This window comes from Haliotis rufescens, unplaced genomic scaffold (assembly GCF_023055435.1).
Source record: "Haliotis rufescens isolate VD_foot unplaced genomic scaffold, xgHalRufe1.0.p SCAF_17, whole genome shotgun sequence".
Lineage (NCBI taxonomy): Eukaryota > Metazoa > Mollusca > Gastropoda > Lepetellida > Haliotidae > Haliotis > Haliotis rufescens.
In genome coordinates, this window is record NW_025963857.1 from 7,113,991 (window position 1) to 7,221,608 (window position 107,618).

General features: G+C 39.6%; 6 protein-coding genes across 12 annotated transcripts; 3 read left to right on the forward strand and 3 right to left on the reverse strand.

Moving 5' to 3' along the window:
- The first annotated feature begins 5,213 nt into the window (after window positions 1-5,213).
- On the forward strand, window positions 5,214-9,743 carry LOC124138384 (39S ribosomal protein L52, mitochondrial-like). The gene is made up of 5 exons (XM_046505041.2): window positions 5,214-5,302; window positions 5,622-5,700; window positions 6,939-7,006; window positions 8,009-8,073; window positions 8,815-9,743. Exons 1-5 carry the CDS (start codon window positions 5,251-5,253, stop codon window positions 8,941-8,943), a joined length of 393 nt encoding a protein of 130 aa, XP_046360997.1. The 5' UTR covers window positions 5,214-5,250; the 3' UTR covers window positions 8,944-9,743.
- A 4,201-nt stretch (window positions 9,744-13,944) lies between these two features.
- Window positions 13,945-39,482, reverse strand: LOC124138246 (alanine--tRNA ligase, cytoplasmic-like). 2 transcript variants are annotated; one of them, XM_046504839.2, is made up of 23 exons: window positions 39,407-39,476; window positions 38,968-39,020; window positions 37,969-38,134; window positions 37,244-37,432; window positions 35,836-36,173; window positions 35,383-35,527; window positions 34,477-34,622; window positions 33,528-33,636; window positions 32,593-32,631; window positions 31,909-32,020; window positions 30,474-30,598; window positions 29,707-29,851; window positions 27,645-27,814; window positions 25,576-25,689; window positions 24,350-24,487; window positions 22,565-22,705; window positions 21,587-21,699; window positions 19,506-19,614; window positions 18,036-18,161; window positions 17,390-17,509; window positions 16,500-16,586; window positions 15,643-15,756; window positions 13,945-15,006 (listed from the first exon to the last, which is right to left on the reverse strand). In XM_046504839.2, the coding sequence occupies exons 3-23, from the start codon at window positions 38,110-38,112 to the stop codon at window positions 14,833-14,835; spliced, it is 2,898 nt and encodes a 965-aa protein (XP_046360795.2). In that variant the 5' UTR covers window positions 38,113-38,134; window positions 38,968-39,020; window positions 39,407-39,476; the 3' UTR covers window positions 13,945-14,832. The 2 variants fall into 2 exon arrangements, with proteins under 2 accessions (XP_046360795.2, XP_046360874.2); XM_046504918.2 differs by lacking the exon at window positions 38,968-39,020 and having other exon boundaries at window positions 39,407-39,482.
- A 9,836-nt stretch (window positions 39,483-49,318) lies between these two features.
- On the reverse strand, window positions 49,319-63,379 carry LOC124138157 (regulation of nuclear pre-mRNA domain-containing protein 1B-like). 3 transcript variants are annotated; one of them, XM_046504723.2, is made up of 7 exons: window positions 63,194-63,379; window positions 58,435-58,564; window positions 57,748-57,863; window positions 56,696-56,820; window positions 55,720-55,846; window positions 54,071-54,246; window positions 49,319-53,167 (listed from the first exon to the last, which is right to left on the reverse strand). In XM_046504723.2, exons 1-7 carry the CDS (start codon window positions 63,342-63,344, stop codon window positions 53,021-53,023), a joined length of 972 nt encoding a protein of 323 aa, XP_046360679.2. In that variant the 5' UTR covers window positions 63,345-63,379; the 3' UTR covers window positions 49,319-53,020. The 3 variants fall into 3 exon arrangements, with proteins under 3 accessions (XP_046360679.2, XP_048253429.1, XP_048253430.1); XM_048397472.1 differs by having other exon boundaries at window positions 55,711-55,846; XM_048397473.1 differs by having other exon boundaries at window positions 55,711-55,846; window positions 57,754-57,863; window positions 63,194-63,378.
- Window positions 63,380-63,639: 260 nt separating this feature from the next.
- LOC124137737 (DNA-directed RNA polymerase II subunit RPB3-like) lies at window positions 63,640-79,393 on the forward strand. Its single transcript, XM_046504207.2, has 8 exons — window positions 63,640-63,818; window positions 64,561-64,610; window positions 65,284-65,405; window positions 66,370-66,498; window positions 74,738-74,786; window positions 76,029-76,197; window positions 77,491-77,528; window positions 78,224-79,393. Exons 1-8 carry the CDS (start codon window positions 63,733-63,735, stop codon window positions 78,403-78,405), a joined length of 825 nt encoding a protein of 274 aa, XP_046360163.1. The 5' UTR covers window positions 63,640-63,732; the 3' UTR covers window positions 78,406-79,393.
- On the reverse strand, window positions 68,509-106,884 carry LOC124137547 (serine/threonine-protein kinase Nek6-like). 2 transcript variants are annotated; one of them, XM_046503935.2, is made up of 5 exons: window positions 106,739-106,878; window positions 74,411-74,508; window positions 71,302-71,434; window positions 70,008-70,179; window positions 68,509-69,598 (listed from the first exon to the last, which is right to left on the reverse strand). In XM_046503935.2, the coding sequence occupies exons 2-5, from the start codon at window positions 74,485-74,487 to the stop codon at window positions 68,979-68,981; spliced, it is 1,002 nt and encodes a 333-aa protein (XP_046359891.2). In that variant the 5' UTR covers window positions 74,488-74,508; window positions 106,739-106,878; the 3' UTR covers window positions 68,509-68,978. The 2 variants fall into 2 exon arrangements, with proteins under 2 accessions (XP_046359891.2, XP_046359973.2); XM_046504017.2 differs by lacking the exon at window positions 74,411-74,508 and having other exon boundaries at window positions 106,739-106,884.
- On the forward strand, window positions 81,856-95,887 carry LOC124137412 (serine/threonine-protein phosphatase 6 regulatory ankyrin repeat subunit B-like). Of its 3 annotated transcripts, XM_048397469.1 has the most exons (5): window positions 81,856-81,949; window positions 82,972-83,009; window positions 85,542-85,700; window positions 86,204-86,377; window positions 89,393-95,887. In XM_048397469.1, exons 4-5 carry the CDS (start codon window positions 86,269-86,271, stop codon window positions 93,655-93,657), a joined length of 4,374 nt encoding a protein of 1,457 aa, XP_048253426.1. In that variant the 5' UTR covers window positions 81,856-81,949; window positions 82,972-83,009; window positions 85,542-85,700; window positions 86,204-86,268; the 3' UTR covers window positions 93,658-95,887. The 3 variants fall into 3 exon arrangements, with proteins under 3 accessions (XP_048253426.1, XP_048253427.1, XP_046359772.2); XM_048397470.1 differs by lacking the exon at window positions 85,542-85,700; XM_046503816.2 differs by lacking the exons at window positions 81,856-81,949; window positions 82,972-83,009; window positions 85,542-85,700 and having other exon boundaries at window positions 85,930-86,377.
- Window positions 106,885-107,618: the final 734 nt, after the last annotated feature.

A 107,618-nucleotide genomic window follows, 5' to 3' on the forward strand; every position in this document is an offset into this window, starting at 1 on the left:
CAAGACAAGCAAATCTATTTGAGGCGAAACTTGGGCTTTGAATATGATCCTTATTAATCTCGTAATAATACCAGTACTTTACGATGTGATATAGAAATTGATACCAAATACCAAAGAGATTTTATTGTTGTAGTTATACCGAGAATTACGTAGCTACAAGTGAACTTGTACTGTTGACACGATTCATTAGAAATATAAATCGTTCGTAAATGTGAAAATAAATTCAAATTTATGCTTTAAAATCTCTGTTTACAACGTTAAGCACTCTGGATTGTTATTTTCAACAAGACCAATCGTGTAAAACACATCGTAGTTTCTATTTACCGTTCGTTTCAGGAAGTGTTAGGGCCGATACATTGTATGTGTAAGTTTCATCGCAGGAGTTGCTGATTTGCCTGATGTTGCATTAGCGGGTTAGGACGAGAGCCGGTTCAGGCAAGATTGCACGGGGAATTCCGAGAAGCATTTCTGGTTTATCCGCTCGGGGTCAGTTCGGCACATTCCGCCAAAACGAGTGGATCAACTGGGTTGTATTCAACTAGACTGATCCCAGTTCTTGTGTTTCTGCCCTAGACAAGTTCAGTTGGTACAAGTCGGATGAGTAATGTGCGCACCGTTCCCCAGCCCTTGTCTTCGATCTTCTATTGCGTTGACACAAACATGCAGCTCGGAAAGTAACCATTGATTTACGGCGGGCCTGGCAAGGCGGAAATGGCAATCCTACCACATGGCTGATAAATAAATCATTGATAGTGAAGATAAACAAGTATTTTCTTGGCATGTTCAAAATACAAGTTCAGGTTTTGTTTGTTTGCACTCAGCAATACTCAAGCTTTATGACGGCGGTCTGTAAATAATCGAGTCTGGATCAGACAATCTAGTGATTGATATCATGAGCATCGATCCACGCAATTGAGATACGATAACATGCATCCACCAAGTCACCGAGTCTGACATTACCGATCCCGTTAGTCGCCCCTTACGACAAGCATGGGTTGCTGAAGACCTATTCTTCCCCGGATCTTCACGGGTCACGGCGTTCAAGTAATAGAACAGTACAGCTGTAGCAGAGACCTGTAGCTGCCAGTGTGAAAAAAATATGGCCAGACCATCAAATATTATTGTATGGCCTCACATATGCATTTCTATTACGCCGAATCATAATGGACTAGAAACGTGATATACCGGATAATCGAAGCTGCATACCAGCTGATAAGGGACTGGTAGTTTATTTGGGGGGAAGGGGGTTACATTTTGAGATTTTGGGGGGTCGTGAGAAAAAATGACACTGAAAGAGAGAGGAGGGGCGGGATTCATCAAAATTTATTTATATATATATATTTTAGGGGAGGGGGACATGAAAATATGACACGGTTCTATATTTTCGAATGGATAATTTATAGATTTGAACATTATTTAGGGACTGGTAATATATTATCGGATGGGGTGTGGGGTCAAAATTATCGTCTGTCTCTCGCTTCTCTCGGATAAACATTTGAACGGAGGAGGCGTTGCACAGTACGTGGGAATCTCTACCATACAATCGCAACCATATATAAGACATTCTGGAGTGTCCGTTTGATCAGTTTTCAAAATTTTAATCGAGAGAACTGTGTCAACATATTTTTCAAGCGTAGTCTTAAATTGAAGTCGCCAGGTTGAAACGAGTGTCGTAAAGCTCGAGAAAGCTGCTTTCTCAGGTTTCACACACACACACACACACACACACACACACACACACACACACACACACACACACACACACACACACATACACAGACACACACACAAACATACACAAACACACACACAGACACATACACACACACACACATACTGACACACATACACACACACAGACAGACACACACACACACATCACCGGGGTCGTAGCGGAACGGTGAGGGTTATCATCAGAAGTGCATTACGTCATTATCGCACATCACGGAGAGCATGTATTTTCAGAGAACAAGGTCTGGTGTCTGGGAGTAGACGCTACTTATGTTTGCTAGCAAGGGTGTGGCACACATCAATTCTACGCCACAATTTTATCGAGTATGAAAGGTTTCTGGTTTCAATGAGCTGCTATTCATTGTTCTGAAAGCAGTATCAGCGTTATTTGTATCAACACGAGACTAAAATGCGTGTATGTTATTGTGCAAAGAAATAAATTTACCTTTGTACTAAATCGTTAATATGTATTGAAATGTGTACCAAGCAATGGATATAGAAAACCGTATGAATTCATAAGATTATAGACGCATGGACGCACAGTAGGAAAACAACGTGGGAATAAAAAATATGTATATAGTACACTGACTTCGAGTCAGTCGGTACACTTTTTTTTCTCTCTCTCTACAATTTAATTTTTCAAACAGCCATGGTACACTTGTTTGTGTCCCACGGGACAGAGTAAATTATTTGTATCAATTCCTAACTTGTATTCATATTGGAAGCTATGTTGTGCGTTTTGATAAAACTCTGCTTGACATGGTTGTGTTTAAGACATCTCGACATGAGCCAGCAAATAAATTAATGTTGTAGAAACAGTCATGACATTTAATTATGTTTCCGCGATTCCTCGGAAACATTGATAGACCACACACTGTTGGACTGAGCTATTGGACGTCGTGGACAAGTTAATCTTCAGTTATATCGTGCTAGATAAAGCATTCGCTATTGGGACTTCGTTGTAAAAAGGGACCGGTCATTTATTACAGGGGCGGGTGGGTCAGAGGTGTTTAATGCAGTACTGTTCAGAAAGTAATGACTCTCCCCTTACGCTTAGATGGCCCTCCCTATGTCCGTGTACATTTTGTTCATGACCCGCACTGAAAAACAAGACAAGATGCAAAAACACTATATTTTATCAGAAACTGGCCATTTTTTCACAACCCTCCCTGATTATGTGTATTTTTTGCTATGACACTCCCCTAGAGACTGTCCTATTTTTTGGTGACCCTCCCCTGATTCCCTCTGGACCCCCCTCCTCCATCAAAAAAAAAATGGGGGCACGGGCGGCCCAGTCGTCTAAGGCGCCGCAATTCGCTGTGCAGAGTTGCGTCCCTTTGGGCACGCCAGAAACCTATGATTGTGGGTTCAAATCCCGGTTCGCCCCGATTATGTTTCTAGGTTCGTCAGCACCATACCCGTGCTCGTGGGTTTCACAGAAGTGGTAACCGTCGAAGACCTGCATCACTTCGGGCTTTCCTCGAATGACCGGTCCATAAATGTTTTGTTGACCAGACTTGTAGCCGTGTTAATAGATCACGTGACTGTTGGACGTGTTCGGCTAGCTTGTCCTTTGGCGTCGTATCTATTGACCATTGACAGGGACTTATATCGACTCCTTGTTGTTGAAAAGAATGTGAGATAGTCGTGTTTGTCAACAATGACAGATGACTCATATGATGAACGTGTTTCAGTTTCTAGACACCTGATGAACATGCTTGAGTTCCTTACCTGCAAATCCCCTTTGTGAGAAAACGACCAAACTAATGGCCACAATTATATCTACATACACGTTTCCAATTTGACAAATTTCAACAAAATCGAACAAAATCAAGTATTCGAATTCGAGAGCTTTATGTGATAAATACTTCGGCCTGGTATTGCGACCGCCGTTATCACGGGGAAATAGACATAGGGTCCGTACGAACAATAATTACCGTATTTCATGTAAGGGACGACTCTCATGAACTGTTCTGCCCCGGCCAGTAATAAATGCCGACTCTAATTCCTTTCGAGGAAGGAATGAGAAGGGGCGGTTTTGTAGACTTTAGGTACTCACGTGGAATGAGGGATGATCATTGGCTGTAACCGGTCCTTGTTAGGGGCCCGGGGGACACGTGTGGCCCAGTTGTTTGGGGCACCGAAATTCGTTGTGCATACTTACGTCCCTTGGGCATGCTAGAAACTTATGATTGCGGGTTCGAATCCCGTCTTCGCCCTGACTATATTTCTACGTTTGGCAGCACTCTAAGACCGCCGTCACTTTGTGCTTTGCTGCCATCTCAAGTTGAAAGGTCGTGATATAACAGCAGTACTGTTGGAAGCGGCGTTAAATACTACTCGCCCTCTCGCTGTTAGTAATCCGATTCTTATTTTGAAACCTTCCCAATCAATCAATTGTTTATTAACGTCTCGCTTGTGTACATAAAACATTATAGTAGACATGTAAAAATAAGATGGGATCAAATGTACACAACCATCATCAGCGATTTATGAGAAACGGAAAGAAGTATAGCTCTGTACACATATATACAAAAATATCATAAAATTAAACAATATGCTAAAATGTTCTATTTTAAAAATAACAAAAAACAAAAACATTTAAAAAAAATAGTTTACTATATTAAATTTCTCTCCGTTAAAATAAAATGTAATAACAGGTCCTGGCAGTATAAAATATAAGACTTTGGGTTTTAAAAATCCATTTAAACTGCACATTATCTGGTAAAAGAAAAAAAATAGACTAAATAGTTTTAGAAGCAGCTTAACTATCCTTCCTCTCTGATTCGACCGCCTCCGTGGTCCACTGGTAGAGCGTCCGCCCGGAGAGGGGAAGGTCCGGGGTTCGATACCCGGTCGCGTCATACCAAAAGACGTTGAAAGATGGTATTTGTTGTTACCCTTCTGGCGCTCGACATTAAAGGGCTGAAACAAGGACTGGTCGGCTCGGAGTCAGTATACTATACATGTTAAACTGCGGAATGGTATCTCAGTGGGCTAGCACTATAAATCGGCATCAGTCCGGACTAGTACAAGCAGCCACACACACGTGCATGCACGTCGCTATATAAGTGCAATAATCTTGGACGTGACGTTAACCCAAGTTCACCTCACCCACCTCTTCTCTGATTCCTACATTGGGCAGATTAAAAGGGCGTGCAGCTCATCTTCGACTTGGTCCTTTCAATTGAAATAAGTCCTGTTTTCAAGTGATAAAGTTTCCTACCCTTTGTACCTTTCTCACATCGGTGAGCATTTAAAAAAGACATGTTTAGTATCATTTTGTGTGTGTGGGGGGTGTGGGGTGTGGGGTGGGGTGGGGTGGGGTGTGTGTGTGTGTGGGGGGGGGGGGGGGGGTGGGGGGTGGGGGGTGGGGGGGGGGGTGGGGGGGTGGGGTGTGTGTGTGTGTGTGTGTGTGTGTGGGGTAATACTGTACGGGCACGCTACCGCAAGAGATGCAACATCATGGTCAAGGGGAAGTAACTCTAAATCATATTGTGGCAGGCATGTTCAAGAAAGATGGCGTGCCTGAAATGTGCGAGTTTATTGCAAGTCTGCAAGGGTGTTCAAGGTAGAGTAACGTGATTTGCATGAACGCTTATGTCACGCGTTCTATTTTCCTTATGTGACACAGGTAATGACTTGGAAAGATTTCATCACGAACCCCTGCTTCATAACCTTCAATATTTTTAACTTTTGGCTAGTTGTTGCACATCATGTTTAGTTTGACATTTTTCAATACTTCCAGCCAGGGGTTAGGATTTTAAAAACCCAAATCGAAGCATAGTACGGGGGGAGTTTTACCAAGGACTTGGTGTGATATGTTGATATAGGTTTGAAAAATGCGTGTGGCAGGTGACACTTTGTGATAAGACTACTTGTGATTTTAGGCTCTTTCTGGAATGCTACCGGACTTCGTTGGTTTCAGACGTCGGTTCCAGTCACAGCCGGACAACAGTGGAGATTAGAGTAAGTGAACTTCACCTTTGGCATCATATAAAGGCTACTGGATGTTGAATCTTGGAGAACTTTACATGTGAATGGAATGTATATTCCAGCTATGACACGGTGGCCAGTCTGAACCAATCCAATCAGTGTCTGAAAACATGATTGAAAACCATCCACGCCATCAGTGAATGAGTACACTTATACATGTGACAGAGTGAGTGAGTTGGGTTTAACGACGCTTTTAACAGTATTCCAGTTATATCGCAGCTTAATGTGAGAGGAAAGCCCGAGTTGATGCAGGTCTCAGATGTTTACCACTAAAACCACGAGCACGGGTTTGGTGCTGACAAACCTAGAAACATAATCAAGGTGAACTGGGATTCGAACCCACAATCATAGGTTTTTGGCGTGCCCAAGGGACGCAACTCTGCACAACGAATCACGGCGCCTTAGACGACTGGGCAACCCGTACCCCCCACATGTCACAGAGCCTGACCATCCCATAACCATTGTTGTTAACATTGTAAACAAGAATGATGTCTGAAAACATATGATATGTCTATATATATATCGATATATATATATATATGTTACATATATATATATCGATATATATATATATATCGATATATATATATATATATATATAGACGTATCATGTTTTCAGACATTATTCTTGTTATGTTATTCTTATTATATGTTACATATATATATATATATAGACGTATCATATGTTTTCAGACATTATTCTTGTTTACAATCGTGGTCTAGTGGTAGAGCGTCCGCCCGGAGAGCTGAAGGTCCGGGGTTCGATCCCAGACTGCACCATACCAAAAGACGTTAAAATATGGTACTTGTTGTTACCCTGTCTGGCGCTCGACATTAAGGGGCTAAAACAAGGACTGGTCGGGTCGAAGTCAGTATACTGTGTCTGAGTGGGGTATGCATGTTAAACGGCAGCATGGTATCTCAGTGAGCTAGCACTATAAATCGGCATCAGTCCGGACTAGTACAAGCAGCCACACAAACACACACACGTGCATGCACGTCGCTATATAAGTGCAATAATCTTGGACGCGACGTTAAACCCCATTTCACCTCACCTCACCTCCCCTGGAGTTGGTTGACCGGCTTCGGGCATTGTGGTTTCTGTGATCCGCTCTTGATCTTCACAGTCCACCTTTGTCATGTTGGCAAAACAGGTTAGATACTACATGTACATGTAGTACATACGTCACTGACTCACTCTGTGTTTTCAGGGAGGGTCAAGCAGCTAACAACACCCGTTATGGGCCCCTGACTGACAGGCCAGACTACTCATTTCTTGGTAAGGAGTTTCAAATATGCACCAGGGTTCTATATATCTGTTGATTCACTAGAAAAACTTGCTTCATTTTAGAAATCAGGGGGTCCAACTAGCTTGTGAATAATATGAAAAGTTTATTTTGCCTCCCATTAACACGCTTTGGGTCACTGTGGGCGCAGGAAGTTAAAAAAAACGTACTCTAGAGTGGCCATATACTTACAGCACTGTCCATTTTCTCAATGCACAAAACTGTTTCAGGTGAATGATAAAGAAGTAAGTATATTCTCCGAAACGGTGTGCTCCTCTCTTCCTTAAATTATTAGTGTCGTTGGTTTTGCCAAGGTACATTTGTGTATACAGAATGGTACCTTGGTACACTTCTATGCTACCTGAGCCCAACAACAACCCCAACAGCATCTTTAACAGACGAAAGGACAAAGTTTGATCATAAATTTGTTGTGGCTTACCGTATTCGACGTTAAGCTCTAATAAGTGCCCACAGCGATATTTGCTAATCTATTGGCTAGTGAACAATACCAATTAGCACCCCTTCCGATTGATCAATGTACACAACACTTATTTATTCGTGTACAATACGCACTTGTGTGTTATATGCACCCTTAATTATGGGCAATTAAATTCTGGAAAAATGTATCTCTCATATATAAACATTTCAGGCTGTCAGCATGAACCACAAAATTTATCTTTTTTTCTCTCACCAAAATAATATTCTAATAAGAGCCCCCTATTTCTAATTTTGAGAGTGCCCTGGTCGCTTATCACGTCTAATACGGTAATGTTAAGCTGTGATAACTTATTGATGATCACGTCTTTATATGTCAGACATCTGACAAGAAGCGTCCTTATGAATTGTCAGATGGTAGAAGTTTCCAGTCTTCACATTTTGAAAAATAAGAATAATTTTAATTCCTTTGATTGCGAGGAAATGTTACCAGGAAATCGTCGGCGTAGATCGACAGTGGAGAGGATGACGTGACATTGATGTTATGTTTGTGTCCCCAGATGGCCGGCCAACTCCACTCAGTAAAGGTCAGATTAAGAGGAGGCGGAGGAGGATTGGAATAGCGGTAAGTGATCCCCTGCCTGATTGTCTCGAGACAATTGTCATTAGGACATTTCATGAATTAGTAGTGTTGATAGGACAATCTTTAAACCGTTACCAAATTTGATAAAAATAATTAGGACATTTTCAATGACAGTGTGTATAGTAAGACCTCATTAATCTGGAAAAAACTCTTTCTGGATGATGTTATGGGGATGATGGTACAGGTATGTAGGCATAGGAAATAAATACTCTGTACATACAATTTCACATTGAACAGGACAGTGTGGATTAACATGGTTTCACTGTATATGGGTCTTACAGATGTTGGTCATTAGATGTCTGTGGAGATTCTATGTGTGACTAATAATAGACAGGGAGACCAGTAGAAATTGACAAATAAAAGCTCCCTACAAACTACAAAGGACAACATGTGATCATTGTTTGGGCCTACAAGACTTAAAAATGATTAAAATTTATTGATTACATGTCTCAAACTTCCTGTCCTTTATTGTCAAGTGACTGAGTCACAGATGGCCAAGTGGCCCAAGATGTGACAATTTACTTTACCGAGTTGCATCCCCTTGTTGTGACAGAATCTGATGATCATGGTTTCGGATCCCCTTTTTTGAGTCACTATAGGCTTACCTCCAAGTGTTAACTGTTACGCCATATTATAATGGAAACATTGTTCAAAGAAGCGTTAAGCTAAACTCATTAATGGTGGAATTCGAAAACTTCTGATCTTAATGTCTTCAAATTTCAGAATAGGATTAAGTTCCTGGTGGGGGAGATGAACGAAGCTCGAGACAAATATGCGATGAAACAGGAGGAAGAGGTGAAACAAAAGGACGAAGCTGTGAAGAGAAGACTCAAGCCGAAGACAGATCAGTGATATCATCCATTGACTTGCGTGTCATCAGTGATATCATCTATTGATTTGCTTGTCATCAGTGATACCATCAGTAGATGTGTGTGTTTGTTGAAGAGGTGTTCCAGTTGTGGAAGGCACTGCAATTTGATGTGCAGAGTTGTGTCCCTTTCACATGTCAAGACCTATGGTGATGGGTTTGAATCCCGTTTCCTTTTGATCTTGTTTCTAGGTTTGTCAGCACCATACCTGTGCTTGTGGGTTTCAACCTGCGAAGATTGATGTTAGACTTAGTCTTCAGCAACCCATGCTTGCCATAAGAGGCGACTAACAGGATTGGGTGGTCAGACTCACCGACTTGGTTGATGCATGTCATCATATCCCAATTGCGTAGATGGATGCTCATCAAAGTGGTAAACGTCTGAGACCTGCATCACTTTGGGCTACCTCCCATATCAAGCGTACGCCGTGATATAATTGAAATATTGTTGAAAGCGGCGCTAAACCCAACTCACTCACTTATTTGTGAATGTGAACTGAGTGGCTCAGTTGGCCTACGCCAAGTTTCTGCCAGACATTCTCTGTATGAAGCGGAAGTAAAATCATTATTCAACTTCAAATGTTTGAGATGTTATCTGCGTGCAGTGGAGCACAAGAACACCTTGATGAGAGCCATCGACATGGCCCAAAAACACAACGGCTTCTGGACTCGCTTCTTGTGGCATGTGAGGATTGTCATGTCTGCACAAAGTTATAAATCAAGTGCAGCCATTTTAAATTCTCCCACTCATATGTAAATGCTGGAATTAAAGGTGTTTAGAATACATTTGATATCTTTCAATTCAGACTCCATGCACCCAACACATTTCACGTTAATCCCAAAGATAGAAACACACTTTGAATAAATTGACTGCATTTATAACCTGTTCACTTGCCTGTGACCTGTGAAGATCCGGGGTAGAATAGGTCTCAAACCATGCTTGCTGTAAAAGGTGACTATGCTTGTCGTAAGAGGCGACTAACGGAATCGGGTGGTCAGGCTCACTGACTTGGTTGATGCATGTCATTGTATCCCAATTGCATAGATCGATGCTCATGATGTCAATCACTGGATTGTCTGGTCCAGACTCGATTATTTACAGACCGCTGTCATATGGCTGGAATATTGCTGAGTGTGGCGTTAAACAACAAACAAACAAACAAAACCTGACTGAAATTACAAATGGCACAATGCTTTGTGCTGTGCAGTAACAGAGCCACCTGTCTGGTTGAGACTGAGACAACATGCATCAATGTTGAGGTTTGCCGTATTCCCAAACTAGGACTGAATTGGTCTACCGATTTGAAAGTATTGCCCACGGGGATTCCAGGTTACAATTATCTCCAGCAGCCTATGCTGGTGAGTGAGTGAGTGAGTTGGGTTTAACGCCGCTTTTAACAGTATTCCAGTTATATCACGGCGTGTCAGCTTAATATGGGAGGAAAGCCCGAAGTGATGCAGGTCTCAGACGTTTACCACTTCGGTGAAACCCACGGGCACGGGTATGGTGCTGACAAACCTAGAAACATAATCGGGGCAAACCGGGATTCGAACACACAATCATAGGTTTCTGGCGTGCCCAAGGGACGCAACTCTGCACAGCGAATCGCGGCGCCTTAGACGACTGGGCCACCCGTGCCCCCCTTTTTTACTGGTGATAGTGGTGACTCAATAGATGGGGTCAGACTTGGTTGATTATCATTGTACCCTGACAGTGGGACCTTCCATTGTCACTGGATTGTCTGGTCCAGACTTGATAACTTACAGTCTGTTGTCATGTAGCTGGAATACTGGACCAATGTCATCTTGGATTCCCCATGTGGTGTTGAACAGATTACTTTGAACTTTTGAATATGGTATGGATGAAAACAAGACCACAAGTTTATGACATGGTTTAATGTCAATATTGAAAATGACATGACAGACTGATTAAATCAGTCCAAGATGGAGCAATAGAGAGACAACTTGCTGGATCATACACTCTAGTCCTATATTCTCATTCAACACATCTTCACTCCTCAAAACTTGTCAATTTCCATAGACCAAAAGCTTCATAAGTGGCCGACAGAACACTTACTGGCATATAGTAAACCTGAACACAATGATATCATCACTGCCGATGTGGCATTGACCAATACTGAGACTACTTCAGGATAGGGCTGGTTAAAAAGATCGATAATCGTCAATGGAAAGAAATGTTAAGGATATGAAACTGCTGCCTTCGATAATAACTCCCACAAATTACTGTGATGAAATAAAGTTTACATTTACCGAAACAGACTTGTTATGGTCAATAATGTCAATTGTCCAAGATGGAAAGAAACTGTTTTTCAAATGTCAACAAAGTAATCCATGCAAAAATGTGTTGCTGCTCACCAGCGGTGTGAAATATGTTGATTTCTTTCGGGACCTCTTTTGCATATTTGGTTTTCCTTCTCCGATAATTGATCAAGATTTAGTCCGCGATTATCGATCTCTATGAATTAACTCGCCAGCCAGCTGTACTTCAGGATAGTGCAGCTGTGAAGCTCACAACCACTCTATCATTTCACTCATAAGGGTCGGAATAAACCAACATTTTGCAGCTTATCTCCATATTTCAAGAATTTCTGATGTACGAATCGAAAACAGATATATATATTCAGATTTGAAGAATCTACAAATGACAAGGCAATTTGGTCAAAGCTTTTGAAAGAATTGTTAACTTTGAGGAGTTTTTAACATGCTTAATCAGCTTTATGATGCAACTACAAATGATACAAAGCTCGTGTTTGATAAATTTCAGAAGTTAGCGAAAGATTTTTTGTTAAATCGTGTTATTCTGAACGTTTTAAGCAGGAAATCACGATATATATTAAAAATATGGAACTTCGCGAATGTATCGTGCTAGGTTACGAGCTGTGACAAAGATTTTTCATGCATATATTTTTGCATTAAACGTTGTGTCCGAGCCGAGAATTCAAGGCGACGAAAGCCGAGATGTCATTTGACTTACATTACACGCGATCGCACAAAACGATGGAAATAATAACTTAGATGTAAGTTTGATTACTTTTAGATATATTTTTGTTGATTTTATTTATCACTTTGTATAATATATTTAAAGATTTGCTTAAAATAGTCTATATTTTGCTCTTTGACATGTTCGATGCGGACCCGTTGTCGAAATGTGTGTCCGAGAATTTTATTTTCAATAACATCGCGGGAAATAGTGAATAATTTTTTAATTTATTGATAAAAAATGATAAATTAGAATGGAATACGTATTTCAGACATTGTGAAATATGACAGATTTAATAAATGAATGATATTACAGGTAGATCTAGGTCCATAAAAATATATACTATTTTGACGTGACGTGAGATAAACACATAGGCCTATTGATGATTTGAGATTTGCCGAGCGCGCTCCCCCGCCTCGGCTTCGGTTAAACGGCTCATCGTCTATAACGCCCACCAATTATTTGGACCCCATTGGTAGCGCAATAGCGAGCGATCACTGTACTGTAACCGAGGTAAAATCTACTCGGTGACATTCTTTTGACAGAAAACCAGATTTTGATATTTGTGTTGAAAATCAGACCAGTTCAGAACATTCTTGCAGTCAGACATGACTTTACTAATCTCTCACATTTTGCTCAACGAAATACAAACACAAGTTTGGAGTTACATTTCATAACAAAACATTCATATTTCAGCATATATTCTGTACAACAGCAGGTAGAGTTGTCAGACATCCTACTGGTCCAGAAAAACTGTCAAGAAAATACCTCAATCATGCAAGCTTCGAGGACTGACTTCCAACATTGCAAATGTGTATGTGACAGGTCGTGGGGAAAGCAATCATGGTGTGAACGGAATGATTCAAACAAAAGCTGGAAGGGGAGACAACTGAAAGGGGAGACAACTGGAAGATTGCCAGTAGTCACTGACACTGACCGATGGGTCTCTATTGGTCAGCAATATTGATCCTCTGACCCAGGTAACCTACACTTGACCCACGAGCATTGACATCAATCTGAAGCTTGGCATCAGAAAACAGTACAATTACTTGCTTTCTGAAGTCAAGAATTGGCATTACTTGAGTGAAAAAAACATTTTTTTGAGATTCCACGCGATTGCATTTACCATGTTCAGAAAGTATAAATATACCGAGGAGTCAAGTTGTGTCCCAATGACACAACACTTCATGTTGTGCATATTGTACTTCTTTTCAAGTATTGACCAATGGACGTCCACACAGTTTCACCACTATTATCAGTTGTCGCCAAGTAGTATACACACATTCTGTGTACAGTGAAATATTAACAGATGCCCTGTGCCACATGAAAGATCTAAGGTTTACATAATCATGGTGAGAATATGCAAGCATCAAATAAAATTGAAGTTGCCATTGTTACTGAATTGGATTTACATGCACATTAACAACCCAGGTGTGAGAGAGTAAAGTTTTTCTGCTATCAGCTTGAAGTGGTCAACAACAAGAGGGAAGCAGGTAGTAGACATGTACCACTTTGGTGCAACCCACAAGCATGGTATGGTGCTGACAAACCAATGATAAGAAAAAGGCCAATTCAAAGGATTTGAACCCATCATCAGCAGATCCCTGCACAGTGAAGGGACACAACTGTGCACAGCTAATTGCACAGCTAATTGCATCACCTTGTATCACCAATGCCCACTTAACCCTGGACCTGTGAGCACTAGCAACTGACCCCTGTGTGACCGAGGCTAATACTGTGGTAAGGCTAGAAAAAGGGAAGCTACTCTGGTTTCATAAACACTATAAAATGGAATTTGTAAGTTATCAAACTTTAAAACAAAAGGCGTCGAAATTTGATACTTTAGCCTGAACCGACAGTTAAACAAAAAAAATGTTATAACTACCCGGTATTAAAGGCAATAATAATATTGGCCAACTGACTCATGAGCAGAACACAGGTTTCAGAATGTCATATTTTCATAAAACAAAAAACTATTTTTTAAACTGTTTCTAACCAAGGTTTCTAAAACATCGTGTTTTGTCTTTGTGGCACTAAACCTGGTGTCCTGTATGACATCAATTATGTGACCCATCCACCAAAGTTCACAACACCTTGTATTTTCATAAATAATTTGTTAACTTTCATGTTTTCACTGTACATCTCTTAACACCAATGCCAATACACAAAAGCAAATTCCTACAAGCTAATTTACAGCAGGTACCACTAAATATATACTACTAGTACTGCCATGGTGCATCTAGAAAAAAAAATCAAAAGAAAGGATTATAGAACATTGTTGAAGCAGTGTTGAATATTACTACCACTGCTTAAGTTCTACAAAGACATATTTAGATGTATATACACCATTGAATACTACTACCTAACACAATGGCTACTGGTAAGAGACAAATAAAACACCAGCATTCTAACTGCCTGTAAGATGCAAGGAAATATTCATATGTACCTAAAAACTGAGATCACTACAGATTTAATACAAGATAACCTAACCAGCGGCATTTTCAACCACCAGATGTCACTGCAGTGCAACCAGGGTCAGAGGTCAGAGGTCGACGTCAATGTTGGTCAAGAATCACTTTGTACACTTTCAAAACATCACTTTTGTATGTTACAAGACAAGAGTAGACATGAACTCATAACCATTCTTCACAGTGCACCGAAAGTTCAGTTTCGGTTTAAACCTACACTTGTCATATTATAAAGGTCACTAAATAAGAAACTTTAGTAACAATAAAAAGAAATCTTCAATGTTTTTCCACTGTAGTTGGGGGGTGACTGTTCTGTAAGCACAAAAAACGAGGTGTTCAGTTCAACATTTGCGTGGTGTGTAGATAAAGAGCACTTGAGCAGAATGCATTATGGTCCTTCCTGTTCAAGACAGTTTCAGCTGCGCGAACTCTGTTGCCAGTTTCAAGGCTTCCTGCAGGGCCCCGACGTTGGATCCCGTGGCCTGTGCGGACACGTCTTTGCCACCACCTTTGCCCTTGATTGTGGGCACGACGTGGTCAACCCACGCCTTTGCGGTCAGGCCATTTGATGCAACATTCTGGGAAAAAATAATTGGTATATTTGTAGACAAGTTCTAAAATGATTATCATTTTATATTTCTGAATACATAATTTGTGAAATCTAAAGATATTGACTTTAACTGAAGATCTAACAATACTTATAACTGGTGATTACCTTATCACAGCTTGACCAGATCAGATCACTTGCTTTCTGTCTTGAGATTTTGCTGTTACTTAAAGTGGCGACTACTGAATTTGGGGATATGTAACTGTACCCTAACTACTGTTTGTCACAAGATGCTACTTAACTGTATCAGTCAGGCTTTAGGACATGGCTGCCTGCACATTATTGGGGCCTGACAGCGTGTTCAAATACCAACATGACTGACAGGTCTTTATAGGTTAATACTGCTAACAGCACTCGCTCCCTCCCTCCCTCACTCACTCTCACTAACCCCAACACCCATCAGCTCACTCACTCACTACCTGACCAATCACTGTGGTTGATGTACATTTAAACATTCAAAAATCTTAAAGCTGACTGGGTACCCAAAAAGTCAAAATAAATCAATGTTCTGATCAACTCATGAAGTGATATAGTTTCAACACAATAACACGTTTACTGAATGCGAACTGCCAAATCACACATTCCTTCCTATTCACCAGGCACATACCTTGGGAACACAGGACATACACAGGATCTTGCCAGACTCCTCGTCCGTGGAGAAGAACATGGCGGCAGTCTCCGGACTTGAAGCCTTGTATTGTTTCATTGCAGCGTCAAGGGCCTGGAACAACATGGCGGAAACATTACTGCATCCATCAACTGGACAGTCAGCTCAGATTACTTCCTGGTATGTCAATATTCAATCCATGCATTTTACAGATGCAATAACCCTTCTTAAATTGAAGTAAGCTTTGAGAAGACTGTGTAGTTCGAAACAAAGTATGCAAGTCAAGGAGTTTTGTTATAAGTTTAGTGTTACAAATGAGAGATTTAGAGGTCCTAGATTCAAATCCTCATGCAGCAACCTTCATGGAAGTCAGGGCCATCCTTGATCTTAAACACCGTCTTGAACACCATCTTGCTATGATTCAAGTCAGGGATGAATACTGACAGAATGGGATGTACATACAATTTTGGTCTCCTTGCTCGTTACCAAAGATCTGAGGACATCCCATTACAGGTCATGTCAGAACAACCAACCAATGAAATGACTGACAGGTCGACACTAGCAAGTTCTTGATTGGCTGAGATTGTATGGCAGTACTTCCCATGGGTTACGGAAAGTCTCTTCCGTTACAAATGTTTATCCCTTTGTAGCGAGATAGACACTGATTTTGATGGAATCAGTCATTCAGCCACTAACTGAATTTTTCGAGGTTGCATTATTAGAAGACATTTTGTACTTTCACTCTCACGATTGGTCGAATGAAAAGTCGTTCTGACGTTACCTTAAATGGAATGTCCTCGGATCTATGTATAGCAGTGGAGAGCACTAAGATCTGATTTTAACGAGATTGAACTGACCTTGGCATTAGATCCTGCCTTGAATTCATGGACGATGTATTTGATGTTTGGCTCGGTTTCAATCATCTGCTTAGCTTGTTCCACAACCTACGGGATAAGAAAACAGTGTGTGTGTCAGCAGGTCCGTGATTTCAACAGGTGTTACAATGAATCACAAGTCTTGAGATAACCTCCCAAATGCACCCACCACCAAACCAAGGCCACCATTCCTTGTGGCAGTCAAGGTGGTATTTTATGTGTGTGTTGTTATGTACAAGTAATGTATGTGGCAGTAGAAAAGGTTGTAAATATAGCTTTAGTAATTATCAGTTGCAACAAACGATAGAATGGACACAGGCATGTTTTAAGACAGTTGACAGGGATAATATGCGTGAGTGTACTAACATTAATTTCAGGGCCTGTAAAGGTGGACCCAGCATTTTTAAAAGTGTGGGGTCCAAAATATCAAAATCCTCTCTCTAGATCATTTTACTGCCTAAAACATACTACATTTTATTTTCAAAAGGGGTAGGGGAGTGTCCAGAGCCCCTGGACTACGCCTCTGGATCCCCTCTGGATCTGCCTATGGCCTGTTCCTTATTGCTACTGTCACTTATTTGATCTACTGTCTTGCCCTTTGGATTGTAAACCTAAAACTGTGTGAGTGTGTAAATATGATTTTGGAATCATTCATTGATCTAGTGTGATGTTTCACAGATTTCACGAATTGATTCTGTGCATTTTGATTTCTTGGCCAATCTCTGCTGTCAATTTGGACATCACCTTGTAACAGTCTGAGTGAACTGTGTGTGGAACAACTTGCTTTCATAACCTCCAACAGCATGAGAGTTCCTTTGTAACAGACACTTAGAACTCTTCTTTAAATATATTCTACTCTGACATTCTCTAACCTCGGTCATCACAGCAGCTTTTCTGGCCTTGTCGAGGTCGTCCATCTTCTTCTTGAGCCCCTTCAACTCTGACCTCAGTTTGTCCCGCTTCCAGTACGAGATGCTAGACTGGGACACGTCCTGTCAAGGGTTCCAAAGTTTGGGATTAATGCCACTTTCATCACTTCAGTATTTCAGAATGTGGCTTAATTAAGGAGCCAGACAAGGTCATGACAAGCAGATCCTGGCATGACAGCAAAGGGATGTAACTCTACACTGTGAATGATAGCCTCCTGTTTGATTGTGTGTGCTATGGCTTCAAATCACTGGTCATTCCAGTTTAGCTATTTCTAAATGAGAAGTTAAAATTGTTTCACGCCAAAGTCAGAACTATTCCAGCTGTGTCAAGATGACCTGCTGAATAATCAAGTCTGGGTGAGGTAAACTAGTGGTTGATAGCAAGAGCAACGTTCATGCCATTCTGGGAAGATTACAATCAGCCAGGTGATACACAGTAATCACCTGACCCTCGTCAATCTTACAACAAGCATGGGGGCCTGGAAGTATATCAGGGCTGTATTCAGAAAGAAAGCTGGGACAAACAGCTCTGTACGATGTGCGTTATGTAGGAGTACATCATCATTATTATGTACATCATGGTACGTACATTGTCCAGCTGTACGATGAGGGAGCTGAGTTCCCTCTCGGTTGCCTCCATTGTCTTTGGGTTTCGTTCCACCTTGGCCTTCAGTTCCCCGAGAGACTTCTCCAGCATCTCACTCCGGTGCGTCGCCTGAAACCATCGTAGACAGAGTTACTTACAACCACAAATACACTTATCTTTAAACATTTATGTGTTTTTTGCTTAACGCCACAATCAGCAATATTCCAGCTATATGATGACGGTCTGTATATAATCGAGTCTGGACCAGACCATCCAGTGATTGACATCATGAGCATCAATCCACGCAATTGGGATACGATGACATGCATCAACCAAGTCAGCGAGCCTGACCACCCGTTCCTTTAAGTTGCCTCTTACAAGAAGCATAGTCATCCCTTATGGCAAACTGGGTTGCTAAAAGACCTATTCTTACCCGGATGTTCACTGGCATACCTTAAACATTTCTATTAATACATATAATAAGGACAAAACTGCACACAAGATTATATCCCAAGCTCCACTGTGCAGAATTTGATTTGTACATACAGCATAACACTAAAGCCATTTTTGCACAGACTGGTTTCAGGATGTAATTGTGCTGCATCACTTTTATGATGTGTTGTAGCATATACCTCTTGCAATCTATTCCACTGAATGATGTTTTCTTGATTGCCATTTTTTGCTTCCCATATTGCCAGCACTCAATGTTTCTATGTGACATGGTAATAAATGCCTTATTTTTTAGATTTAATATTAAATATTAAATGGATATTTGTGATGCGCTCTAGGCTATCCGCTGACAGATGTCAACATCTAACACCATCATTACCCTGGTGAATGGATCAGTGTGCACTCGATTTTCTTTCTCAGCTCCCTAGGGAATATACAACCCAGGCTGCCAATGAGGAGCTAGAGGTTTAAGCCACTTAACCATGTGATTTGTTTCCCTATACCGACAAGAAATCAATTTAAAAATAAAAAAATAAAATTCAGTTTGTTTTGTCTGTATCTGTGTCTGTGTCTGTGTCTGTGTCTGTGTGTGTTTTACACCACTTTTAGCGATATTCCAGCAATATCATGGCAGGGGACACCAGAAATGGGCTTCACACATTATATGAATGTGTCAGGAATCGAACCTGGGTCCTTGGTGTGACGAGCGAACGCTTTAACCACTAGGCTACGCGGCAGCCCGTCAAACTGATTAGAAGTCAGTGCCAACTCATTCTGGATACATCAATTGTTCACATCTGCCACAGTCTGATACCACAAACTTTCCTTTTCATGAAAATATCAATATATCACTATCGTGTATACTTCTGTCATGAAAGCAGGGATCCAGAAACCCGAAACCGGTCTGTACGCCGGTCTTGTCAAATGGTGACTGCATAATGTCTGATTTGAAATAGTGATAAAAGCAAAAAAGTGTTACACTTATTGGGACACTGAAACCAAGATGGCCACTATGACCCTCACCTTGGCAGCCTCTGTCCCTGTGAGAGCAATGATCCTCCTGATTCCCTTGGCGATGGCCTCCTCTGTCTGTATGACGAACTGACCGACGTGTCCCGATCTCCGCAGATGCCTGGACATCGTATAGTTGGGGGTAAGAAATCAGAAACTACTCTCAAAGACATTCAACAACTGTTTGTGTTCATGTGACAAAGAATGAGGTCCCAAGAACTCAGTGACAGGAAAGGGCACCTCCCCTTTTGAAAACCAAATGAAGTATATGTATAGGCAATCCCCACCCCCACCCCCCAATGAGAGAGGATTTTCATACTTTGGACCTAAACATGGATTGGGTTCACGCTATAGCCATATCCCAGCAGGCTTTGCGTTACCAAGGTTACACCTGAGCCAGGAAAACCACAGGTCAGTAGTCTGAGCAACACTCTTCACCTTCTGAGGACGGTGATAGACATCCATCAGTGTGAAATGACAGACAATCAGCCTGATGACAGTCAAGAACTCCTGGGCTCAGTTCAACAAACCAATATTAGCGCTAAGGTTATAAGGGCTGGGACGATACACCAACTAAGCGATCCGATACTTATCAGGACAATTTGCTCATGGTCCAATACGGATAACGATACTTGCATGTGCTCTTACCTGTGGTGCATAAGCAATCTTTTTCATACACAGGATGGCCAATTACCTTGCACACTAACAATTTACAGTTGGCAGTGTCAAGTATGGCTCAATGGATGAAAATATTTACGTCTTTTTACTTGTGATTAGTGTTTGGTGCAACATTAATAAAAGAATATAATGAAGGTAAGAATAGATACTTTTTACTCAGTGTGAGATTGTGATTGATACTTGTATTGAGAAGTAAAAAATCGCGATCCACCGATACATCGGTGTATCCTCTGACTACGAATGGTTATTGAATGTCTACGTAAAAGTATGGCAGTTTTGGTCATCTTAGTAATAAGGTTTCGGTGTTGAATAGAGCCAAGGGTTCAAAAACCCAAAGTCTACCCAAATACATCTGCAGTTGTAACCAGCAGGGGGCAGTGCAGACATTTTCTGCCAAAACATTAGCCAGAAAGTCCCAAAACAGAGGACTTGTCATGATATTTAGAGTTCTATTGCATGTGTTGCTAAAATCACTCTCACTGCAGAAATACTTTTTCTGATTTCCATGCAAAGTTAATGGTAAGGGTAAAGAATTGTTTGTTTTTTGTTTAAGCCACAGACAGCATAGGGGTAAAACGATACAGCAAGGTCATGACACGATACGTATTATGATCACAATATGATATGTAGTGCAATGCATATATTTACGTCAAATCGTGTGGTAACTTCTTACTATAAATACTCAGACCAGGTTCAAAAGGAAAAGCTACCTGGAGCCTAGTGTTCGTAGCGGCTATTCTTAGCAGTGAACTTGAAACACTAGTTACAACACATTTTGCCACAAAACTCTGAGGTCATTAAACGAGTAAGTACAATGTACCTTATTTTAGCAAGTGTACTGTCTTGTATTGATACAGAAAAAAACCTCATTGTGTGTCATATCGTTGCATGAAAACACACAATGCACCAGTGCAATGATGTATTGTTTCACCCTTAAGTCAGCAGTATTCCAGCTACATTGATGGGCCTGTTTGTTCAAGAAATAATGAAGTTTGGGTCAGATGAAAACGTGGTTGATGTTATGAGCAATGCCAGAGTACAACAACATGAAATCAACCAAGCTCATGACATATTGAATTGTGTGATAGGCATTTCTTACAAGTTGACGGATGACAAACATGACAAAGTAGACCGTTGTAAAGCAAGACTGAATAATGAAAATGGTACAGAATGAAAAAACACACAAGACACCCCCCAACAGACACCCCCCCCATATATTCAGCACCATGTTCATTATTCAGCCTTGCTTGACAACGGTATAAGGATCTACACCAAAAACATCGCTATTACAGTAAAATAATGGAGTTGTTATCCATAAAGTGTCTACTTTGTGATCACATGTTGCTGCCTCACAATGTTAGAGTGCTATATGGGTGCCCACTGTTCGAAGGCAAGGAAGATCTGTAAATTCTTACGTTCCACCACAGAACTCGACTGATGTGATGGAGGCACCAGGTCCCATGGGGTCAGCCACAAGGTCCTCCACCGAGATCCCCACTGACAGGATCCTGACGGGGTCCGGGTACACCTTGAAACAAACAGAACCCATAGCTCAAACCATTTCTAGGGCAATATACATCCTGCCTAGGCCTGGCCTTGTAACATAGTACCAGGTGGGTAGCTGAAACCATTTCTAGGGCAATATACATCCTGCCTAGGCCTGACCTTGTAACACAGTACCAGGTGGGTAGCTGAAACCATTTCTAGGGCAATATACATCCTGCCTAGGCCTGACCTTGTAACACAGTACCAGGTGGGTAGCTGAAACCATTTCTAGGGCAATATACATCCTGCCTAGGCCTGGCCTTGTAACACAGTACCAGGTGGGTAGCTGAAACCATTTCTAGGGCAATATACATCCTGCCTAGGCCTGACCTTGTAACATAGTACCAGGTGGGGAGAGGAAACATATTTCTGTGAATCATAATCATCGACTGGTGGATTGATACACAAGATAAGATTTGAGTTAACAAAAAATATATAGGCAATCAGAGTATTTACCTTATTTACATTCTTATTCTGACACAACAGTATGCAACTACTGGCGTGGAGAGATAAGTTAAAAATCAATAGTGTTTGTACAGCACTAATCAGAGTTGCTTTGACTGCCATTTCGTCCAAACCTAGTCGCCTTTAATACAAAGTTGTACAATATTTCAGTTATATATCACAGTGTGTCAGATTACTGTGGGGGACAAATGCTGACATTTACATCCCAGCATGCAACATTGCATGGGGTTTCTTTGGCTCTCAGACAAACCGTCACATTCCCGGCAAACCTGGCATTTGAACCCACAGTTTCGGGTAATAATAAGGGATGAAACACAAATGGCGGCACCTTAGACCACTGGGCCACCTGTGAATCCCTAAAGTAAATACTAGCAGTTCCTCACCTCATCAAACACAGCGCGGAGACCCTGGATAGACTTGGCGTCGGCCAGACTGGCTTCTTTTGCATAGACCACTTCATTCTTGGCAGCCATCTTGTTTACTTCTTCCTCGACACTCTTCACTTCTGCTACTGTCATGGCGCCCTAGAGACATTACAGGAAGCGAGTTAAGTTGTGGTGTAATGTTGATAACTCTTTTAGTTAGAGGTAGAATTTGGACAAGAGTTACGTCCTTTGGGGAAAATGCCATGCGGTCAGATTTTGAACTGCCAATAACAGAGATGGGTGCAATTGCGGGAGATTGATGTGTTTGAAATGTTTCCTTGTGTAATGCTGCACCCTTGGCCGATCCATGATGTTTTACGTACATATTTGCGTACATGTGACATATATATATTTATCATATAATGGGTAGGATTCTCGGCAGGATAAAGCCAACAGATAAAAACGATATCCGTTGGGGTCATATGCGGATAGAGATGTAAATACCAAAGGTCAAGTAGGACTCCTTTCACTGTTTATAAACAAACATGGCGTCGCCCTCGTCATTCGGCGATCGAGTCAGAATTAACCATCGTGAATCTGGATAAACTACTGGGATAATTGCTATCATTATCAAACGAACAGTCTAATATACTGAAATATACAGTGTCTAACTGTGACGTAGCTAAGGCATTTTATAAGTTTGGGCAACTTTCGAGATATAAATTTCGAAACAATTTTGCGAGGGCACGAGGTCTAGCCAAGTGGGATCAGTAGCCATATCTGTGCTTGTAGACCTCTGTGGCTTGAAACCTTCTCCACAAATCAAAATGGTTGGATTCGGCCGAAATATGTTTGAACTGTTACCTTGTTTCCATTTGTCGCTGTGTGTACATCTGACTACACTTCTTAACGTTATGAAAGGACAGACCGACTGTCAACAACGTCTGACCGTGGCCGTGACTCATAGACTAGGGTTAGAGTAGCTTCCCTTTGACAAAGGGCAGTTACTCTAGCGGACAGACCGATGGATTGCCACGAAAGGCAATTAAAAACAACTCTTGTTTTGCTTCGCCACTGTATATGAAACAGATTTCAGTTGGAACTATATTGGCTACTGTCACAGTCCTACTGACACATCACTTACCCTGTCACGTAATAAATATTAATGCGGGCATTCCAGGAAAACTCGCAATGTTTCGGTAATGTTTGTGAGAGAGGGAAAGCGATTTTAAAGCACAGAATTAAAGAAGGACATTATATGATAAAGAGGTTATCACACTTGTGTGTTTGGGGATGGTAAATATCCTGTATTAGGAATAAACACTATGTATTTAGCTCGCCAAGGCTCGCTAAATACAATTTTTATTCCTAATGCAGGATATTTACCATCCCCAAACACACTCGCGGGACAACCTCTATGACTTGACAGTTACAATTTGACCCTGTGCGAGCCTGAAACTGCGATGATGTCTGACAGAATAAACATTGTTTTATATTTGCTCCTTCGGGTTTTCGTTTGTTGTGTGACATCAACTTGGAAACAACTACAAGTGGAGAAGGTAAACCTGCGTTAATCAGTCAGGGAAACGACCATCCAGTTTAGGCTCACTGAGTTAATGCAGGTCTCACACGTTTACCACTTTGACGAACCCCACATAAATCAGGGCGAACCACGATTCGAACCAGCAATCATAGTTTTCTGGTAAGTTAATATGAATATGTAACAGACTGTAAATATACAAAACCCAAACAACTTCCAAACATTAAAAAAATAATTTGTAAGTTGAATGATACAGAACTAACCTTGGCAGTGAAATCAAAGCGAAGCCTGTCTGAAGCCACGAGGGACCCTCGCTGGTCTGCTTCCTTCAGTACTGCCCGCAGGCCGAAGTTCAGCATGTGGGTGCCCGTGTGGTTCTTCATCACAGCACACCGACGATCCTGAACAGTAAACTCACTGATTAATATATGTTTCATATTGGGAAATAAGAATTGGAATAATTTGAAAATCATTTCAGACTGCATATTATCCAAGGAAGATCTTGGCTGGATTTGTTTACCTGGTATGTAAATATATCTTAGCTGAGGTCTTTGAAAGGCATTTAGAAGTGATACACATAAGGAAGAGATTTTCTGACCTGATGAAGGAGTAAGTATGTACTCCTCAACGTTGTGTTCCGCGAAATAAAGAAGTTGACATCCTTAAATTCTCTTTAAATTCAATCACATATACATTGGTCCCTCGCTACAACGCTACCATTGGGGTCCAAATTATTGGTGGGCGTTATAGACGATGGGCCGTTTAACCGAGGCAGAGGCGGGGGAGCGCGCTCGGCCAATCTCACGATCTTCGCCTTGTCTCGCACATTGCAATAATACAAGTTGTTTACCGTTCATAGTGTAAAAATATATATCCATTATGTTTTCGCCGTTTGTTATTATTTACAAGCCTTAACTGTCACAGTCAATGTGAATTTAGTCTACTTTCATGAAAATATCGATCGATAATGGTAGTAACAGACGCTATGAGTGAAGAGCCAATCACAATTCATTACACAAGTACAGAGTGATTCAGTGGCATTGATTGGTCATGTTGCTTAAAATAAGGAAAACGAGAGTTTTGACCAGAACTATGCGCATTCATACACATTCATGCAAATATAGATACACAAGCCAGATTAATTGGTTTGATACCGTTACTTGATCCAAATCAAAAGGAATGACCGCCCTGTTGTGGCAGCAACTACATGTGAGTTGACAGTGTCGCCTCAAATTGGATTGCCAACTAATTAAGAAAATAAACTTCGCTTGTGGTTCTCTTTTATTGCATGCATGCGCTTCTAAGATCAAAGGATGTATAGTGTGAAAGGTTAACTAGTAGAACAATCGTATTTCCGGGACTTGCTGCGGATGTTTTCAAACAGATTATTAGAACTCCATTCAGCGATAAACGGTTGATTATGCAATGAGAAGCGTTATGTGCAAATGAACAACGAACAACAATACAATCACGATCCCATCATACATACTTCATCTATGGCAAGTTTGACAGCATCGCCGACTCGGAGCGTGCCTTCGATGGTTCCTATGTGCAACACGTAGCCGCCCCGGACCTGCACATTCTTCACGCGGAACTCCACATCCTGGCCAACACACATGGTAGCTTTTGTTATTTAGATTATAGCTACAATCAGCCAAATTACAGCTATATGATCATGATGATAGCAATCTTTATATAATAATCAAGTCTGGACTAGACAATCCAGTGATTGATATTATGAGCTAGATCTACTCCATCAGGATACCAGGACACACAACCAAGGAAGTTACCAAGTCTGACTACTCGATCTGTTTCGACAACTTATGACCAGACTACGCTGCTGGGGACATATTCCAACCAAATAAAAGACATGACACTGAAATCAGAGCTCCAGATAAGCTGCGTATCTGCGTAAAATACGCATCAGAAATGCAGAAATACGCAGTAAAATAAAATCCAAGCGTATCAAATACGCAACGAACATTACAGATACGCTTCAAAAATAAAACTTGTGCGTATCATCAAAATATTGTGAAGTAACCCTCCATATTTGATTAGCAAATCTGCAACGTATTTTGAAATTATAAACGGGCATTCCGTCAACCTTGCCAAGCTCCACGATGACAGTTACATCATGATCATTTGCCATCACACTTTCTTGTGGAAGTATCGTGGTATTTTTTAGTCCTATGAAGCTCTCGAACCCACACAACACCAGTTTGCAGGGACTAGATGAATAGTGTTTTTAAATATTTAACTTAAATACCCACATGTGTAAAAACTAGTGGGTAACAGAAATTTGAATACCCAGATAGAATTACTGATACCTAATGATTTTAAAATGCATGGGTAAAATACCCACAACACCAAAAGCTTATCCGGAGCTCTGCACTGAAATCATTGGCAGCTGTAAGGCCATAACTGTGACAATGTTTTGGGGTTACAATAGAGGAGCTGGAGGCAGTTGCTTCCTTTAAGTCATTTTTCTTAAAGGTGTTAAATGGCAACTTTCTCTCCAAAACTAATGTCCAAGGTATTCTCTAGTGGTGCTAGCATATTTGTACTTACTGTCCACGGCTCAATTTAGCAATAAGGGGTGGAATTTGGGGCTAGCCTGCTAACCGGAGAATGTCAGTCTAATGTTGATTGTATCTAGAGGACTAGTAGAAATCTCAGGCCTTTAGGGGTATGTTATCATTATTCGGGTTCGCAAAGGTTTAAAGCTGTGTTGCATCTATGACAATGGCAGCAAATCCTATCAGGGTTCACAGAGTTTTATCATTTCGAGCTATGGTTAGGAGGATATTCATTTGGAGTAAAGATATATTAAATGTTAACGCAATTGTGTATATATATTCCAAGATCTCATGAGAGTGAGACCTCATTCAAGATGGGGGTGTCCAACAAGTGATTGTGTTCGATGTTGCCAGAATAACTTGTACTGGAATGTAAAGTTTTGTGTGATTGTATATGTCACATAACTGAGGTAGTAAGCTCGGGGAAGGGCTGCTAGACGTTAGTCTTGATGAGAGTGCTGCTGTGTGCGAAGGTACATGTCTGTAAGTTTAATGGAACCAAGTAAACGACATTGATGCAAGCCATCATTGCGTCATCACTGTATTATTCCGATCTAACAAATATGGTCAAAAAAAGCTTCATCACAAAATGGCACATCAACAATTGAGTGAGTGAGTTGGGTTTAACGCCGCTTTTAACAGTAATTCAGTCATATCGCGGCGTGTCAGCTTAATGTGGGAGGAAAGCCCGAAGTGATGCAGGTCTCAGACGTTTACCACTTGGTGAAACCCTTGATCACGGGCATGGTGCTGACAAACCTAGAAACATAATCGGGGCGAACCGGGATTTGAACCCACAATCATAGGTTTCTGGCGCGACCAAGGGACGCAACTCTGCACAGCAAGTCGCGGCGCCTTAGACGACTGGGCCACCCTTGCCCCCGCACATCAACAAAGAAAGCATAAAATTTGTACGATTTATACGAACCAAAAATACATTGGGTATGGCCTAAAATCATGACATGTTTTTACTTGTACATACCTCATCATCCTCCTTGACGATGAATCCCTCGTCGTAAATCTGACCGCCCTGCTCGGCGTAGAAGCTGGTTCTGTCCAGGAGGACACCACAGTCCTGGCCTGTCGTCACCTCCTGCACGAACGCCTTGTTGTACCGGAGCCCGATCACCTTAGCCGCAGCAGACTCGAACTCTGAATTACACAAACACCATCACGGTGAAGGGTCCCTTGTTGCACACAGATAATGGATAACTACATGTAGACTTGAGTGAGTGATTTGTGGTTAACACCAGCTTGAACAGTATTTTAGTTATATGACGGCTGGACGTGGGAAGAAAACCAAAATAGAGGCAGGTTTGGGATTTTTACCGCTTTGGTGAAACCCACCAGCACAAGAACGGTACTGGTGCTGACATTGTGCTGTGATCGAACACATGATCATAAGATTCTGGCCTGCCAAAGGGACACAACTCTGCACATCGAATTGCATTGCCTTACACGACTGTGTCACCTGTGCCCTCAATGTACAAAACAATGCCATGCTGATCTTCATACTTGGTTATTTAAGGGTCAAATGACCAATTATTTGTGAAAATGGCTGGACAGGTATAAGAGTGAGTGAGTTGGGTTTAACGCCGCTTTTAACAGTATTATCGCGGCGTGTCAGCTTAATGTGGGAGGAAAGCCCCAAGTGATGCAGGTCTTAGACGACAGGTATAAGATCTGAAATGGAGGTTCACTTGAATTGTACTTCATCTTCCCAAGGCAAGGGCGTTAACTGATGATAGAAGTCCAGTTTCCACCCTTGCTGAACTAGGCTGGAATTCTGGAGTTACATTTTGGTTGGACTAATGAGTCTATGCATAGTCCAATCAAAATAGTGTTATGAACAAGACATCCGGTTTGTAAACATAATGGATTTCAAATGCAGATTTTGATTGACTGCAGGATTTGAAAACATGTGTACAGCCAACTTGGCGTCACAAGATATTTTGCAAATCTTTTCATGGTTTTAATCAAGGTGTTCAAGTGATTTCATGCACTTCACAGGGTAAGACCTGTTTTATTACAACATAGATATTGATTAGTGATCAGATCGTCTCGACTGGGCGCTGCCATTTTGTTTGAAGCAAATGCAAGTGATATGAGAGATGAAATCTGATTGGTCAATATGAGGGACATAGAAGGGACATAACTCATAATAGCCACTGGTGGCGCTACGGTTGAGTCTGGAAATTCCAGCCTAGTTCAGCAAGGGTGGAAACAGCACTTTTAGAGTCTGTTAACTCCCTTGCCTTGGAAGATGAGTGAGTGAGTGAGTGAGTGAGTGAGTGAGTGAGTGAGTGAGTGAGTGAGTAAGTATGGTTTCACGATTCTTTTAGCAATATCACGGTGGGGGACACAAGAAATGGGCTTCACATCGGGAAGATGATTGTACTTGTGGTCAGCAATATCACAGCAGTCTGTAAATAGTCAAGTCTGAGCCAGAAAAAACGGTGGGGATGGTATGAGCAATGATCCATGTGTTCTACGTGCAGTGGCACACAATCTCACATGATGAACATCAGATTAGTGTAACGACAAGGATGGGGCATTGGACGTTTTGCCTCGGAATCCGAACATGATTGTAGCACTAGAAGCTTCAACAAAACCTGCTGCAGTAATCTAGGCTCTCTGACAAGGAGTTAGCAGTGAGACCATCAGTTCCTCATTAGTTGGGGCTTACAACAAGAGTGAGTGAGTGAGTTGGGTTTAACGCCGCTTTTAACAGTATTCCAGTTTTATCACGGCGTGTCAGCTTATTGTGGGAGGAAAGCCCGAAGTGATGCAGGTCTCAGACGTTTACCACTTCGGCGAAACCCACGAGCACGGGTATGGTGCTGACAAACCTAGAAACATAATCGGGGCAAACCGGGATTCAAACCCACAATCATAGGTTTCTGGCGTGCCCAAGGGACGCAACTCTGCACAGCGAATCGCGGCGCCTTAGACGACTGGGCCACCCGTGCCCCCATTACAACAAGAATGGACACCAGGTGTCTATATTGCCCCCACGGGGTTGTAACAACTTCATCAACACCTACTGTAGTTGCCCTCCACGTCGGCAGTGTAGCCATACTTGGGTGAGTCATCAGTTGGGGGCACCCCCTTTTTCTGTAAGTCTGTTAATGCATGGACGTCCAGGTTGATCTGTTCTGCCACTGCACTGCCAGCTCCTTGAGACATGACCTTCAAGTACAAACAATGTAACCTTACATCCAAGCCTCACATAGTTCTATCAGACAAGTCAGCTATTTCCGTGCGTTTGTGTATTTGGGAATTATTCCTCCTATCATCGTCAGCACAGGGTGTGGTTAACTATTCAGCAAGATATATACATCCACGAACAGAGCGGATGCTACAGTAGTTTTTAGGTTGGAGTATTATATCATGTTCCACAAAATATTATTACTTGTTCAAGAAGAGACTAAGAGCACCTGATCTTGTTAGACACCTCTAAGTCATGGACTAAGAGCACCTGATCCAGTTAGACACCTCTTAGTCATGGACTAAGAGCACCTGATCTTGTTAGACACCTCTAAGTCATGGACTAAGAGCACCTGATCCAGTTAGACACCTCTAAGTCATGGACTAAGAGCACCTGATCCAGTTAGACACCTCTAAGTCATGGACTAAGATCACCTGATCCAGATGGACACCTCTAAGTCATGGACTAAGAGCACCTGATCCAGTTAGACACCTCAAAGACAATCAGGGGTTGTGGGGACCTTTTTGAACCCTGAATCCCAATAGTCAAAATAGTAGTCCAAGTTTACCTAACAACCTACAAAGATGAGAACAAACAACACACCAGGGAATGCAGCTTGGCCTCATCAAAAGCCTTCATGTCAATCGACATCCCCTTCTCCTCCGCCATGAGACAGGTGAGATCCACCGGGAAGCCATACGTGTCATACAGTCGCCAGGCAACATCACCTGAAACATGGGGCTCATTGGGTTATCCTTGGTTTCTTATTTGAGAAAAAGGGACATAAGTCATATGAAAACAAATAAAACATGAATTTTTAACACTACATCCAAGAGGATATACCGTATTTTCTTGAGTATAGTGCGCACCCATGTATAATGCACACCCCCCTCTAGTGGGTTCAGTATTTTGGAAAAAATAAATTTCCGGTGTTTTGTTCACGGTAATGTCTTTCCATGGGGAAAAAAACCCATCCAAACTCATAATTTGTGTATAATGTGCACACCCTTCTACACAGCTGTGTGTTTTGGAAAAAAAAGTGCGCACTATACTCAAGAAAATACGGTAGATATAAATGGAGAGTGACTGGTTTCACTGAACAGTCCCTAGTATTCCCAGTTTGTTTGTTTGTTGTTTAACGTCGCACTCAGCAATATTCCAGCTATATGACGGCGGCCTGTTAATAATTGAGTCTGGACCAGACAATCCAGTGATTGACATCATGAGCATCGATCCATACAGTAGGGATATGATGACATGCAACAACCAAGTCACAGAACCTGACCAACCGATTCCGTTAGTCGCCTCTTACGACAAGCATCATTGCCTTTTACGGCAAGCATGGGTTGCTGAAGACTTATTCTGACTAGGATCTTCATGGGCATCAGTCTGCGACCTAATCCATTAGTCAAAAACCTAAATCCTGTGAACTGTTTGGCCTAGGAAGCTCAGTTGACAACAATCCATATTATAACATTAAAATCTACTCACAATGATACTAAAAGCCAAGTTCTGGCCAGTTGACTCATATCTTTCCAACACAGGCTTTAAACTAGCGGTTACTGCATTAGAAGCAATCCAAACTGACAAGTAGAATTAGAACCTAGAATTTTCTTTCTTTGTTGTTTAATGCCCCACTCAGCAATATTCCAGCTATATGTTGGCGGTTTGTAACTAATAAAGTCTGGACCAGTCAATCAATTGAAATCATGAGCATTGATCCTCATGGACATGCGTGGATCGATGCTCATGATTTCACTTGACACTTGATTGACTGATATCATGAGCATTGATCCACATAATTGGGATATGATGATATGCATTCAAACAACACACATAGTCTGATCTCCCAATCCATTTAGTCACCTCTCACGACCATCATACAATACTGGGGGCGTATATTTTTACCAGGTATTTCCCACTGGTTTGAGACTTGGCAACCCCAAAATGGCGACTCAGAGGAAATTAATATCACCTGATATGTAAGACAGGAATACAAGCTATGGGTGATGATGGGAGAGCCAATGACATCACATACCTGGTAAGACATTGGTGTCACCTAGTTTTCCGATTGTCCTCTCCAGGAGCTTGCGTCCACGGGTCAATGTCTTCAGAAACTGAGCCTCTTCCTCGTTAATAATCTCCTTCACCTGGACAATGTGATCAGTGTTGATGCGATCATTTTGATAAAAACACAATTATACAGCTTGAAAACCATCTGAAACTTTGTCGATATAACTCTTATTCACTCCTGTGATAATGCCAATGCAACGTAAAAGTTTAACTCACTCACATATTTCTGAGAAAATATTTGTTTATAACAATCAAAAGTCTTATGCCATTTTTAGAAATATTCTAGCAATATTGGAGTGACACCGGAAATGTCTTTGGTTTGCTTGTTGTTTAATGCAGCAGTCTGCAATATTCAAGCTATATGAGAGTGAGTCTGGACCAGACAATCCTGTGATTGACATCATGAGCATTGATTTACGGAATTGAGATACGTTGACATGCATCAACCAAGTCAGAGAGCCTGACCACCCGATCCTGTTAGTCACCTCTTACAACAAGCATAGTTGCCTTTTACAGCAAGCAAGGGTTGCTGAAGACCTATTCTACCCGGGATCGAATAGCCCTGCTAGATATGCATCGTATCATGCCCAGCGTATCGTGGTTTTCTGTATCGTACAATCGTCAGACAGTTCAATCTCTGCATACTTACAGTCTCAGGGTCCTTGGTGACCTCAGGGAAGGCATCACCCTACAGACAATATGAAGGAAAACTGAGCTGAAACTATTGCTGGGGTAAGATATGGTTTTATTAATGTGCCGAAAACAACACGTTTGTCTGATTGATATACAATAGTCTTCATGGCAGAATATACTTGTTGCTTGCTTGTTTGTTGTTCAACGCCGCACTCAGCAATATTCCAGCTATATGACGGCGGTCTGTAAAATAATCGAATCTGGATCAGACAATCCAATGATCGATATCATGAGCATCGATCTACGCAATTCGGATACCATGACATGCATCAACCAAGTCAACAAGTCTGACCACCCAATCCTGTTAGTCGCCTCTTACAACAAGCATTGTGGCCTTTTACAGCTAGCATGGGTTGCTGAAGACCTATTCTTTACCGGGATCTTCTCGGGTTTGCAGAATAGACAGAATTGGTAGGATTCTATCTGTTACAAGGGAAGACAAGTGGGATCCATGGATAACGATAAAGCCTGGTGATAACTACTGAGGTGAAACGGAGTTTAATGTCACGTTAAAAATGATTGCACATATTGCACTTATATAGCGACGTACATGCACGTGTATATGTGGCTCCTTGTACTAGTCCGGACTAATGACGGTTTTATAGTGCTAGCCCAGTTAGATGCCATGCCTCATTTTAACATGAATACCCCACTCAGACACAGTATACCGGCCAGTCCTTGTTTCAGCCCCTTAATGCCTAGAGCAAGGCACACGATGCAGTGAACAAGTGAGTGAGTTGGTTTGACACCACTTCTTACAGTATGGCAGTTATATCACGGCACGTTAGCCTCGTGTCAGAGGAAATCCTAAAGTGAGGAAGGGGGAAACTCTGCCTGGGATTCGGCAAGATACATTAATATTTTTTTGGTCACCAAATTAAAAAATATTACCAGTAGTTGGACGACGGTGTCAACGAGTGAAGCAAACATCCCCGGTTTCCCGTTCAACTTTTCGGTGCCATAACGTACAGCTCTCCTCAGTACACGTCTCAAAACATACCTATGAGACATATCGTAATCAGCGTTTAGTGTTGGTAATTGGTTCGGATCTCATCACAAAACATTGTCGATAAATAAGTGAGTTAGGTGTAATGCCACTTTTAACAGTATTCCAGTTATATCACAGCGTGTCAGCTTACTGTGGGAGGAATACAGGTCTGATGCAGGTCTCAGACGTTTACCATTGTGATGAAACCCACAAGCACAGGTATGGTGCTGACAAACCAAAAAACATAATCGGGGCAAACTAGAATTCGAAGCCATGGTCATAGGTTTCATGTGTCCAAGAAACACAACTCTGCACAGCGAATTGTGCCGCCCTAGACGACTGTGCCGCCCATGCCCCCTTCTATTTGTTTATTTGTTGTTTAATGCCGCACTCAGCAATATTTCAGCTATATGACGGCGGTCTGTAAATAATCAAGTCTGGACCAGACAATCCAGTGATTAACATCATGAGCATCGATCCACACAATTGGGATACAATGACATGCTTCAACCAAGTCAGCGAGCCTGTCCACCTGATCTCGTTAGTCACCTCTTACAACAAATGTAGTCCCCTCTTACGACAAGCATAGTCATTTTTTACGGCAAACGTCCATCATATTTCCACAGATTTTTCACTGACATATGATAATGACTTGTAGTTCCTGGATTTACATGAAAATGAGGAAAATGTATCATAGAAATCCTTTGTTAATATTGAGGGTGCTTAAATTGAGATTGTTCTATTGAGTTTGCAACAAAGTTGTCCCATGGTATTCATTTTATAACTAGTATTCTCTAATTATCTGTACGCCAGATGTCTTCTTCACTGGTGTGTACTGAACTTCCTGCTCACCCTCTTCCTGTGTTGTCTGGGCGCCCGCCGTCAGACAGGGCGATCGTGAGGGTACGAGCATGGTCTGCCAACACCCGGTACGCCATGTCGACACCATCAGCATCCTCTTTGCCTAACGTTCCTGCGTACGGCCGAGTCCCTGTGGCCTGGAAGCAGTCACACAAATATATCAGCAATGCCTGTGTGGTTACCGTCTTCGATGTAATAAGCACCCAGGGCGCTCTCAAAAATAGAAATAGGGGGCTCTTATTAAAATGTTATTTGGGTGAAAATAACACCAAAATAACATTCTAGTTGAAAGATAAATTTCGTGGTTTATGCCGACAGCCTGAAATGTTTAAATACGACATATATTTTTTCAGAATTTAATTGCCCATAATTAAGGGTGCATATAACACATGAGTGTGTATAATACACGAATAAATAAGTCTTGTGTACATTGATTAATCGGAAGGGGAGATAATTGGGATTGTTCACTAGCCAATATATTAGCAAATGTCGCCATGGGCACTTATTAGAGCGGGGCGCTTATTACGTTGATTACGGTAATATCAGTTGAAAAGTGAAGGAGAGTGTGAATACTGGTTAACAGTAACACCACATCAGTGATTTTGATTTATTTAATAATTTGTAGTGACTCAAAACGAATTTCAAACATGAATTGTGAAATCAAACTGTTTTCCCAATTACTAAAAATAGAAAACAAAGAAAAAGGTTGCATCAATTTCCTTTTGACATCCTTCACATCTCATCAACATATTCAAATTGTAAATCGGACATAGTTATGTCCAAAACTGTGATGGATGAGCAGGCTAAACAATGTTAACTGGCATTTTAAATTACAGCAGTTCTGATGTCAAGTTCTATGGAAGAACCCCCTGGGTATAACAGCACGTAGGCCAATACCTTCTGAATGGCATCAAACAGTGGCACAAAGATGTCAGTGTCATAATTGGAGCGCTTCCCCTGGATCACCGACACCAGCCTCTCCAGACCCATCCCGCAGTCGATGTGCTTGCGGGGCAGGGGCCGTAACTCTGTCTTAGACTCTCTGTAACAAAGGATATTTGTCTGCATAAAACCTAAAAGAGTAAACGTTTCCACCTGGGATCGAAAGAAGAATAAGAAATGCATAGTGTGAGATAGGATAAGTAAAGAATTTACATTGATTCACCAAGGGGGAAAACTTTAATTTCACTTTCACAGTGAGAACAGTCACTTGTGGTCTTGTGAGCAAGTCACATGACATCAGACATTATGATGTCCTGTCGATTGTCAACCAGCAAACTGTCAAACAGTGTCTTGACAAGAACGAGACAGCTAGACTTTTAACAAAGAGTATGAGGTTACCATGGTTACCTGTTGTACTGTATAAACACAAGATTCCAAATCTCCAACACATCAGGATCATCCATATTGACAAGATGTTTAGCATCACGGTTTCCGATTCTGTCGTAATGGATCTCCGAGCACGGTCCACATGGCCCTGTCTCTCCCATCTCCCAGAAATTGTCTCTCATGTCAAAGGGCAGCACACGCTCTGGGGGAACGCCAAGCTTGATCCAGATGTCCCTGGCCTCGTTGTCAGGTTCTAATCCCTTGGCCTCGTCCCCTCCGAAGTAGGAAACATATAGTCTGTCCTTCTCCAGCTTCAGCCTCTCCGTCAGCAGCTCCCACGCCCAGGCACACACCTCTTTCTGCACAGAGGGAGACCAACTTATTAAGAACGGGCTTATCTGCGACCCATGGCTTTTTTTTCAAAGGTAAATAATCCATCGATTTTCTCAAACTGTTTCATAAACATATTTCAGAGATTGATTTGAATTAAGAGTCCCAATGGCATGGTGAAAATCAACATTGCAATAAGTACCTGGGTGCTGTTGTTCAAAACAACCTTAGCGCTACAACTGTCTTAAGTCTATGTTAAGGTATGGGAGTTACGATAACCTTAGCGCTAAGATCACTTTGTACAACATCACCCTGGTGCTTTAAGGGCATGTGTTTATTTGGTGAATTCAGTGATAAAGGTATTTTTGTACAAGGAGACGGGACAAACCTAAAACAGTTTTTATTTTGAATGAAAAGTATATTTTGTCACACTCAAGAGGCACACCTAAATGTTTTAATAAGTGCCCTGGGGCACAAAAGAGAGTGAGTATGGTTTTACGCCACTTTTAGCAATATTCCAGCAATATCACGGCGGGGGACACCAGAAATGGGCTTCACACATTGTACCCATGTCAGGAATCGAACCCGGGTCTTCGGTGTGACGAGCGAACGCTTTAACCACTAGGCTTCCCGACCGACCCTGTGGCACAAAAGGGACCAGGTATATTTCTATCCCTGGACGATGGTATGATCAATATAACACCCACTAAGGTTGTAGGTGACTGCAACTGAAGACCTGTTTTTTTCAGAATCAGTCTTGTGCAGCATGTATCAGTTCTGGCTGCCTTCACAAGTACATGCTGAAAGTTATACTTCTTTGTTAAACGCCGCACTCAGCAATATTCAAGTTATATGATGGTGGTCTGTAAATAATCGAGTATGGACCAGACAATCCAGTGAATGACATCATGAGCATCGTTCTATGAAATTGAGATACAGTGACATGCATCAACCAAGTCAGCAAACCTGAACACCCAATCCTGTTAGTCGCCTCTTACGACAAGCATTGTTGCTGAAGACCTATTTTAACCCGGATCTTCACGGGGGTTATGTTATGTAGTATGAGGCAATGAAGGAAAGGCACATTATATAAGCCTACCTTGTAGTAATCTCCAAAGGACCAGTTGCCCAACATCTCGAAGAAGGTGTGATGGTAGACATCTTTACCCACATCGTCCAGATCGTTGTGTTTTCCGCCGGCACGGATACATTTCTGTGAGTTGGCTGCACGGACCAGCTTGGCCATGTCACTGTTTGGATCAACACTTCCCAGGAAGATGGGCTTGAACTGAAACACCATCATTGTAGCATCTATATTTACATGATCTACCATGTTGACGGTAAGTAGACTGAGTGAATGAGTGAGTATGGTTTTACACCACTTTTAGCAATATTCCAGCAATATCACGACAGGGGACACCAGAAATGGGCTTCACACATTGTACCCATGTCAGGAATCTAACACAGGTCTTCGGTGTGACAAGCATACTCTCCAACCACTAGGCTGCCCCACGGAGTGTTGCTTGTGATCATAAATATTTCTATTAGGATGACAAGGTAATGATAATAATATTTCCATTAGAACATCATTTTAGTTAAATTAACAGTTATCCCAAGCAGGAATTTGACTGTAAACTTTATTTTTTCGTGAGATTAACCACTTAACCATGTTATCACAATTAAACAAGCCACCAAGACAAGCATGGTTTGTGATCTTCCAGAAACAATACCAGCATAATATTATTGAACTTTTTGAAAAATTTACTTTTGTCACAAATGTTAGACGAATACCAAGATATAAATGAAATCATTAGGACAATGTACCTGGTTCATTCCAGCATTTGCGAACAGTAGTGTGGGGTCATCGAGAGGGATGGTAGATGACGAGTGGACATAGGTGTGTTCTTGCTCTTTAAAGAAGTCAATGAATATCTTCCTAATCTGAGCACACGTTAAACTGGTATCCATCTTGGAGTATATCTGTCCTCAACTGATGAAAGAAATGGAAACAATGTATCACTGTAACAAATATTCTTGAGCCAACATGTGACCAAATCCTTTATGTATAAAAATCACATGAGCATTGAACTTTCAAAAAACATAATATAAATAAGAATCATATTAACATGTTAAGTCAATAGCCATATGATTCATGCTCGGTCAAATGTCGAATGTGTTGCAAAAATTTATTATGCTCTCTTTGTTTGTTGTCTAACACCGCACTAAGCAAAATTCCAGTTATATGACGGCAGTCTGTAAATAATCCAGTCTGGACCAAACAATCCAGTGCTTGACATTGTGAGCATCAATCCACGCAAATAGGATACGATGGCATGCATAAACCAAGTCAGCGAGTCTGACCACCCGATCCCGTTAGTCGCCTCTTACGACAAGCATAGTCGCCTTTTACGGCCAGCATGGATTGCTGAAGACCTATTCTAACCCGGATCCTCGCGGATCATGCAAATCATGAAACTGAACAAACAGTGCTCAAAATTAAGGTCTTCTATGGTATGGTAGTAGATATAGGCACCCTCTAAACATGACAAACAATTCTAAATGTTCAACTCTCAACATCAGAAATATGGCAAGGACCTCTTGACGTTAATGCTCAGTCTCAATCAGAAACATGCCATAAGCAAACATGCAACAGTTACATTATTTCTGTGGAGATATTCTTCAACATTTTCAAGTCAACTTCACCATCCAACAAACTATTCAAAGAAAGAGTTCATTTCAGCAGAGGACATAAAATAAATTAACTATTTATGGTCTCTGATTTCCTTGAAAATTGCAAAACAAAAGGAAACGCTGCGAACGTACCGTTGTTTGGTGAACTGTCAAGTGTCACGATTATGACTGCAAAATGACGTCTTCTGATTGAAAATGAAAGAGGTTGGAAATAAAACAGGACTGGGCAGTGAGGTCTATTTATATCAACACGCAAAGAAAATCCCGTTCACAGATGTTGCAATCCTTTAACACTGTTTGAAATAGTCAAATATGTAGGACAAGGTAATAGGGTCAGTTCGTCGCTTCCGTCATATGGTCAATTCAGACTTTATGTGCACTCCTTCCCGGTTTGGTTGAGGTGTCGATGAAAATGATGCAACCGTTTGTGATAGACGGCAAGCGGGCGTTTACAGGTATTTACCGTGGCAGAATTGCTTATCCAAATGAAATATTAGCTTGTAGGAGATAAGGTATGGTTTGTTAACATGACCTGTTTGTAACAATTGACCTAACCACGTATCATACTTACAATCTGCTTGAAAAGTGAAAGATGTTATTATTCAGTCGCCCAACGTGTTCATGTGTGTGTGACAAATTTGTATCCTATGTATAAAATGTCTTATGTTTTCATAATTTCTATCTAAAAATGTAATGTAGGCTCAATGTCATGTTACTTTTAGAAGATTGAAAGTCAATATATTGTGTATTATTACCTACCGTCTAAGACATAGGTGGAATTATCACGCAGATATGCGAATTTTGTGCCACTATTGTGGGTCAAATAATTTGGGGAGGCATTTATAGTTGACACCGCCGCATAAAACATCCAGAGCTGTCTTAGAAGTGAAGAAGTAGTTTCGTATGAAAGTTATCTGAGGTGCCAGGGCCCATGGTCGTTTAAAAATAATGCCCATTGTCATGATCGTGTGTTAAAGGGTAAACTTTGTTTCCCAGTCTCTATGAATTTAAAAAAAAAATATAACGAGCAAAACGAGAAAAGAGAAGAGAGCAGTTTCCCGGGCGCCATCCAGCCTGACTCCGGCCAGTCACGCTTCCCTGACATTCAACTGGCGTGCCTTGAACACACACCCCGTACATCAAAGACAATATTGAAATGTATACACATATGAATGATACACATGCCATTTCAACGCGTAACACACACATATACCTTCGAACATATGAATGTCGGTGCGTTAATTTGCACTCTGTGCAGAGATTCCCAATCGGAACATATGTCCCTTAATTAATACAAGATAAGATACAATTGAAAGATACAAGATTATATTGCGCAAACATTCCAAGTTGAAACAGTGAGAATATTCTATAAACTATATAAACAGATACATAGGAAGTCAGGATAACAACACAAAGTATCAATACAAAATATTACGTTATGGCGTTGGGCAGAGACCACATAATAAACACAATCACAATAAGGTAAATATGATGAAGGTACTATACTTACTTGTATTTTCACAACAATGAAAACATCATACAAAAATAAAAAATCCGTTAGACGAAATATTTGTATTATGAAATTATCATTTGCTTTGTAAATGCCAAGAAGGATTATGTCGGCAGTCGTCGGGAAAGAAGTTCGAGACAACAGGGTCGAAGGTGTCATTCAGTAAAATAAGTAGATGGTCTATTGTCCTTTTCTATGCTAAATACATCTACATATGTCAGAGTAGGAAATGTCAAACTGTGATGTTTTGTTTTGTTTTAATAGTAATAGTTGCACGCCTCGTTCCAGGTTAGGTTCCAAGCTCGGCAATCCGGAGAACCAAAGTTACATTCTCCACAAGTGCACAAAATGTGCATCTATTTCTGGTGCCTTTCTCTCTCTAAATCAATTCAGAATGTCTTTCATGCAGTGTATCATAACTGCCATACCACTGATGCTATAGGGAAGTTGTCTGTTAAAAAGGCAAAGAGCAAATTTAACAAGTACAGATCTGCAGACATGGTAAATTGGTAAAGTTACTAGTATTAAATCTTTTCACATGTAACTACACAATTTATTATGATTATGATGAACAAATTACAATGAAATTTACAATACTTAACGTGTTTATTCCCTGCATTACCTTCATGTACTCAAACTTGCCTGTGCAAAAACAAGGACAAACCATTCCAGTTAGTATCAGTCTTCTCACCCGATGTATTAGTTTGATAGTAATAGTTGCATGCCTTGTTCCAGGTTAGATTTTAAAGTTTGTTTTTGATTGATCAGATATGAATAGAAAACTATACAAATGTAACTACAGGTTACGATATACTAGTATATATCTGGTACCATGCTTGTTGAAGCTATACTGTTATACCTGAATTACCTAATTATGTGTATGCTGAAATATAAAACTAATCGGGTAATATTAAAAAACGATTGTAAAATTACAATCGTCCTCTTTGCGTTGGAATTTAACAGTAGCCTCCCTTTGAAAAAAAAGATATCTCGCTCCGGCAAACCCCATTATCACTGCTAGCCCCAAACAGGCATTAACCAATACCATTTGATTACTTGCGAAACGTATTGCTGGACACATCGAACATTCATTTAGCAACGCTCGTAGTTTAATGTGTATTTTTAATTCATTGGAATTATTATAGGATTATAAAATAGGAGCGAGTTTACATGATTTTTTTCTGGCTAATAGTAAAGCATTCACACCAGCTGGTGACCATGCATTTTTGCAAGTAAATCTAACCTGGATTTATTTATTATATGATATGAAGATATATCTGGAGATATATTTTGTGAACATCGGTAATACGGTGATCTGTTACAAGTGTCCGTCTTGCGTCTGGATGAGTTATATTCACACTTCCTGAGTTCCTGTGCAATTTACTGGATCGTACTTTTCAGTGTCGTTCGTAGTAGATTTGGTATATTTGTTTATTTATAATAGTTATACATAAAATGAAATATATAAACTGATTTTAAAAACAAATAGAATAAGTTCTAAAATACTTTTGATATCGGGTCGGCTTTTTCTACACACGCCCACGAAACCTATACGCTCGTAGACAGCCGTCATATTGTCACTCATATCTTTTTTCTTTGAGTGAAACTTCTTGGGAGGTATTACCGACGGCTTGGTAGCGGTAACATCACTGTCAATCTATTCAGACCAAGCGTCATCCGAAACTAACCCTGGTCGTTGAGTGGGAATTCTTTAAGTGGTATATCTTGGTCCAAGACGAAATCGTCCCAGTGAATGAAGATAGAGCTGAGTGTGCGGGGCTGGCTAGCTGTCACATTGAAAGTTTGGGATGGAACAGGGACGGTCGACGGTTGACAAGTCCGAAAACAGAGCAGTGATTGTGAAGTGCAAGAATCACCAGGCCTGTCAATCACTTTACTGATGTGTTTGTGCTGCTCTTCAGAAATTTGTGAATATTTATTGACACTCTGCACATTTCTATGGCCACTGATTTGCATTATCTGTGTAGGTGGAACATTTTTCTCAGAAAGAGTTTGGACCAGATACTTCGGGCGGAATGATTCGTCAACCGTTTGGTAGATTCAAGTTTTGCATTTGCTGCCATGCGTTTCCTCATGGACCCAAGCTTGTTGATGCCAACAGGTTGTCGCTTAAACCAAGGATGTGTCGGAGCGGGAGCAGTTTGAGAATTTGTTGCCAAGTAGAAAGGCGCGTCATGGCCACTAAGACCATTTGGTCTAAGGTTTAGCATAGCACTTTTACGCAAGGACGGGGCAGCGATTGTCACCTGTTGCCCAAGCTTTCGGCGTGACAGTCCAACATCCCGGATGTTTACACCAGTGCGTGTTTTGGTTTGCCGCTCAGCAAACTGCAGGTACTCCATGCCATTTCCATCTTGATTTAACATCACGTCTCCCTAGTGCATATTTCTATGGGGAGTAACGCTGCGAAGCCCCAAATGTGTCGTGTTGTGCCACCAAAGTGTATTCAAAATGTACTCGGGGGTTTCGAGACCCAATTCCCCGGATTTCCATAATATGTCTATGCCGTTCTGACTTAGGGACTGCGCACGCATCGGTAAGTTTCCGAAACTGTCTTGTTTAGAATTTCTTGTTTGGTTTTCAGTATTAAACGAGTGATCTCTTCACGGATGAGTACTAATATATACTATTATATGGTCTCTGATATCAGATAGTGTTCTTCATCTTCAAGGACTGAGCAGTGATCACAGAGACGTTCTTCCAAAGGTGTAGGTGGTCTTGTTCTTCTTCCCAGTTCAAGTTTTGGTCTGTGGTCACTCAGCCTTTGTATGTACGGTGTTTTTTATATCGTACTGTGTTCTAAATAGGGTTCAAGTTTAGTTTCTGACTTAAATTTTCTTTATGTTCTATGTTTGTTTCTTGTTCAAGCATAGTTGTCGTAAAAGGCGACTAACAGGATCGGGTGGTCAGGCTCGCGTGGATCGATGCTCATAATATTAATCACTGGATTGTCTGGCCCAGATTGGATTATTTACAGACAGCCGTCATATAGCTGGAATATTGCTGAGTGCTACGTTAAACAACAAACCAAACCAAAAACTCTATGCTTGTCGTAAGAGAAGACCAAATGGATCGGGTGGTCAGGATCGGTCACTCAGTTGATTGCGCACCAACCATCTTCCCGAGGCGAGAGAGTTAACCGACTATAAAAGTACAGTTCCCACCCTTGCCGAACTAGGCTGGTATTAAGGAGTTACATTTTGGTTGGACTAACGAGTCTATGCATAGTCCAATCAAAATCGCGCAACGAAATCGAAATCCGGTTCGTAAACTGTCGTGCAGATTTCGGTCGAGTTCAGGTTTTGCAAAGCATGTGCACCGCCAACTCGTTGTCAGCAGATATTTTCCAAATCTTTTCATGTTTTTAATCAAGGTGCTCACGTTATTTGGTGCATTTCGCGATGTAAGACCCGTTTTTTCACAATATAGATCTTGATTATCGATCAGATCGTCCTGACTTGGCGCCACCATTTTGTGTGTAGCAAACACAAGTGATACGAGAGGTGGAATCTGATTGGTCCAAAGGAGAAGCTTAGATGGGACATAACTGGTAATAGCCACTGGTCGCGCTACGATCGAGCCCAGTAATTCCAGCCTTGTTCGGCAAGGTTGATATACTGATGAAACACTTTGAAAACGCACATTCGATTTTTTGTAATATTTGGCGAAATGGCCAGTTGTTCTGTGCATTTAGCCATGGGATAATCAAACATTTCATTCGATGAGTTTCGAGATGGATTTGAGCACAAAAACACATCTTGTCTGATGCTTGAAAATATGGTTATGCGTTTTCTTTGTGCATCAGCGTTTTGAGGGGTTTTTTTTCGCTGGACATCGCGCAAATAATATTGTTGTTATGGCTGGCCATATAGAATTATTCAAAAAGAAAAGTAGTATTCAAAAGGACTCGTTCTTGAAACATCCGGTGAGCAAACATATCTTACCTGCACAATCTATGTACAAAAGTAGCTAGATCTTTTCAGTCATATAACTAACTATGCGCACACTAACAACGTATACCAACCCAAACTGTAAATTATGGTGATGTTGTCCTGTTTTCAGTTAACAAAAACGGAAAGCATTTGACTTATGTTGTGTGTGTACATGGTCCCCCGCGCGTCTAGCGCCGGCATCCAGAGGCCTTCCTCTTTGTGGATACAAGTGACAGTATCGTTGTTTGGACATACACACACGTGTCAGATTACAGGTCGCTTATGTTAAACGTTATCCTCAATGGAGACCATATCATTGTATTAACTTATCGCCTTATAATATCTTGGTAGACCGGGTATAATGTGTTATAAACCTATGCCAAAGCCTCGAATCAGGTTGCTATATATACTCTACAAAAAAAAGAAACGCAAAAGTGATTTTTAGATGTGCATCTTATATATCGTACAGATAGTCAACTGATGGAAATCGATTGTTCAAAATTGGCGCACATCTTTAACATTGACCCAGGTTCCATATTGAGAGCCATGGCAGGACCTGGATGTTGTGATTCCTGAGAAAACTGTTGTCAGTCTTGCCATGTGTGGTCGGGTTTTGTCTTGTAGGAAAATGACGTTCACTTGTTGCATAATGGGAAAAACCTGTGTCCGAAAAATCTGATCCGTGTAACGTTGTGCCGTTAAATTTCCCAGAACTGGCACCAAGTCTGTTCTACCAGTGTAGGAGATGGCTGCCCACAGCATAGCACTACCACCACCAAATCTGTCCACTTCCTGTATGCAGTTTCGTGAATAACGTTCCCGCGAAAACCTGGCTACAGCTGAAGATGATTCTCCTATTTGCAGTCGGCCGATGGCATTGTTGCGTTGGGTTTCCGTCAGCATATTTTGGCTGTTCACTTGCTGTAAGATTGCGATGGCATGCAAATGAAAACCCAACGTTTTCAAACCCCAGCAAGTGATGCTGCGTGCGTGCTGTGTTGGCTGTTTCGGCGCCAGGCTCCCGCGTTGTTGTTTTATTTTAAATTTTCCAACCTTTTCACCAAATTTCCTTGGTGCCGCCTTCTTCACACACAAATCAATCCCAATCCATGCAGATAGGACCAATTCATTTTTGGTATTAATTTTGTATGGATGTCGGCTACACTGTCAGATATTACTACTTTTACGTGTGTTTTTTTGCAGAGAAAATATGGTTTTAAGATCGCGGAGTTCAGGAGATAAGTACATACTATACTCAGAAACAAGTTACAGTTATCTTGATAGTCATGAAGACTCCTTAAGTACAACTTAGTTTCTTGGTCTGACTTTACAAATTTCTTCCTTAGTTTTGTGTGATAATCATATTTCCGTACCTACATGTACATACACAAACACATCCACGTAAAAAAAATGTTTCTTTTTGACTGACCTGACCCCGGACAATCTAAAGTATATAAACCGGATGGAGCCTATCATCTATGCAGGACCCCGTTATCTCATGCTTTAAAGAGCCAGCTAAAGTGGTGATTGGTTGGCCAGACTGTGTGACTTCCCTGGTGGTCTAGCGCGATGCTTATACTTTCAGTCACGGGTTTATCTGACCCAGTCTCGACCATCTACAACATTTGCACTCACTCTCTCACTCATCTGTGCCAAGTGACGATGCTTTACATCAGAGGCAGTATGCGGTGTGCACCGAATGGACTCATCATATACCAACCTTCTCTTTGCATCTGTACTCTGTGGTTAGTACCCTTCTGAAACTTAAGGATACAGCTGAATATATAGTGCATGAGATGTATACTCTTTAGTTAAGTAGGTGTTTGTTTATTTTGTGTTATACACTTCACTCAGCAACACCAGTCTATCCAGTGATCAATATTGTGAGCAACGATCCAGGCGTAGGGGTACGATGACACGCAATAAACCAAATCATAGAGCCAGATCACCAGTTCTAATCCTGAATCCCCAGGTGATCAGCGAGTTGATCTAACATTGCAGGGGTTCAGTCAAAACTGAGAGGGTGTGAGGAAAGCCCTGACACATCCAGGGTCGACATCGTAGCAAATCACGGATTAAACTCTGTACAGTCAGCAAAGGACACAAGATCGAGATGCACCACCAAATGTACCACTTACTCTGTATTTTAAGATATATACCGGTCAAAACATATAATAACACAATTTTCAACCTATTCATAGGCTCTTGGTATTAGTTGAGTTGAGAAAGAACTGCGAGTTGATGCATACATGAGCCCCGTGAAGATTCCTGGTTAGAATAGGTCTTCAGTAACCCATGCTTCTGTAAAAGGCGACTATGCTTGTCGTAAAAGGCGACTAACGGGATCAGGTGGTCAGGCTCGCTGACTGGGTTGATGCATGTCATTGATCCCAATTGCGTGGATCAATGCTCATGATATCAATCACTGGATTGTCTGGTCCAGACTGGTTTATTTACAGACCGCCGTCATATAGCTTGAATATTGCTGAGTGAGGCGATATACAACAAACCAACCAACCTAAACATGAGGACTGTGACTGGGAACATGGTTCCTTTCCACACAGTTCAAGGGTTTGGAAAGGTTTGTTTGTGGTTTAAGGCCGCAGTTGGGCTACCTCGCCACCAATCCATGAAGTCTTCAGCAACCCTTGCTTGCCTAATAGGCTACTAACGGGATCAGACTCGCTCACTTGGTTGATGCATGTCATCGTATCCCAATTGCCTGGATCGATGCTCACGATGTCATTAATCACTGGATTGTCTGGTCGAGACTCAATTATTTACAGACCATCGTCATATAGCTAGAATATTGCTTTACACAACAAACAAACAAACAAACAAACTAACCTCACCGCCCTTGGCCTGAGGTGCAGCTGACAAAACATTGTAAACAATAAACAAGACTGTGTTTACTATGTTGCATAGTTTATTCCAGATATATACAATAGGAGGGTCCTTCATCACCAACACATGAGTTGCCTCTCATACACACTTGTGAAACTGATGAGACTCGGGACTTATCAACCAAGAACATTACCTCTCTAAACATGTACCACCTCCTCACTGGGTGTCAGCCATATTTCAATATCCAGCATGGCCTCGTGTGAACTTAAGGGACTCTTTGAGTGAGTGAGTTTTATGTATGGTTTTAGGCTGCTTTCAGCAAAATTCCAGCAATGTCACAGCGGGGGACACCAATGGGCTTCATACCCATGTTGAGAATCGAACCCAGGTCTTTGGCTTCATGAGGGAACGCATTAACCACTAGGCTAATAACGGGCTACCTCACCGCCCCGACTCTTTGACTGAGTAACCAGTGTCTTTAACAATCATAGTTTATTATATATACAGACCAAAATATAAATATACTGACATGCAGTGTTACAATGTTCACTTGTCTTCAGGAAATGTTAAAATTTCAATATCCACAACTATTCGTAATATGCTACTCAAAAGAAGTTAAATAACACCAAATTTATTTATTTTTCATATGACTATGATTAATCTGTCATGGCCATGCCAGATCAACTCTAGTCATTTGAAAAAAATCTTTAACTTCTTTTGAGTAATATAGATTTGTTCCAAAGAATGAATCATTAACTGAGCCATACAAATGATTGAAAAAGTATGGACACATGTATTCGGTGAATCGAACTGTATCCCTTCATGAATGGAATTAGTCATTTGTGGTCACAAGAATTGAATATTTACGAAAAAAATAAAATGAGTGTTTTTTAACTAAAAATATCCATAAGAACTAATTATATCCATACAAAGATTTCTTCAAAGATATTTATATTTAATTTGACAGTAATGTGGTCATTGTTGCATTTTAGCAGATACTGGTACCTGGATAAGTGCAGTACATAGCATGTATAATAAATTAAAAAATCATTAACTCTGTCAACAATTTATTTTTGTTATTGTTTCACTGAATACAATAAATAATACATCAACTGATACTGACCTGTAACTGTATTCGTGAATAAATATTCATATTCGTTACCCTATATTCTTGATACGTATCGTATTCACCTCATAGCCTATTCGTTGCAGCCCTAATGGACACTACATCTGGCAAAACAAAGAATGCTGAAATGCTCTGTGGAGTGAAAATATGCTCTTCATCAAATCAGTTTTTTTTAGGATTTAAATTACCTTATAGCACAGGTTTATGGTCACCAATCAATTGTGAAAGACTAATTACTAAATCCCTCTTCAATAAAGCTCAGCCCTTGCTTACTGTTGAAATATGACACTTCGTCACATGGAATACAAGATTTAAACATACCAATACTATACTGACCATGAGTTAGGGATCATGAATATTTTGGGGGGATAATTTTGGCAAATTGTGTGCTTAGTCTTCACTACAAAAAAGATATTCCCCCAAATATTCATGATCCACAGCTTTTTGGTTCATTATAGTATACCATGATCACACTTCTTCCATTATTCAATGACAATCTGATATACACTTGAACGAACACAACTCAGCAGCAAACTTGGAACATGAGACGGGAAGCTGGTATTCAAATAAAACACATATTTACAATGAACAACACACACCACTATGGGACTTGTTGAAAAAACAAACAGAAAACGTCCAGACAAGACTGCTTCAAACGTTGAACAGATGGGGGTACATTTAGTCATGCATATACTTCATATTATACAGAGGCCTCATTGATTCTGATCACAACTATTTCTGGATAATTATATACATTGGGTTTGATTTTGGTATAAAAAATAGAATTCTGTGTTTCAATTTAATTCGATGCAATTTTTGGTATATTTTTACATATTTAGTGCAGATACTTTATACAAGTATTATCACACAGAAAGGCCGCAATGATTCCAATCATTATTTCTTACCCATGAAGATCCGGGGAAGAATAGGTCTTCAGCAACCCATGCTTGTCGTAAAAGGCAACTATGCTTGTCGTAAGAGGCGACTAACGGGATTGGGTGGTCAAGCTAGTTGACTTGGTTGATGCATGTCATCGTATCCCAATTGCATAGATCGAGGCTCATGATATTAATCACTGGATTGTCTGGTCCAGACTCGATTATTTACAGACCGCCGTCATATAGCTGGAATATTGCTGAGTGCGGCGTTAAACAACAAACCAAACCAACAACCAATCATTATTTCTGATTAATTGTAAATATTGGGTTTGATTTTCAAATGACAAAAATGAAATTCAGTCTTTTATTTGTATCCAGATGCAACCATTGAAATTTTTTTTTCTCCAAAAATGTAAACATCTAATCTCACAGTTACTTATGGCTACATCTCAAAGTTTCTGAAAGGCAATAATCCTTCAGTCACAAAAAGCATGATCGCTGGTACATATTCATTGTGATACTAAGCTATAATAAAGGCTATCAAAGATAAAAGCATAACACCCATATCAATCCTCTGATATCTGACTGACACTCACTCAAGCATCTGTTTTCATTCACTCATACTGCACCAATTGTGGAATAAGGGGTGGTGGTAGACAGGTTATAGGTTTGGCTTGTTCAGACAAATTAAGTACCAGGTTTGATTCTGTACAATGAGTGAATCCCATTAGTGATGTCCACCCACCCCTATGATAGGACAGAAATAAGTAGCGTATATCCAACTCACTCACTCACCCGATTACCAAAATACCCCTTGTCATGAACGTTTGTCACGATTGCTTCATGTCAGTAGCTGAAGAACCAGGGGGACTAAATATCTTTCTCAAATGCTTGTCCATGAACCATAAAACAGCCAATCAAATGCCTGCAATGAGCATTTACAATTTAAGTTACACCCACAAGTGTAAACTGGGTAAATAATTTCAATCTACCATACCACTCACACGTGATGGGGATATTGATTTTTGTATCAGAGAATGATCAAATATCTAATAAATGTTTATACATTTCAATATACAGGGAGTGTGAGTGAGTTGGAGTTTTTTTTCAGATCGTAGACGATGACAGGTATCAAATCAGGTAAAAGACCTGATCTAATGGGACTGCCCTAAATGTATTTCAATATATCGCTGTGTGTCACCGGTAAGGGCAAAGTTATTCCAGTCATAGATGATTAGTCTCTTGTGAACAATTCTCGGGAACTGGTACGGAAACAGGTGGCTAAATCTCTTTTGTTGCAATTTGTTTGGCAGTGTTGTGTCCCTTAGGCATGCCAGAAACCTATGGTCGTGGGTTCAAATCCTGGTTCGCCCTGATTTTGTCTGGGTTTGTCAGCACCATAGCTTGTGGGTTTCATCGAAGTGATTAACGTCTGAGACCTTTATTACTTAAGGCTTTCCTCTGCTTTAAGCTGACACGCCGTGATTTAACTGAAATACTGCTCAAAGTGGCGTTAACCACAACTGTCTCATCCATTCAAGAACTAGTATGTGGCTGATGAAGGATCATAGTCATGGGGCTTCTGTGATTCAAACCCGAGACAAGCAGACCCTGCCAGCATGTTGTGAGACCTCAGACCCTGGTCAAGTAGATGACCCATGCCGAGCCCATGTTAATAAAGAATGTTCTTATGGAAGACTCGTATCATATTGATACAACAGCACAAGCTGACATCATGGACATGACAAAACAAGATTACGACACACAAAACAGTTTGATTTGTGGACTTAGTTATAAATGCAAAGATGAACATGAAAAATGAACTCCAAATACCAGTTTCAACTGCAGAACATGCAACACCTCAAATGAATCATAAGGAAAGGATCAAACATGCCCCTGAATACATGTACGTACAACTTAAATCATTTTGCGTGGCATGGTGAAACATGGTGAAACATGGTGAAACATGGTGAAACAACTTGGGCATCAAGGATCTCTTTGACATGAAAATATACCCCTATCCCCATTCTGATACTCTTTAACCCCCAGGTAGTGAGTGCCTTGAATGTATTGGACACTGTGTGTTACTGATCAGACATCCAGCTATTGCTACGCACGACTACCATGAAAGATAGCAGACACTTAAAGGGGATGAAACTCACAGGAATATGGGTTCTGATTAAAACAATGTAAATTGCCTTTGTGCAATCAAACACCCCCTTCTATGTAATCATAATGAGTATATTGTCTCTATGCTGGGACTGACACCCCAACCAAAGTCTCCCTTTAAATGTTGCTTAAATGCCTTTCTTTAAATTGGTTTTAGAGATCAGTCAATCTTTAAAAATATGGTTTGTATTTTGCAATAAAAGGGTGAGAACTGCATATTTGCAAATTTTACCAAACTTGACTAAGTATTGAGAGCATTATACATGAAATTCAATCATGGTTACTGATACATTTCCTGGTTAACATTATAATGAAATACTTAAACAAATAATGGATGACATTCTAAAAAGGACATAAAAAAACATATAAAAGTTTAAAACCAAAACTGAACCCTGAACATTACTTTCCAGTCAGGGGTCCGGAAAATTTAAAATCCCAATCGGACATTTGCATTTAGGCCACGCCCACTTCAAATAGCGTATTTTTGTACAACTTTTCACACACATTACAAGTTAATTAGTGGTTCCACGTTATTGAGCCCTTCGGACAGAAAAATTTAAATGTCTGGTAAGCAATATTTTAAATCGGACATTTGAGATTCCCAATCGCGTATGACCGTTTCCGGATCCCTGTTTCCAGTACTGATACTGTGTTTAGTGTGTTTACCTCCCTGCTTCAAATACAGCCCAGGACAACATCCTTTCATTTGTAACTAATGGAAACAGATGCTGCACACACAATACCAGCATCTCTTATTCAGCAGGCCTTGTTTTAAAGATGAGCAAACCAAAACGTTTGTTAAAATATATATATACTACTAAAAAAAAGTAAAGGATCACCCGATTCTTTCATATTACTATAGTTAATCTGTCATGCCAAAACAATCAACAATTGCAATATGAACGAATCAGATGGTCCTTCACTTTTTTACAGCAGTATAGAGCAGCTGGCCGCAGGGACAGTGATTGGCTTCATACGACTGAGGCATATCTGTATTGTAATCTAGGATTTGATAAACACTTGCTTCTGATCTAATCACGTTGGCAATTTAGTGAATCATCCATCAGAAAAACACACAAGCTTTCACTTCAATTTGCCTCTAATTAAAAAAACATTCCCGAAGCTAGTTTACTCTGCGCAGCACTTGCATTGTCAGATTCACTGTGTGGAGCTCTAGTGTCTTGGTTTGACAACTGCATCGGGCATGAGACGTCACACTCGGAGATTATTTCAAGGATAATATAAAACACAGAACCGTCGATGTACTGTCTCTTTAAAGGGGGTGTCCTTATACATCATCACAGTCTGACTAGTAGATGTTTCAGGTTAAGATTCATCCTTGCTACAATTGTTTTGTTAAATTAACCTTGAACCAACCCTGAAAACAGTCTAAACTGTTCCTAATTTGCCCCTTCTTTCTTGGCACATTGACCAAGGTATCTGTACAAGACAATAGATTGGCCTCAGAGATGACAAATCACTATGAGGCAGCTGTGAACTACCATGTTTTAACCAAAAATCTTCCATTCACATAAAATCACAATCAGACGACTCAATACACCATTCTGCCAGTCCTGTTATGTTGCCCCAACATTTGCCCTAAACTTCAATTATTCTGGATCAATACCTTCAATATCATCAGTTTATTTCGTTACATTTGATATCAGCCTAATGTTTCCAAGTGTGTCTAGTAGTCACATGACTATCATAAACTGAAGAGGTCCCCCGCAGATGGTAGGGGGGCAAGTCCCCCTGTGACGTCAGGGAGGAGAGTGAGATCGGGGAGGTTCTGCAGGTGAGACTTCAGCTCTTGACGTACTGTCGTCACTTTCGCTAGTTTGCCTTTATATTCCTGTAAAACAGAAACGAAGAATAACTATACTGCATCAGCAATATAACTGACAGGAATTTAAGCCAGAGCCCCTCTCCCTAAGGCAAGGGAGTTAACTGACTGTAAAAGTCCAGTTTTTACCCTTGCTGAACTAGGCTTGAATTCTGGAGTTACATTTTGGCTGGACTAACGAGCCTATGCATAGTCCAATCAAATTCGTGCAACGAACTAGACATCCCTAAACAATATGGTTTTCAACCTGCAGATTTCAGTCGACGGCCTGATTTGTAAAGCATGTGTACTGTCAACTGAGCGCCGACAGATATTTTCCAAATTTGTTTCACGTTTGTAATCAAGGTGTTCAAATGAATTGATTCATTACAACATAGATCTTGATTATTCATCAGATCGTCTTCACTGCCATTTTGTTTGAAGCAAATGCAAGTGATATGAGAGGTGGAATGTGATTGGTCAATAGGAGGGATATAGAAGGGCCATAGGAGGGATATAGAAGGGCCATAGAAAGGATTGAGCCACCAAAAATCAAGTGTAGTTTGGCAAGGGTTGAAACTTTATCTTAGAGTCAGTTCACACCCTTGTCTCGGGAAGATGGACAGGGCCCTGTTTCACAAAGCGATCTTAGCACTAAGGTGATCATAACTCCCATACTTTAAGATAGGCTTGTGAAACAGACCCAGATCTCTTTGTTTAATGATGAGCCTGCCATAAATAATGTGGGGCATGTAACATGGGCACAAATATATTCTTAGTATTTGAGTGAGTGAGTTGTGTTTAATGCCGCTTTTAACAGTATTCCAGTCATATCACAGCATTGAGTAGGTATGATAGCAATATCAATCAGCAGTTTGGGCAATATTCCTTCATCGTTCTGACGAGTGAATGCACAAAATGAGAACCCGTTACCGTCATCCTGTTTTCTGCTTCGGTGAGACATTCTCTCTGATGCTGTATAAAGTCGTGAAGCATCCGGGCAACTTTCTTCCTCTCCTCCAGCTCTGAGTTGAGTCTCTGGTTGTAGTCCGACAGCAACATACACGCACTCTCTACCTGCTTCGACAGACGATCTGCTGATTCCTTGTCTGTAAAACAGTGACATGAATGTTTGTTTGTTTGTTGTTTAACGCCACACTCAGCAATATTCCAGTTATATGATAAATGTGTCCATCAATAATCGAGTCTGGACCAGACAATCCAGTGATTGATAGCATGGGCATCGATCCACGCAATTGGGATACGATGACATGCATCAACCAAGTCAGCAAGCCTGACCACCCGATCGATCCCGTTAGTTAATTGAAATACACTCATGGAATAAAATAAGGGGACACCTATCAATTTCCTACTTGGTTCAAACCAGATGCTTAAAAAAAGAAATGAAGTGAAAAGTTGGTATTGTGTGACACTGCCAAAGTACCTCAGGGTGACCTTTTGCAATTTACAGCAGGCCTTACAAGCCTATACACTCTTTCCAGTTTTTGTCAGTAGTGCATGATTAAAATTTATGACAATTGTATCATCACATTGAAAGAAGAAATAACCCCAGACATATTAATAAAAAAAGGTAAAGATATTGTTCACTTCATCAGCAAACTGAATCATGTTTGAGATCTGCACATAAAGCTTCCTGTCACATTTCACCTTATTTTTGTCCATGAGTATATGACATGCTACCGATTGTCTTCTTTACTCAATAAGCCATAATGATGAGAACTAGTATTTCAGCCATGAACTGAATTACTTTACATGACAATAACTAAAACATGCCGCAGTCAGCAATATTTCAGTTATATCACAGCAGCCTGTAAAAAATAAAGTCTGGGCCTGGCAACAGTGATCATACATTGTAACTTTCTGATTCTCATTGGTTGGCTATACACAGGGATCAGGGGATGGGAAGTGTGTGAACGTTGTTTTATGCCAAAGTTAGCAATATTCCGACTGTATCATGTTGACATTACTGTAACAATTATCCTTGCTGTTATTGAACATACATATATAAACTTATTGCTTCTATCAAAAACATAATTGGCAAAAAGGAGCAAATTAGGAAAGTGAGTGAGTGAGTTTTGATTTTTCACTGCTTTTAGCAATTTTCCAGCAATATCACGGCGGGGGACACAAGAAATGGGCTTCACACATTGTACCCATGTTGGGAATCGAACCCGGATCTTTGGCATGATGAGCCAACGCTTTAACCACTAGGCTACCTGACCACCCCGCAAATTAGGAAAGAGAAAAAATGAAATCCAACAACCAATAAAAGCGTGTTAAGACCAGGCAAATACCTTTCTGGCTTTATGGATGAGATTAAAAAAAATACACAAACAAAAAATGCTTCGAACATCATTTAATGTTTGTTTGGTATATTTATTTCAAGAATTAATAACTACGTAGTTGACATTTGTATAATTTTGTCTCCTGCATTTTGACCAAGACAATCTGAAAAGAAAACGCTTGACTTGAGAATACACTTAAAACACCTATTGGATTAGAGGTCAGCTAACTACAGTGTTAGAAATGAAAAAAACCCTAAGTCCTGTCACCTTGTTTACCTTGAATTTTGTCAAGGTGAGAAATGTCGGAGACCTCCTGGGGTAAGGCCGCAATCTTTTCTCTGACTGCAGCGTCACTGGAAGCTGAACTCTCCAGGTCTGACAAACGTTTGATGAGATTATCAGCCTGGAACAGACATAATAGTTAGGCATCAGTAGGCATCTTCCAGAGAAACTTGTCAGGGACTGAGTGAATGTTGTTTTATGCCAACACTACAAGTCCGGTCAGGTGAAGCAGTAAATTAACCAATACTCTCAATGTACAATGAGACATGTCCAGCATTGTGACCATCTGATCCCATGGTCTGAATGGGTAGCACTTTGAGGTCAGCTGCAAATTCTCATCCAACAACATGGGGATGGTGAGGTAGCCTAGTGGTTAAAACGTTTGCTTGTCATGTTGAAGGCCCGGGTTCAATTCCCCACATGGGTACAATGTGTGAAGCCCATATCTGGTGTCCCCCGCGGTGATATTGATGGAATGTTGCTAAAAGAGGCGTAAAACCACTCTCACTCACTCATCCAACAACCAGTACAAGCATAAGTGCAATCATAGACAAACTGTATATTTCGAAAACTAATGAAGTTTTAGTGTTTTCAGATAGACATCCAACCTGCACGTTTTACTGTGTGAGTGAGTGAGTGAGTGAGTGAGTGAGTGAGTGAGTGAGTGAGTGAGTATGGTCTTGCGCCGCTTTTAGCAATATTCCAGCATTATCAGAGCGGGGGACACCAGAAATGGGTTCCACATACTGTACCCATATGGGGAATCGAACCAGGGTCTTTGGCATGACAAACGAACAATAACAGCGAAAGTTTTAGCAAAATAATACCAGTCTGTGTTGATATGTATGTCAGTATCCATTCCATGTTCTATCTACAATCTGCATCACTTCAAGATTTACAACTACGTTAAGCTGTCGGGCCATGAACTGATATGCCACGTGGTGTTACGTCCACGGACTCTCTCACTTACATCAGGAGGGATGGGGAGGGGCTCCATGGCTTCCACTTCCTCCCGGAGAGACAGGAAGTGCTGATCGTGCTTCTTCTTCTTCACCGCCGGCTGAACCGGTTCAGGCTGGACCACAGTGGGGGTGCCTTCAAACGTCACACAAAACATGCACATATAAAGCCATAATAACATATACATCAGATTTCCATCCCCATCCACACTACCACGACCTCACATCATTCCACTGTCCCAAAGTATCTACATAAGAAGAAATTTGTTATAAGAAAAAACATGTATTGAGTCTTACCAAACAATTATGCTATGTGTGAATGACAACCATTCGAGTGAGTTAGTGAGATGGGTTTAACGCAGCTCTGAACCGTATTCCAGTTATTTTATGTAGTGTCAGTTAACAAGGGAAAAAAGCCTGAAGTGATGAAGTTCGTGAAGCCCACTAGCAAGAGTATGGTGCTGACAAACCTGGAAACAATCAGGGCGAACCAGGATTTGATACGATCATAGGTTTGTGACCAATAGTCGCAACTCTGCACAGCAAATTATGGTGCCTTATACAACTGGGCCCCCAAATTATGCAGATGCCTTGAACAGTTTGCTTAAAAAATAATAAGACAGAAAACATTACATGCCTCATGTTTACAGAAGATTTGCAATTTATCATGTTTATTGTGGCCTAGATAGTGATGTGGAAGAGAAGGGGTCCTACGGTTCTTGAGGTTTGAAGCTATAGTATTTGAATCTGAGGATCTACTGCATTTTTATCTTTTAACATTAGTGTTATGAGATTAGAGATTCAAGGCATCTGTGTAATTTGAGGGTCAGAGGTGACCCAGTCATCTGGCGCACAACAATTTGTTGTGCAGAGTTGTGTACCCTGGGCACCCCAGAAACCTATGATCATGGTATCGAATGCTACTTTGCACTGAATATGTTTCTAGGTTTTCCAGCACCATACCTTTGCTATGACTGTCACTTGTCTCCCATACCTTAACATAAGATTTATAACAGCTATGGAGTCTTTGTGGAAATTTAAACAGAAAAACAAAATCGCTTACTCTTACTTGTTAACTGGTGTTTCATGGACCTGATGAACTCTTTAACATAAACACCCCTCTCCTGCCATATGTTCAACACTCGTTCAAGTGACCTCTTCGTCTTGTCATCAGCATCTCTGAAAGAAAAGTCACCATGATATTCTCCAATGTATTCAGTATTTTCAGTGAGCTCTTCGGGATTCTGAAATGTCTACGTAGCTTCCTCAGCAGTCTGTCAGTCTCCATTATTCATATCCAGATAAAGTGAAACCCTTGATATCAGGAAACCCTCCTTTCCAAGCAGTGTCTAAGCTTTACGATGTTAACCATATCGTATCGATCGCTTACCTTCTTAAATTCCTAAATATATTGTTTTTAATTCATGTGCACGGCAATAACCAGACTGAGTTTGTTTGTTTGTTGTTTAATGTCCCTCTCAGCAATATTCTAGCTACATGATGGGGGTCTGTAGATAATTTGGGATGGACCAGACAAACCAGTGATTGATATATTAAATAACATCCCATGCTGTCTCAGCACAATGACACTCAATCAACTGTGTGAGTGTATTATTTCAATACCAACTTAGCCATTATGACCACATTAATAAATACAGAAAATGCATCAATAAATATTGAAACTACATCAATAGAATAAATACATAATATACACGAAGAAAAAACCTTAATAAATAGAGAAAACACATACTTTGATGCAATTCTGACAGCATCAGGGAGGACTGTAGCAAAGTCTCTGGTGAACTCTGGCCCCTTCTTTTTACTGTTCTGGATGACGTCATTGGCCAAATAGAAGAATGTCAGCTTCTTACTAGTCTTCCCTGTGGATCATACAGTACAGCACACATTGAATACCTTCACTACATTGCACTCATCAGGATTCAGGCAGGATTCAGGGCAGTCGGGTAGCCTTGTGGTTAAAGTGTTCTGTTGCCACGCTGAAGATCCAGGTTCGATTCCCGACATGGGTACAATGTGTGAAGCCCATTTCTGGTGTCCCCCACCATGATATAGCTGGAATATTGCTATAACCATACTGACTCACTAAGGCAGGATTCATTTGTTTCCTGGTCGAGTGAGTGAGTGAGTGAGTGAGTGAGTGAGTGAGTGAGTGAGTGAGGTTTTACACTGCTCTCAGCAATATTACACCAACATCAACATGGGGGAAACCAGAAATGGGCTTTACACAATGTTCCCATGTGGGGAACCGAACCAGGTCATTGGTGTGACAAGCGAATGCCTTAACCACAAGGCTTCCAAACAACCCCTCTGATTTTAGTGAAAATAAATCCTAATTGGTAGGTGGTAAAACATTTCAGATTATTCTTTTGGTTCTGAAACCTGCTTAAAAGGTGAACTGAATATGTTGCCATTGTGCAGTGTTTGTTGAGCTTGTGTCGCTGTTTAACCTAGCGGAACCTACTGTCTTGCTGTTCAGCCTAGCAGCCTAGCTGTCCAGTTTGTTGAGAACATTGAGAGTTTGCATTCAGTGGACTAATAAAGTGCTTTTCATATTAATTTTACCTACTTTCCATCATTTTAGATCATCAGAATCTAGTGATTTGCATTGGCCTTTTTATCACAAATTATTGCAATAATATTTCATATATTGCAATACATAACACAATATATTGCATGCATTCTTTCATCTGTAATTCATTATGAACCCAAATATAAATAACACAAATGACTTTTGTCTATCATTCTGTACTGAAAGTTGACAGTTCCCAGACAGACAAAACAACTAACAATACAATGTAAGACTTGTCACTTGTATAAACTTTGAACAAGAAACAAGAAAAAAATATGCATAACTTTGACAAACGCAATGTACCAGTATGTTCCAAACGTTGTTATACGTATTTATTTGTATTTCAAATTGTGGTATACCGGTAATACCGCACACCTCTCTTCTGCTGTAATTTAATTTGAAAATAATTCCATGTTGATGGTTCAATAGGCAGCGTTAGAAATTGGCACTAGTCCTATAGTCCTTACCAAACTGCCCAATAGTAAAGGTATCCTAAGGACTAGTAGAAATTGGCCCATTTTAAAGGTTTTGCTATATGTTATCATTATAAGGACTAGTGGACAAAAACTGTTAGTTTCTAACCCTGATAGGTATCATGGCTTTCTCAACATTAGGTAGACACTTAGTTCATACTACAATAAACAAAAATTAAAATTTACACGCTATACAGCTTTTCCATTGGACGAAAGGTCAGTCACGTGACCGTGAATCAGTGTATGAACAACACAATTTGACGTTCATACGTTTTTCACGAGACTGAAATGACGTAAACACTGACGGACTACTTCCACATTCTGGGGGAACCCCTGGGAACTCCCTTGCACGAATACATACAGAAGCGTTCTTTCTGATCATTCAGACACTTTAATCTTGATTTCAGTGTTTTAGTTTACATTGACAAACGTCAGAGAGTTTGACTGAATGATATATCCTCGCTACCACCATGCTAGTGAACAAAACGAAGAAACACACATCAAAACTGTCGTAGTATCGACTCGATCCGTGTCTTGACAGAAAGTTACAGTCTACAGCAATCTATGCATTTACCTTAGTGTCTGTTTGACACATATTTAATCATCCTTCAATGATCGACCAATTGATCAAAGATGACTAAAACATGTTCGTTTGTTTGTTATTTAACGCCACACACAGCAAAATGTCAGCTGTCTGTAAATAATCGAGTCTGGACCAGACAATCCAGTGATTGACATCATGAGCATCGATCCATGCAATTGGGATATGATGACATGCATCGACAAAGTCAGCGAGCCTGACCACCCGATCCCGTTAGTCGCCTTTTACGGCAAGGATGGGTTGCTAAAGACCACAAAGTGAAAGTCAATTTTTAAAGGTAGGTAAATTAATGTCTTTTAGTCATCTCACTACAACAAAGAGAGCTTCGGTTTGATTTAAATCTCTATCAAGATCGGGAGGATTATGGGACAAATAAATCTTAGAATATCTGAGAAAATTGATGACCTTGGTTTCAGAAATTTGGATCATGGAAGGGGAACGAACCTGGGCCTTTGGCACGACGAGCGATCACTCTGATCATGAGGCTACCCACTGCCCCTGAGTTAATGAACATATATATATATGAATGAAATAATGATTTTATCTCTCCAGCAACACTGTTAGTGTAATCCCGATAATACTGCTTTTGTACAACAGATGTAATCCTGATACTTGATGGTGTTGTTCGTAATTGTGTCCCAAAAGCAATAATGTTAAATCCTATTGTACACATGCAGTGGTCCCGTTTACTTTTGAAACTACCAGACCACCAGGACTGGCAACACTAAACATTACCATTACCCCCTAATTTTTGTCAGTCTCAACTGTTAGCAAATAAAAAAAGTATGATAATTAATTGGTTTTAATTCTATTAACATCATGTTCAATGCAATGACGTCATCTCTGAAGTAACTTCATTAAATATACATGTCATTTAAATAAAGTTCAGTCACATTTTTCTTTTGGGGGGGGGGAGAGAATATTTCAAGCAGAAGTTGGTACAAATATATAGTTAACCTCATAGCAAAGCGAAATGTAATTTGCTTGCACTTATAATAGATAAGGGGAAACCCTGATGGTAACAGACAAGCTGCCTTCATTCGAAACTATACTAACATGAATATAGCCAATGTTTTGTTCAAAAACAAAGATTTATAAGGTGCTTTCTTATGAATTCCCAGTCCAAGCCTAATTTTACCGGTAAAAGACAGGTAATTACCGGAAAACAGGAACACTGCATATGTAAGACTCACATTCACAGTGGATTGTCTCATTTAAGGCAGATTTAGAAGTCAATTGTTGTATGACGCCATTTATGCATCCAGTACGGATTCTCAAATCAATGGCACATACTCAACATACAAAAAAATTATGTCTGTTGCTGGTGACATGAACTTTGCCATCATCATGATCATGTGCATAATTATTTGTATTACACATGATAATGAATAGTAGGTCTTGGACGGGAAATTCGGGTACCCGGGTCGGGTTGGTGCCGAGTAGGACCCGGCTACCCACAGGACTACCCGGATCCATGGTTAGTCACGTGATATATTGTTTAATGACAAAAATTATCTCGAACTCGATGACTACACTACATGTCACTAATGTTTGCATTTCTTCCTGACTATGCACCCATTCCTTCTGACTTTTCATATGGTTGAATAAAGGTATAACTTGAGTCAACTTCAGTGTATGGATGACCAGATTGTTTAATACATGTATCTAAATACGTTTTGCCAGGGCTTTGGTAAACAAATTCCCAATCGGACATTTTGTATCTCTTGAGACCAACAGTTGGTACCCAGGTAGGGTAGGGTCGGGTAATAGGGGGCAGGGTACCTGGGTAGTAAATTTGGGCTCATCCCACTCCTAATGAATAGGGTGTAAAACTCTCTTCTCTGGGAACATGGTGATACTGTTCTTCTTTGTGGGACACAATGCTGACGACATGACTAGGAGCATGATGTTAAATCAAAAGGATATCATACAACATGTATAACAACACAAACAAACTTGTGAAAAAGTCATGTTTTCTATATTTAATAACATCTCAAGAAGCTAAGAGGGTCAAGATCTGTCAGCATGATGTCTATATGAAGATGTTACAGTTAGGGCTGGATTGACATGGTTTATGCAGTAAAGAATCCTTGAAACATTAAAGCATAATTAGAATATGTCCATAAACTAGACTTGGGTCTTCCAGAACTGCTCATGATTAATCACTGTAACTTGTCCTGATTATTGACAATGAATATACATCACTGTATTGACTAAGTGACACTTGCCACCTCAGATAAGGACATTTTGCTATGTCTAAACAGAGACACACATACAACTTTGAAACATATTAGTACGTTGACTTTCATTCATAGCATGGATTGTTGCAAGAGAATGTAAGCTGCCAAAGCATAAAGGATAAAACTGAAATGTGAAAATAACTAAGTTCTTATACCAAACTAAATACACCACACGATATGGTTTGGAGCCGAGTTTCACTGTAGGTCATGCATGTCAGGCATTGCAAGCACTATCTTTGGGCTAATAAGTATTTTTTACATAAACAAAATCATGAGTCAGAAACATTTAACAGTTGTTTGGTGGACCAAAATTAATACCTATTCTTATGTAGCCAACGTAGGCATAGTCCTTTTTCATAAAAACAATATTGTCATCTTTTAAATAACATATCCAGTTATTAGCTAAATGAACAACGACAGATTTAAAAAAAAACATTATTCAAAACAGAAAAACACGCCTCTTAGATTGCTTGTGAATAAAAATTGTTTAAATGATAACTGGGCATTTAAATATTATCTGTTCTTGTTGCCCAACATTTGGCTCTGTTTTGATCTCGGCAGCATTGGACAGTGCCAGTGACTGCTTTTCCAGCTGTTTACATCACCTTTCATAATCTCTCGGTGCCACACTTGTACAATTGTTTTCGAGTGTTTCCGGTGATGAATCAGCCATAAGGACAGCGTCTGGATGCTCTGTTGTGTGTTGTTCAGTTCAAAAAGCTTTTTGGAGAAGTTAGAATCAGAAAAAGACGACATGTTGTTTGGTAGATGGGTATTCTAATGCAATAAATGCTCCCTGAAACGGAAGTTGAGTGGGCGATTCCAAAACATAAACATAGGATAATACAGGACCCTTTATTTACGATAAATACAATGCATATAAGATTTTGATTATTTTGGTAATCACACATGCTAAGATTATAATGTTACATGCTTTGAATACAGGATTAATTATATAAACGTCTTCTAAAGCGAACATTGGTAAAGATCAATCGTCTCCACCACCCCTAGAGTGAGACAGAGGAAAATGAAAACTTGGCCAGACATGCGCTGTTTAACTTCCGTGAAATAAAGCCCGGCATGAACTAAAACCGAAGGGAAAGCGCAGCTCAGACAGTGACAGAATTACTTCTCTTTGATAAACATGCCGTACGCCAACCAGCCAACTGTTTCAATCACACAACTCACAGATGAAAACATAAAGTTTATTCTTGAGGACACTGATTTAAGGTGATCAGCTTGGAAATGTCACCTAACTGCGTAATCAGTGGGTTGACATAACACGTTCATACAGTAGTTGCAGAAGACATCTAGACAATAGCCATGCGACAAACCAAATATATTGTTAGTATCTGGATGTTTGAAAAATCAATAGGTGCAGCTATATTCACTATATCTGAGTACCGTAGTGGAAACGCGGGTGCTTTCTTTTGATTTCCATGGATGTACAACACACCATCCCGAATTACCCTTTCGTAAAACTAACATTACAATTTATATTTTTACGTCCTCTCTCTTTCATCGCTGTTGATCAAATTCACTATAAGAATGTTTAGATCCTTTCTAGCAGGTTTATCTAATATAGTCAGATTTACTCCAGAATGTTTATGTTATAAGACGTTGTTTACATGGTAATGTAAGCATACTGCCAACTTCTGCACCTTTGAGTTGAGTCATTTTGTTTGGTATCAGTCCATATGTATTAACAACTTACAATCCACTGAGACAATTTCAGGAAAGTATACACAGTTGACACAGACTACACTTGTCACCGGACATCAAGCTCTGTAGATGTCTGAGTTAAAATATCCGCTGCTTATGAGACCAAATGAAATTATACCATACACTTGGCATCTAACAGGTAGCTTAAGTTGTAGACTGCACCCTCTATTAAATGAATGTCAACAAAATTTGAATATTTCATGAAATAGTTTACAATTATTTTAACATCAATATATGCTTCTGTTCACAGTGTTGCGAATAGTTTACGAAGAGTGTGCATTGCTGAGGTACCAACCATAGGTCAGTATCTGTAATGTTTTGTAAATCTTATTTTTCACCCCATGTCATCACCAAACATTGCTGACCTTCTCCCGTTGTAGCATGGAGCACCCATCAGACCTTCTCTAGCATGTCTTTGTCAGTCATTTACATTGTCTTTGTTTTAAAAATCACTGACCTATGGCTCCTCAAATGTCAGATTTTTGTTTATGTTGGGAGCATGGGTGACCCAGTCGACTCAGCACTGCGATTTGTTCTATCGAGTTGCGTCCTTTAAGTGTAAGAGACCCCTTTTATTATAGGTTTGAATCCTGGTTTGCCCTGATTGTTCCTTTGCTCCAAAGCTGTAAATGTCCAAGGCCTCCATCACTCAGGACTTCCTCCCACGTCAAACTGACATGCTATGATATAACTATACTGATCAAAGTGGTGTTAAACCAAACTCACTCACTCGAGGTGTCCTGTCTTTAACCCAGCAACTGCTTCATCCTGTTTGTGTATGAATACATATACATTTGTATTCATATTGAAACAGAATTAATGAAAAAAATATTTTGAAATAGATACTGCTTTTATTTAGCCATTGCAGAATTTATTGACCCTTGGGTATTTCTTTCATTGTTGCAGTAACAGGGCACACTATTTCTTCATTAATGATTTTGTGTATAAAATCTGTTCCATGTTGCTATTTTAGCCATTGACTGGGTCCAGATGGAAGCCAACTCCACAGTTCTGTTTGATGAGTTTATTTCACATCGACTTGGGCTGATTCCACTCACTAGTGATGAGGTGGTTGACAAGTTACAGTACTGCAGGGTAAGCATGTGTCTGACTGTTACATTGAATATGAGTTGCTTAGTCTTTTGATGATAGTGTTATTTACAAGCAACAACCAGTATTTCTTCAGAACATGTAAGAAGAAAAACCTCTTTGGTATTGTGAATAAAGTATTGTAAGTGGTTGAATGTCACATTATGTTTAGCCCTTTTATACACGATACAGCCTGAGACTCAAGCTACAATGTGTTTGGTCTGATAACCCCATGTGTTCTGAACTGACAGCTGTGAAACCTGTTATAGGAATATCATATTATTATATACAGAATAAAGATCTACTTAAATTTGATGCTCATGATGTCAATCACTGGATTGTCTGGTCCAGACTCGATTTACAGACCGCCTCCATATAGCTGGAATATTGCTGAGTGCGGCGTTAAACCACAAACAAACAAAACAAAACTTAAATTTGAGTTATGGTTTTGTCTGAGGTATGGGTGGTTGACTCCCCCAGGGTGCTGCAATTCACTGTACGGAGACTCCAGAGTTGTGTCCCTTAGACATGCCAGGATCATATGATCATGGGTTTGTTCCTAATCATGATCCTTTGTTTGTTAGCACAATGTATATGCCCTTGGGTTTCACCAAAGTAAGGCATATCAATTTGCTCTGCAGAGTTGCTTCCCTTAGGACTGCAAGATTTATTGATTAATGTTAAAGGAGTAGAATAGATCTTCAGCAACCCATGCTTGCCGTAACAGGCAACTATGCTTGTCGTAAGAGGCGACTAACGGAATCGGGCGGTCAGGCTTGCTGACTTGTTTGATGCATTTCATCGTATCCCAATTGCGTGGATCGATGCTCATGATATTAATCATTGGATTACAGACCGCCTTCATATAACTGGAATATTGCTGAGTGACGCGTTAAGTAACAAACCAACCAACCAACCAAGTTACCCACTCTGTAATGTTATCTTCTGGCATGTGTGATGAATGTTTCAGGACTGTACCTGTGAGGAGTTCTGTCCAGAGTGTGCTGTGGAGTTTCAACTGGAGGTGAAATGTCTAGATGACCAGACACGCCATGTCACCAGTGCAGACCTTCACTCCTCAAACAACAAAGTTGTTCCTGTAAGTTTCTCACTGCGTACGATCAAGATATCTCAAGATATAAGTTTATATTGTAGTTGAATTGAAGAAAATGCTCACATATCATATAAACTCATCATTTTTCATCAATCATGGGGTGGTAGGGTTGCCTTAGGGTTAAAGCATTCACTCATCACGCTGAAGGCCCAGGTTTAATTCCCACATGGGTACAATTGGCCCATTTCTGGTGTCCCTGCGACACGATATTTGCTGGAACATTGCTTAAAGCAGAGTAAAACCATACTCACTTGATCAATCCTTATATCTTCATGCTGTTACTGTAAGACGTTTGGTTAGAAAAGTGTCATTCAAATACTGTCCAAGATTACTTGTCTCCCTTTGATAAAGTCAGGTTATTTTCTTGCATACTTCGATGGTTCATTATATATGTGACCCCATGTTAGACTGTCCAAGATTAGTTGTCTCCCTTTCAATATCTCAAGTGTTCAGTGAGTGTGAGTGAGTGAGTGAGTATGGTTTTACGCCGCTTTTAGCAATATTCCAGCAATATCACGGCGGGGGACACCAGAAATGGGCTTCACACATTGTACTGTCGGGAATCAAACCCGGGTCTTCGGTGTGACGAGCGCCCCTCAAGTGTTCAGGTTGTATTATTACAATATGTATAATTATTATATAATATGTGAGCCGAAAGGCTGTAAGGTGTCATGCATACTACATTATATATATGTGAACCCATAGAGACCCATTCTCCCATTGTAAGAGGCGACTAGTTTGAATCAGGTGGTCAGATTCCGACTGGCTAAATGCATGTCAGCACTCCCCACTGGCGTGGATTGTTGCTCATGTTTTCAATCAATGATTTGCCTGGTCCAGGTTATTGACAGGCTGCTGTGATGTAGCTTGAATATTGTTGACTAAGGCATTTAACAACATTCACTTTCCTTCACTGGTGTCAAGGGGGCACAGGTGGCCCAGTCATCTAAGGCGCCGCAATTCGCTGTGCAGAGGTGCGTCCCTTGGGCACGACAGAATCCTATGATTGTGGATTCAAATCCTGGTTCACCCCGATTATGTTTCTAGGTTTGTCAGCACAATACCCTTGCTCGTGGCTTTCACCGAAGTGGTAAATGTCTGAGATCTCAATCATTCCGGGCTTCCCTCCCACATTAAGCTGACATGCCGTGATATAACTGGAATACTGTTAAAAAACGGGCTAAAACAAGGACTGGTCGGCTCGGAGTCAGTATACTGTGTCTGAGTGGGGTATTCATGTTAAACTGCGGCATGGTATCTCAGTGAGCTAGCACTATAAATCGGCATCAGTTCGGACTAGTACAAGCAGCCGCACACTCACACACACGTGCATGCAAGTTGCTATATAAGTGCAATAATCTTGAACGCGACGTTCAACCCCATTTCACCTCACCTCACCTCACCAAATTGATGTTTGAATGACTTAAATCAATCTAGTTAGGCCTGCCAATAGACTTCTTTTAATGGCTGTAGAGAAAAAACCTCACTCCTGTTGATGCAACATGAATTTGTTCATGTTAGATCATTTTGTCAGATGAAAATCACACAGAATTGCAATAAACTAAAAAAGCAATCAGTATCATTGCTTGATGCATGTCATCATATCCAAATTCCGTGGGTTGATGCTCATAAGGTCAATCATTGGATTGTCTTGTCCAGACTCGATTATTTACAGACTGCCGTGATATAGCTGGAATATTGCTGAGTGTGGCGCTAAACAACAAACAAATAAACAAATCCAACTGGAAATTTTCAAACATCAGGTCATGATGAATAATTTACGATGTTAACCCCTACCAACCCAAATATGTTTGAGAGTAATTAACCCCTATTGTTAACCCAGACTGTTTCAATGTTATTCAAGACATGAAATTGCAAAAATATCATGCCACATTTTTCACTAAATGATCTAATAATTCATTTAGGTGAGATCTGAAAAGTAAAAAATCTCATAATTCTTTTAAGGTGAGATCTGAAAAATAGAAACAAAACAGGTTTTGTAAAAAAAAAATAGTTTATTCTTGTAACAAATGTAAATGTGATGCAACAGTTGTGCACGAAGTAAGATGTCCCCGGGCCCAGGAAATGTTATAGTGTAACATGACTTGTAAATATTTGAATAACAATTAAGTTAGGAAGAATCTGATCACATATATATAATGATATAGAAATATGTCTTAAAATGAAAAAAATATATATATTGAAAAAAGCATGATCAGGATAAAATTGGTTTCAATGTAAATATTGCAAAAATAGCTTAGAGAACGATAATGATAAAATTGGTTTCAATGTAAATGTTGCAAAAATAGCTTTCAGAAAAATAACAATTATCAAAAACATATATGATTTAACATGCAGAACACATCTATGTAAACTACAGCATACATAGCATTAACAAATGAGAAATCGAGTTTGAGTAGCATAGTTCAGTATCCATATTGACCAGTGAGTAGCTAATGATAACATTATCCTACTTTTAACTCCGCCATTTTGAGAATGTCCCTGATTGTGGGCCTGCTGGCTGGATCCACCATAAGGCACAACCACACCAGGTCCATGAGAGCCTGTCCCCCTCTCAAAATGTCGGGGGGTAGTTCCCCCTGGATGATCTTCATGTAGACAGCGAAGGGGTTGGTGCCATCTGAATCAAAGTAGGCTGGCTCGAGGGCAAGCATTTCATAAATGACGCAGCCAAGTGACCAGACAAATGCTTGTTCGTCGGGGTTGTTCCGCGTGAGAATCTCCGGGGCTTCATAGACTGGTAATGGCGTGCCCATGTTGAGGGCAGTGATGTCCTGTTCATCTGGCTGACTTTCGGTTAAGTCAAAGAAGATCCTGCCATCACATGTGAAGTTGATAACGGCTGTACTTAGCTTGCCAGAAAAACCGGAAGCATTAAGGAGGACCCAGCGACAGAATTCACACACAACCTTCCATGAAACTTCGTCACTGATGCGAGTGCCGTTCTGCTTGCAGGCTTCAATGATGTCTTGCAGATTTTCTGTTTTCTGGTAGATGGAACACTGGTATTCCCCTTCTTCAAACGAGGCGAGGAAACTAGGATGGCTTGTGTTGATCTGAGATCCTTGAAGCAGAACAGTTAGATTTTTAAAGAGTTGTCCTAAGTAGTGGCGAAAAAATGGTTATCATATTTACTGATGAAACAGGAATAGTGATCAAAAAGAAAAACAGAAATGTTATATTGTAAGCTGGTAAAAGTCGTAGTTAATGATAAGATAGAATTGATTATCACAACCAGTTAGATAATGGAAATGGTTTTCATCCATACCAGTAGTAATAAAACCATAGTCTTATCATAATTAGCATGGTTAGTGATAAAGTAGAAACAGATATCATTAGTAATAGAACTGTTATATTATTGTAATTAGTGATAAAATGGAAACGGATGTCACTAGTACCGGTAATATGACTAATATTATTGTGATTATTACTAAAGTATGATGGGTTCACTATGAAGCAGATCCTGCTTTTACCGGATGGCTGTATCTTGAGGATGACTTTACTGTTGTCAAACAGACAGGTTGCTGGGTATGTCCTGTTCAGGTGGTTGGAACCGTTCAGGGAGGCAGGGTCGATGAGGAAATCACTGAGTCCGATCTTGCTGATGTTGTTTGCAATTTTACTTGGCACAGGTAGTGTCAGCATCTAGGGAAAAATGGTTTTGTCAAAGTACTTATCATATGAAACTACATATGTATTTGTGATAATTAAGTCATGTTACAGTTGTGGATTTCACAAAAACAGAACAATGAATTTTCTTGTTTTACGATTTGTCTGTGCTGAAGTGTTAAAATATGAAGGGAGGACCAAAAATAGTCAGCAGAAGTTATTGAGGATGTCAATAATCTTGATAAATATGATAAACCTTAGTTAACCACTGAAGATTTTGTGTTGAAAGTTCCAATTGACCCTCAGGAATCATGGTATGTGCTCTCTAACAATTGTTTCAAATATAAATGAAAACAATGATTTGAAATAAGCTCTCTTTTGATCTAGTTATACATGTCTTTTTTGTTTTTTATTTTCTTTTAGAAAATATAGTCTGTAAAATGAGTCCAAGCATGAACATGTCGTAGGCAAATATTGTGTGGTGTTAGGGAAAACTACAGTAAACTACGGTTATCACGAATTCAATGGGACCACTAGTTTTGTTTCCTTACAATCGTAGTTTGTTATGAGCATGTATACAGCATTTATACAGCAAATGGCCGGGACCAAAAATCAGTTATGTCCATCAGTTTGTTATAAGCGTGATTGTTATAAACATTGTTTTCTGTAATAACATATGGAATTTACGAAAATTAGAGACAATTGTGACCTCGACACACGCATTACAGCCTATGAGAGGTCAAATCATCCTCGATTATCCAGGGTATTATATCTCCATTCTATTGTAATAAATACCCTGAACCTATTCATCACTATAGCTTTGTTTTGGAAATGATCTCATCTACATATCTTTTATCACTGACTAAGCTCAGAAAACTTGCTCATGGGTATAACCTGTGTGGACAGTTTTTTGTTGTGTGATGTCTGTCAAATCAGGCTCAAAACCAAGCTGTAGTGGCAAATGGCTCCAGTACTTATCATAAAAGAATAGGGATGTAATGCAGCAATACACCTGATACACTGGGGAATTGAGCATGAGGGCAAGTAAGTCTTGAATGCAAAGATAGGTCAACTTGGATTCTACTTGTGCAAGAGTATGTAACATACTGACAAGTTTTGAGTCAATGGTGTTGAAGAGAGTATATAGACATGTGTTACCTGGTCGACACGCTTGAGTGTGACGGACTGTAGGATGGTGTTCCTGCACCAGTGGTTGAGGGTGGGACAACATGTGTTGCTGTGAAGTTGGATCACAGTCTGGGTGATTGGGTTGAAGGAGTGGCGCATAGTTCTGCAACAGAGTCAATCATGCAATCAGCAGCGTTAGAAATTGGCACTAGTCCTGTAGTCCTTACCAAACTGCCCAATGGTAAAGGTATCCTAAGGACTAGTAGAAATTGGCCAATTTTAAGGGGTTTGCTGTATGTTATCATTATGAGGACTAGTGGACAAAAACTGTTAGTTTCTACCCCTGAATCAGTCATACTTTCATACTATTAGGAGGCATGGGTGGTCCAGTTGGCTGAGGCGTGGTAATTTGCTGTGCAGAGTTGCATCCCTTTGGTGTGCCAGAGATCTGTGATTGTGGTTTTGATGTATTGATTTATGTTTTAGTATTATACCCATGCTCATGGGATTCACCACTGTGGTAACTGTCAATGGTCTGCATCACTGTATGTTTCCCTCCAACATCTCTGTGTGATATAACTGACATTATTCCAAACTTACTCACTCACTGCTACCAAAGCTGTTTCAAAGTATTACCTTATGGTAACTGAATTATATGTTCAGTTTTTTATATGTCTTGTTTTATACCGCAGTCAGCAATATTCTGGGCTAGGCAAAGTGATTGATATTTTGAGTAATGTCCAACACTGTTGAGATATGAGGCAATCAACCAGGTCACCAAACTTCACCATCCAATCTAGTCTGTCTTACAGACCCTGATACAACTATATCAAATCCAGCCCATGCAAGTCTATAATGTTTGGCTAGTCTAGATTACTGCTGTATCTGAAAATGTAGAGAGTCTCCGGGCTCCCTTTTATTATATTTTTATTAAGATAATTGAACAACTGTTTTTTTCGGTATGATATGTTCATTTCAGAGACCAGGTATTAGTCTACATCCGATCCAATTCAGTTGTCTCTTATGACACACTTGACCAGCAATAGGGTGCCAGGGAAATATCGAGGGATGTAAAACCCCAACAATTAACAAGTTTTAACGTTGCTTAGTGGTAAAGAATCAAAGTTCTCTCTGAAATAGGTCTGTCTGTTGCACTTCTTTCAGGATACGGGTAGTGTTCCAGCTGGCTTTGGAAATTGCCAGTCCTGGTGGACTGGAAACTCTAAAAATTACCAGTCCCCACTAAGTTTTGTCAGTCCCAACTTTCAACAAATAAAAAACGAATGAAAATTACCTGGTTCTAATTCCCTCAACATCATGTTCAATGCAATGACGTCTTGCAGTAATTCAGTTAGATCTACACGTCATTCACACAAAGTCCAGTCACAAATTTCTCCTTTTTAAAAAATATTTTTACACTAAGTCGCTAAAAATGCATACTTAACCTCGAAGCAAGGCAAAATGTTATATCCTTGCACTAAAATTGACAAGGGGAAACCTTGATGGTGACAGACAAGCTGACTTCATTCGAAAAATATACTTATATGAATATTGCCGATTTTTTGTTCAGCAAGAGAGATTTATAAGGTACTCTATTTGCCGGTCCACAGGGACTGGCAGTCACATGAATTACCGGTCTATGCCTAATTTTACCAGTTAAAAACTGGTAATTACCGGTAAACGGGAACACTGATGGGTGCAAGCAGGTAGGGGTGAAATGATACAACAAGGTCCCAATACGATATGTATCATGATACAATAAGTATCCCAATACACATATTTGGTTCAACTCACATGGAAACCTCTTGACAGTAATTATTTCAGAGCAGGTTCAAAAGGTAAAGCTAGCTATACATTGTGGCTATTTTTTGTAGTGAACGTGAAACCCTATTTACAACACATTTCGCGATATTTGACTGAAGGAAATGCTGTGTGTCATTAAACGAGTAGTAAGTGACTTATTTTAGCAAGTGTATCATCATGTATTGATACAGAAAAAAACATACCGTATTCGACTTAATAAGCGCCCCGCTCTAATAAGCGCCCACGACTATATTAGCTAATATAGTGGCTAGTGACAAAATCCCAATAAGCACTCCTTTCGATTGATCAATGTACTCAAGACTTATTTATTCGCGTATAATACGCACTCGTGTTTTATATGCATTCTTAATTATGGGCAGTTAAATTTTGGAAAAATGTATCTGTCGCATATAAACATTTAAGTGTGTCAGCATAAACCACAAAATTTATCTTTCAACTCTCTTTTTTCCAACAAAATAATACTCTAATAAGAGCCCCCTATTTCTAATTTTGAGAGCGCCCTGGGCGCTTATTACATAGAATACGGTATTGTGTATTGCATCATTGCATGAACACTCAAGATTGATGTATTTTTTCACCCCGACATGCACGTGCATGTTGTGACAGCCAGTTTGAATTTGGATTGGCTGCTTGTGAACTATTATGATTATCAATGTTGATAATAGTTCATGGTACCAAGCATCCTATAGTCATGATAGTCTGATCATTGATCAGTCACAGACTGCTGTTACATGTCTTTATTGTTGGGAACATCAAATCAGTCATTGGCGATGTACATATTTGATCACATTCAGATTCTTGTACCTTCAGAGCTCCAGATAAGCTGCGTATCTGCGTAAAATACGCATCAGAAATGCAGAAATACGCAGTGAAATAAAATCCAAGCGTATCAAGTACGCAACGAACATTACAGATACGCTACAAAAATAAAACTTGTGCGTATCATCAAAATATTGTGAAGTAACCCTGCGTATTTGATTCGCAAATCAGCAACTTATTTTGAAATTATAAACGGGCATTCCATCAACCTTGTCAAACTCCACGATGACAGTTACATCATGATCATTTGCCATCACACTTACTTGTGGAAGTATCATGGTATTTTTTAGTCCTACAAAGCTCTCGAACCCACACGACACCAGTTTGCAGGGACTAGATGAATAGTGTTTTTAAATATTTAACTTAAATACCCACATGCGTAAAAACTAGTGGGTGACAGAAATTTGAATACTCAAATAGAATTACTGATACCCAATGATTTTAAAATGCATGGGTAAAATACCCACAACACCAAAAGCTTATCTGGAGCTCTGACCTTTGATTTTTTTCTTGTCTCGAACTTGATTTCTCAGCACAAGTTAGGATGTTGTTGATTGAGTTTGAGAATAGCATATATCCATTGCTATTTAATACCTGCAACAACAAGGAATAATCATCTGATGGGTAGTCTCACTACTTCACGATCATGCAAAGTATGTGCTGCGAAACAAATAAACCTGAATCATTTACTAGCTTGAGAAAGGGCTGAAATTCTACGTGTCCTTTGGATACCTTTGACAATAGACAATAGACAAAGTGACACAGACTAGTGCCAATTTGCACACCTGATGCATACTAAAAAAATTTGTTGCCATGGTTACAGGTGACGTCACGGCACAGAGAAGAGGCAAGTGAATATGAGGACACAGATGGTAGGTTGACCTCTGCCCTGATGTGAGACTTTCAGATCTGTGGAGGTCAATGTTTTTCTTATTAATAATTTGAGGCCCAGTCGCCTATGATGCAACTATTTGTTGTGCAGAGGTTTGTCTCTTAGCCATGCTGGGATTGACATGTCACCTGGTTGTGTCATAGATTCTCCCTGATTATGACCCGTGGTTTGTCAAAACTGTGCTTGTGAGTTACCCCAAAGTGGTAATGTCTATGATCCCTGGCACTTTGTTCTTTCATGGAAAATCAAGCTGACAGGTGATAAGTGAAGTGTTGTTCTAGTACCCCAAACTCTCTCAATCTCTATTAACTGATTAGATGTTGTATGATGAAATAAATAGAGAATCTCACACGAGTGTCTTTTGATATCAAATATATCAACACAAGTTAATAAAAAAGGGAAAACTCCCGAGGCTTGCTGAGGATTTTTTCCACTTTTCTCAACGAGTGTTGATATATTTGATATCAAAAGACACGAATATTTGATATCAAAAGACACGAGGGTGAGATTTTATTTATCATCCAACATCATTCTTCCAACTTTTTCAGTTTGTAGACAGTAATAAGCAGTGTCTTAAGTGTAAAAAAAGTACTGCTAACAGCTTCAGTTGCAGAGCAATTAATGATGTCATTTGATTGTGATGTCATGGTGACCAATGACATCACAATGGTCTGCAAAGCATTGTGATGCAATTTCATTGCAGTGATATCTACAGTGTAGATATCGCTTGATCTCACCCAAGCGATATCTCCTGTGGGAGCCAGTTTTGGATGATGATGACATTTAACATTTCAGACTCTTCATGGGGCAGTGGGGTAGCTTAGTGGTAAAAGTGTTTGCTCGTTACGCCAAGTGCCGGGTTCGATTCCCCACATGGCTACAATGCGTGAAGCCCATTTGTGGTGTCCCCCGCAGTGATATTGCTGGAATATTGCAAAAAGCTGTATAAAACCCAACTCACTCACTCACTCACTCAGACTATTTATTCATTCATTGATCAGAAAAATTAGTTTAGTCATTTCCTGATGATTAATAACGATCACCGTTGTTTGTGGCTTTTGACTTGTCACCATATGGCTGAAATATTGCTGATGAGATGGTAAATTATTTGTGAGCTTAAATGATTGACCAAATGGAAGGTTATTTATCTAAATATATGATAACCGAGTGATCACACATATGGTCAACTTCAGGTTCCTTCAGTGTAGTTACTGAATTTCAGACATTCTGATTGCCAAGCTACGCAAAGGGCAAGAGTTAAAGATTCGAGCATTCGCCAGGAAAGGTTTCGCCAAAGAACATGCCAAATGGAATCCTACTGCAGGTGTAGCATTTGAGTACGACCCTGACAATACCATGAGGCACACACTCTATCCCAAACCGGAGGAATGGTGAGTCTGATGCTAATCATCGTTGAAATTTTTAATAGGGCAACCAGTGAACTGATATATATTTCCAGCAAATATAAATGAATCAGAAATAGATATATTTGGTGAATGACACTAAAATTAGTTATCTTAATACGATCTGATAACTCTCTCCACTCAAGATCTGACGAATCCTCTGCATGAGGTAGTGTCAGGTGAACTTCTAAAATATTTGGTGCTCGTGAGCAAAGCATTTTGGAGAGCATATCAGACTTCTGTATCTTGAAAACAACCGACAGCTGGCAATTCAGAAAGGAGAATGGTAATGACCACACAATGTTGTGGATGTTTCACACCCTGTTGTTTCAGTCACGTCTTCCAATCATAGACATAGAATATCCCTAAAGTGTTGCATCACATTTCTTTCACCAAACATAATCAAAACTACCTTTAAAGCTCCACCCATGGCCCCCAGTTAGAAGGCTGACATCTAAATGGCTATGTTTGATTGGAATATGGCCCAGATGACACAACGATGGTATCTTGAGTCGAGGTTGTTTATTCAGTTACATATGTGATAACAAGACATGTATGTGCACACACAGCAGCACTCTCAACCAGACTAATGTCATCCCCCCAGCAACTTTCCTCCCTTACTCACATGTACATGTACTATCACATAGACCACTACTTACCAGTTGTAATATGTTACCCTGGCCACACCAAATCAATCACTGGCCAGGCGCAGCCATTTTGAATGGAGTCTTGCTCTCGTAAGATCTCCTTATATTTATGAACTTTTAGCATTTTTTTAGGTTTGTCAAGTTTTGACAGTTTGAGATCTGATATCATAAGATTTGTTCTTGGTAAGATTAGATTTGTTTTTAAGAAAATATTATCACTTCACTATCATATATAGCATTATGAATTGTGTTTGTCAAAGGTATATTGTGTTATGTTTAGGTTTGTTGTGTTAAAAGAATCCTTTTTTAAAATGATGTTCATCAAGTTTAGTTTGTCTTCCTGAGATTCCAAACTTCCTAATTATAATTCTTCTGATCACACAATCAGGTGGGAAAGTATTTACCTGTACATAGAATTGGTTAACTCTTGTTCATAGAATGATTACAATTTTCACGATGTATAGTAAGCTGATTATGTTGGCAGTGATAGAACTTGGTAAACATATAACCATGACAACTAATGATTGCCATTTCAGGGTGTGCATCATGATCTGTATTTATGCTTTATTCAATCTTTGATTTCTACTTTGTGCTGTGTTAACTGTTAGCATTATGCTTGTGTATTATTTTTCAGGCCTAAAAGTGAATATTCAGAAATTGATGAAGATCAGAGTAAGTAAACAAGCCGACTGCAACATTAAACAATATTCACTCATTTATCTTTTCACTTTGTAAGGGATTCACTGTATTTCACAGCCCTCTCTCTTATTCCATGGCGAGTGATATTGTAGGTGGCCAAGTAATGATGCAAACACTCAGTCCGGCCTTACTAGTATACATGGTATATTCTCCAACATATTTCAAACTATCATTGATTATTTGGAGCACCTTTCCCGAGTATAATCATAAATACAGTGAAATTTCCAGTTTGGAATATTGTGAAAATTACCTTAGCTCTCATAACCTCAGCCAATCACATGGTTGTCTATAACACGTCTATTTTGTGTCAGCACATTGTCAGTTTTGCATGTATGATGATGCTATGTGAAATTTAATTATGATAACGCATTGAAATTTGAGGTTTTCAAATTTTCTTTTGTTTTCTTAGTCATATCTATTGAGATATTTCCTCAGACTATTACAAACCTTTTGATGTATTAACTTACTAGTAAACGAACACCCTGGTAGTAAACCATGAGAAACCAGCCAGTAACGAGAATATTCATCTAACTTCACATTTATTGAGCTTGTTAAAATAAATCGATCCGGCCTAGTAATCCTTTAAATTATGGGTTCAAGTTTAAGCCACTTTCTGCTCATACTGTGTAAGCTTATATAACTTACATCCATGTTTTCTCTGATTGCAGCACAAGGTGCTTTTGATGTGAATGCAAGGCCTAACAAGTTCTACTTCAATGTTGAAGTGTGTGGCTCCCTCAAGCCAGAAACTGTCATATTCTCTGCCCTTTCGATCATCAAGAAGAAGTTGAGCGACCTACAGACACAACTGAGTCATGAGATACAGAATGATGTCCTCACCATCAGCTAGGGCTGTGGCAGACATTTTGGCAACATCATCATCATTTTCAACCTGTTATCATCTGAAGATCATATGAGAACTGTTGGTTTCATTGTGAAATATAAAATATTCTGATCATCCGAAACATGTGGTTTGGATGTGTTAATTTGTTTTGGCCTACGGGCGGCCATTCCGTAAAAGAACCATCAATTGAAATAGCAGTAAACAGTTTGCAATAATAGCCAAAATGTTATGAATAAAGGTCTTTCATTGAAACAAGTATCAATGAACAACCCCAACATGACATCAGGTAGCAAAGAAAAGACGCCTTATGATGTGACATTCCTCATATTCCTGGACGAGGTCTATGGACAATTGTATGTCTTCCCAATGACATTTATCTTCGAGATGTATTTTGCATTATGCTGTGCATCTTGATATTTCAGTCAAACAGGGGCACTGTTGACCAGTTGTCATGCTCTTAGGTGCCCAAATGTATCCAATACAAGGATAAGCAGGCCGTTGTCTGGAGTATGATCCTTGTCAGCACCCAGCCCCTGCTTGTGTGTTTCAACGAAGTGATATTATCTACGACCTTTGTCACTGTGTGTTGCTGCAACATTAAGCTTACATAACTGAAATAATCCACACTCAGTGCTCAAAACAGCATGACATGCTGCTCACATTATTGACCATTGGTTGGCCCAGGTTGTCTTCATGGCTGAGATATTGCTGACTGACATTAAAGCTCATTTTCTCACAAGGATATGTAAATTATGTTTTTATGTCTTTTTAGACATGTTAGATGATGTACATGAACAATAAGTTTCATTGTATACCCATGAAGAATTGTTGATTTGTAAACCTTTGGTTTGTGAACAGAATAAGGATGTTATTAAAAATTGAACCATTGAATCATAAAAAAATATTTTCATCCTCATATTTTTATGTAGATGTTTTGGGACATGTCTTGTAAAATAATTATTTCCATTTGTACAATAAAGCTTTTTATAAAGTATGTTTTTCTACCTTCTTAATACACCATATTCACCATAATAAGCTCCTTGGCACTTATTAAAACCATAGGGGGCGCTGGTGGCCCAGTCATCTAAGGCGCCGCGATTTGCTGTGCAGAATTCCGTCCCTTGGGCATGCCAGAAACCTAGGATTGTGGGTTCAAATCCCGGTTCGCCCCAATTATGTTTCTAGGTTTGTCAGCACACCGTGATATAACTGTAATATTGTTAAAAGCGGTGTTAAACCCAACTCACTCACTCATTATTAAAACCATACACAGAGATAGAATGGTAATGAACAAATTTAAACTTCTTCAATGATAATTACTTGACAAGTATACTACTCAAAAGAAGTAAAGGATCACCCAATTCTTTCATATTGGTAATGTTAATCTGTCATGGCATGAGAGATTAACTATTGTAATATGAAAGAATCAGGTGATCCTTAACTTCTTTTGAGTAGTATATATACCTCTTTTCTATTTTCTCTCAAGTAAGTTTGTGATATAAGGCAAGAAAATCTGCATTGTCATGTGAATGTTTAATGTTAGTAGGGAGTGCTTATTATGATAACTTTCAGATCGGACAACAAGTTGGTCAGTGGAGCAGGACGCCTAATACAGCAACTTCCTCATGGAGATTTCAGGTGCCCCATTAACTCCTGACAAAAAAATTGATATACTCCAGTGCAATTCGCTGAAAATGTCCCATAATAGAAGTATTTTGTTTTGTAATAAAACTGTCAGTAGGTCAGGCCAGTGTATTCCTTGCTCAGAATCAACTGCAACAACAATTGCACGACGTCAACATGATGGTTTGATTGGACAGATATTGTCAAAATGACATTGATCTTGGAGTCTCCAGAAATATATGCTATTGGTTTTATCCGAGAGATTCTAGTGTCAGGGCAAGATGTATTTGGCATTATACAGCATAATAATTCAGTCATATAGGGTGTATGGATAGCCCTGCAGCGGTAGAAACGAACAGTTTTAGTACACTAGTCCTTACGATAACATATAGAAAAGCCCTTAAAAATGGCAAATATCTACAAGTCCTTATGATATGTTAACTATTTGGCAAGGACTACAGGACAAGTTGCAATTTCTAAAGCTGCCATGGGGTCTCATTCCTGGTTCGATCCTCTGCTGCATCATGCCCAAGAGGTTAAAGATGATACTTGTTGTTACCCTGCCTGGTGCTTGGCATTAAGGGAATAAAATAAGGATTGGTAGGCTCGGTGTATACTGTTATACTGGGTATCCATTTACAAACTGCAGCCTAGTATGTAAGTGAACTGGCACCATAAAACTGGCACTAGTCACAACTAGTAAAAGCAGAGACGCATGCACACACATGCACATTGCTATGTAAGTGCAATAGTCTTGAAGGCAATGTTAAACCCCATTTCACCTCACCTCGAGGAGATACCTGGGTAGAATAGTTACAATGTGAAGTTCAAGGCAGTACTGCTCCCAGGCCCGGCATGTAGCTGGGTGCACCGAAGCTATGTCCGATTTTTTAAAAGTACTGATTTAACTTGAATTTGTACTGCAGTAAGCCACACTGACAGATGAACGGAAGTTTACTTAAGTTTTGAATGTACTGTTTGAACAAAAGCATTTTGCAGCATTTTTATGTTTACAGGCGTTCCATTTACTACCTGCCCCACAATATTCATGGAAGGGCCCACACTTTTCAAGGTCTATGGGCCCTAGGGCCGACCTTTAAAAATCCTAGGTTTATCACTGGATTAAATATACAACAATTCGCAGCCATCAAAATTGTAATTGAAATTCTGAGCAGCGTGTGTCTTTGCACCATACTTTCTGTATAATTGGGAAACACTGTCAGGAGCTAACGTGACTTGGAGATGTTTAATGCCAGATTGTATATTTTCATCCAATCACAAACGGTATTGCATTGATTTGTTTTTATGGTTCATCCGCCAATTTTGTTTATTTGCTTTATTGAGTTTTGCCATTATTTATTACATTTCTTGGGTCCAAGTCATTGACCTATATACAGCCTTTTGTGTCAAAATCACTGCATTCCTACATATACCTGACACGATGACTACAGCCAAGGCCAATGTTTTGTCTGCCATATGGGTACTTGGGATGTTCTAAACATAGAACATTATTAATTAAAATAGAGCAAGATGATTGCTGATGAGCATGGCAAAAGTACTATTAATGGCTGAGATTTTTGTTAACAGACAGAATAGTTACTGTTCCTGCTTCAAGGCATACAGGTGTTTCCTCTGACAGTCAGTCAGGGTTTAGCTTTTCTTTACTTGTTCCACAACATACTGACCATGATTTTCTTTTCCAAATAAAATTTCAACTATTTCACATGACTCAAGACAACATCTAGACATACACTGATAATGGCTACCCAACCTTGACTATCTACTTTTAAAAACCGGTTTGTAGGCAATTTCAGATCCTGGTTATTGAATTATTAACAGGTGTATCCCACTGTTTTATGCCCGACCTGACACATTCCAGCCATAACACACAAAAATAGGACAGGGAGTTGTTTGCAGCAGATCTACAGTGAGTATCATGTTTGACAGTTTCTTGATTCATTATCATGATTATTAGAGTTATATAATGCATGGGCGGATACGGCATTTTTGAAAAGTGGGTGTGCACAATTCAGATCTATTTATTGTCTTTGGTGGTAATTTATACAGAAATAAAGATTTTTTTCGAAATAAAAAAGGGGGGTGCGCACCCCTGCAACCCCCCTTTTTATTTCGAAAAAAATCTTAACTCTGTTATTCAGAGATACTTCTCTGTATCCACCCATGTAATGGATTGTATGTCTATATAATTTTGGACGTGATATTAATCAGCAAAGGTTTGCATTCTAATAACCCTTTTAGCTTTACTGAATTGAATTGATTGTAAACACACGGTAGAATCCTTACATTTTCCACATCTCTAAAACCACAAGGTACTTGAGGCTGTTAGGGCTGAAACATGTTTCTGGGGCGTCACATGTCACCAGAATGCTGTAACACTGTAGCCAACTAATTGGGGGTTTCGATGAAAATATGGCTTTTTGGTGTTTTTTGTTGAATGCATGAGTGAGTAACCACGCGGTAGAACATGGGAGGACACTGATCGTATCCATGACTCTAGACACTTAGTGACCCTTGTTTGGGTGTTTCTTGCCACAGAGGAGTCGCAATTGTCAAATTTGAAAGCTGAATGTTTATGTTTGATAGCAAATTAAAAACTATATCTTGTGAAAATCTATTCAAGATGAAAATGAAATATTACCTTTGTCATCCAGTATGTAGGTGATATAACAAAACCCTGTTGTCAATTTGCATATCTAATTTGCATACTTATGTCATTGGGGTATGACATACATGTTTTTATGTCATAAGCTTATGTCATGGATAAATGCTTAAGTTAAATGATAGAACTTTGTAAACATATAATTATGACAACTAATGATTGCCATTTCAGGGTGTGCATCATGATCTGTATTTATGCTTTATTCAATCTTTGATTTCAACTTTGTGCTTTGTTAACTGTGAGCATTATGCTTGTGTATTATTTTTCAGGCCTAAAAGTGAATATTCAGAAATTGATGAAGATCAGAGTAAGTTTACAAGCCGACTGCATCATTAAACAATATTCAATATTAACTTTTCACTTTGTAAGGGATTCACTGTATAGTATTTCACAGCCATCTCTCTTATTCCATGGCAAGTGATATTGTAGGTGGCCAAGTAATGATTCAAACACTCAGTCCGGCCTTACTAGTATACATGGTATATTCTCCAACATATTTCAAAGATCATTGATTATTTGGAGCACCTTTCCCGAGTATAATCAATTATCATAAATACAGTGAAATTTCCAGTGGTATATGCTGCTTCATATACACATCTACAATCTCTGCATTAGGATTGACTTCACTATGACCTTTCTGGGAAGTCAAGTATACCTAGTTTGGCGAATATCATGTCAAGTCATAAGCATAAAACATGACTCATATGCCTGATAATCACTTTACAATACGTTAGGTTCATGATTGCTTTAAGAGTATGTTAACTCTGACATATACAGTAAGCATGTGGTTGACAAAATAGGATATTCAACTGATCACAAACACCCTATAATCAGTTTTGACTTTTGTGTTGTTTGTTTGATTGTTGTTAATGCTGACTTGGCAGTATTCCAGCTATATGATGGTGGCCTGTAAATAACCGAGTCCGGATCAGACCTTTACAGTGATTGATATTCTGAGCAATGATCCATGTGTACTGGGTATGATGACACGCAATCAACAAAGTCACTGTGCCTGACCATCCGATCCATTTGGTCGTCTCTTTCGACCAACATAGGTTGCTGGGGACCTGTTCTCACCTGGAATCCCCATGGTTGTGTCACTTTTGATAACCTCAATTTTACCATGTCACTGAAGAATACTTGATTCTGAATAGTAAAAATAAGATTAATATCAGGTATTCCATACCTCAAAATTAACATGCCTTTTCACACAAAAACCAAAGAGGCGACTAACGGGATCAGGTGGTCAGGCTTGCTGACTTGGTTGACGTGGATCGATGCTCATGATGTCAATCACTGGATTGTCTGGTGCAGACTCGATTATTAACAGATCGCCATCATATAGCTGGAACATTGCTGAGTGTGGCGTTAAACAACAAACAAACAAACAAAAACACAAAAACCTTGCATATGCAAGCATGGATGTATTGATAGCCTACACATAGATGCATATAATAATGTCTGCAGATAACCCATTAGAATTGTTTACATTTGATATCAGAATGATCAATAATATCGATAACATTGATAACAGCTTATCAGACCTGATGAAATCTATTTCAGAATACACATAATCACTAATCACCATCCGGGGTAGAATAGGTCTTCAGCAACCCATGCTTGCCGTAAAAGGTGACTAGCGGGATCGGGTGGTCAGGCTCGCTGACTTGCTTGATGCATGTCATCGATCCCAATTGCGTGGATCGATGCTCATAATATCAATCACTGGATTGTCTGGTCCAGACTCGATTATTTACAGACCACCGTCATATAGCTGGAATATTGCTGAGTGCGGCATAAAACAACAAACCAACCAACCAACACTAATCACCAACCACTGTGCCAGGACCACGCAATCATCTGTAAAAATAATGAGCAGTCTCTTCGACTTTCTCTTGAGTCATACAATGGCTCATTGTCGTCAGTTAAACAGTGCTATTTAGACATACTTCAGGGTGATTCCATTGGCAATGAGGTGCCAGCAGGCTCATTTGTACCAGTAAATCATCGCTAATGGTGAACAAAATTACAGATGGAGGTTGTCCTCTATGTTCATTGTAAACAGCACTGTCACCATGAACAACTATTTTGGCAGCTATGTACAATGAAGAGAAACGAGAGTAGGTCAAATTCAGCTATGCTTATGTTCAGGGTGGAGAGATAGTGATTCTAAAGTATGTATCACTGTTACCAGAGACCATAAAATTCTGTTTTATGGTCTCTGCTGTTACTAAGTAATTATTTCAAACCAACTAGTCGTAAGTACAACATGAAAATAACTAAAGCACTGTGATTTATTTGAGTAATTTATCAGTTTAGCATCTTTTTACAATGTTTCAATAGCCTGTCCCCCTACAATGGAAGATGCCATGTCGATTTCCAAGAAATGAGTTGGTTCAGTCCAAGCAGAGCAAATATGAAGGAGGTTGCGATGAACTTACTTAAAGATATATCTACAGAGGGCTACTTCATCAATTCTTTTTGAAAAACTTTGCATTTTGTAACCATTACTTTGAACTGGTAATTAATCTTGAACTTGGGTAATATGTAAATGTGTGTAACTATCTGTGACCCAATGTTCGAGTGTCCTATTTGCCCATGTGTATACCGGTTCCAAGAGAGCACCGTTTTCAAAGCACTCTTGTTGTCATGGTAGAATGGAGATGACCCAACTGTGTTTTGACATTTGAGGTAGTCTAACTGTAGATTAGTTACCTGTTATTGTAATCTGGAACCAATGAGCTTGAGACATTTAAATTCAACTGTACCTGATTTGCAATCGAGAGGGTCCTCTGAATACCAAATCAACACACATGTTTTAATACATATTTTCTTGCAGTTACAAGTATCAGCTTGTACAGTCTGCCCTACCAATGAAAACCAACAGAGAGCAGCTATGGAATAAACACTGCCTCCGTGGTCTTGTGATAGAGCGTCCGCCCGGAAGGTCCGGGGTTCGATCCCCAGCCGCGTCATACCAAAAAGACGTTAAAAGATGGTACTTGTTGTTACCCTGTCTGGCGCTCGGCATTAAGTGGCTAAAACAAGGACTGGTTGGCTCGGAGTCAGTATACTGTGTCTGAGTGGGGTATTCATGTTAAACTGCGGCATGGTATCTCAGTGGGCTAGCACTATAAATCGGCATCAGTCCGGACTAGTACAATCAGCCACACACACACGTGCATGCACGTCGCTATATAAGTGCAATAATCTTGGACGTGACGTTAAACCCAATTTCACCTCACCTGACCTATGGAATACACACTGTAAATAGAAACAGTCACACAAATTCTGAACAAGACACAATCCCCATAAAGTGTGCATCATCATGATTAAAACCTGCCACATTTTCACTGGTAACTGCAACAAACTGAATGCGTGTGCACTTGGTTTGTTGCGTTCTGCATAATGTACTGTGTTTGGTGCCATTGACAGTGTTGCTACACCACATGAAAGGTGGATAGATTCTGTATTATAGGAAGTTCTTTTGGTATTTTTCAGATCTAAAAATGCAACTTCACCCTTCCATGACAAACCCATAGTTACGTAAACAAACTAAAACTGAGATGGCTAGCTCAGGTGACCTCACACGTGTGTCACGGACACAGGATGACCTTGAGGAGAAGGTGATGGAGGTCATCACGTCAGGTGGTACTCCACAGAGTGCCAACTCAGGTATGTTAACATGTCCACCTCACAAAGCAGAGCAGATTGAACTGAGTTTAATTTACCATGTTTAACCTACAACAATTTGAAACATAAACTTACCCTAACATCTGAACTCACTGATTGTGTACTACCGGTATCCCAGGTAGTAGAGGACACAGATGTCTGGCTCGTTTCATTTTCCAAGGGGCGGTCGGGTAGCCTAGTGGTTAAAGCGTTCGCTCGTCACGCCGAAAGACCTGGGTTCGATTCCCGACATGGGTACAATGTGTGAAGCCCATTTCTGGTGTCCCCCGCCGTGATATTGCTGGAATATTGCTAAAAGCGGCGTAAAACTATACTCACTCACTCATTTTCCAAATATTTCTGAAACGCAATATCAGCCTTGCCCTTGTTTGTAGCGTTTGTATTTTATGTTAGTTGTAAGAGGAGACAAAATGTCAGTAATTTTGAAATTGAAAATGGCTGCTAAAATGATGAACAATAAAATGGGACCAATGTATTTTCTTTGAACATTTTGATATTGCATAGAAAGAATAATTTTTCATTGATTAAAATATTCAGCAAATGTTATTATAAACATGATCATTATATTTGTTTGACACTCTAGTATAATAAACTGCAAGTGATTCCATGACATTTGATTGGCTAAATAAGCAAATGTTTTCATGTTTATGTTTCCATAAACTTAAAAATAATAAGCCACACCCACTAGCGGACTACTGTTGCCTGATTGGCTGAAACTTGAGTTGGCAGGGCTTGTGTTACATTATTGGGCTAAACGATGTCACTGATTTTGTATTTTGACTACAGTTTTATTCTGTTAATGATTAAATGAGCAGTCTGAGAAGTTATTATTGTTGAATTAATTTGTGATAACAATTGACTTCAAAATGGTGTGCACAACGAGTGGAACGAGTGTGAGATGAGCCTAGCTGTTCTTTATGCCAAATATGGTAAACATGGTTTCAAAACCACACAGCAGTAACATTGGTTACATATTGCCTGAATAAATGATTATGTTCAAAAGTCAAAACAATAGTTATCATTGTTAATAATTCTAAGAATACTTACCTCTGTTACATCATTGGCAAAAAACCTGTATTTTGGCTGCAATCATACCATAACTAAATTTTTCAGATTTCAACCAGAAGTCCTTTTCACTGTCAACTATACATTATCAGTAAACTGTTGTTCCCCTAATGGCCCTTGTAGCATACAGCTCTCCTGTGTGCAAAGGCGAAAAAATCCTCATTTCATTTGGATCTTAGCTGTGCTAAGTGCTGTTGGTGCTGCATCCAGAGAATTTGTGATGACTTCCAGACTTGTGTGGAGAGTAAGTCTTCCTGCATATGGACAAATGTGTTGAGGAGACTGTGGATAATTCTGGCTTGATCAGTATGTATGGAGTGGAGACCGTGACGGTTGGGTGTCCTGAAAGGTAAGGCATGGTCGCCACTGCCCTGCTGATTGGTTGATTCAGCTGTCTCCTAATGCCCATACAATGTGGTGGAGGACCTAGCTGATAGAAGGATGAAGCTCGGTAGGATGCGTTCCCCCATGTGCCTCTTGGCCGGGGGATTATTCTGAGCCTGAGTCTGAGACTTTCTTCAGTTGTTCAAACTACGTCAATAAAGCTGAGAGGCAGGAATTATGCAGCGATTCCATAACAGACTTTTGTTGTGCAAATAGCTGCTCCAACATGCTGTAGTTAGAGACGTCTTCACTAGGGTTGGCGTATTGGCACACAAATCGTATAGCAAAGTATCTGTATTGCGATACATACAAAATGCATTGGGGCCCAAGTTATATATATTTGTACTGTTTAAATGGTACTTCTTTATTCAATAATCCAGACATCAGATTGCAAGATGGGTAGTATGGACAAATGAAACTACCTATTATCCTTAATATAGAATGTTAATGTAAACAGATTTAAGCATGTGATCTTTACATGGTTGAGATAGGAATGCCCCAAAATAGTAGATATAATTTCTATAATTACATATACATATTAATTCTTCTGTGACTGTATTGAAAATATTGATACACAAGGGTTGTAATTGCGATAGATGTATTGCAGACAAACGTATTGCAAGATCACCTCCATGAAGTCGCACACCCCTAGTCTTCGGGGTGGTAGGTAGTCTGGTGTCAGTAGTAGTAGTAGTGTCAGGGAGAGACATAAAGGAGGATGTTTTACTTTGACGCCTTTTTATGTTTGGCTTTGGTTCCCGAATCAGCCAGCTTAAAAAAAGCCTTAGTGAGGGGGGTGCTTAGCTCACAACTGTTCACCTTTGTACATGTATCATCTCTCCACTTCCAGCAGAGAGAGGGGCGGTCGGGTAGCCTAGTGGTTAAAGCGTTCGCTCGTCACGCCGAAGACCCGGGTTCATTTCCCGACATGGGTACAATGTGTGATGCCCATTTCTGGTGTCCCCCGCCGTGATATTGCTGGAATATTGCTAAAAGCGGCGTAAAACCATACTCACTCACTCACCCACTCCAGCAGGGAGACTAGAGTGAGGGTCACCCGTGACCATGAGTCAGCCACACTTCTGACATGTAGAGGGGTGGGCAGATGACACCTCATAGCCTCACACAACCACCAACACCACAATACTCACGTAATAAGTCCAAAAACAACTAGCCAACTAAAATGACTTCTCATAGTAACAAATAGCGTAAATAACTATCTAACTGAAGATTGCTAGAAATAGTGTGACAACATCACCACGTGCTAGAGTGGGAGCAGCCAAGCAGTGGGTGTTGACTCTAGCACACACAGGAAAGAAATGAGGATTTTCCCGTCTTTGCGCACAGAAGAGCTGAATGCTCAAAGTGCTTATTGGGGAACAACTGATCATGTATAGTTGACAGTGACGAGGACTTCTGGTTAAAATCTAAAAATATCAGTTATCATGTGATCGCAGCCAAAATACAGGATTTATGGCAATGATGTAATAGAGGTAGAGGAATCGTAAGAATTATAAATGATATAATACAGATTGCTTTTGTTTGCAGCTGCACTTGATCTTCAAATACGAGATGCCAAAGGAATCTTTGTTGAAACGGAGAGCTTCAGAACTGTGAAAAGAAAACTGATTGACTTTGGACATGTTACCATCTGTGGTGCTTCAGGAGAAGGCAAAACAACGGCAGCTCTTGTGCTGGGTTCACAGTATAGACAAAGGGGGTACACACTTGCATTTGTGGACAGAATTGAACAGTTTGACTTGGACAGCTTCATGAGCTCATCACATAGAATATTTCTGATCATAGACGATATGTTTGGGACTGTTGGATTATCTACAGATGTTTCACAGCAGAAAACATTTCTCAACAAGCTTCATCGACACATTAAACACAGCAAAAAGACATCTGATAGGCAGGGCCCACCAAGAAAGCAGCAAGCTAAGGAAGGAGGTGAACATGATAATGAAACGAGTGCAGGTTCTGACCCAGTTGAAATACCAAAAAAGGACATTCGTGTTGTCTTTACATCCAGCACATATAACTTCCATGATGAACTTGCCCAGCTTCAGTATGAGGGATTCTCACTGTTCAAGGGACAAACAGTGGTGAATTTAACAAAAGAAAAGAAACACAGATATACTCCAGCAGAGAAAAAGGCTATATTTGAGCACCACAGGAAAATACATAGAGAATCTTCCAATGAAGACTGTGAGGATCTACTTGACTCCAAACCGTGGGACATCGACTCAAATATAGTTGGAATTCCCCTTGCTTGCAAACTGTATTTTGAATTTTCATCTCTTTGCCAAAATGCCAAGAAATTTTTCCAGGATCCACTGTATTATCTTCGGCAAGAACTTAAAAACTTACTGAGGTCCGGAACTGATCAGTCGGCAGTATTGGTTCTGATGCTACTGAATGAGGACAAGATGGATTTGACCAAGTTGGAAACAGACGGCAAGGACCAGAAACTGGACAACATGGTCAGAACTGTTCTAGAGTTCATGCCATCAGCTTCATATTCAGGGATGTACAAAGCAGCAAAGACTTTAAGAGGAACATTCTTTACATGTGGTGCTCTTGTTGGATTTGCACATTCTTCAATATATGATGCTTGTGCTTGTGCTTTGTATGACATCAGTCCAACATTTGTGCTGACTCACTGCAGTGACAATTTCATATATCAGCGAGTGCGACCACAACCAGTACAGAAAAGCAAAATTGATGATCATCTCCACATGATCTATGTCTCCGAAGTACATTACGATATCCTAACTACAAGACTTGCTGAGTCAATAAAGCATGGGCAGTTTTCAACATCGGTGACACACCCCATTCTCCACCAAGAAAAGATAGCTCTTCAACTGCTTAAAAAACTATGCCATGATAGATCCATGGATGAACGTTGGTTTCACAAGAGAGAAAATGGAAAATGCTTTTTGTTTTGGGCTGTGCTTGGACATAATGCAAAGTTGGTTCAAAATGTAGAACAACAAACTGGAGGAAAATTCACTCAAACAGAGATCACCGAAGCCATGGTAGGTTGTGTGCTCAAAAACAACCTGACAGCATTGAAGTGGCTTTTCCCTGGAAGTAACAATCCAGGGATACTTTCACAAATTAACAAGTTGCTTCTACTGGCTGCTGAAAACTGGAGTTCTGAAACACTTGTTCATCTGCTAGAAAAAGGAGCTGATGTATTTACAACTGATGGAAACTTACAAAACATCATACATCTGATTTGCAAGACAGGACAAGAGAAAACACTGAAGATACTAATTAAAACCATGAGCAGACTGTTTAATGACCAAGTGATGAACAAAGTCATGAATTCAGTTGATGCTAAGGCCAGGACACCACTCATGGTTGCAGCCCTAAATGGATCTGAAGGATGCTTTCAGTTATTGAAGTCATTATCAAATTCAAACAAACAAAACAAAGACATCCATGGGAATGAAATACTTCATCTTGCCTGCCGTGGTGGTAGCACAGCTATAGTACAGCATCTTGTATCACGTTCTAACATCAACAGCAAAGCTTGGTGTGATTTGACTCCCGTAATGATGGCAGCTGTAGGGGGTCATCAAGGTGTGTTTGACCTGCTTGTGTCGAAGCATGCTGACCTGACAATGGTGGATAGGTATGGGGACAGTATACTTCATCTTGCTTGTCTGGGTGGCAACGAAGCTATTGTTCAACATCTTGTGTCATCTCTGAACATCAACAACAGAGATCTACAGGGATGGACACCGATAATGATGGCAGCTGCTGCGGGTACTAAAAGTGTGTTTGACCTCCTGGTGTCAATGCATGCTGACCTGACACAAGTTGATGTCTGTGGTGACAGTTTACTTCATCTTGCCTGTCAGGGCGGTGACACAGCTATTGTACACCATCTGGTGTCATCTTCAAATATTAACAGTTTAGGGAGGCATGGATGGACACCGATCATGAGAGCAGTTGCAACACATCATCAAAGTGCTTTTGACCTCCTCCTGTCAAGACATGCTGATCTGACACTAGTTGATGACTATGGTGACAGCTTACTTCATCTTGCCTGTCAAATTGGTAACACAGCTATTGTGAAATATCTTGTGTCACCTTCAAACATCAACATCACTGGCAAACATGGATGGACACCAGTAATGACAGCAGCTGTTTCAGGTCACAAAAATGTGTTTGACTTCCTAATCTTGAAGCATGCTGACCTGACATTGGTGGACAATGATGGTGACAGTTTACTTCATCATGCCTCTCAAGGAGGTAACACAGACATAGTGAATCATGTCGTGTCACCTTCAAACATCAACAGCTGCGGTAAACATGGGTGGACACCAGTAATGACAGCAGCTGTTGTTGGACTTGAAAGAGTGTTTGACCTCCTCGTATCAAAGCATGCTGACCTGACGTTGATGGACAGTTATGGTGACAGTTTACTTCACCTTGCCTGTCGTGGTGGTAACACAGCTGTAGTGCAACAAGTGTTGTCACCCTATAACATCAATAAGAGAGGGCTATTTGAATGGACACCGGTTATGGTAACCGCCTTCTATGGTCAGCCAAAGGTGTTTGACCTTCTAGTGTCCAAGAATGCGGATTTGACACTGGTGGATATGTTTGGGGACAGTGTACTACATGTTTCCTGTCGTGGTGGAAATGAAACTATTGTACAGCATCTTGTGTCACCTTCAAACATCCATAAACGAGGACAGTTTGCATGGACACCCGTAATGGCAGCTGCTTTCAATGGACATCAGGGCATTTTTTACCACCTTGTATCTAAGAATGCAGACTTGACACTAGTGGACAACTTTGGTGACAGTTTACTTCATCTTGCTTGTCGGGGTGGTAACCCTGCGATAGTGCAGCATCTTGTGTCACCTTCTAACATCAATGTTCAAGGTAGAAATGGATGGACACCAGTAATGGCAGCTGCTTCCAAAGGACATCAAAGTGTCTTTGACTTCCTTGTATCTAAGAATGCAGTCTTGACGCTAGTGGACAACAATGGTGACAGTTTACTTCATCTTGCTTGTCGTGGTGGTAACCCATCTGTTGTACAGTATCTTGTGTCACCTTCTTACATCAACAGAAAAGGACAGCAGGGTTGGACACCAGTAATGACAGCAGCTGTTGTTGGTCATCAAAATGTGTTTGAGCTCCTCGTTTCAGAGCATGCTGACCTTACACTGGTGGACAATAATGACAACAATATAATCCATCTTGCCTGTGAGGTTGGTAACACAGCTGTATTAGAGCATCTTGTGTCACCTTCGAACATCAACAGTCGAGGGCAATGTGGCCTGACACCTGTGATGAAGGCAGCAGTTGCAGGGCATGTAAATGCGTTTGACCTCCTGGTGTCAAAGAATGCAGACTTGTCATTGAAGGGGAACTTTGGGAATTCACTTATTCACCTTGCCTGTGAGGGTGGTGACAGAGATATATTACAACGTGTTGTGTCACCTGCGAACATCAACAATAGAGGGTTACATGGATGGACATCAATTATGAAAGCAGCTGCAACTGGTCATCAAGGTGTGTTTGACTTCCTTGTGTCGAACAATGCTGACTTGCTATTGGTCGATGACTATGGCGACAGTTTACTTCATCTTGCCTGTCGGGGTGGTAATACAGCAATAGTACAACAACTGATATCACCCTATAACATCAACAGTACAGGGTCGAAAGGATGGACTCCAGTTGTGACAGCTCTGTACTATGAACGTGAAAGTGTGTTTAACCTCCTTGTTTCACTGCATGCTGACCTCACACTGGTAAACAGCCTGCAAGCTTCAACATTGGAAGATTAACACTGTGCAGTTGTGAAAGCAGGCAGCCATTCAAGGATTCCTCTGTTGTACAACATCAGGGTTCACTCTAGGAATTTTCTGACATGGGCCCTTTATTTGAAAATTTCAAATATTCAAGAGGTACACCCACACTTGCCCATACAGCACAATGTTATAATGCCCCTTTGTATTTGAAAATGTGGCCCTTTTTTCATATTTAGGGCCAAAAAAACTCAAGGCCCCACCCCAGAATTATCCCTGCAACATTCTGTGTCACCTGAAACATTTGCTAGCCTGAATTTCTACTAGCCACCTTGAACATAGGACAATTTGATGCAGGCTAGTATCAAGTTGCATCCCTGAGGATATTAAATTTCAGGTCATATCTGCAGTCATTAAGGGTTGAGGTAATATTTACCAATTTTGTATGATGGCGTTTTTGTAGTTTATCAGCTGATCATCATACATATATTCCTAGTTACTGAACACCATAAACTATGTGCTTTCCTTGCTGTGTGGACTGTAATGTATTTTTGATTGTCATTTGGAATATGCACTTATGATACAGGTCATAGAGAATGGTGTTAGGGAATTGTTTTAGTGGACAACAAATGTATATGCAGTTTCAAAGGCTGTGGTGGGTCTTGTGATCAAATCATTTGCTCATTGTTCAAATTCAGATCTACACATGGGATCAATGGGTAAAGTCCAGGAATGTCATCATATATTGCAAAATCAATAAATTTGTAATATTGATTCTGTATCAATACAAATTTATGAATATTGGTACTGAATTAATAATTCACTGTCACTTAAATGTTTATATTTACGAAGATCACCATGACGAACATGGGAATAAAAAAGCAGGAAAAAAATAGATTTTAAACATTTAATGGATCAGCCTTGTTCATATTATCTTCAAATTTAATAATTGCAGGTCTATATACATTCAGATGTAGATGTCTTACCTATACACGTACCGAATATTTAATGTTGTTATTAATCAATATTATACAGCGGTTGAAACTAATAGTTTAAGTCCACTAGTCCTTATAATGATAGTATATAGCAAAACCTTTACAAATGTCAAAATTCTACTAGTCCTTAGGATACCTTTACTTTTGGGCAGTTTGGCAAGGACTATAGGACTAGTGCCAATTTCTAACCCTGGATATATCTTTTTGATATACGTTTGAGTCAATAAATTGGCAGTAAAATTTCCAATCAGTGACACCTGCAAGTGAAGCCCACTCATGGTATCCCAGCCATGACATGCATTTTGCAATGTATGCCTCCAAAAAAACCTGCCAATTTGCTCACTATCAGTGTGTACATGCGACCATATCATTGGAACCTAACACATACATACATGATGTAAGCTACATTGCAGACAGGCTCTTCACAGTTGGTGATATTGTTCTACTTCAAAGTAAATTACAGGTCAAATGTGTCGCATAGATAATGTGTATTGTTTTATGTTTAAATAAGATATCTGGTCATCCAAATGGTAAATGGGCAGCCCCATGTAAATTGAGACGATTTAAGGTTTTGTTAAATTTTGACTGCCACCTCTGTCATTTTGAATAAACACAATAATATACCACAGACACTGACTCGTCTATGAACGATATGACCGATAAACTACATATTACTTTAACTGCTTCAGATGCTTAGAACGCCAATGTTATGAAAAGAAATGTATTTTGATTTGATTGTTCTAATAACATTTACTTGTGTGTCTATAATGGAAATATAAAATCTTGTAGTCTATATACCAGTGCTATTTTTAGAAGGCATGTTTTAGTCGTGAATCATGGGTCACTGAGTCCAGCGCTGATGTGGAAGATTTCACAGTGTGTTGTATGTATTTGTGATTCTCTCATGTTCTTTGGACTTGTTCATGGATTACCTAATCATAGAAAACATCCAAAACATAAGTATACATAATGGTTATTTGGATTTATATCAGCTTGATTGAAATGTTACCTACATTGTAAACATATTCTCCTCTAAACCAGGAAAATGTTATGTGCAAGCACGTGTACTATTGTATAGTGTACTATATAATTTGCCGTTGGGCTTAAAATAAGTTCAATAAAATTACGTAGAAGGTTCTACTAGAAGGTTTCTTTTATTCAAACCTTTATAATCCATGGAAAGGCACAGCCTTAAAGGGGAAGTGTACATGCAAAAATCACTTTCTTTCTTTTTCTAAACAAAACGCAATTTTAGAATTAATTAGTATCTGTGTTTGAAAATATACACTCATTTTTTCACAGTGAAAGTAGGAAGCTCACAATAGTGTGAAAATGATATGCCGTTATGAGGCCTTCGTTTTTCGAGCTAAACAGGCCAGAGTTATCCCCCTTAGATTATGACGTAATTGGTGCCAATTCAACTGGGTCCCTGTCTATTCTCAACGCAAAAGATATCAAGTACCAGTTTGCGGTAAAACAACATGGCCTACGACACACTCCGGCGCAGTGGTGACTCAGCATAACACTATGCTGGCTGGCATCTGAGACGCTAGAATCACACACCTGGACCTACACCACGTGAAGCGGCTCTAACAAAGCATAATGACGTCATAATGTTTATCAATTGCACCAATGACGTCATATTGCAAGGGGCATAAGCCATGGTGTTTTTGTTGTGGAAATAGAACACTTGGTAAATGTGAAAAATATAAATCGTTTTAATGGGAAAAATATGTTAATTAATTGTGATATTTTTATATTTTTGTCTATGACACTTCTAGGTTAACACTTTTAATGTGGAAAAAGTACAAGAAAAATAGGTTCATTTCCGTGTGAACTTGCCCTTTAAGATGTGTTAAAATGATTATGTATAAATTCACTTTTATACACCTTTCACGGGTAGCCTAGTGGTTAACCTTTAGCCTGCTGAATTGTTTTCACACTTCTTAGCCCTGCCTGCTGGATTAATTTTAGCATAAGGCGCTGTAAAGAGGGTGGGTGATTTCAAACAGTTGGTGCTTCATTATACAAGGGCCAATTGAAGAAATATTTTGCACATTTATTCCTGATAGAAAAATACACATTACTATGTAAAAAAATCCTGATGTTTTCAATCATACCAAGGTTAAGACCAAAACGAACACAAAATTTTATAATGTTCGTGATCTTGCCTGAATTACGTTATTGAAGGTGGTTTACGTTTCATGTTAGGAACCTTTTTAAATCGTTAAATTTGTGCAAATTGATTACAATAATCAGATCTCCGATATCTTAATTTTAACTGAGTATAAATTCGATGTTTTTCATTGGTAAATAACAGCGCGATGGTAAATTATGAACCATTTTTGTAAATTTATTATCAAAACGTTAAACAGAAAAAAAACTAAATTTTCGAGGTCACCATGTCAGTTGCAGAAATACGAACAATCGAGTTAGTCTAACGTGTCACGTTATCAAATTTGCAGGAAACAATAAATGACTCATAAATATTCACCAATCCTTATTTCAAGTGTTTTGGTTGAATATTTACGATATACGAAAATACAAGTACCGTGACATGATGCTAGCAGACGTTCGAACATCAAACATGGCGCGCTTCGCCCGACCTCGGCATAACTTATTGCTATTGTAATATCAACAAAGTTTACACTGTCTTCATGTATATGTCTTGGGGAAAGTTGACGATCTTCTCAATCGAAGATTATTTCATTTGTCATTTTCCGTTTAATATGACGAGAGAAAAACGAAAATAAAGATCCTAAATTCTGACAGCAATATTTCAGTTTGTGCAAAGGTCACCGGATGTGATGTCACAGACAGGGGTAGTCTGCTGATAATCTTTCGAAACAAAAGAGTAACAGTCAATTTTGAAATATTTCGCCTTTATAATACAGAATAAACACAAATCACTACATATTATCAGTAATCACCACTAACATGAAATTACAAAGTGATTTTCACGATATAATTGGCGTATTCTTTTAATCCGTTTGACCTTGCATGCTCCCGTGACCCGGAAACGGGAGACGATGAATCAACACACCACATGCAAGTTTCTCGGTATCTTTTATTTGAACTTTTTGTTGATATATATATGAGGATCACCATTCCATGTTAAGTTGAATATAAAGTGATATGATTCATGTATTTGCGATGTACATGCTGATGACTTTGTTTTCACTATAATAATTATGTGTGTGAAGCAATAAGTCCATAGAAATCGTCGATCGGCAACGATCACACTCCACAACAGGTGCGCGAAAATAGGCGTGACAAAACGTTTTTCAAAATAGCATTCATGCGATGCCGAATATGATAGGATATACGCAGGTGGGTGATGTATATATAAAAAAATACGATATACATATTTTCAGTGTTAGTTTCTAATTAAATGTGGGATATTTAAATAATTTTTCCTTTTATAATACATTTATCGATTCTAGCATGATTTTACAACAATTCACGGATCATCTTAAAATTTATTCCATCAATATATAGAGACCGCAATGATTGCGTATTGATGATACGTATTGTTAATGTTTAATTATTAACATCTGTTCACAGCTTCTAAAATATTAAGTTATATTTAGTATCTATTTTTTCCACAATGATTATGTGTATGGATACTAAATATTGGTCAACAGGTCAATGCATCAGCACAGTGTAATTGATCAGACTTTAATTATTATCTTTAGTTTAAACATATTTTATTCAACAATTGTTATCTTTCACCTGAACATAATTTATGTGAAAAAGTAACTATTTGATGTCATTATTTAAGTTTAGTATTTCATAAAAAAATATAGAAATAGATAAGATCCTTATATGAACCTATACAAACACAATACATATGGACATTAATCTTGTGTATGAAGTTGTTTGTTTCCAAAAAACTAATTCTTAAATAGAATTGTAATATGAATACGATACATTAATTTCTTGTAACAGAACATGATATTTTTATTTGTTTAATCACAAGAACCAGGGTGGCACTTAAGCTGGTGAGTTAGCCATATGTTAATAAGAGAATGTTATCTTTTGAAAAAGGAATAGGGCACATATACATACATTGACAATTCTTGCAGTTCTGTTCTGTTGGAGAAATGTACATGGAAATATCCTACCTTAAAATATGTATTTTTTCAGGGTTCTCACCAATGAAATAATGTGTAATTAGTGTGGCAGGACTTTCCAGGTTTGTTGCAGTATGCTCTTGTGTGCTTGACAGTGACACTCATGCATGTCCCCTGAAGGAACATGAACCATTGTGAAATGTGATCAACAGGTTTTCGTCTTCAGTCAATATAATGTACAAAAATTTTTTAAAAAAGCAGATCATCACCAGCTTTGGATCTGACATTCTTCATCATTTTGATGGGTTTCTGAATATAAAGTCAGTATAGGTCCTGATGTTCTTTGTGTCTCAGCCTTCTGGGTGGAATGAAAAGAAATTTCCCTGTATACATGATTACCTTTGTCAGATGTATTTTATCCTGTCAGCCACCTGACTTTATGTCACCTTATGTGGTTAATTTTCGCATACATGTACTGCTGCAAACCTGTTTTTCCCTCGTATATGCAATCACACTATCAAACTTCATCAGCTGGTGTGTCACAAGTTCCTCAGTTAGTGTGTATAAAAGTGCCCTTGCCATCATGAAACAAGAAATGCCAAAAACAAAAGCATTTGCAATAACAAAAAAACCACATTTGTCCTTCCTTGAATAAAATCTTAGGATCAGTGCTTGAAATTTTTAGTGTCATAAATTATTTTTTAAATTTCATAAGGATTTGTCTTTGATGGACCAACGTCAAACCATCTGACAAGTTAGATAGAATTATAACTTTAAAAGCCCTCATTTCTGAGGTGTCCATATTTTTTTTCTACTTTTAGGACAAAACATGAGCCGTCTACCTGAGCTTGGTTACGTAAACAAATACTTGTTTTAAATGTGAAATGGAATTCCACTGATTAGATATCGTTTTTTTTCCCATTGTTCTACGAAATCCATTTGAAATGTGCTTTTTTGTACGTAAAATGTCTTGAGAGTTTGTACCCAAACAGGTATGTGCTTTTGTGCCCAGAATATTTTTGTATTACAGTTTTGTAGTTTCAAACTTACACATTGCTTTTTGTATGAAAAAAGTTAATTTATTATCACTTTTCTGTCAAAACACTAGATCTACAATTACCTTACGGTTTACCAATTTACTGGCCTCTTCTCCAGTGACAAGAATTTATTACTTTCCTATCACAATCAGTCAATTTGAGTTGTGCCAATGTGGACTTGACTACACTCAAGGACCACGTACTTTTAGGTTAGTCATGTTATGAACTTGATGAAATGTTTTACCATAACGTTCAGCTCATTGTTTGCAATAAACATGAAAAAATAAATATGATCAAACAGATTTAGTTTAATTTATTTGGGTACAAAATCATCAAGTGCTTTGGGTACAATTTTGTTTTGGGTACAAAATCACATAAGCGAAACATTCATCCAGTCGACGTGTGTACCTACTTTCATCCGTTCTGAAGATTGGGGAGTCAAAAGTCAACAATCCTTAATATTCTAAATTGTCCTTCTTTCAATGACAGACAAATAACAATATTCTGTTGTTATTATTTTGGCATATTAATGTTATATCGCTCTCCGCTGCCGTCATTTTCAGAAAATAATTTTCAAATCATCGAGCGTGGAATCCTTTACGGTTTCGGTTTTAGACTTACATATTTGATGTTACGCACCGGCGGCAATCACGAATAAATATGAAACAAATAGGAGTGAAGACTGCTATCCAGATCAATAAATAGTAAACAGTTGTCGTAAAAAAGTAAACTATGTATTTTCTTTTGAATTTGAATCTATTTCGGAATTTGTTTTATGATCGCTTACCAACTTTTGCATATTTTGCTTCGATGTGTCATGCGGTACGGGGTGCAGGCTAAAACGGCACCTCAGCAAAACGTCACCGATTTCTCTGGCGAAAACGGCACCGCATTTGGCGGAAACGGCTACTATGTGACAGGCGAAAACGGCACCTCTATTTCTAATAATGATAAGAACGATTTATGTACAATGTAGTAGTATATCTGATTTATGTTATTTGTTACATATTATTTGATGTATTTACATGTTATTTCCAGTTGTTCACAGATAATTACATACATTCACATATATACAATATATATTTTATGGCCGCTGTCAATACACTGAGAGGAAAGGCCTTGCGAGCATGGTATAAGATCAAAAGTTCGCTGAAATCAACTTCTCATCTCCCAGCAGACATTCTCATTCGCTTGTATAATGTCTTAATTGTACCCATTGCATCATATGGAGCCGAGGTATGGGGCTGCAGTCTTCTAAGACCCCCGCATGAAATGTATCATAACTGGTCTAAACAACTATGTAATGAGACCACTATCAAAATAGCAAAGCAGATTCTAGGAGTTCTTTTTGTACTGTCCAAATTATCAGAATGAAAGACAGATACTTCTTAGAAGACTAGACTTACAAAACTGCTAAATTGATAATAAAATCTTAGCAAATATCCTGAACCCCTGTCCTGAAAGAGGAAAATATGTTTCACAAATTATCTCCGACATGTTTATTAAAAGAACCTCTCTTATAGACAACATCTAGATATGACCTTATTTTACTTCAAGGCATGTTATGTTTTCACAATAATTTGAGTTGCGTATAGGCTAAGTTGGAATATAGTTGGAGTAGAGGCTAAATTCTAATGTAAACTAGTTGTAACATTTCACAATTATTGGTGTTTGCAAGCGACCATGTTAGTTTAATATCATTTATTTGATCAAGGTTAAAAAAAAATAGGGTGCCGTTTTCGCCAGGCAATAGTAGCCGTTTTCGCCTGAGGCGAGGTGACGTTTTCGCCAATCGGTGCCGTTTTCGCCAGGTGACGTTTTGCTGAGGTGCCGTTTTAGCTATAACCCTGCGGTACGTGCTTCCGGTTTCAGAAATGATAGCTAAAATTGCAAGTATTTCGATTATTTTCCGTAAACAGCATTATATTGCTATTGAATGATTTACCTAGAATGTATATCAGTTCAGATTTTACGTATCATCCAATATTTGTCATTATTTGCAGTGTTAGTTGACTTTGTTCAACTAAACAAATCGCGAGTTAGGCCACGCCCAAACGTATCACCGCCGTTTGTCGGCTTGCCAATGTGTCCGAAAGTTTATCAAACGAAATCATTTGAAAACTCTATAAAAACGATATTTTTTTACACAGATTTAAACATGCGTGTCAATAATTCTAGAAAATTAAGTTAGATGTAACAAAATTATTGTAATAGTCTTACGGGATCATTATGCATGTGGAGTTGTTTGTTTACCGCCGTTGCCATGATCGTACAAGTTTCATCCAATCGATGATGTTACGATTCAGATTGTTTTTGTTTATAATTAATTACTCCGAAAATTGCTAATTTTTAGAATTTAAGGAACGTGAGTGTTTTCCCTTCGTCAGCAAAGAATAAATTATGATCGAATGTGAAAAATGATAACATTATAAAGAAAATATCGGACTGCATGCCGCTCAACGTGAAGTGCCAAAAGTCAACAATGGCCGTTTCTGGTAGTTGTGTGCCGCGAAGTTTGGCTGAAACTTTTTAAACTCGCGATATTTTCTTTTTTAGGTAAATACACTACTGAAAGTTTTGATACTGAGCAAGCTGAGCATTTATGCATGCCATACGTAATTTAAATGTAACGCAAAGCCTTCTTGGTAAATAGATATGGCGAGTTTTGTTTGTGGGTGTCCTTATGCTATTCGCCTGTCGAACTGGTTCGACAGTAGCAACATGGGTAGTGACAAACTCTGTCGAACTGGTTCGACAGTAGCATTGAGAGCTTTAAAGCATTCGCTCGTCACGCAGAAGACCCGGGTTCGGTTCCCGACATGGGTACAATGTGTGAAGCCCATTTCTGGTGTCTCACGCCGTGATATTGCTGGAATATTGCTAAAAGCGGCGTAAAACCATACTCACTCACTCACAAAAAGCAAGGAACAAAAGACTAGGGAAGAATGGGTCAATTATCCATGTTATTTCCGCTCTTACAAAAGCAATTCCAGAGGTGTAGCAATTTTAGGTGCAAGTATCTTTAACTTCAAATGTGAAGAAATACCATGTGATCAAAATGGTAATATGCTTGTTATGGAAATAGTGATTAATGACTATAAACTTGACATCATAACCTATTGAAATCTGAAGATTTAGTTTTAGTGATATTATAGCCAATATTGGGATTATGGCATTTATATTTATTACTTACTAAATGTCAGGTGACCTTGGCTATATAAGCCTTGGTCCAGAGAGATTGAGAGAGCAGAGAAGGGGTTTGACTCTCTTACCAAGCAGACCTCTCTCCCACAGCCCAGAGTGTGTACCAACTCTCTGTGGCACCCTCAGTTATTTTCTCAGTTAGTAATAACTATAAATGTAAACAGTAAATCATCAGTGACATACTTGCACATCCTGTTCAGGATGGCAGACGGTCGATGTACACAAAAATGGGGATTAACAAATAAGATTAGCATCTAATAAATAACAGCAATTAAATGTTTCAAGGCATATAGATGTCATGGCTCCAGGGTAATGAGCCTTTGCAATTAAATGTTCTTTAGACAATGGATAGTAAATCAGTCACCATGACAGATAACTGAGTATGCTTCATATGATGCAGGAAATTTGACTACTATTTTTGTTATTGGCACTGAAGCTAGTTTTAGATTAAGCAGCACATATCACTATATTTGATTTGTTTGTAATTGTATTGGACAACTAAGTTTAGAATCATGCCCAATAACTGTAGTGAAAGCAAAGTTGTTCTAGCAAATGGATCCTGGGTATTTATCATAACAGAATGGAGATACATGTATGATACACTGGATAGTCGAGGATGTGTCTTCTCTTGGGCATGTTGTGCTTGAATGTTTCACATGTATTGCTGGTTAGAAAAAAGCTGGGTACCAAAGCTGGAAATAAAATTTCTTGTCTTATAATTTGAAATTTTTTTTTAATTAAATTAGCCTTTGGCCAAACTTTAGATTTTTTAATGTTATTTTAGATTTACAGGTATGTTTCAAAACTTGTCTTTTGAGTATGAAATAATAAAAATGTTCTTTGGAATATGAAACAGTTTTCTGTCTTTTTTTTGTCTTTATACACTTAACAGTTGGTCGTTTAAAATAATATTTGTTGCTATTGCAATGTATTTGAAATTGCTTGACATTTCAAGTGAATGTTTGAGTTTGATTTCCTGCCATAATCTTTTTCAGTTTTGCTTAATGTTTGTTTTCTTTTTCTGTTGAGCATATTTTTTATAGACACAAGAATCTATCACACATACTCTGCAAAATAAGAAACGCAACAGTGATATTAGAGTGAGTGAGTATAGTTTTAAATATGGACTATTATTACCTGAGTTTACTAGACAAAAGAGAATTTAAATAGACTCTGGCATAGACAGCTGCAATATTTTAAGCTATGAATTATTGATATCACTAAATCGGATCGGTGACAAATATATTTCTGATACTATCTATTCACAAAATGGGGAGGCACAGAATGAATAATTGATATAACAAATTATATTGTTTAAGTAATATATTAAAAGACCTTTTTAGATATCATAAATTCATTTATTGATGTCTAAAAACTGATTTATGAAATCACTGTGTCACTTATGAGATGCATGGGCTTGCACACAAGACTGACATTTTTCATTACGGTAGTTCACACCAGTTACAAGACTTATTTTCGTTGAAATATCTGTGTGTGACAAAATAGCATTATGACTGCCATTAGACAATACGTATAGCCTTTAAGGTCTAGTATGTGTGGCCGCCATGAGACTTTTAGCATGGCAACAGTGATGCCAAGCATTTAGTAAGATCGAATCAAACAGTATGTACCGTAAATCCTTGAATAGACTGACTCTGCGAAATGAATCATAAATGCATGCCTTCTAGGTCAAAATCAGTTAACATTTATTCCTAGACATAGACATTCCTTTTGGTACTCAATAAAGTGATGTCGAAAGGAAAGCCATTATTATACAAATTTTAAGTGTGCACTATTTCTAATTACACGTCCCATCTTCATGGAAGTTCTGCGACCTTAAAGCACTAGTCCCGGGCCAGAGTCCAGTGAAAGTCGGAATTTGATCTATAGTAAGCTCAGCAAATAATAGTCCACACACACACACACACACACACACACACACACACACACACACACACACACAGAGAGAGAGAGAGAGAGACGCTATCTAGAGTCTAGTAGATCTAGCCTCAAAAGGTTTTGCGCAGACTGTCATTGATTGGTTAGTTGGTTTGTTGTTTTACACCGCATTCAGCAATAGTCCAGCTATATGACAGCGGTCTGTAAATAATCGAGTCTGGACCAGACAATCCAGTGATTGATATCATGAGCATTGATCCACGCAATTGGGATCGATGACATGCATCAACCAGTAAGCGAGCCTGACCACCCAGTCCCCTTAGTCGCCTCTTACGACAAGCATGGGTTGCTGAAGACCTATTCTACCCCGGATCTCCACGGGTCGACTGTCATTGAAAAGACGGGGGGTGTAAGACTTCTCTGAAATAAATAGACGCACTAGGTCTAGCGTCTATTCAAGGATTTACGGCATTTGCAAGACAGTGACTGGCCAACATACATGTGAGGTGAGGTGAGGTGAAATGGGGTTTAACGTCGCGTCCAAGATTATTGCACTTATATAGCGACGTGCATGTACATGTGTGTGTTTGTGTGACTGCTTGTACTAGTCCGGACTGATGCCGATTTATAGTGCTAGCTCACTGAGATACCATGCCGCAGTTTAACGTGAATACCCCACTCAGACACAGTATACTGACTCCGAGCCGACCAGTCCTTGTTTTAACCCCTTTATGCCGAGCGCCAGACAGGGTAACAACAAGTACCATCTTTTAACGTCTTTGGTATGACGCGGCCGGGGATAGAACCCCGGTCCTTCCGCTCTGCGGGCGGACGCTCTACCATTAGACCACGGAGGCGGTCTCCAACATACATGTACGATGAACACATATTGAAATTCCTCATCGAAAACGTGTGTGGACTCTCGCTGTTCGTATACCACAGGCACAGGCCCCTAAACCATCACATAGAGTCCTTTACAGTACCACATATGCAACGTGATATTTGACGGTTATAATTTGTCATTTTTAAAATCTGACAAATATATCTATCTTTATTTATCATTCAAACCCTGTGATTTTGTATAATTACATACTCCCGAGTGGGGTGGGGTGGGTGTTGAAAATCATAAACAGGGTCCCGTTCCACAAAGAGATCTTTAATAGCGCCATGGTGATCGTAACTCCCATATTTTAACATCGGCTTACGGCAGTCGTAGCGCTAAGATTTCTTTGTGGATCCAGGCCCTGCACTTGTACCGAATTTTCTAAGAGCTCATGTTCGATCAAGCTCTGCTTGTCGTAAGGGGCGACTAATATGTTTGTTTGTTTGTTGTTTAACGCCGCACTGAGAAGTATTCCAGTTATTTGACGGCAGTCTGTAAAATAATCGAGTGTGGACCAGACAATCCAGTGATTGACATCATGAGCGTCGATCTACGAAATTGGGATACGATAACATGCAAGTCAACCAAGTCAGCGAGCCTGACCACCCGATCCCGTTAGTGGCCTCTTACGACAAGCATAGTCGACTCTTTAAGCTGGGTTAACCTGGGTCGCTGAAGATCGACCTAGTCTCTACCCGGATCTTCACGGCTAATATGGAGTTAGTGGTCCGGCGAAGGAGGTCGTTCATAATATCAACCACTAGTTAGTATGGCCCACATTTGATTATTTACAGACCGCGGTGAAACATCTTTAATTTTGCTGACAGTGGCGCAAAACAATACACAGGCTAAATGTAAAGTCTTGTTAGAACTGCTAACTCATGTCATGGTAATCAGACTTGGGTTTACTCATTTTGAAAGTCATTGTATCATTTAGTACAATCTACGTGCCTGCTGCATGCTATCAACGATTGGTTATGTATTGGTGTAGTGTGGCGTTTGTTGAAACAAAACGAGACGCTGGCTTACCTTTTTCACTACGGTGACTTCGGCTGTTCTTATTGTTGTTACGTCACAGACCTATGACGTCACCAGTAACTTTCTACCTTGACGTAGTTGCGGGATGTAATTCCACTTTTGTAAACTTAATTTTTTCACATTTAGAAACCGACAACACTAGTTTGTGAGATATAGTTATGGCTATTATATCTGTGGCTTATGACGATCTCGTGCGATCGTATCAATATTGTGACGTCAGAAGAATATTCGTCATGAAATACTGCTTGCGTTCAACTACTTTTAAGTGTCAGATGACAAAAAGGACCGCTAAGTCGTGGCGAGGCTCAATCTTTATTCGCCACAGCATTAAATCTCACTCTTTAACACTCCCCCGCACTGCAAGATAAATATAAAATAATGTGTGATGGTATGAAGATGGGTGCAGTTCTATGCATATACCCAAACATTTTTTCTTGTATGTCACACTTAACTCCCTTTATTTAACACCCAAAGGTAACATTTGTGTTTTCTCACTAAAGATATTACGGTTCAAAATGACGGTAATGCCACAATGATGAAAGTATGCGCATTTCCGAATTAGTCGATCGTTGTTGGGTTAATCAATTAAAATCACCATATATTAAGACGCAGCTGGGTTTTTTTCTCATCGAAGTCAAAAGAAATGTGTTTTTATTTTTCAATACCGTAAGATAATCAAAGCGCAGCATTTTCGAAAGAGGTTTTAAGGGCCCGAGAACTTAAGTATCAGCGGGGTGGCGGTTTAGGGGAACTGGGAAGTTTGTATGGGACAGATAGAACTTCAAAACATACAATTTATTTTTCATAGAAATGAAGTCCATTTTTAGGGACACGCAACACATGAGTTTTTTAAAAAATTTCCAACATTTTC

Bases quoted from the DNA above. Each gene is read 5' to 3' on its own strand.
- LOC124138384 (XM_046505041.2), top strand. From the start codon at position 5,251: ATGGCGTGCCTGAAATGTGCGAGTTTATTGCAAGTCTGCAAGGGTGTT. The intron at 5,303-5,621 runs GTAGAGTAACGT...TTGTGATTTTAG, and splicing joins AGTCTGCAAGGGTGTTCAAG to GCTCTTTCTGGAATGCTACC. The intron at 5,701-6,938 runs GTAAGTGAACTT...CTGTGTTTTCAG, and splicing joins GGACAACAGTGGAGATTAGA to GGAGGGTCAAGCAGCTAACA.
- LOC124138246 (XM_046504918.2), bottom strand. From the start codon at position 38,112: ATGGATACCAGTTTAACGTGTGCTCAGATTAGGAAGATATTCATTGAC. The intron at 32,632-33,527 runs GTAATATTTTTT...TATTGTCTGTAG, and splicing joins ACACCGTCGTCCAACTACTG to GGTGATGCCTTCCCTGAGGT. The intron at 18,162-19,505 runs GTGAGGGTCATA...CGATGGTTTCAG, and splicing joins CAGGGACAGAGGCTGCCAAG to GCGACGCACCGGAGTGAGAT.
- LOC124138157 (XM_048397472.1), bottom strand. From the start codon at position 63,344: ATGTCGTCTTTTTCTGATTCTAACTTCTCCAAAAAGCTTTTTGAACTG. The intron at 56,821-57,747 runs GTAAGCGATTTT...TGACGTTTGAAG, and splicing joins ACACCAGTTAACAAGTAAGA to GCACCCCCACTGTGGTCCAG. The intron at 55,847-56,695 runs GTAAGTGAGAGA...TGTCTGTTCCAG, and splicing joins CCCTCCCCATCCCTCCTGAT to GCTGATAATCTCATCAAACG.
- LOC124137737 (XM_046504207.2), top strand. From the start codon at position 63,733: ATGCCGTACGCCAACCAGCCAACTGTTTCAATCACACAACTCACAGAT. The intron at 74,787-76,028 runs GTAGGTTGACCT...ACTGAATTTCAG, and splicing joins TGAATATGAGGACACAGATG to ACATTCTGATTGCCAAGCTA. The intron at 77,529-78,223 runs GTAAGTAAACAA...CTCTGATTGCAG, and splicing joins AGAAATTGATGAAGATCAGA to CACAAGGTGCTTTTGATGTG.
- LOC124137547 (XM_046503935.2), bottom strand. From the start codon at position 74,487: ATGCTATTCTCAAACTCAATCAACAACATCCTAACTTGTGCTGAGAAA. The intron at 71,435-74,410 runs GTCAGAGCTCCA...ACTCTGTTGCAG, and splicing joins AGACAAGAAAAAAATCAAAG to AACTATGCGCCACTCCTTCA. The intron at 70,180-71,301 runs GTAACACATGTC...ATTTTTCCCTAG, and splicing joins CACTCAAGCGTGTCGACCAG to ATGCTGACACTACCTGTGCC.
- LOC124137412 (XM_048397469.1), top strand. From the start codon at position 86,269: ATGGCTAGCTCAGGTGACCTCACACGTGTGTCACGGACACAGGATGAC. The intron at 86,378-89,392 runs GTATGTTAACAT...TTTTGTTTGCAG, and splicing joins TCCACAGAGTGCCAACTCAG to CTGCACTTGATCTTCAAATA.